Genomic DNA, 144179 nt, shown 5'->3' with positions numbered 1-144179 from the left:
ATGTTAGGGTTATATTAGGGTTAGTATTAGAGAATATGTAATGTTAGGGTTATATTAGGGTTAGTATTAGAGAATATGTAATGTTAGGGTTATATTAGGCTTAGCATTAGAGAAAATGTAATGTTAGGGTTATATTAGGGTTAGGATTAGAGAAAATGTAACGTTAGGATTAGGATTAGAGAAAATGTACTGTTAGGGTGATATTAGGGTTAGGATTAAAGAAAATGTCATGTTAGGGTTATGGTTAGGATTAGAGAAAATGTAATGTTAGGGTTATTAGGGTTAGGATTAGAGAAAATGTAATGTTAGGGTTATATTAGGGTTAGGATTAGAGAAAATGTAATGTTAGGGTTATATTAGGGTTAGGATTAGAGAAAATGTAATTTTAGGGTTAGTATTAGAGAATATGTAATGTTAGGGTTATATTAGGTTTAGGATTAGAGAAAATGTAATGTTAGGGTGATATTAAGGGTTAGTATGAGAGAATTTGTAATGTTAGGGTTATATTAGGGTTAGGATTAGAGAAAATGTAATGATAGGGTTAGGGTTAGGATTCGAGAAAATGTAATGTTAGGGTTAGGGTTAGGATTAGAGAAAATGTAATGTTAGGGTTATATTAGGGTTAGGATTAGAGAAAATGTGATGATAGGGTTATATTAGGGTTAGGATAAGAGAAAATGTAATGTTTGGGTTATATTAGGGTTAGTATTAGAGAAAATGTAATGTTAGGGTTATATTAGGGTTAGGATTAGAGAAAATGTAATGTTAGGGTTATATTAGGGTTAGTATTAGAGAATATGTAATGTTAGGGTTATATTAGGGTTAGTATTAGAGAATATGTAATGTTAGGGTTATATTAGGCTTAGCATTAGAGAAAAAGTAATGTTAGGGTTATATTAGGGTTAGGATTAGAGAAAATGTAACGTTAGGATTAGGATTAGAGAAAATGTACTGTTAGGGTGATATTAGGGTTAGGATTAAAGAAAATGTCATGTTAGGGTTACGGTTAGGATTAGAGAAAATGTAATGTTAGGGTTAGGGTTAGGATTAGAGAAAATGTAATGTTAGGGTTATATTAGGGTTAGGATTAGAGAAAATGTAATGTTAGGGTGATATTAGGGTTAGGATTAGAGAAAATGTAATTTTAGGGTTAATATTAGAGAATATGTAATGTTAGGGTTATATTAGGTTTAGGATTAGAGAAAATGTAATGTTAGGGTGATATTAAGGGTTAGTATGAGAGAATTTGTAATGTTAGGGTTATATTAGGGTTAGGATTAGAGAAAATGTAATGATAGGGTTAGGATTCGAGAAAATGTAATGTTAGGGTTATATTAGGGTTAGGATTAGAGAAAATGTGATGATAGGGTTATATTAGGGTTAGGATAAGAGAAAATGTAATGTTTGGGTTATATTAGGGTTAGTATTAGAGAAAATGTAATGTTAGGGTTATATTAGGGTTAGGATTAGAGAAAATGTAATGTTAGGGTTATATTAGGGTTAGTATTAGAGAATATGTAATGTTAGGGTTATATTAGTGTTAGTATTAGAGAATATGTAATGTTAGGGTTATATTAGGCTTAGCATTAGAGAAAATGTAATGTTAGGGTTATATTAGGGTTAGGATTAGAGAAAATGTAACGTTAGGATTAGGATTAGAGAAAATGTACTGTTAGGGTGATATTAGGGTTAGGATTAAAGAAAATGTCATGTTAGGGTTATATTATGGTTAGGATTAGAGAAAATGTAATGTTAGGGTTATGTTAGGGTTAAGATTAGAGAAAATGTAATGTTAGGGTTGTATTAGGGTTAGTATTAGAGAACATGTAATGTTAGGGTTATATTAGGTTTAGTATTAGAGAAAATGTAATGTTAGGGTTATATTAGGGTTAGTATTAGAGAAAATATAATGTTAATGTTTTATTAGGGTTAAGATTAGAGAAAATGTAATGTTAGGGTTATATTAGAGTTAATATGAGAGAATTTGTAATGATAGGGTTATATTAGGATTAGTATTAAAGAAAATGTAATGTTAGGGTTATATTAGGGTTAGGATTTGAGAAAACGTAATGTTAGGGTTATATTAGGGTTAGGATTAGAGAAAATGTAATTTTAGGGTTAGTATTAGAGAATATGTAATGTTAGGGTTATATTAGGTTTATGATTAGAGAAAATGTATTGTTAGGGTTATATTAGGGTTAGTATGAGAGAATTTGTAATGTTTGCTTTATATTAGGGTTAGGATAAGAGAAAATGTAATGTTAGGGTTATATTAAGGTTAGGATAAGAGATTATGTAATGTTAGGGTTATATTAGGGTTAGTATTAGAGAAAAAGTAATGTTAGGGTTATATTAGGGTTAGGATTAAAGAAAATGTCATGTTAGGGTTATATTAGGGTTAGGATTAGAGAAAATGTAATGTTAGGGTTGTATTAGGGTTAGTAAAAGAGAAAATGTAATGTTAGGGTTATATTATGGTTAGGATTAGAGAAAATGTAATGTTAGGGTTATATTAGGGTTAGGATTAGAGAAAATGTAATGTTAGGGTTATATTAGGGTTAGGATTATAGAAAATGTAAAGTTAGGGTTATATTAGGGTTAGTATTAGAGAAAATGTATTGTTAGGGTTATATTAGGGTTAGGATTAGAGAAAATGTAACGTTAGGGTTATATTAGGGTTAGTATTAGAAAATGTAATGTTAGGGTTAGGGTTAGGATTAGAGAAAATGTAATGTTAGGGTTATATTAGGGTTAGTATTAGAGAATATGTAATGTTAGGGTTATATTAGGTTTAGTATTAGAGAAAATGTAATGTTAGTGTTATATTAGGGTTAGTATTAGAGAATATGTAATGTTAGGGTTATATTAGGCTTAGCATTAGAGAAAATATAATGTTTGGGTTATATTAGGGTTAGGATTAGAGAAAATGTAATGTTAGGGTTAGGGTTAGGATTAGAGAAAATGTACTGTTAGGGTTATGTTAGGGTTAGGATTAGAGAAAATGTAATGTTAGGGTTGTATTAGGGTTAGTATTAGAGAATATGTAATGTTAGGGTTATATTAGTGTTAGTATTAGAGAATATGTAATGTTAGGGTTATATTAGGGTTAGGATTAGAGAAAATGTAACATTAGGATTAGGATTAGAGAAAATGTACTGTTAGGGTGATATTAGGGTTAGGATTAAATAAAATGTCATGTTAGGGTTATATTATGGTTAGGATTAGAGAAAATGTAATGTTAGGGTTATGTTAGGGTTAGGATTAGAGAAAATGTAATGTTAGGGTTGTATTAGGGTTAGTATTAGAGAACATGTAATGTTAGGGTTATATTAGGTTTAGTATTAGAGAAAATGTAATGTTAGGGTTATATTAGGGTTAGTATTAGAGAAAATATAATGTTAGTGTTTTATTAGGGTTAAGATTAGAGAAAATGTAATGTTAGGGTTATATTAGGGTTAATATGAGAAAATTTGTAATGATAGGGTTATATTAGGGTTAGTATTAAAGAAAATGTAATGTTAGGGTTATATTAGGGTTAGGATTTGAGAAAACGTAATGTTAGGGTTAGGGTTAGGATTGGAGAAAATGTAATGTTAGGGTAATTTTAGGGTTAGGATTAGAGAAAATGTAATGTTTGGGTTATATTAGGGTTAGGATTAGAGAAAATGTAATGTTAGGGTTATATTAGGGTTAGCATTAGAGAAAATGTAATTTTAGGGTTATATTAGGGTTAGGATTAGAGAAAATGTAATGTTAGGGGGATATTAGGGTTAGTATGAGAGAATTTTAATGTTAGGGTTATATTAGGGTTAGTATTAGAGAAAATGTAATGTTAAGGTTAGGGTTAGGGTTAGGATTAGAGAAAATGTAATGTTAGGGTTAGGGTTAGGGTCAGAATTAGAGAAAATGTAATGTTAGGGTTATATTAGTGTTAGCATTAGAGAAAATGTAATGTTAGGGTAATATTAGGGTTAGGATTAGAGAAAATGTAATGTTAGGGTTAGGGTTAGGCTTAGAATTAGAGAAAATGTAATGTTAGGGTTAAGGTTAGGATTAGAGAAAATGTAATGTTAGGGTTAGGGTTAGGATTAGAGAAAATGTAATGTTAGGGTTATATTAGGGTTAGGATTAGAGAAAATGTAACGTTAGGGTTATATTAGGGTTAGGATTAGAGAAAATGTAATTTTAGGGTTAGTATTAGAGAATATGTAATGTTAGGGTTATATTAGGTTTATGATTAGAGAAAATGTATTGTTAGGGTTATATTAGGGTTAGTATGAGAGAATTTGTAATGTTAGCGTTATATTAGGGTTAGGATAAGAGAAAATGTAATGTTAGGGTTATATTAGGGTTAGGATTAGAGAAAATGTAATGTTAGGGTTATATTAAGGTTAGGATAAGAGATTATGTAATGTTAGGGTTATATTAGGGTTAGTATTAGAGAAAATGTAATGTTAGGGTTATATTAGGGTTAGGATTAAAGAAAATGTCATGTTAGGGTTATATTATGGTTAGGATTAGAGAAAATGTAATGTTAGGGTTATATTAGGGTTAGGATTAGAGAAAATGTAATGTTAGGGTTGTATTAGGGTTAGTAAAAGAGAAAATGTAATGTTAGGGTTATATTATGGTTAGGATTAGAGAAAATGTAATGTTAGGGTTATATTAGGGTTAGGATTATAGAAAATGTAAAGTTAGGGTTATATTAGGGTTAGTATTAGAGAAAATGTATTGTTAGGGTTATATTAGGGTTAGGATTAGAGAAAATGTAACGTTAGGGTTATATTAGGGTTAGTATTAGAAAATGTAATGTTAGGGTTAGGGTTAGGATTAGAGAAAATGTAATGTTAGGGTTATATTAGGGTTAGTATTAGAGAATATGTAATGTTAGGGTTATATTAGGGTTAGGATTAGAGAAAATGTAATGTTAGGGTTAGGGTTAGGATTAGAGAAAATGTAATGTTAGGGTTATATTAGGGTTAGTATTAGAGAATATGTAATGTTAGGGTTATATTAGGTTTAGTATTAGAGAAAATGTAATGTTAGTGTTATATTAGGGTTAGTATTAGAGAATATGTAATGTTAGGGTTATATTAGGCTTAGCATTAGAGAAAATATAATGTTAGGGTTATATTAGGGTTAGGATTAGAGAAAATGTAATGTTAGGGTTAGGGTTAGGATTAGAGAAAATGTACTGTTAGGGTTATATTAGGTTTAGTATTAGAGAAAATGTAATGTCAGGGTTATATTAGGGTTAGTATTAGAGAAAATATAATGTTAGTGTTTTATTAGGGTTAGGATTAGAGAAAATGTAATGTTAGGGTTATATTAGGGTTAATATGAGATAATTTGTAATGATAGGTTTATATTAGGGTTAGTATTAAAGAAAATGTAATGTTAGGGTTATATTAGGGTTAGGATTTGAGAAAACGTAATGTTAGGGTTAGGGTTAGGTTTAGAGAAAATGTAATGTTAGGGTAATTTTAGGGTTAGGATTAGAGAAAATGTAATGTTTGGGTTATATTAGGGTTAGGATTAGAGAAAATGTAATGTTAGGGTTATATTAGGGTTAGCATTAGAGAAAATGTAATTTTAGGGTTATATTAGGGTTAGGATTAGAGAAAATGTAATGTTAGGGGGATATTAGGGTTAGTATGAGAGAATTTTAATGTTAGGGTTATATTAGGGTTAGTATTAGAGAAAATGTAATGTTATGGTTAGGGTTAGGGATAGGATTAGAGAAAATGTAATGTTAGGGTTAGGGTTAGGGTCAGAATTAGAGAAAATGTAATGTTAGGGTTATATTAGTGTTAGCATTAGAGAAAATGTAATGTTAGGGTTAGGGTTAGGATTAGAGAAAATGTAATGTTAGGGTTAGGGTTAGGATTAGAGAAAATGTAATGTTAGGGTAATATTAGGGTTAGGATTAGAGAAAATGTAATGTTAGGGTTATATTAGGGTTAGTATTAGAGAAAATGTAATGTTAGGGTTAGGGTTAGGCTTAGAATTAGAGAAAATGTAATGTTAGGGTTAAGGTTAGGATTAGAGAAAATGTAATGTTAGGGTTAGGGTTAGGATTAGAGAAAATGTAATGTTAGGGTTATATTAGGGTTAGGATTAGAGAAAATGTAATGTTAGGGTTATATTAGGGTTAGGATTAGAGAAAATATAATTTTAGGGTTAGTATTAGAGAATATGTAATGTTAGGGTTATATTAGGTTTATGATTAGAGAAAATGTATTGTTAGGGTTATATTAGGGTTAGTATGAGAGAATTTGTAATGTTAGCGTTATATTAGGGTTAGGATAAGAGAAAATGTAATGTTAGGGTTATATTAGGGTTAGGATTAGAAAAATGTAATGTTAGGGTTATATTAAGGTTAGGATAAGAGATTATGTAATGTTAGGGTTATATTAGGGTTAGTATTAGAGAAAATGTAAAGTTAGGGTTATATTAGGGTTAGTATTAGAGAAAATGTATTGTTAGGGTTATATTAGGGTTAGGATTAGAGAAAATGTAACGTTAGGGTTATATTAGGGTTAGTATTAGAAAATGTAATGTTAGGGTTAGGATTAGAGAAAATGTAATGTTAGGGTTATATTAGGGTTAGTATTAGAGAATATGTAATGTTAGGGTTATATTAGGGTTAGGATTAGAGAAAATGTAATGTTAGGGTTAGGGTTAGGATTAGAGAAAATGTAATGTTAGGGTTATATTAGGGTTAGTATTAGAGAATATGTAATGTTAGGGTTATATTAGGTTTAGTATTAGAGAAAATGTAATGTTATGGTTATATTAGGGTTAGTATTAGAGAATATGTAATGTTAAGGTTATATTAGGCTTAACATTAGAGAAAATGTAATGTTAGGGTTATATTAGGGTTAGGATTAGAGAAAATGTAATGTTAGGGTTGTATTAGGGTTAGTATTAGAGAATATGTAATGTTAGGGTTATATTAGGTTTAGTATTAGAGAAAATGTAATGTCAGGGTTATATTAGGGTTAGTATTAGAGAAAATATAATGTTAGTGTTTTATTAGGGTTAGGATTAGAGAAAATGTAATGTTAGGGTTATATTAGGGTTAATATGAGAGAATTTGTAATGATAGGGTTATATTAGGGTTAGTATTAAAGAAAATGTAATGTTAGGGTTATATTAGGGTTAGGATTTGAGAAAACGTAATGTTAGGGTTAGGGTTAGGATTAGAGAAAATGTAATGTTAGGGTAATTTTAGGGTTAGGATTAGAGAAAATGTAATGTTTGGGTTATATTAGGGTTTGGATTAGAGAAAATGTAATGTTAGGGTTATATTAGGGTTAGCATTAGAGAAAATGTAATTTTAGGGTTATATTAGGGTTAGGATTAGAGAAAATGTAATGTTAGGGGGATATTAGGGTTAGTATGAGAGAATTTTAATGTTAGGGTTATATTAGGGTTAGTATTAGAGAAAATGTAATGTTAGGGTTAGGGTTAGGATTAGAGAAAATGTAATGTTAGGGTTAGGGTTAGGGTTAGAATTAGAGAAAATATAATGTTAGGGTTATATTAGTGTTAGCATTAGAGAAAATGTAATGTTAGGGTTAGGGTTAGGGTTAGGATTAGAGAAAATGTAATGTTAGGGTTAGGGTTAGGATTAGAGAAAATGTAATGTTAGGGTTAGAATTAGAGAAAATGTAATGTTTGGGTTATATTAGGGTTAGGATTAGACTAAATGTAATGTTAGGGTTATATTAGGACTAGCATTAGAGAAAATGTAATTTTAGGGTTATATTAGGGTTAGGATTAGAGAAAATGTAATGTTAGGGTTATATTAGGGTTAGGATTAGAGAAAATGTAATGTTAGGGTTAGTATTAGGGTTAGTATTAGAGAATATGTAATGTTAGGGTTATATTAGGTTTAGTATTAGAGAAAATGTAATGTCAGGGTTATATTAGGGTTAGTATTAGAGAAAATATAATGTTAGTGTTATATTAGGGTTAGGATTAGAGAAAATGTAATGTTAGGGTTATATTAGGGTTAATATGAGAGAATTTGTAATGATAGGGTTATATTAGGGTTAGTATTAAAGAAAATGTAATGTTAGGGTTATATTAGGGTTAGGATTTGAGAAAACGTAATGTTAGGGTTAGGGTTAGGATTAGAGAAAATGTAATGTTAGGGTTATATTAGGGTTAGGATTAGAGAAAATGTAATGTTAGGGTTATATTAGGGTTAGGATTAGAGAAAATGTAATTTTAGGGTTAGTATTAGAGATTATGTAATGTTAGGGTTATATTAGGTTTATGATTAGAGAAAATGTAATGTTAGGGTGATATTAAGGGTTAGTATGAGAGAATTTGTAATGTTAGCGTTATATTAGGGTTAGGATAAGAGAAAATGTAATGTTAGGGTTATATTAGGGTTAGGATAAGAGATTATGTAATGTTAGGGTTATATTACGGTTAGTATTAGAGAAAATGTAATGTTAGGGTTATATTAGGGTTAGGATTAAAGAAAATGTCATGTTAGGGTTATATTATGGTTAGGATTAGAGAAAATGTAATGTTAGGGTTATATTAGGTTTAGGATTATATAAAATGTAATGTTAGGGTTGTATTAGGGTTAGTAAAAGAGAAAATGTAATGTTAGGGTTATATTATGGTTAGGATTAGAGAAAATGTAATGTTAGGGTTATATTAGGGTTAGGATTAGAGAAAATGTAATGTTAGGGTTATATTAGGGTTAGGATTATAGAAAATGTAAAGTTAGGGTTATATTAGGGTTAGTATTAGAGAAAATGTATTGTTAGGGTTATATCAGGGTTAGGATTAGAGAAAATGTAACGTTAGGGTTATATTAGGGTTAGTATTAGAAAATGTAATGTTAGGGTTAGGGTTAGGAATAGAGAAAATGTAATGTTAGGGTAATATTAGGGTTAGGGTAGGGTTAGGATTAGAGAATATGTAATGTTAGGGTTATATTAGGTTTAGTATTAGAGAAAATGTAATGTTAGTGTTATATTAGGGTTAGTATTAGAGAATATGTAATGTTAGGGTTATTTTAGGGTTATCAAATCAAATCAAATCAAATCACTTTATTGTCACACTACCATGTACACAAGTGCAACAGTAGGTGAAATTCTTGTGTGGAGTTCCGAGCAACATAGCAGTCATGACAGTGACGAGACATATACCAATTACAATAAACAACATACTTACACAAAACAATTTACATATCAAATGTACACATACTTAAAACAATTTACAAATCAGATGTACACATACTTACACAACACAATAATTATATACAATGCAGAATATAGAACAGAATATACAATACAATACAATAAGTGGGAGTATATGAAATATATATGTGTATATATATATATAGCAGTTGTATTGAGGAGAATATGTTGACAGTCCAGTGTGAGATTATAGCTGAATAAAGTGCAGTGCTAATTATTGATCCTGATAGATCAAGAGTTCAACAGTCTGATTGCTTGGGGAAAAAGCTATCATGTAGTCGGGCTGGTGCGGGTCCTGATGCTGCGATACCGCCTGCCTGATGGTAGCAGTGAGAACAGCCCATGACTTGGGTGACTGGAGTCTCTGATGATCCTCCGAGCTTTTTTCACACACCGCCTGGTGTATATGTCCTGGAGGGAGGGAAGCTCACCTCCGATGATGTTCCTGGCAGTTCGCGACCACCCTTTGCAGGGCTTTGCAGTTGTGCGCGGTGCTATTGCCGCATCCAGGCGGTGATGCAGCCAGTCAGGATGCTCTCTACAGTGCTGGTGTAGAACCGCGTGAGGATGTGGTGGTTCATTCCAAACTTCCTCAGCCGCCTCAGGAAGAAGAGGCGCTGGTGAGCCTTCTTCACAACGGCCTCAGTGTGGACGGACCATGTGAGTTCCTCAGTAATGTGGACACCGAGGAACTTGAAGCTGCTGACTCTCTCCACCGGTGCTCCATTGATGGTGATGGGGCTGTGTTCTCCGCCTTTCTTCCTGAAGTCCACAACAAGCTCCTTGGTTTTACTGACGCTGAGGGAGAGGTTGTGCTCCTGACACCAGCGTGTCAGAGTGTGCACCTCCTCTCTGTAGGCTCTTTCATCATTGTCAGTGATCAGACCTACCACCGCCGTGATCGCCAGCAAACTTAATGATGGCATTGGAGCTATGTGTTGCCACACAGTCATGTGTGTACAGGGAATACAGGAGTGGGCTGAGAACACAGCTCTGCGGGCTCCAGTGTTGAGGGTCAGTGATGAGGAGGTGTTGCTGCCCATTCTAACCACCTGACGTCTGCCTGACAGGAAATCCAGGATCCAGCTGCACAGCGAGCTGTTTAAGCCCAGAGCCCGGAGTTTCTCATCAAGCTTGAGGGCACTATGGTGTTGAATGCTGAGCTGTAGTCTACAAACAGCATTCTCACATATGTGTTCCTTTTTCCAGGTGGGAGAGAGCAGTGTGTATTGTAGATGCAATGGCATCATCAGTGGAGCGGTTGTTGCGGTAGGCAAACTGCAATGGGTCCAAAGAGGGGGCAGAACAGAGCAGATGTGATCTCTGATTAACCTCTCGAAGCATTTGCTGATGATGGGGGTCAGAGCAACAGGACGCCAGTCATTTAAGCATGTGATTATAGCTTGCTTCGGTACAGGCACAATGGTTGATGTTTTGAAGCATGTGGGGACTACAGACAGGGAGAGGGACAGATTGAAAATGTCCGTAAAAACACCAGCCAGTTGATTCACAAGACGCTCTGATGACGCTGCCCGAATGCCGCTCTGACCCGCGGCTTTACGGATGTTCACCCGCCGGAATGATCGGGTTACATCCACAACAGAGACGGAGAGTGAATCAACCTCTGTAGCGCCAGTCGCGAGTGCACTCTCCGCGAGGGCGGTGTTACTGTCCTCAAAACGAGCATAAAATGTATTAAGTTCGTCCGGAGAGATGCAGCGTGTTCATGGCGGAGACTTTATTCCGCTTGTAGTCCGTGATTGTAGTCAATTCCCTGCCACATACTTCTGGAGTCAGTGGTGTTGAACTGACTTTCAAGTTTGTGCCTGTACTGGCGCTTAGCTGCACTGATAGTGTTACGGAGGGCATAACTGGCTTGTTTACGCCCTCCGCGTTAGGAGAATTAAAGCCGAGGTCCGCGCAGTGAGTGCCGCTGAACATCGCCGTAACCCATGGTTTCTGGTTGGGGTATATCCAGATAGTTTTGGTCGGAACAACGCCCTTCACGCACTTCCTGATGAAACACGCTACGCTGTCAGCGTAAACCTCGATGTCGCCATCAGAGGCGGACCGAACATCTCCCAGTCCGCGTGGATCAAAACAGTCTTGTAGCGCAGAGTCTGATTGGTCCCGACCAGCACTGGATCGCTCTGAGGGTGGGTGCTTCCTGTTTCAGTTTCTGCCTGTAAGCGGGCAGAAGCAGAACGGAAGAATGGTCCGATTGGCCAAATGGGGGCGGGGAGGGATTTGTAGCCTTCCCGAAGGGAGAGTAACAATGATCCAAAACCCGTCCCCTGCGGTGTTGAACTTTATGTGTTGGTGGTATTTTGGGGCGTATTGCTTTGAAGTTGGCTTTGTTAAAGTCCCCGGCAACAATGAACGCAGCCTCAGGGTGCGCGGTTTCCTGCTCACTTATACACCCATACAGTTCCCTGAGTGCCCGGTCTGTGTCGGCTTGTGGGGATGTACACAGCTGTGATGATAACCGCTGTGAATTCCCTCGGCAGCCAGAATGGTCGACACAGAAGCATGAGATATTCCAGATCAGGAGAGCAAAAGACTTGATGAAATGTACGCTCCTCTGATCACACCATGATTTGTTGATCATAAAACATACACCACCACCTCTGCTTTTACCAGAGAGGTCTTTCGCTCTGTCCGCCGGTGCACGGAAAAGCCCGTGATTTCGGTGGTCGAAGTCTGGAATCTCCGTGAGACAGCCAGGTTTCTGTAAGGCACATAACGCAGCAGTCCCTCGCTCTCGCTGGAAAGAGATCCGCGCCTCAGCTCGCGAGAGTTTGTTGTCCAGAGACTGAACATTTGCCAGTAGTATACTGGGTAGCGGGGTCGATTTGCACGACGCCTTACTCTGATGAGAACGCCGCTCGCTTTTCCTCTTTTCCTTCTGCGCTTCGCGCCGAGCAGCACAGACAGTAGGCTCACCGGGCGTGTTTGTAAACAGCAGGTCGGCATTAAGGAATTTGAAGTCCGGTTTTCGATGTGTGATTGTAGAACTAATGTCCAAAAGCGTTTGTCTGTCGTAAACAATAAGGCAGACAACATCCAAGACAAAAAAACAAAGAACTGTAAACAAAACAAACAATAAACCGCAGTGTTGTAACGGAGCTCGCAACGCAGCAGCCATACTCGGCGCCATCTTGAGTAAGAGTATGAAAATGTAATGTTAGGGTTATATTAGGGTTAGGATTAGAGAAAATGTACTGTTAGGGTTATATTAGGGTTAGGATTAGAGAAAATGTAATGTTAGGGTTAAATTAGGGTTAGGATTAGAGAAAATGTAATGTTAGGGTTATATTAGGGTTAGCGTTATAAAAATGTAATTTTAGGGTTATATTAGGGTTAGGATTAGATAAAATGTAATGTTAGGGGGATATTAGGGTTAGTATGAGAGAATTTTAATGTTAGGGTTATATTAGGGTTAGTATTAGAGAAAATGTAATGTTAGGGTTAGGGTTAGGGTTAGGATTAGAGAAAATGTAATGTTAGGGTTAGGGTTAGGGTTAGAATTAGAGAAAATATAATGTTAGGGTTATATTAGTGTTAGCATTAGAGAAAATGTAATGTTAGGGTTAGGGTTAGGGTTAGGATTAGAGAAAATGTAATGTTAGGGTTAGGGTTAGGATTAGAGAAAATGTAATGTTTGGGTAATATTAGGGTTAGGATTAGACAAAATGTAATGTTAGGGTTATATTAGGACTAGCATTAGAGAAAATGTAATTTTAGGGTTATATTAGGGTTAGGATTAGAGAAAATGTAATGTTAGGGTTAGGGTTAGGCTTAGAATTAGAGAAAATGTAATGTCAGGGTTAAGGTTAGGATTAGAGAAATGTAATGTTAGGGTTAGGGTTAGGATTAGAGAAAATGTAATGTTAGGGTTATATTAGGGATAGGATTAGAGAAAATGTAATGTTAGGGTTAAATTAGGGTTAGGATTAGAGAAAATGTAATGTTAGGGTTATATTAGGGTTAGGATTAGAGAAAATGTACTGTTAGGGTTATATTAGGGTTAGGATTAGAGAAAATGTAATGTTAGTGTTATATTAGGGTTAGTATTAGAGAAAATATAAAGTTAGGTTTATATTAGGGTTAGTATTAGAAAATGTAATGTTAGGGTTAGGATTAGAGAAAATGTAATGTTAGGGTTATATTAGGGTTAGGATTAGAGAAAATGTAATTTTAGTGTTATATTAGGGTTAGGATTAGAGAAAATGTAATGTTAGGGTTAGGATTAGAGAAATTGTAATATTAGGGTTATATTAGGGTTAGTATTAGAGAAAATGTAATGTTAGGGTTATATTAGGGTTAGTATTAGAGAAAATGTAATGTTAGGGTTATATTAGGGTTAGGATTAGAGAAAATGTAATGTAAGGGTTATATTAGGGTTAGTATTAGATTTTTTTTTATGTTAGGGTCATATTAGGGTTAGTATTAGAAAAAAATTAATGTTAGGGTTATATTAGGTTTAGTATTAGAAAATGTTTTATGTTAGGGTTAGGGTTAGGGTTTGGGTTAGGGATAAATTAGGGTTAGGATTAGAGAAAATTTCAGATTGGTTTTAGGTTACAGGTTAGAACTATAAGATTTAAGATTCAGGTTGTCTCTTTAGTTGTTACGATGATCAACAAAACCTTATAAAGTAAAAAGCAGATTTTTACAGCTTCAGAATATTAATATCAAGTTTATGACATTTTTTTTTTTTACTGTATGTGTGTACTGTGTGGTCATGTACATTACAACAGTTTTAAACTGTAAAATTATCAGGTTGTTCTGTAAAGTTATTTACATTTTTACTGTATTTATTACATAATTATTCTGGCAACCACAGCTGACAGTTCTTGTTTTTTACACTAGAGCAGAAGGGTGATAAAGCATTGCCTTACCGTTTATGCACTGAAACTTCACCTAGTGCAGAACAATCTGGATTAATATGAAATAATGCAGCAGTCCCCTCTATGCAGCATGAACTTGTTCAGAATGTTGAATCTTTGTTACAACTTTTGTGAAAATAATCTAGATGTAGCGCAAATGAAACAGAGCACAGGTGCCTCAACATGTTATTTTTAACTTGACATGGGGTTTAATATATGCCGGTCCTGCACGAGGCACTGAAGAAAAAAGGAGATGCTGTGCAAATGTCAAAGACATTCTTCCAGCATGTTTAAACAATGGGAAAACAGAACATACATGCGCAAAAACGCTTTCGGTGTAAACGGCCCCTAACTCGTCCGTTCGCACGTGTCTGTGAGTGAGAGAGCGTGCATGCGTGCGCGAAACAATTTCGGTAAGCTTGTAATTTTTTTAATTAATTAATTATAATAACCCTAACCCTAACCCTAACCCTAAACCCTAACCCTAACCCTAACCTAAACCCTAACCTAACCCTAACCCAAACCGAACCCGAAGTCCTACTTGAAAAGCTGACCCGAACCCGGCCCTAAACCAGTCGGGTTCTCGGGTCCTGTCGGGTTGCAGACCTCTAGTTCTGTATGAAAAGTAATTTGTTCAAATCTGGTAAGTCTATAATTTGAATAATCTACCTATTAATCCTTGTATACCCTTTTCCACTCTATATCAAAAATGAATCAGCGGAATGAATATTTCAACATTTGGAAATGTTATTGTTACGCTCTTAACAATTGCTGGAATTGCTTCCAAAAAGCATTTGATTCCTGCATACCCAAACAGTTATTTAAGACCACCGATAACACTCAGTCAAAGTATTCAGTTGTATTTTTTCTAGCATAGCCTCCCTTGAATATGATAAAAAGTGGCCCCTGGGAAACTATAATTCTAAAGTCTAGGGTTAGAAAGAATTGGACTACGAGATAAAATTAGAGTCTCCCATAATCAGTATGGGCTTTTCCACTTTTATTTCCCATTCAATGATCTTTCCATTGCTTTATTGTGTCTTGTGGGTTGTTGTCCTACTGAACCTACTCTAAAAGGTAATCATTATTGAAAGTGGCATATACTTGTAGCCCTGTGTAATGTGAAAGCTGTGTAATGTGAAATCAACATAAATTAATTGTTAAATGAATTACAAAATTAAAAGGCATATTGGGAATGAAAAAAAAAAGAATTAAGTAAAACTTAAGAAAGTATAATGATTGACATGGAGATAATTGTCCAATCATGGGAGATCTAAATCTAAAATCCCACCTTACCATGTTAGTCAGTAGATGGAAGGAGCCATTTTCTTTCTTTACCGTGAGACTGGTGATATGAGCAGAATGACAATTGTGAGCAATTGGTTATTTATTCTTTTACTTTGCTTACTAGTGTTATACCATTTGTTGCAAAGGACAGTTCATTTTAAAAATTATTTGGTGTTGTTTCACTCAACTACACCTATCTAGACGAACCAATTGGCCTAAAATTAGAGTTAATACATATCTCTTGATACTCGTTTCATACACTGCTTTGTCCATTTCGAAGAAGAGGTTCACAATGTTTCAGCTCTGAGGCTATTCTCATTGTGCTCAACATGAAGGAACACAACAGGTTTGGTTTCACTTTCATAAAGTGCTTCCTGTAAGTTATTAATTGTCTCTGCCTCATAAAGAATGTGGGCAGTTTGTGGGCATTCAGTCAATGTATTTGCTTGAGGGCAAATATACAACACAGTAATACATTGTGAAGATTAAAAACAATGTATAAATAGGGTATGTAAATGTGAAAAGTTTTACCAGTTTTAAAAAAAAGAAATATATGGCCTGGTAAGTATGTTTAATATCAGGTGAACAGATAAATATCACTGAAAATATAAAAGAGCATTAATTTCACGAAAAGCCACAAAACACAATATCTTCTCTTCCCAATCCTGTAAAATTAGCCTAAAACGCCTAATCAAGGCATACCCAAAGTAAATTTAAAGCTGTTCTTGAACCGTTTGGAGTACATGCATGGTTTTGGTCACATTTGAAAGGGGACACTCTGAAGTTTTTTCTCCAGCAGTCAGAATTACTGTAAGTGCTACTGATTTTGAGTAATAGAAGTTTGAACACAATGAAATAGAATTTTCTTTTTCCGCCTGAAATTTTTTTTTTGCATACAGATGCCTGCAGATGACTATAACTTGTAGCTATTAGCTTGAGAACACAATGGGATCACAGCATGAATCCTTACCTAGTCCAGGTTCAAATGTTATAACAATATCATAAAAAAATGAATATTTTACACATGTTTTTCTAAGGGTACACCCAGGTGTTTTATAAAAGTGCCTTTTGGATACTCCAAAAGGTCACTTTGGAAACCTAGGACAAAAAGGCTGCAACTTTTGAACGCTTCAACGTACAGTCATAATTGTGGGCTCTAATGAAAGATGACACTTAGAGCTATCATATTCCATATCCAGATCCACTATTAGTTTTGCTGACACAGAGTAACTGATGCATAAACACATTAGAGTGCCTTTTCCCTTCTTGAAACTAAATGTTGTGCATATAAAAGAGTCAAAACTAGTGCTATGGTGGACAATTTGTTTATATAAAAAATACACAACAAACTATTTACATTAATTTTTACATAAAGTATTTACAAACCATTATAAAATTGTACATGTTTCTAGCAACATGCCAGTCATTGTAGCAGTCACATTTGTGTACAAAGCACATAGGCACAACACAGGAGAGTACTTCACTGGTGTCTTTGCATGACACTGCCTGCACTTCAGACCCACCAGCGGTGCAAGATTTGGTGATGTGCAACAGCCTGTGATGTGCTCTTCGTGGAGCAGGAGATACGGGTCTGGCTGTGGATTGAGACCCCAACTCTGCCATGCTCCTCAGCAAGGGTCTCTCTGAAAGCCCTCCTCTCTTGATGAGGTGCTGTCCTGCTGCTCCACTTTATGTGGCCGCTTGCTGAGTGGGGGATAATAAATAAATGTAATTTACAAAGCTAGACACAACTTCTCCATCTTTTCTGTATTCTATATATATATATATATATATATATATATATATATATATATATATATATATATATATATATATATTAGTTTTTCTTTTCGAGTGTGTAAAAATGTATTATTGTATGTATATTTACTGTAAATACTGTATACTTTGCCAATGTACTATGGAACAAAGAGATGGGCCTACACCTCCCCCATGAATTCAGCACTGTAACAAATAGATGGCCCTACACCTCCCACCTCCCAAGCATTGTAACAAATAGACTCTCAAACACAATATATATTCTTATTTTCAACTTATATTTATTGATTTATTTACTATATATATATATATATATATATATATATATATATATATATATATATATATATATATATATATATATATATATATATTTTACAGTAAATATACAAAACATCTATATAGCATGTCAATAGATCTGAAACAAACAATGAACTAAAAACACGCACAAACGGTTCAAACACTCACTGAGGAAACACAGGACAAAGGGTAATTACAAAATGTGTATTCATTATTCAAACTAAAGCTTATTTATGCGAATATACAGTAATATATGTTATAAACACAAGAAAACACTTACTTGTCCAGAGCCGTGTCTCATCTCTCCATCTGCCTCTGAATCATCTGTATTGTTTTCAGAAATTTCATCTCCAAACTCAGAATTTTGACAATGAATGCCTTCTTATATCACATCCTGGGGTGAAAATCCTGTTTTTCAGGTCCGCTTTCACCATATTTAAATCGCCAAATGTGTAAACAGTTCCAAAGCAGCTCTGCATGCATTTACGCACGGAGGCGCACAGCAGGGGTAAACTCGAGGAAACTTTATGCACAGGAATAACAGAGCCGCCATCTAATAGTTCCACTAAAGCCGCATATCACTGTTTTCAGAATTTCATTGGCTATACGATGCGCCAGTCATTTCCACTCTTCAATGTAATTGGTTTGATCAGTAAACAAAGGAAAGTGGGTATGCCCTTACACTCGACACAGATGGTGGTTGGGTATTGAAGGCTGTGGACAGGACATGGAAGCTCCTATTGGGTCAAATGAGGTGTCAATCGAAAGGCCAGAGTGCGTGCTTCCATTTTGATACCGGATATAGGAAATGTTTACATCTGAACTGAAGTTATTACCGGTAATATGTGAAAGATTAGGCACAGCTGCCAGGTGCTTTGAAATGATGCAACAAGAGTCTGTGGATATTTATTGATGTAATACTGTGATTTGGACTAAACATTTTACTTGATTTGATCATTTGGACATTTGACAATGAAACAACACCGCTTTTGTCGGGAAGTTATGGCTCAGTGTACAACTATGAGGCATCATAGGTGAGTTGCCTAAATTTTGTTATTGGTTGTTTATATGTTGGTGGTCTGACAAAGATATAGATTGTACCTGCTGTTGTGATTGTATCTTAAAATGGTTTATATCAATAGAAAATCAAGAAATGTAGCTTTCCAAAGATATGTGGCATGTGTACCAATGTAACACACAGCTGTTTTGTTTATCGCATACTTTTATTTTGTACATTTAAGGGCCCGTCCGCGGGCCTAGATTTCCATGGTGTTAAACACAGGATTTTTTTTCAGATTTTAGACAGCATTCTCAGGCAAGTTACAGTGAGAGAGAGAATACAGCATTAGTAAATCTGATGACACATTAGACAACAGTAAAATTACAATAAATATTAAATCTACATTTTGGATTTTAAAAATTGCCCTTACACTTAGCACAGGAAGTCACACATATACTTAATTTTTAATTTTAATATTTCTTCTTTTTAGACAACAACAGAGCAATAACATACCAATTAATAATATCTTCTATGGAATAACATTGATTGAAGCAGCTCTTCTCTGATTCCTAATCATAATCCCACAGATCCATGTCCTGGACCCACTGGCTGTGGGCCTGTTTCTGGGCATCAGATTAGATGAAGTACTGGGTTGTGTAGATTTCTGTTCTGCCAGTGAGAAACTTCACCATCTCCCCATCACCTTGCAGCACGATATGGATGATTTCCTCCAGATACTGATCAGAATTCTATAGCATATGCTGGAAACAGGTGAGTAGCCCTCACCCCATTTCTCCAATTTTTTCCAGGTGTGACTTTATCTCTAGGATCCTCTTCAGAGCCAGTGTTTTTCCCAGGTAGACTCTGCAGCGTGGCTGTATGTGGAGGGTGTGCAGGGGTTGATGTTTACTGCATGTGAGATACAGCTCTCCACAGCTGATCTTTAGCTCCCCTCTAGTATTAGACTGATGTTACGTTGCTTGGATGCAAGAAGGACCTCCAGGGCCTTAATGGAGAATTCTAGGTTGATCTTCAGTTGTGAGTCCAGCAATCCTTCCTGATGGATTTTAGCTTGCACTAACAGGAAACAGTCCAGATCGAGAGCAGGTACAGTGAAATATTTTATTTCAGGAAACAAGAAAACAAATAAATATGCATTACAAGATCATCCCCATAAAGAAATAAACTATATGCTAGAACTATGGAAACCTTAATGACTGTTAGGAAGAGCTATAGAAGTCCTGTTTCTATCCAGATTACTGTAAATATGAGTCAGTGTATCATTAAATAAATGTATTATGTTAAAGCTACACTATGTAACTTTTGGCCCTCTAGAGGTAAGAAATTAATAAAACTGCATGCATCTTGAGGAAGAACATTGTTTTGGTAATGACGTAAATTGTGCTTCGGCTCTGCTCCTCTGCGTGGATGAATGTGGTTCGAGGCACCAGTGTACACATGGATAAAGGACATCTTATGAGAGTGAATGGACAAATAAATAACGAAAGAAAAGATGGATATATGAAAGGAGCAGATAAGTGCCATATGCTTTCTTATGCTGTTGACTTATTGGAAAAATTGATACTTTGAAATAAATGACATTGCAACGTTCGTTAACATTAGACATAATGATTGCTAGTCTGATAAGGTCAAACATAGTCAAGTTTTTAACACTGCAGGATATTCTGTCCAAATAGGCCACAGCAATAACACATTTTTAGATTGTCATTTTTACCAACCAGTGGTCAACATCATTTCAAAACTCACATGTCCTTGGCAAGCCTAGGACAAAAGGATTTATTTATATACATGATTGCTTTTATAAAGAAATACACACATGTGCTAGCAAGTGAAAAGTTCTGCACCAACTGCAGTATAATTATTGTATTTCACTACATACACGTGTGTAAAGACATGGTTTGGAAGATGGATTTTTGCTGCACTCTCGTTAATAACCTTGTTTTTTAACAGAAATTACATAGTGTAGCTTTAATAAATACCTCAAAGTCCATGTCAGTAAATGTAAATTACTGTAAAGCAGTTCAATGGAAAGGAGGAGGCGAGAACCGGCTTGATGACATAAATAATATTTTAATGATTAACTTAAAAGACAAACACACACACATAATGGACATGTCCGTTAACGATCTCTCTCTCCCACACCACCGTCTGCAATTGGTCTTTATCCCTCTTGGAGGCTTGATTAGCCTGATAAGGGACCGGGTGTGTAGAATCACAACCCAGCCCTCTGCCCTGCCACATTCCTCCCTCGTTCTCTCAGGCTAGGGAGCCCCCGGCTTGACATACACCCCCCCCCCCTTCCCTGGGAAGGGGTGTGCCTTTTGCCCCGTCTGCCGGCAGGTCATCCCAGTCTACCTGGATGAGGGAGGGGACAAGGGGAGGGAAACCTAAATAAAAATTGGGGTGGGGGTACTTCCTGTAACAGTGTAGTACCCCTCCCCAAAAACTGTAAAATTTAAACGAGAGGGAAAAGGCCAACGTGGAGCAGCAGTGAGAGAGAGAGAGGAGAGAGAGAAACAAAAAAATATGGCGTTTGAATGAATGGTCATGATACTCAAGAAGCCTAATGCCTCCTACACGCTACACGACTTTCAAAGACATCAGATCCATTCATATTACACAGCTGTCTGTCTTGTCATGGAAGTCGTAGCATTTTCAAATTACACAATGAATTGATGACAGTGAACACATTACAAAACATTTCACTACTGACGAATCTCCGACGACTCTGCCTGGACTCGAAATTACGTTTCACAACAGAGTACACATGAGAAGTGATACGAGATATGAAAATAAATGCATGATCATGTTAGGAATTTCAGGATATGATGTGTATGTTTTTAATAATTTATTTTATTGGTTACAATATGAAAAAGTATCTCCTACTGAAAAATCTACCCATTTGCTTACCTGACTGTCCAAGAGAATTGGCAATTTCTCTCCAACTCTTCTCTTTCTCCACCGGTTGTGGTACAGTCCAGAGGAAACATCAAATAGGCAATGCCAATGTTCCGCTAATTTCTTCGGTCCAATGAAACTTTCTTAATACTGCAGCAATGCTAGTTGATGTTCTGCTGCAGGTACATCAGGACTCCTCCCACTGAAACTTCCTGTGCCCCTTTTCTTGCGCTCTCATTGGCTGTATGTCAACGCTGCAGTTGTATTCAGTCAAAACGTATTTCACATTGCACGATTTGGAATGTCACGCCCGGCTTTGCCGTGCTGGGTGTGCTCACTCCACCAATTACCGAATAATGTTTGGGCCATTTCTCTCCCCCCAGTCTGAAGGGGGAGCTGTTTGTTTTCGGTCCATCTGGCAGCAGCTGATGGGCGGAACTGTTTAAAAACCTCTCCTGCCAGTTGCTTAGGAGGCTCTAGGAGGCTCTAGGCTGTGCGTCTTGGCATGGCTATGGCGGAAACACCATCCTACTCCTTTTTGTTTGTTTGCATTACACATAGTCTACATTTAACTGATTTGCACTACACTTTGTTTTAGTTTCCTTTTGTTTCTCATTTACTGACTTTATGTATTTATTGATTTAAATTATATCATCATATAATTTAATGTTTAAATAAACTGTTTTTGATTTAACTGAACAAATGGTGTGGTCTCCCCTATGTCATTGCTACTGTGAGCCAGGTAGTCGTGACATATGGGGGCTCGTCCAGCCTTTGGATCCCGAATTGTGAGTAGACTACTATTAATTCGCAATATTGTGTAGGCTGGGTTGCGTGGGTAGTGCTACGTCATTGGTTCACATTTTGTGAATGAAACGTAACGGTGATTAGCCGATAGTAGCCTAGTAGTCTAATCAGCTGGCACACGTTGTGTTTGTTTGTTGGGGAGTTCCGCATCAGGTGTTTAGTTGATGAATTGAATGTTACGTTAGCAGTTTAGTATTTTGATCGCTAAAGTTAGTCCTTTGGGTTGTGAAAGAGACATTTTTGGGAGTAGTTTGCACAGATTAGAGCGATTTTTTTCCAACCAGAGGTATTTGCTGAGTGGCGAAGTGTGTTTGTAGGTCTACTAATGTGCATGGCATCTTACGGAGTCTGTTTTATACCCAATTAGTGCGCTTAGGCTTTGTGGGTTTAGGTTGCTGGTCACTGAAGTCTGAACGAGGGCACCGCCGTGGGGCACCGGCTGAATTGACTTCGGTCGGGACAGTACGATTCCATCGGTATTGGTGAGTAAATTAGCCTTGTTCTTGGACTTAGTGTGAAGATAGGTTAGATTAGTAGGGGGGTAAATGTTTAGGGGGAAAACTCTGTAGTTGTCCTGTAATATGAGCTACATTCCGCTTCGCCTGATTTAATTTGTGTGGTTGGAATTTAGTAACCCAAAAGACGTTGAGGTATAGATCTAGGTTTTGTTGATTTGGTTAGATGTAATGTTATTGGGTGTTTAGACTATAGCCTGGTTTGATTGTTGATGGGTGACTTGTAATTTAAGTTGTAATAATGAGTAGACTTGAGGAGTTTTTGGTTGCTCCTTCAGTGGTTTTGCTTGCAGCGTTGAATATTAAACAATTGCATAGTGTGGCCAAGCACTATAAAATTGATGTAACATTGCCGAGGGGAGCTAAGAAGCATGAGCTGCTTGACTTCATTCGTGCGTGTTTAATTAACAAGGATGTTTTACCCGATGAGAAATTGCCGGAGCGCTGTAGTCAGGGAGCGTCGGACTCCGATAGTGAGCGCACTTTAGATAGTGAGCCCACTCCGAGGTTGTTTGTAGATCCACAGCAAAAATCCAGTGTATTAACATTTGAACAACAAGTCGAAATGTTAAAACTACAACATGATTTACTAGTGAAACAAAAGACATTGGAATTAGAACAAGAATTGGCAAGGAAAAAATTAGATGACGATTTGGTTCAAAGAAGGCTTGATAATGAAATGGACCGTAAAAGGTTAGAAGCTGCACAGAAAGACAAGGACTGTGAGCTGGAATGGGAAAGGCTTAAAAGTTTAGAGCAGGGGTGTGAGATTGAGCGTACTAGACTGCAGTTAGTAGCTGAAGGCAAACTTGACAAATCGCAGCAGTCTGGCCTGGCGGGTATGATCAGGTTCCTGCCTAAATTTAATGAGCACGATCCAGATGTGTTTTTTTTCGTTATTTGAGAATATTGCTACTGAGCAAAAATGGAGTGATGAGGATAAAATTGTATTGTTACAAACTATGTTAATTGGCCGTGCTCAGAAGGCATTTGTGGCTTTACCGTCTTCTGAAAAGAGGGTCTATCGATGCATTAAGACAGCTGTGTTAAAGTGTTATGAGTTAATTCCCGAGGCTTATAGGCAGCGTTTTCGATCATGGAAAAAGTCAGACAAGCAGACTTACGCTGAATGGGCTGGTGAATTAACCAGTTTTATTCATCGTTGGCTTACAGCTGAAGGGGTTGATTCTTTTGATGAGTTGTGTGATCTTATGATATTAGAACAACTTAAGAACACTTTGCCTGATCGCATAGCTACTTATATTAGCGAACATCACGTGAAAACAGCAGCAGATGCCGCTGTTCTTGCTGATAATTTTTCTCTCATCCACAAAACTCCAGCTTGTGATTTTTGTCCGCGTCCTAACATGAATTACAAAGAACGTCGCTATAGTCGTGTTAGTACGGACACATCTGTGTTTTCAAATACAACAAGTGGTAAACCATCGGATTTCTATCTTAAAACAGACTGTAATTACTGTTTTGGGAAAAATCATTGGAAAAGAAATTTCCCGGTGTTATTGGAGCGAAATCGTGGGAAGGTTGATGGAGGAAAAGTTAGTCTCTGCACCTCATCTGTTCCTGGTGTGTGCTCAGGGAGAAAAGATAAGAAAATTCCAGAAAAGACATTGAATCGTCCACAATGTACAGCGTCAGTTGATAAAGGTTTGAGTAATGTACAATGTGATGAGCTTGAATTTTCTGTATCTGTTATAACGGATTATGCACCGTTTGTCACGGAGGGTTTTGTGGCATTGGTTGGAGACGCACATAGTGTTCCAGTGAAAATTCTGCGTGATACGGGAGCATCAGAAAGTTTCATTTGTCAATCTGTCTTGCCTTTCTCGTCTGAATCTGATACAGGAAATTGTGTGTTAATACGGGGAATTGGTCTCCAGTCATTTCCAGTGCCGCTGCACAAAATTCAATTGTTTTCTGGTTTTGTGAACAGGGAAGTAACGATTGCGGTGCGTTCTTCTTTACCTATCGAGGGAGTTGATCTGATTGTGGGTAATAATTTTGCTCATGATCGTGTTTTTCCTGATCAGGTCTCACCACCTCCTGTGGTTAAGAATGGAGTTGTTTGTTTGGATGAGTCAGATAGGTGTCAAAAAGATTTTCCAGAGGTTTTTACGGCATGCGCTGTGACGCGCGCTATGGCGAATAAGCAGGATGTAAATTCGTCTGATGTATCTAAGCACACGTCTGCTCAGGTATTTATTCCGCAGTTACCAGTACCTTTGTCTCGAGTTGACATTGTTGAGGCTCAAAAGAGTGATCAGAGCTTACAGAAATATTTTGAGTTGGCTGCAGATGACAATGTAGATCGTTGTTATTTTGTGAAGGATGGTTTGTTGATAAGAAGGTGGTTGCCTACTGCAGGAATGGATGTGAGAGGTCAGGTTTTGCAGGTGGTGATGCCTGAAAAGTTTCGTGAACTGGCACTAAAAACAGCTCATGGGGAGATTGCGGGTCATTTTGGGGTAAAGAAAACATACGATCAATTGTTAAAACATTGCTACTGGCCATGTATAAAGAGGGACGTTGCACGGTTTGTTAAAACGTGTCATGTCTGTCAGGTAGCAGGTAAACAAAATGCGGTCGTTAAGCCCGCGCCTTTACAGCCTATTCCGTCTGTTGGTAAGCCGTTCGAGCATTTGATCATTGATTGTGTGGGCCCCTTACCCCATTCAAAATCAGGCTGTATTTATTTGTTTACCATCATGTGCCAAGCAACTCGATATCCGGTTGCGTATGCTTTGAGGACCATTTCTACAAGGTCTGTATTGAAATCATTGTCACAGTTTATTTCAATATTTGGTCTTCCGAGAATCATTCAAAGTGATAGGGGTTCAAATTTAACTTCAAAACCGTTCGCAGCAGCCTTGAAACAACTGCGTATTCAGCACAACTTGAGTAGCGCATACCATGCGCAAAGTCAAGGGGTTTTGGAGCGATTCCACGCCACTCTTAAGTCTCTTTTGCGTGCATATTGCATAGAGATGAAACAGGAGTGGGAGGATGGTTTGTCATGGCTATTGTTGGCGGCTAGAGCGGTTGTGCAAGAAAGCACCAGTTTTAGTCCCAATGAATTGGTATTTGGTCACAAGGTTCGTACCCCATTGTCTGTGTTTTCAAGTGACCTGGATACAAGTGAACCACCCAAGAGTTTGTAAAGTTATGTCTATGGTTTCCGATGCAGGTTACTTTTAGCATGTAAAATGGCAACCGAAAATTTGACTGATGCCCAAAATAAAATGAAGCGAAATTATGACCGCAAAGCAGAAGCTCGTATCTTTAGTCCAGGGGATCAGGTGGTGGCATTGTTGCCTATTCCTGGTTCTCCTTTTGGGGCAAAGTATTCAGGGCCTTACAGTGTGGTTCGTCAAGTGTCAGAGACTAATTATGTGGTCGCTACGCCTGATCGTAGGCGAGCGACACAGTTATGTCATATCAATTTACTTAAGCCATATTATGCATCGTCACAGTCTTCTAGTGTTAAGGGTGAATCGTCTGTTTTGGTCATGGCAGGCACGTCTGTAACATCTTCAGAGTTAGAAGATGATGTGCAGGACCCTGACGATTCCATGTTGCATGCTCGTCTAAATAATTCAGAGAGGTTGGGAAAATTAGAGGGAGTATTAGATCATTTGGATTTGCAACAGCAATTGGAATTGAAAGCGTTGATCTTTGAATTTCCATGTCTGTTTTCAGATACTCCGACCTGCACAACTTTAATTGAGCATGACATAGAAGTCGGTGATGTAAAACCAATCCATCAGAGGTTTTACCGCACTGGTCCTGATAAGCGTAAAAGTTTGGATGATAGTGTCAAATATCTTTTGGAAAACGGTCTCGCGTACAGTCGTACTCCAGCTGGGCTTCGCCTTGTTTGTTAGTCAAAAAACCTGATCATGCGTACAGATTTTGTACAGATTACAGAAAAGTAAATAGTGTAACAAAACCAGACTCGTATCCACTGCCTAGGATAGAGGATTGTGTGGATCAAGTCGGTGCGGCTCGTTATGTGAGCAAATTTGATTTGCTTAAAGGTTATTACCAGGTTCCTCTTACTCCTAGGGCACAAGAGATCTCTGCTTTTATTACTGCCGTCGGGACTCTATTCTTATACGAGAATGGCTTTTGGTTGTGTTTTGTGAGTTTGCTCAGGCTACAGTGGTGTATCTGGGAAAGGTGGTCGGACAGGGGAACGTTCGGCCTGTGAGAGCGAAAGTTCTGGCCATTGATAAATTCCCACGCCCTGTCACTAAGAAAGAATTGATGCGTTTCCTTGGTATGATAGGGTATTACAGGAACTTTTGCTGTAATTTTTCATCTGTCGTTGCTCCACTAACTAACCTGTTGAAGGGTTCAGTTAAGTTTAATTGGACTGATGAATGTCAACATGCATTCGAAAACGCCAAGTCTCTCCTGAGTTCTGCTCCTGTCTTGGCTGCTCCTAGGCTGGAGGAGCCCTTTCAGCTGCAAGTAGATGCCAGCCAGGTAGGGGCAGGGGCTGTTCTCCTTCAAAAGGATGAAAATGGAATAGATAGACCAGTTTCCTACTTTTCTCGGAAACTTAATTGTCATCAATTTAACTATTCAACCATTGAAAAGGAGACCCTGGCTCTTATTTGGGCACTTCAACATTTTGAGGTGTATGTTGGTGGTGGGTTACATCCTGTGGTGGTCTTTTCTGATCACAATCCTTTGACTTTCCGCTCTTCTCTTCAAAATACAAACCAGCACCTTATGCATTGGGCTCTTTTTCTACAGCCTTATAATCTATTTATTAGACACATCAAGGGGTCCGAGAACGTCATGGCTGATGCCTTGTCACGGGCTCTTGATGACTGTTAAGGGTGCCTATCTCTTCTCCAGTCTCTGGTTCTTCTCTCTTGCCTCCAGTCTTTCCATTCTTAAATTGCTATCCAGGTACCAGGATTTGCTGGGTGGGAAGGAGGGGTGGGTGTGGGGGATTATGGGAGGTGAGTATGGGTTATTTTTTTGTAGTGGCTGTTGTATTAAAGGGGTGGATGAATGGGGATGAGAGTTTGGTTTAATCTAACATTATTTTTTCGGGATACTGGTTAAAAAGTGTAATGGATTTAGTTATTTTATTGTTTTTTGGGGTGTAGTTTGTTATTGGGTTTGTTTTTTAGTATTGATTATGGTAAATGGTGTAATGAGTAGAATGTAGTTTTACAGAGTCCCATATGGGTCTCTGTTTTGTGGGGGGGAGTGATGTCATGCCCGGCTTTGCCGTGCTGGGTGTGCTCACTCCACCAATTACCGAATAATGTTTGGGCCATTTCTCTCCCCCCAGTCTGAAGGGGGAGATGTTTGTTTTCGGTCCATCTGGCAGCAGCTGATGGGCGGGACTGTTTAAAAACCTCTCCTGCCAGTTGCTTAGGAGGCTCTAGGCTGTGCGTCTCGGCATGGCTATGGCGGCAACACCATCCTACTCCTTTTTGTTTGTTTGCATTACACATAGTCTACATTTAACTGATTTGCACTACACTTTGGATTAGTTTCCTTTTGTTTCTCATTTACTTACTTTATGTATTTATTGATTTAAATTATGTCATCGTATAATTTAATGTTTAAATAAACTGTTTTTGATTTAACTGAACAAATGGTGTGGTCTCCCCTATGTCATTGCTACTGTGAGCCAGGTAGTCGTGACAGGAATCACAGACAGGTCCAGATATTTAAAATTCTAGATATCTCGCTGAAATCCACAACGCGTTGGTGCTTCTCTCAAATCGCGTCTTTGATAATTCATACATTGCGATCGCTCATGGGAGAAAGCTCCGATTTGCCTACGATTTCAGGCTTTTGTCAGCAATCCCCACAAAACTGTCAGCGAGTGAAAATCTGGCTTAAAATAGTGTAGTGTAAACTCGGCATAACACGCTTCATAAACGAAGCCAGCACCGCTAGGAATGAAAACACAGAACAATGGAAAAAACAGGCTTGCAATGTAGACTACAAACACAAATCCAATAGAAACAAAACAATTTCATAAAAAACTAAATAGAAACAAAACAGCAGCTCTTGCAGGACAGTCATACAAATGCAGCTACCAAAAATAAGACAATATATCAAGAACAACAAAGCAAAAAATGACAACTTAACACAATACCAGAGAACTGACTTAAATACAGAAAAGATGATCGCTGCTTATTTCCAATGATTAAGCTCAGCAGTGGGCATAAAAAGGCACAACTTAACTGGAACCCAAGGGCTGCAGCTAGTTAAAAACAGAGCATGAACAGCTAAGCCTAATTGCCACCCAGAACACTGATGCTCAATTAAAATGCCCTTAAACATACCAGGGAGTGAGCCAGTCATCAGTTGACATGCAGTCGGGCACAGGGACGTCTTGGAGTCCCACTAAAAAAGGGGAAGTTAATATTAACGATTAATCCATTGGAAACCATTTAGCCAGACTGCTAACTGCTAAAATCACAACAACACCTACCTCTCAGGATACACGGCAGACACCAGTAACATTAGGTCCCTGAATGTGACGTGTTCACCACATGACAAGTACCAGCCTTAAATAGGCGGTCATTGACTGCTGATAGGCCCTCAGTGTAACCCGACACACACAAGTAGAGACAGTCACAATGACGGATGAAAACTGCTTTATTAAATTAAAGCAGTCCGGGCAAAAGTACAAACAAGGGGCAAATCCGGGAGAGTAGTCGAGGGGAACGAGGGTCAATGTCGGGGTAAACAGGATGAAACAAACACGTAGCAAGAGGGGACTAGAGGGATGGGGAGTTGGCAAGCTAAGAGGTAACAAGTAGGGAGGTCAAAACTAGACGAGACTAGCGGGGGCATAAACACGGGAATCTAAATACATACAATAACCAACACCCGTGAAACGGAAGTGCTGGGTATTTATAGGGGAAGGTGCAGGTGTGAACAATGAAGGTGACGAGACGAGTGCAGGTGAATCTAATGTGTGGGGATAGGAAGCGCGTGAGTGCAAGTGGTCATAATGTTCAGGCTGGTGCGCGTGAGAAGCAAGCATGAGTCAGAGGGGGAGAGAGTTTACGAGCGAGAGCTCGTAATAGCAAAAGGAGCGTGAGTGCTCGAGGGAGGAAAAAGAGCGTACGCGCTCAAGGGGGCGGAGCGAGGGAGCGGGAAGCGAGCATGCTCGCGGAGTGTATGGGTGCGTGCTCGAGGAAGCGGAGATGGGGCAGAGGAAAGGGGTTCGTGACACTCAGCAATAATGTGACACTAACCACTAAAACAGGGAGGGCTTAACTCAACCTGCCACATAAATATAATTTGCATTTCTCATATTACATATATTTTAGTTACAATTACTAGTACCAATGTATGACATTGTTCAAACAGTATGATATTCTGGTATTGTGTTGAACTGTTTTTTGTAAACTGGTTACTCAGCATTTGACACAATAGTTTTGATTCATTTTATGCAGTTCATACCATAGATTCTCAACCTTATAGCAACTACCACCACACACATTTGGAAAAGTTAAATTGAATGTTAATGTACATAAATCAGAAAATCTTTCTTAGAGAGATGACACATAGTATTCCAGGTTATTTCACAAGGAGCTCATTTAGCAAAACAGTACTGGCCCAGCTACCAACCATACATACAGGTGATCTGGGTCAAATTCCAAAACATCAACAAACTCAATGGATCCCAGTCATGCCATGTCAACAGTCATTGAATTTTAGCTGTTTGCAAAAAACTTCATTGTTTAAAATCAGATCTACAGGTATGCTTCACTATATGATATTGCACAACTTCAATCAAATGTAACGTCTAAGGCTTCACATATAAAGTAATTGCTATCTTCCAGGAGCTACTGCAACTTCTGTGCAATCACTTACTCTTCTGTAAACTTTATGATTTCCTTGAATGGGATCTCTGTTTAAAAAAGTATAGAAGTTAATGTACTCTATATTGATAAACTGTGGCTTACATCTCACTCATAGTAGTGTACTTCAAACGTCATGTGAATTCTTTTTGGGTTTTTTTTGGTCCAGGACAGGGGACATGGACTCTGTTGAACACAACGTTAGTCAATCGAACTAGGCAATCTCTGTAACCAAACAGCAAACCAAAGATCAGTAAAAATGACAGAATCCAACAGCCCTTTTGCAATACTTTCATTGTGATGTTTACTTTTAATTTACTGGTACATAAATTCATCCATGATTCAGTCGGGTTGTGATACACTACTATTTAATTAATTTCTGACCGCTCTTACCATAAAAAAATATGTCTAATGTAGCCTAAAGTTTATATTAAGGATATATATTACATAAATAGTATGTTACATTTTGAAATCAGATTCAGACAAGTTCATGGCCTGCTATAAGCAACACAACAACACACACAAATTACATTAAACACATGAGTGTGCAAGTGACTGGAGTACTACTTTGAAACTGCAGTTCATCTTAGTAATACAGTTCTGAGTTATCAACATTTTCTGACAAATTCTTCTAGTTCTATTGGACAGAAAATGCTGATAACTCAGAAATGTTTTACTAAGATTAACTGCAGTTTCAAAGTAGCTTCAATTTTTATTTAATGGGGACTTTAAATCATTTTGTTTGTTGTCCTGAATGTTGTAAGTTATGTTTTTTCCTTTTCATATACTCATGTTTCAAAGAACAAGCTTGAAACTATACTGAAAATGAATTTATCACACCGCATCCTAGCTGGTATGGAGCATCTTCAGTCATCTAAAGAAGGTGTTTAACAATATGTTACTTCACACATGTAAACATTGGAATGCTCTCAGAGGCTGTATTCACAAATATATTATTATTAATATTATTTTAACAGGCATGTGTCCTCTACCGATCTTCCTTTTTTTTCACATTATCTTACTGCACACAACTGCCTCATTCTACATGTGGCTAATCATTGCTGTTGATCCGGGGTCCCCAGCACTGTTGGTGTTTCTACAATAATGGCATACACTTTGTTTTCTCGTCTTTTCGTCATCAGCGCTGTTTAGAATGTCAGGCCTGTCTGGCCTTATGAGGTGTTTGACATTCTCCAAAGTGCTTTAAAGTATAATATTCACAATTAAATTCAGATTTTGAAATCTGCATCTGCAAATCTGCACAAAAAAAACTAAACAGGAAATACTGCAACACAGGAAACTCGTGACTGCTTGTCAGGCTTTTCATGAAGTCTTTAAGGATAGAGGTTTTAAACATACAAACAGGAATGCAAAAAGTACCTGAGTGAAAGAAAGTGAGATTCATAAGGCTCAGTAATCTGATGTAGTGACAAACAGATGGATGGCATGAGATAAGGGGTGAAATGACTGGACAGGACAGGAGAGAGAAGAGGCGAAGAGAAGAGAAGATAAGAGACAATGAAAAGGACAGGGGCAGGGAAGAGAGTCAGTGATGAAAGCCATTTGCTCGAAAACCTCTGCCTGGCAAGGGGCAGTTGACATGGCAACGGTGAGTTGACAAAGTTATATGTTGATCGATGACAATTCAAGCCAGTAGCATTAGACAGATTCCATGCCTAGAAGGAGAGAGAGAGAGAGAGAGAGAGAGAGAGAGAGAGAGAGAGAGAGAGAGATCAGAAGAGATCAGAAGACAGATCATGCTTCTCTGCTCCTCTATTAGTGTTGACAATGACATGATGCTTGTCAAACTGCATCACAACACACCCACACACAATTCCTCCCTCTAACTGCAGTGCTCCACAAGGGAAGGTGAGGTGAATATGAGGCTGCTCTTGTGATTTAAGTTAGACTTATGTAGACTTACATTCTTTAGTTGAAAAATACCTCTCCCTGTCTGATAGCTCCCAAATCTTGTATCATTAGTCACACCAGGAACACACTTTTCTCAAATAATTTAAAACCTCAGCCAGATCTGTCAGAGATATGAAAAAATTGAGATTAGGGTGGGGGGAGCAGAGGGGGGACTGAGAGAATGATTGAACGACAATAATATGTTCGAAAAGGAGGGTTCAGGAGAGCCTGCCAGAAAGAAAAAGCATTTAGTAATGAGACAGAGACAGAAAGAAGAATGAAAGAAAAGAAATGAACACAGCGGCTGCTTCTGCATCCCATTTGGTGTGTATTGAATTAAATAAATAACTTTTTGACCATTAATGAAGAACATTCTCTGGGTATGCAGGTGTGTAGCAGCCTATATAAAAATGCATTCATAGAAATATTAAATACACCATGTTAATGTGGCAGAATGGGTTAACTCTCGGTCGTGATGTTGAGCTACTGCTGTGACCGCCAATCAGAGGTGACCGTCCCTTATTTAGAGCGGGATTGGTAGTATCTGGGATGCGTCATGTCAGACTTACCCACTACGTCCGCGTTTCTCGATGGGGGTGAAGGGGGGTTGGGGGTTGATGCCATCTTTGCATCAGATCATGTGTATGGGAGTGGGATTTCCATGGATAACTCCTCATACACATCTGTCCTATCTGTAAGACTAAGCTCCTTTTTTGTTGTTATTTTGTTTAAATACATTTAATTATTCCTTCCTTTCTGTAATTTTGTGTTTTGGACAGAGTGACTGCTTATATATATAAAATTTATTTATATGTATTCCTCCTTCTGGAGTTTATTGTGAGATTTTAGTCTGAGGTTTGGAAGTATCCTCACATGGATGGTGGGAAACAAATTTTAATTGATTTGCAATTTAATGGATTTTTGTATTGTCAAAAATAAAGTTGTTTTCTATTTATATTTTGAATACACAATTCTGGCCCTTATTTTGGAAGCAAACTTGTGTCCTAGTGCTAGTTCTTACTTTCTATCAATTAATAGCACAGGTGCTCTTCACATCTACTTGGATCGCACGCCCCCTCTCTGGTCCGGGTGTGGTCTCTACGGTGTCCTCCTCTGTGTGGGGACACCCCCCAATGTGGACCTTATATGGCCCCTAGCTGAACGATTTTGTTCTTGTTTGGGGGAACAATAGAGAGAAGGCTACGGCTGGACCTGCCAGTCCTTAAACTTCTGAGCAGTTAGCCGCTCCCTGAGGTGTAGGGGATCCCTTGCCTGCCTATGTGTTGGGGTAGTTACGCGATGGCTTGCTGCGCTGGCTACGAGACACACAGAGTTCTGCCCATCTCACACCACCAGTTTGCGTAACCCGGTTCAGCTCTTGAGACGTTTTCCATTGGGACCCCTAGTGTCAACTCATCGACACAACGTCACGATTACTGTTGTAACCTCCGTTCCCTGATGGAGGGAATGAGATGTTGTGTCCCTCTTGCCACAACACTGAACCAACCGCTGAAATGGCCGGGTCTTTGGCTCAGCTCCTCAGTTCAAAACCTAAGTGTGTGTTTGTAAGCGGCACTCCTTTTATACCATAAAAGTGGCATGCAAATCCCACACGCCAATTCTCATTGGCCTTTTCTCAAAGATCAGAGATGTCTGGGCTCCCAAGGGTGACCCCTAGTGTCACCTAATCAACACAACATCTCGTTCCCTCCATCTGGGAATGGAGGTTACAACAGTAACCATGACGTTTTTTTCAATTCATTTACTGTGTGTTTGATTTATTTTCAGGAGCTGAGGACCCCAGGCAGAAAGGTTTTAGCTCCCCCTAGTGGTGGTGGTGTGCTTTTTCACGGTGTGCTGCCCCGATATAGAGAAGCCGGGATTCCAGATGGGACAAAAATACAGTGATTAAAAGCCCAATATCCAATAGGCCATCATCTGCAGATTCAATGCAAATAGCGCTCACAAAGCTCCCATAGACTCCCAGAGAAACATGGTGTTTGGGCGGAACCCAGAATTTTGCATTTAAAGCCTCTCACCGAATGAACATCGACCTTTACTCCTCTAACAGTACTGGTGTCTACTATAGACTTCCATTAATACATAGCTTAAATGGGCTCCATGGATTCACCGTTAATGTAGAAAAAAGCAGAATGCGTAACTTGAATGAACAGTGCAATTGTACACTTTTATTTGCTAAAACATTGAAATGCATTAAGAGTAATATATCATTTATATTGATTATTTTACATATATTAAACTCATCATTGCTGCATTTCTAAATTAAATTTGAGGAGAATTTAGTCTTAAAGCTATCGGCACTGGTGTAGTATGAAAGTACGCATTTTTGTACGCAGAGTCTTGCTCTTTATGATGACTGCAATAAACAACAACGATATCCAGAGATGGACTTAATGAATTCCTTCTTCACGTTTACATCTTAAACTGAAGCAGTGTGTTCTATCTGAAAACATCTCTCTCTCTCTCATCTCATCACATCTCAGGGTGTGAAGACATGTGCATGAGTGTGTTCTTAATAACCACAGGGTGTATGTGCGTTTTTGACTGTGGGGTGTATGTGTGTGTTTGCCTTGAACCTCTTTTTCGCCTCAGGGGATCCCAGACTGCTCTTCCAGTAAACATTGTTTCCATAGTGATAATGGAGTAGAGAGGAAAGAAGAGAAAAGGTGACAGCAAGAGTAATAAGAGAGCGAATGAGTGAGAGAGAAGTGGGGCAAAGAAATAAGCTGTGTGCCAGATATAATCACATCACAAGGAGATAAAGGGAACATTGTGAGCTGGGAATGATCATTCCTTTATTCGTAACACATTTCACAAAAATAACACACACATCCGAAATGAACAATGTTTAAGATTTCAAGCAAACTGTCTCTGCTTCATTCCTTTCCAACACTGGTGCTTGTATATGTTCTACTTGTGTCCGAGGGTCTCCCTTTATCTATTATAAGTAAAAGCTATTTTACAAAATACTCCAGAGAAAATGCATAAACAACTAATATAAAAAAAGTGCATGAAAACAAAAACAGCTTTGATGTGGAACGAGAATGCTCTCATTTGTTCCATGCCAACAATGAATTAAATCAGTAGGGATCTCAAGATAACAGACTAAAATTTCTTTATTTTGAGGTGTTTGTCTGTGATACTGTCAGTTAGCATGGAATCGATTAGGAGGTTTTGTCTTTTGAATGTCAAAATCCTTTTAGGGTGCTAAAAAGATTAGGAATGTTTTAAACATTAAGGCCACTTTCAGGGCCTCAAGCATCCATGGTAAAATCCACTGCATGCAAACAAGATTTGGGATTGTCAGTAATGGTCGACCGATATATCACAGAGGCCGATAAATCAGCTGATATTCCGAATTTTTCAATTATCGGCATCGAGAAATTTTCCCCTTTGGCCGATTTGCTTCTTGAGGGCGCTGAGAATCGCCTGCTTGCATGTGAAGCGACTGAGACATATAAACGACCAGTCATGGTTTGTTTTGTTGGTACGTGCCATCGTGTTAATACAATAACAGACCGGTGTGCGATGCAGTATCATTTAAGCAGTCCACATATCAGAGCCGCGACAAACGCATTTGAGCTATTAATGTTAAAGCGCTCTCCTTTTTGATTCTCCCTCTCTCCTCAACAGTTCCCTGTAACTTTTATCTGTCTTGTCTAATGATAAAAAGGCAAATTGATCAAAATTTTAATAAAACTAATATCATATACCATCTGCAAATATGCAAATATCTTGTTTAAAAAGATGTTTTTTGCAAACCTCACGAAAATCCTGTGTTATTTTCCCATTGAGCCCTCATATAATATCTTCCTCTAAAGCGCGTATTCCACCAACCACCAAAAACTTCTGGATCAGGATAAAAAGGTCCTCTGATTCACAAATCATGAAAGCCAGTCCATGACAATCCAAGCAGGTGATCCAGGCCATTTAGAATGTCAGGAAATTGCTGTTCATGCTAGATCTGCACAAGTGAAACTTCAAGGTAAAAACACTCTGTGTGTACATTTCGTATTCACTATGCACTGTATTAACAATTGTTTTGGTTCTGTATTTTTTGAGAAAATGCAATCGCTTATGTGGACATGCCATCCATGGTTGCTGGACTACTGTATGTACTGTTACTTCGTTTTTCCTAATATATTAACAATTTCTTCATGTTCAAATAAATTACCAAAATTGTATTACTGAACAGAAATCTACCATTTAAAATACAATATACATTTTTAGATAATATTTTACAAAGTTAAAGTTTAGTCTGAAATTGATTAAATATAGTGCTAAATAAGAGTTTATAATTTTTTTTTAGCAATTTTATGTATGTTATTTACTTTATTAAATTGTGTGCTATATTGGCATTGTATCGGCTTATAGGCCACCCTGCTATCTGGATATCGGCATCGGCCATTAAAAAACTCATATTGGTCGATCACTAATCGTCAGCAACCCATGTCATGCATTTCTCATGTGCCTACAATGTTAACAAAAGAACTTAAAAACAAAATGTTACAAACTTTAAAAAATGTCTAAATTTGTATCTCTTTCTGTCTCCCCTATCTTTTGCTCCCTTCCTTTTTTACCAAACATAATAACTGTGGATTAAACTGGTTCACTCACAAATATACACAAACACAGCAAACAGATTAAACACAAGAACATTTAAGGCACAGTATGGTAATTTTCGTAAGGGACGAGCTATCTGTGAATTTGCTGTCCCTTGTATTGTGTTGTATTGAGCAGTCGGAAGTAAAAAAAGTATGTAGAAATAAAAAAATAAAAAAACATTGATAGGTTTCTTACCACCTTCTCTGAAAAGACCATCCTAGGCCAGCATGAATTTCCATGCTGGTGCATACTTGTTTATGCTGGTTAGTGTGGTCTAAAGCTAGTCTAGTTGGTGGACCAGCATTGTCATGCTTTTCACCAGAAAAACCTAGACCAGCACAATAGCTATTTTCCATCATCGGGCCGAACGGTTCTCATTGCAGAATCAAGCCATTCCATACGATCCAGGTTCTTTGGAATAGTTGCGGTTTCTTTTTCCACTGTTGTGCTGTGAAATCAGGATCAAAATGGACTGACTGTGCAAGTGGCCAAACGTAAATCGGCACATCACTACAGGCATTCCACCAGAATGGTTCTCTATCCTGAGTAACGATAGCTAACCGGTCTGTGATTTCCAAGCCCAGAACATTTTGTAATCAAACTACACTGAACCATGCTCAAGTGGAAATGCTACAGAAAACATTACTCACTGTGCTCACAACCATTTGGCCCAATGATGGAAAAGATGGTGTTTCTGAAGTTGATTTATCTAGGTCTTGCTGGTTAAGCTTGTTAAGAAGCCTGGTGGGCAAACCAGCATTCCAGCATCCAAAACACAATATGTTTGTGACAAGCCATGCTGATCTTTTCTGCAGGGATTCCATTGATATTCTAGTCTTGATAACAGATCTATAAGACTGTTGGAAACCAGTTTCTTACTTTGATTCCACAGTAAGTGTTCGGTTGTTATTTCCCCCTCATGTGAGACCTCGCTAGGGCTCCCTGGTGTCCAGTACCTATAGCATCTGAAAGCCATTGCTGTGAAACTCCTAATGTAACCTCCCCTCCTCTAACCCTCTCTCCAACTTTCTCTTTCCCTTTCTCTCTCTCTTTCACCAAGGTCTTCTTATCCCTGTGACTCTGCGCCCTTAGACCCTCCCACGTTCTGTTATGCTCTCTGGTTTCGGCTTGACACCGAGCCATCATAGGACAAACAGAGTCCAACTCCTCTTCCTCTTCACTGTCCTCCTCTTCCTGATCTACCAGCTGTGGAAATCTAACCGATGATGATGATGAAGATGATGAAGAAGGGTTGGAGTTGGAGTATAAATCCCGTTCATCCATAGGCAGGGGTAACTGGAGGTAGCGGCCAGCTGCGTATAAACAGCAGCATGCAGGGACGCACTCCGACACCTCCCTCCTCAGCAGACGCAAGCGTTTGCGGTGGGGTCCTGGTGGTGTCATGCAGGGCTGCAGGGCAGGAGGGGGGAGAGGAATGTTTGTGGCTGGGGTTTGGAGAGGGCAGGGTGTGGCCATGGGGCCCGATGTGAAGCACCAGTCACTCTGGATAATTTCGTTCCTGAGGCGCCGGAGGAGGTTGTTGATGAGCACAGAGCGCCGTAAGAAGGATTCAGGGTCATCCATGAAACGTAGCTTCTCAAGAGAAAGACGGAGAATGTGAGCACGCTCCTCCAGCATGGGTGACACCTGCTGGATCATAGGAAAACAATTGCATTCATACAGTAAGTGTGGAAAGGGAAGTTATTAAATATGCATTCAGTAATTTTATTGTCATTAAAAATGATGTACACTCACATGTACAATGAAGACTTCGGTCATACAAGTAGCCTAATAAAAGTTTTATTTCACATGAAATCAGGTTGCTTCATAGTGGCCAGGGCTGGACTGGTAATCTGGCATAACGGGCATTTTCCCGGGGGGCTGACGCACTTTCGGGCCGATCAGGGGCAAACTGAACATCGGCAGAACTGAGCGGGCACATGGGTTGGCCGTGAACTGGTGCCGAATGGGCCTCGATAAGCTAAAATGAGCCGCCGCGTTATGTAGAACGGACCCCAAAATGGCACCGCGATATGCAGAAAAAGCAAGCAAGTAAGCTAGGTAACAACTCCTTAGCTGGCATGCATGATTGTAAATTTCTTTTTAAAAAGTCACGTCTACACCACATCCATGATTTGTTTTAACCAATCATCAATGCTCTTCGACCAGCCGAGTTTTCCTAGGTCAAGAATTTCAGAGATGTGCATAAACAGGAGAAATATCACCAAACGAACACATTGGCTGAACATAAATGTCACAGAATTTCTTTATCATTTGTAGGCGATCTAAGCAAAGCATGTTCACCCAGTAAGTATAAATTTGCCTTAAGGCTACAAAACAAAGTTTGAATGGAGTATGTGCATTAAGCAGATTAGGCCAATTGAATAGTTAGGTTAGACGTTCAGATCAAACTCTAACCAGAATGTTTGAGGAATATCAATGACTATTAATATCACTGCCTTGCAATCACTGTATTTATGAATTACCATATTATGAAGGATTATGAAGTGTTATGCAGGGTTATGAAGAAATGTGCAACATTTGCAGTCTTCTGCTTGGTCATTAAGTGTTGTAGAAACCTGCAAAATAATGCAGGGCTGGTAAACTTACAGTGTGACAGTAACTCCTGAAGCTCAGAATGGATTCTTCATTCTCAACAAACTTCCTCTTAAAATAAGAGATCCTTGATACAGCCACACGATCAATCACATGATTAGGGGCTCGTCTGTGATGGGGCTCTGAAGACAAAATGGGAAGATTAAAACAAAGTTTCATGAATCATCTAAATCTCATTAAAGTCTGAAACTAAGAATTAAGAGAAATTGTGGCTGATCCAAAAAACAAAACTGTTGTTCAAAAAACATGGTTTGAAAAATATGTACTCTGATCAAGACTGACATTTTTAAATATCTTCATGGCAGTCTGGTTTTCAGGGATGCAATTATAGTATCAAACCTTCTATGAGCCTTTGGGTGTCGCCCCCTGCTGATGAGAGGGTTGAGACACAGCTTTTGCTGCAGTGCTCAGACTCCCAGATCGGCTGGTAGATTGGTGGTGGGGCTTCGGCCTCAGGTTCACAAAAGGGATTCATAGAGAGGACCAAAGCCATGATTTCACTTCAGAGTTCTAAAGAACAAACATACAAACATAATTTCAAAAACAATGTACATGATGAAATCATCATCACAATCATCATCATAACTGGTTTTCAACAAACAGAAAAGTTGAACTTGAATGCTTTGGACTTGAATAAACATCTGATGGTGAAACAGCTAATCATTGTATCCACTGTGTGTGTGTATGTGTGTGTGTGTGTGTGTGTGTGTGTGTGTGTGTGTGTGTGTGTGTGTGTGTGTGTGTGTGTATCACTTTGTGGGACCAAATGTCCCCATAAGGATAGTGAAACCTGAGCATTTTGATGCTGTGGGGACATTTTGTCAGTCCCCATGAGGAAAACAGCTTATAAATCAAACTAAATTATGTTTTTTGAAAATGTACAAATTCAGAAAGTTGTATGTGAGGATTAGGTTTAGGGGTATGGTTAGGATTAGGGAATAGAATATAAAGTTTGTACTGTATAAAAACCATTATGTCTATGGAAAGTCCCCATAAAACATGGAAACCCAACAAAGCCTGCATTAAATTATGACGGAATCACAAAACATTCTGCGCTGAAATGTGCCACTCAAGCAGTTAAGATCACACAGAAATGATCAGGCATCATGTAAAAAATTTATTTTGGCCCCTCATTTTTAATGTTGGGATACTTGGGATATAGAACCATATGGAGAGTTGTAGGTTCTACACACAACCAAGAAAAATGTTTGACTTATATTTTACTCATCATTAGTTCCTGTAGTGTTAGGAAAACTATTTATTTTAACTCAACTCAACGACAAGTTCTGAACACTGAATATGCATTGATGACATGTAAATGTAGCTGGTCATGTGTGTTACATTATGTTCAGATGTTCAAGTGTTCAAAAGAAAGTTGGAATGAGCTGATTTTGCAACTTAGTTTCAATATATATTTGATCACTGGTGAGGAAGTTTTAAGTTCTGAAAGTTACAGTATGTTTTCATAGTACAATGATCTATCTTATGTCTAAAGATCAAGGAAAATGTGAGTCCTCATGATATGACCCCTTTAAAGAAAGCAATCTCTCTCAAAATTCTGTTATTTTCTCTGGCTTACACTAACAAGGCATTTGAAAAAAACATCAAGACCCTTTAAAACAACTAATAGAGCTCAGCCACAAACACACACTCAAACACACAGATAACGAGATTGAGAGAATACGAGATTCAGTTAAAGCTCCACAGAAAGGTATCTGTTTGTGTGATCTCTCTTTAATCATTTTGTTCTCTGTTCTACTTACGGTGACAGCAGCGAGAGAGGGAGAGTTCTGGATGACTGCCTCTACATAGGTCATTAATCTTCACTGACAATTTCACACACACTATTTCTCTCATGTAGTGGCTTCAGTCAGGAACAAATTAAACTGCTCTGCTATGCCAGGCTGTTCTGTATCACAAAGCCTGATTATCACATGACAATAAAGGAATATTTATAAGGAACTACAAAGAAGTAAATATAAAGTCAGCATGTAATTATCTAGAACTGTACAAATGTCACACATTTGCACACACACAGATGCAAATAATGCAGTAAGCATAATTCTCCTGTAATAATAACCGTCCTCTGTTCAGTCTGTGTCCGCAGGCTTTGGATCACACTGAGCTCATGTGAGCGAGACGTGTTTAATCAACGTCCTCCTCTCCCTCATTCTGTCGTTACCTGTTTCTCATTCCTCCCACAACTCTACTTTGGAATGATGCTTTGGAAAGACAGAGAACTGACACCGAAGGAGAGCATGCACGCACACACACACATAAGCTGCAGGTCTGTCTTTGTCTCTTTGCTCATTTTGTGCTTTTAAGCACCCTCTGCATCTCTTTTACTTTCCTTTTCATGTGAAGAAAACATACAAAGGTGCTGGATCCATTGTCTCTACACCTCATCAGTCATACACACATCTGTACTGTACACACAAATATCATAAGATGCAGTGTGTGCGAGGACTGTAAAGCTTACTGGATGCTAAAGCTACAAATTATACAACAAAGTTGATTTAGAAACCAGCGAAAGGGAAAGAAAGAAAGAAGGATCCTAGAATCATGTTAGGAATAAGGTTTCAATTGTGGGGTTGTGTTTTTTCCAATGCAAAAACCAAAATTGCAGGTTTCCATTGAGCTAATGTAGTTTTTGGCTTAACTCACTTAAACCAAAGCATCCAATGCTCACGATGCTCTTCACTGGATCATAAATGTGGGTAAAACAACTCTCTCTCTCTCTCTCTCTCTCTCTCTCTCTCTCTCTCTCTCTCTCTATACAGACAAATACGTAACTTTATCTTATTGGAGACTTACCATAAACTTTGTGTTTATACAGGGCAATTGATTTAATGCATTAATTTAGTGTATCAAATATTTTGTTCAAAAAGTTATGCAATTAATCATGCCACCTAACCCGGATGTAAATCCTGCAATAAAAGTGCATATTTTACTAATGTAACTTTTTTTAGGGGGCAGAGAGTGTGCATTAATAAACCTCACAAGCAGCACAGCCACAGAATGAGAGCGCACAAGACTCATTCTTGACAAGCTGGAAGAAGCACAAGAGAAGGCAGGGATTTCGAAACGCTATTTTTAAAGTTTCAACTAATTTAAACTTGACACTGCGTCCTAAAAATGTGGAATTAATGATGCTGAGAGAAACCAGTGAGACACTTCATAAGTGTCTATCTAATGCATACCTATATGTACTGTATATAGACAGACAATTAAAAAAGTGCAGACGGAAAGCAAGAACGCGTCCTGAGAGAATAGCGGATGTTGATGAACTAAAATGCAAAATGTATTGCTGTGGACTATAGGCCAGTGATAGGTGTGTTTAATGATATGTGACTAAAAAGCATATTAAAAAAGACTTATAAAGCCCAATATTTTTTTTTCTTTTTTTAATCAATGCTTTACTCTTCTGTCACAATAATATAATGTATTTTTATTATTTTAATTATTCTATCTATTAAATATTATATATATAATTATTTAAATATATTGATTTTGGGGCCTTTCTCAGCGAATATTGTCACATGTCATTAATTGCAACTGATTTTATTTATTAATCAGCAAGTCTTGTAATTAATTCAAAAAATGTTATAGACATCCCTATTTTTTATATAAAGCTTATTATAATTACTATAGACTAACCAAAACCCTAACCCTACCCCAGAACAAAAAGAGTAATGCCTCCAAAGAAGACAACTTTGTCCCCAAACTATAAGTAATTACGTACACATACACACTTCTAAATTATATCTTAAGAACTATAGTTTTTACTGGATAATTAGTAGGGCTGCCTTCACAACTGTTGTAAAGCCATTTTTCAAAAAGTTGAACAACACACATTTTAATTGCACTTTTTCCAGTTTCTTTTGAATTTAAAATTTAAATTTAGTTAAAATAATTAAAAAATAAAGTTCAAAGTTTGCAATCAAGATGTCTTGCTTTATTGTGCAAGCTTAACCATAACCCTGCTTAACAAAAATTAACCCATAGTACCACATAGCGTCCAACCAGTGGTAATTCGTCGTTTTCCTGTGTTTTTGTTTTCTGCGACCAACCGACCAATCAAAACTTGGTCGACCAAGACTCTTCTCATTCACTAACCTTTAGTCAACTATTAGAGGGCAGCCCTAATAATTAGCCTACTTGCTCCAACAGTCAAGAAATGTAGCTAGAAAAAGAGAGACACAAAGAGCAGACATAAAAAAAAAAATCAACACACTGCACAGTTAGTCAGAATACGAGAAGAGCTTTGGGCTCATATCCTGCTGGAACAGCATGCTGATGGATCATTTTAGATTTCCAGTGAGAGGCAACCACAACTTGTTCTTGGTCTGTGTGGCTGAGGCACATATACAGAGTTGGAGAGTCATCATTAACGCCACAGTCTGCCCACATGGACTGACCCAGAAAAGCAGCTCCATGATTTATGGGAAACATAAGAACCAGATATAAACACAACTTCAATGTTGTCAATTATGGCAAAATATGAAGGTAAATGTGTGTAGAAAGTAATAATGACTTAATGACAGAATTAATGACTTTTGTATGAGTACCTTGTTCTCCATCAGTCAATAAAAATACACAGCAAGTTTATCTCACAGAATAGTTGACAAATTGTAATTGATTGTATTTATCTGAAGTCTTTTGAAAGAATAATAAAATGGTAATAATGTCAAATTTTGTAAATGTTAAATTTTTTCCCCTTTTTCAAAACATTCCATCTTCAACCGCTTATCCGAAGTAGGGTCGCGGGGGCAGCAGCTCCAGCAGGGTGCCCCAAACTTCCCTATCCCGAGCCACATTAACCAGCTCTGACTGGGGGACCCTGAGGCATTCCCAGGTCAGTGTGGAGATGTAATCTCTCCACCTAGTCTTGGGTCTTTCCCGAGGCTTCCTAGGGAGGTGCCCAGGGGGCATCCTTACCAGATGCCCAGATGCCCACCTCAACTGACTCCTTTTGACGCAAAGAAGCAGCGGCTCTACTCCAAGCTCCTCTCGGATGACTGAACTCCTCACCCTATCTCTAAGGGAGACGCCCGCCACCATTCTGAGGAAGCCCATTTCGTCCGCTTGTACTCGCGACCTAGTTCTTTCGGTCATGACCCAGCCTTCATGACCATAGGTGAAGGTTTTACATTTTGACCGGTAAAATTGTCCGGTAGATCGAGAGCTTTGCCTTACGGCTCACCTATCTTTTCATGACAACGGTGCGATAGAGTGAGTGCAATACCACCCCGCTGCCCTGATTCTCTGGCCAACCTCCCGCTTGAGTACTTGAACTCCTTCACTTGGGGGAATACCTCCTTCCCTACCCGGAGTATGCACTCCATCGGTTTCCTGCTGAGAACCATGGCCTCAGATTTAGAGGTGCTAATCCTCATCCCAGCCACTTCACACTCGACTGCCAAGCGATCCAGTGAGAGCTGAAGGTCACGGACCGATGATGACATGAACACTACATCATTTGCAAAAAGCAGTGATGAGATCCCCTGCCCACCGAACTGCACACCTTCCCCACCCTGACTACGCCTCGATATCCTGTCCATGAATATCACAAACATGATTGGTGACAAAGCGCAGCCCTGGCGGAGACCAACCCCCACATGGAATGAACTCGACTTCATGCCGAGGACCCGGACACAGTTCTCACTTTGGACGTACAGGGATTGGATCGCCCTAAGAAGGGACCCCCCCACCCCATACTCCCGCAGTACCTCCCACAGTCTCTCCCGGGGTACCTCCCACAGTCTCATATGCCGTATGCAAGGATCCTGAAGGGGGTCTGGACTATGCCCATCTGGTCTACATGAGTTTTGTGGATTTCTCCAGATCCACAAATCTCATCTAGACCGGATGGGCAAAAGAGGGGAACCACCACCCCGTTCTGCCACTCCTTAGGCACTGTCCCAGACTTCCACGCAATGTTGAAGAGGCGTGTCATCCATGACACCCCCTCCACATCCAAAGCTTTCAACATTTCTGGTCAGATCTCATCAATCCCCGGGGCTTTGCCAATGTGGAGTTGTTTGACTACCTCAGTGACCTCCCCCAGGGAAATAGAATCTGATCTCCCATCAGCCTCCGGCTCTGCCTCTAGCATAGAGGGCATGTTGGGATTTAGGAGTTCTTCATAGTGTTCCTTCCACCTCCCAATAACCTCCTCGGTTGAGGTCAACAGCGTCCCATCTTTGCTGTATACAGCTTGGGTGGTTCCCTGTTTCCCCCTCCTAAGGTGGTGGATGGTTTTCCAGAAGCACTTTGGTGCGGACCAAAAGTCCTTCTCCATGGCTTCTCTGAACCTTTCCCACACCCACTGCTTTGCCTCCTTCATGGCAGAGGCCGCAGCCCTTCGGGCCTGTCGGTACCTCTGGGACAACAAATCCCGGAAGGCCTCTTTCTTCAGTTGGACGGCTTCCCTGACCACCAGTGTCCACCATGGTGTTCGAGTGTTACCACCCTTTGCGGCACCTAAAACCTCGAGGCCGCAGCTCTCCACCGCGGCTTCGGCAATGGAAGCTTTGAACATTGCCCACTCCGGTTCAATGTCCTCATCCTCCGGAGGAATGCCTAAAAAGCTCCGCCGGAGGTGTGAGTTGAAGATCTCGTGGACAGGGGCCTCCTCCCTATTCAGGAGACCTATTCAGGACTCCATTCAGGGTCTTCAAAAAGGCTGAATACTCTGAACTGCTGTTCGGTGCATATGCACAGACAACAGTCAGAGTCCCCCCCCCCACACAACCCGTAGGCGTAGGGAGGTGACCCTCTCGTCCACCGGGGTAAACTCCAATGTAGCGGTGCTCAGCCGGGGACTCGTGAGTATCCCTAGGAAACTTCAGAGAAGAATAGAGTCCATCCACTATCCAGGAGTACGGATCCAAAGCCAAAAGTGTGCATCAAAGTAAGCCCCACCAGATCCAACTGGTAGCGTTCCACTTCCCCTCACCAGTTCCAGATCCTTCCCCCCCAGCGAGGTGACGTTCCACATCCCTAGAGCTAGCCTTTGCCGCCCGGGTCTGGTCCATCGAGACCCACTGCCTTCACTGCCACCCATATGACAGCGCACCCGACTCCTGCGGTTTCTCCAATGGGTGGTGTGCCCAAGGGATGTAGAGGGGGTGTCACGTCACTTCTTCGGGCTGTGCCCGGCCGGGCTATTTTTCAAAATATTTTTATCTAATACATTTTCTGCAGGCCCCCAAGCACTCCCTTCCGTCACCCAGTATAAAATCCCCATAGCTATTATATGGCTTCAAAAGACTTTAAATCTAGTGCACACATCATAAGAACCACTTTTAAGATACTTTTATGATGCTTATTTCTAATTTTGGAGCTTGATAACACCCATCCCCATTCACTTTTATCATAGTATATTATTCTTCAAATTATACCTTTTGTCTTTTACACAACAAAGAAAGCCACACTGGTTTAGAACTACATGAGGGTGAGCAAATTATAACAGATTATAATTTTTTTGAGTGAACTGCTCCTTTAATACACACAAACAGAGAACCCACAGTGAATTCAAAGAGTACACCCTCAGTAACGTGTGAAACACACCCTGCAGCAGTGACGCACCAGTGTCCCATTAGGTGAAAAGATTGCAGCAGATCCAACCATGAGGCTATTACACACATACACATACCTTTGTAGGAACAACCATGCATCTGCTCAGAAACTGCATTCTGTATGGCTGCTGGAAGCATTTAAACCGTGCGTGTCCTCTGGTGCATGACTTCCATTCAACAGTTTGAGGTAAAGCTTTCCATGACCTGAATCTATCAGCGAGACAGAGGAGGTTTATTTAAGAATCAAAATGTTGCATTGGGGATCTGAGCACATCCTGCAGACAGTAATCTAGGCCATTAGGTAGTCTCTTTCACGCTCTCTCTCTTTCGCACGCACGCACGCACACACAAACACACACACACACACACACACACGTGACAGAAAATGCAGGCAACACCCAGATGAGGAGGTAAAACATCCACCCAAACATCTTATATACACACACACACACACACACGAAATCTGGGGAAAGAAAGGGGGGAAAAACAGGAGAATGAAAGTAAGAGAATAAAGAAAAACAGGAACACCCTACCACCTACCAAAAGATATATGGCTGTTCAGCATGTCTAGGTTATATCCAACTTGATGAGAGGGGAAAAAGAGAGAGACTGGGAATAAATGAAAAGGGAAGAGGGGTAAAAAAGGTACACCATGTCTAAATTGCAAGAGAGCGACATGTCACGGCACTTGCTCTCAGTGAAGGAACAATGGCAGATCAAAGAAGAGAATAATGATGCTTCTACACTTGTGCATTTTGAGAGTCCATTTGACATCAGATTTCGGTTTGGTTGGTTGATATGTCAGTGGTTTTCTGAACTCAAGTGTGCACCAGCGAACTGCATGCACCCAAGTCAACTTAAAAAGCTGGTCTGGAGTACAGATCATGTGATCTCCCATATGGTTTATAATTGGTTTAAAAGCAGTTTGCTAACTTGTATAAGTGATGATAAATAATTTGCGTATTTGCATGTGCACAATTCTTCTAATGTAATGCATTTCTCATAGCTGCTTGTCTCTGAATGATCTGACTTCGGATTCAAACCAAGTATAACAAAACCTGAGAGAAAATTGAGTGTGGTCAACTCTGCTCTATCGCTTAGTCCAGCCTCAGTGAGTGTGAGCATATGTGCGTGTGAGGTTGCGCTGTAACTCGATCATGTTTAAACAATGCCACATCAGTGCTGAAGGAATACTCAGCTACCCATGCATTCCTTAAGAGTCAGTGCCCGAGGCAGTGTGTGTTTTTGAGACAGAGGGAGTCCAGCACATGCTCTGTGTATCCTCAAAGGGGAAGCGTAATCACATCATCCATGCTATTGAGTGTGATATTTACATTATGATAGGTTTGCTAGCAATACATCTGTGATTTATCACACTGGTGTTCAGACAGCCACACCATTATTTGAGTGTGTATGTCCGGGTAAAGTGGGTTTGATGATATGCAGAATGATTGCGGAGTGTGTGTTTGCACCTAATTTACTGAGAGCACAGTTTACAAGATTTAATATAATGTTTATTTGAGCATAACGTGTAAAAAATAATAATAAAAATAAATAAATATATATATATAATTTTTGCAAACAGACTTTTAAGTGCTGTTTTCAACATTTTTATGCATTTTCCTGGTGAAATTTACACTAGAGGTGCTAAAACAAATGTGCGTTTTATTCACTGTTGGTTATGCAATCAATTGTCTTCCAAGTCATGCACAATTGTAAACGTGTTTTGATGTCATATAAGATAGCATTGTGTGAGGGACATGGCATGCACTGTTAATCTGCCGTTTTACTAGTTATTTTTGTGAAAGGGACAAAAAGCCATTGTTGTTTTCAATGTCCCACTTACAGATACTATGGCCATTTGCATGAGGGAAGAATTTTAAGAAAGTCTTAAGATTTAATGCAGAATGTTATTGAATATATGACAGGAAGATGACCTATACAAGATATGCAGAAAGCCATGTAAAGTTCCGAACCACAGTTTTGTAAAACTGCCAGACCTCATGCTGGAGTGGGTTAAATTTCAGGTATTTGACTTTTCGACTAGATGATTATGAGCATTCCCTTAACAGTGCACATACTCCAAAGTCTCTTGAAATAAATCCTCACCATGCCCAGACACATATCGCTGGAATGGACTGATGTGAACCACAGGCTGTAAACGATTGTGTGGGTTTTCCTTTGTGCCTGCTGTAGATCGAGGGATCAATGTGTGGCAGCATGCCAGACACTTTTAAACTGGCACAGTGATCTCAAGGGTTATACCCACACACACACACACACAAACATACACACTTCTGACTTCTGCCCCCCAGCACCAGGAACAGATGCCACAGTCAGCGCAGTGAACCCCTCGCTGATAATGAACCGAGAAATCTCTCCCTCTTTCTCTCTCTCTCACACACACACGCATGCACGCACACACACACAAGCACACACACACTACCTCAGCTATGCACAACAGCATCTCTCTTTTACACACTGACAATAGCCTCACACAAACAAGTACACACGCATGCAGACAAAACTAGTGCATGTGATTGTCTGCTGCATTACACTACACAGACACTGATGCAGTTTTTTTTGTGTGAAATGTAATTGCACATTCATAAACACTCTGCGTCCATCTAAGTTATCGTGCTTTAATCTCGAACACTCCATCTCCTTGTAAGGGAATCAAGCAGTAACAGAATTCTGGCACCCTGTTCTTAAAACAAACACACAGAGCATGAGTGTGTGTGTGTGTGTGTGTGTGTGTATCTCATCACTGTCATTAGTTTCAAAGCATAATTTGTGTGTGTGTGTGGGGGGGGGGGGGGGGTACATCTACATGCAGTTTTACTGGTGAAATATTTTTCGATACAAATTCTGTCAAGGTTTTTTATCACGAGGCTCATGCTCTTTCTCTTCAATATGACATTAATGATGAAAAAAAACAACAGTAGAGTTGATTTTACATATACAGTAGTTAAATATTTATAAAATTGGCTTGATCTATCTATCCATCCATCCATCCATCCATCCATCAAATATGATTAATATTACAACATCCAGTCTCACAGTAGCCTATGTCTTTACTTATGTGCGTTGCAACAAGATTAGTTATAACACTTCAAAGACCATATGTAGTTCCTCTCTCTTGGCACTGTGCCATGCCCCACTGCCTGTTACAGTCCCGTCTACCCACGGAGTCTGATTGCGCGTAACTCTGTCTCAATATGAAGAGATATTAGTATTCCTTACCTTAAACTGTGCCGATGTCTGGACTTGATGTATTGTTTTAAATACGAAGAGTAATCAGGTCTATCGTTATGCACGCAGTCTCGGTTTCCTCCGGTGGGTTAAGGTGCTGTTGTCCCACTAGCTTCATCAATAACTACTTATCCACGATCCATCAGCGCAAGCCTTCCGATAAACGATCAGATTCGACAGGAAAAGAGCATCCGAATTTAAGCAGTATCCCGTTTTAATCAGAGCGCGAACACAGCCGCCGTAATGTAAAGGAATTTCCGCTGCGTGTCCGCGCAGGTCGCTTTGCTTTGTGCCACAGTGACCTCACCGGCAATCGATGCGACGTTGCAGCGTTCGCTTTTAACTAGGCTCGTGAATGTCTGTGGACACGACCAGCTTCGCCCCATTCCTCAGAATAAACAGTAGTACCTTTCAGCTCAGGACTGGTCGCGTCCCATCCTAGCAGCAGCGCTTCCCCGGTGGTTTGTGTGTGGAGTTGCGTTTAACTTGTGCCCGAGATTGAGCTGAAGAAGTGGAGCGGGCACGAGGCCAATCATCTGTTAGACATTTCCCTTTACGGGAGCGGTGCTTAGTTTTTCTTTTTTTCAGCCTCGCTCCTGAGCGCTTTTCTTCGGTATGAGGTACCCTATATGGATGTATTTATTTGAGAGTTTTTGCTCCTTCACCCCTCATCAACCGAAACAAACATTGTCTACCTATCATTGTGAGGACTTTCCATAGACATAATGACTTTTATACTGTACAAACTATAGATTCTATCCTCTAAACCTAACCATCACAAAAAAAACTCTCTGCATTTTTACATTTTCAATAAAAGAAATTGTTTAATATGTTTTTTTTAAGCTTTTTTAATTATGGGGACACTAGAAATGTCCTCATAAACCACATTTATAGCATAATACCCTTGTAATTACCAGTTTGTAACCTAAAAAATGGTCCTTGTAAACCACATAAACATGCCCCACACACACACACATTGGGTTTCCATGTTTTATGGGAACTTTCCATAGACAGTCATGGATTTAGAAAAGCAGAGGCCCCTGGGCACAAAATATTCAAGGCAAACTTTATATTCTATCCCATAACCCTTACCCTACCCCTAAACCTAACCCTCACATAAAACTTTCAGAATTTGTACATTTTCAAAAAAACATCGTTTAGTATGTTTTATAAGTTGTTTTCCTCATGGGGACAGACAAAATGTCCCCACAATGTCAAAAATTTCGGGTTTCACTATCCTTATGGTGACATTTGGTCCCCACAAAGTGATAAAAACACACACACACACACACACACACACACACACACACACACACACACACACACACACACACACACACACACTCTCTTTTTTTGGGGTTGTATGGGGTCTTCGTTGCCATACGGTGTGCTTCATAATGTGCCACACATTCTCAGTTCAGGACTGCATGCACTTGCAATCTGGGCAGTTTGTGGTTTGAAGTTGTCCTGCTGGAAAATGCAGGGACGTCACTGGAAAAGACAGTGCTGGACGTTGCTCCAAAATTTTGTATTATCTGTCTGCATTAATGGTGCCCTCACAGATGTGCAAGTTACTCATGCCATGAGCACTGACACACCTTTGGCCCATACTGGCTATTGGACCTGATGTTGATAACAGATTGGATGGTCCTTTTGGCCCTGAGAACAAGATGACTTGTTGAAACAAAAACAAAGTTCCACTGACCTACTTTCCATCTAAGATGAGGCCGAGCCCAAATAAGTTGAGATTGCTTCTGGACAGTGTTGATGTAGGGCTTCTGCTTTGCATAGTGAAGTCTTAACTAGCATCTGTGTAAGCAGTGGTGAGTGGTGGTTGACTGACAAAGGTTTACTAAAGTAATTCCAAGCCCATGTTCTTGATATCCATTACAGATGAATGACATTTTTTAGACAGTGATATCTGAGGGATCAGAGATCACGTGCATTCACAAGTGGTTTTCGTCTTGCCCTTTACACACTTTACACACATTTGACCAGATTCCTTGAATCTTTTAACTATATTGTGCACTGTAGAGGGTGAAATGCCCCAAATCCTTCCAATTTGTCTTTGGGGAACATTGTTCCCAAAGTTCTGGATTATTTGCTGAAGCATCTGTTGGTAATTTGACAAATCTCGAATGATCCTTGCTTTTGAAGGACTAGGTTGTGTTTGGAGGCTCTTTATATCTTATGACACGATTGCCTCACCTGTTAAACATCTCCTGTTTCACATTGCCTTGTTTTTTCAACTGTTATTAGTCTTAAATTGCCTTCAACTTAACAAAAATTGTCTAAACTTTTTTGGAGCATGTTGCAGTCATCTGATTTGAAAGTCAAGTCAAGTTTATTTGTATAGCGCCTTTCACAACACACATCGTTTCAAAGCAGCTTTACAGACGATCAGGCATTAACAGACGATAAAACGAATGTCTATAATGTTCATGATTCATCATTGTGTAATTAGATAAAATACAATTTTTAATCATGTTTAAAAATAAGTAATTAAATAATAATTGTATTAATAACCCCAGAGAGCAAGCTGAAAGTGACTGTGGTAAGGAACACAAAACTCCATAAGATGTTGATTAATGGAGGAAAAATAACCTTGGGAGAAACCAGACTCACTGTGGGGGCCAGATCCCCTCTGACTAACATCATGAATATAATGTAAATATTACTTATGTATAGTTAAAGTCATGGTTTAAAATGATTAAACTAAGTAAGTGTTAAGGGTCAGTGTTTAAACTAGATTAAGATTAATGACCCATGTCTTTGAAGTCCATCCTGTATTATCTGCAGAAGTTCACATAGGTGAAATTGTCCTAGTTAATTGGCTGATGAAGGCTTTTGTTGGCAATTGCTAGTCTATATATTCCATTTCAAGAGTGTAGTCCATCAATAGACCGAGGTGATGCAGGCAGAGATCAGGGATGTGAAACGCAGTTCCACCTGGCCGGTAATTTTGGTGAGGTTCATTGTGGTCCATCCTAAATCCAAGGTTCAGACGATGACATGTGAAGTATCCCATGTCTTATGGTTAGAGTTGGCATCAGTTAATCCTCTGAAGCCCATCATAATAGACTGAAGTGATGTTTGGCTGGCACCAGCTGCATTTAGTCATCATCATTCTGAAATGAATGTACATTTAAAAAAAAATACATTTCACAAGGTAAAACATCATATAATGTGTAGTTGTAGTGATTTTAATATAGCAAAGGGTGAATATAATCGACAAATCACTCCTTTTTGTTTTTATTCGCATTTTCCTTACTGTCACAACTTTTTTGGATTTGGGGTTGTAGTTAAAAGCAGACATCCACTTCTGTGCCAAAGTCCATAATTTATTTTCTTCTTGTGTGAAAAGCAGACCTATTTTCAAGTACTTTTCTAGGTGACTTGTAGATGAGAAAAAATTAATTAAAATGTAGGTTTTTTTTGTATAAGGATGAATGGATTGTAATGAATAGTGTTGACACCTTATTACATTGTTTATTATGTATTATTATGTTATTATTGCACTAATTTAAACTATTAACAAGGCAAAGCTATAAAGGTTGTACAGAAATGAAGTATACAGGATTGATGTGAACCATACGCTGCGTGCATAGTATCAATGTAAAAGTCTATGGAGCATTATTAAATAGATGTTTCTAGTCTTCATCATTTCTCAGATTACATATTACTAATTATCTTACTTTCAAATGTTTTTTTTTTTACTTTTCCTATGAATTACATTCTTATAACAAATTCTCTATAGCCTTGTCTATTTCTTGATGTATAACTTATTTTGAACATATCTTATTAAAATTGGTAATATTTAGCCACTGCTATATTCTGATGTACATTTGACGCAACATTGGACTTGTGTGCTACCTCGGGAAAGGTAGAATATACATCAACAGTAGCACCATCTATTTGCTACGCATAAGCACACTATGGGTCAGTGTGGTGTCCCTGCTGTCATTTAGAGAAAGCATTTTGATTTGGAGTGGTGGTGGCATAGTGGTCTACAGCACATAACTGCTGTTAAGCAGAAGGTTGCCGGTTTGATCCCCACGGCCACCACCATTGTGTCCTTGAGCAAGGCACTTAACTCCAGGTTGCTCTGGGAGAATGTCCCTGTAATAAGTGCACTGTAAGTCACTTTGGATAAAACCATCTGCCAAATGCATAAATGATTTAGGAATACATTTTATACACATTTTGTTGAGTTAAAACGCTTGATCTGAAAGCATGCTTTTGTTTTGTTTTTTTTTATTACAGTATTGTACACTTCACATTCATTCTTGTATATATATTGACCTGTAGGGTGCTGGTAGTGTTTATGTACTCTGAAGAGAGCTCTTTCCCTCATGATAACACTAAAAGTTTAATGGGCCTTCTGGCACAGATCATTTTCCTTCAAAGCACTTCTGCGCTCACACACAGGAAAACACAGATACACACAGGTGGTCTGAATGAAAGTATTGACATATATTTAGTTATTTAATATGAGCATCTAAAGTGTGTACAAAAAGAGAGATGTGTGTGAATGTATTAGATTATTATGACAGCTATGTGGGTCAGTATGTGTGGGGCAAAACAGATGTGTAAGTTGGACTCACAAAACAAAGACAAACTGATCTGTTGAAGCTCAGAAAGACCAGTCCTCTCCTTGATTTATAAAAGCCTCCCTCTCTCCTTCTTAAAACTAAGCCCAGAGTATCATCTTAGGTAAAGAATAAAACATTTATAGTTATTAGTGTTTGAAAGTGATATTTCCAAGAGTTTGGTAATCAACAGAGCGGTGTGGGAGACCTTACAGTCATATCCAGCATTGGATTTTGACTTCCTTATTGCATATGTCAAAACCATAGCCACATGGTGTTGTAGTTTTTTTAACTTTTATTTCATGCAATGGTCCTCTTGCAATACAGAAGCAAAATTATTTGAGGTACTTAGGAATCAATGCTATTAGGACTACAGTGAAATTTCTGTCTTTGACTTTGGCAGTAGGCTTCCACCGGCCCATTATCATCATTAACAAGTGTAATCAAGACTGACTAAACTCTTCTCTGATCAAATAAAAACAGGCAGACAAAGATGATTAACAGAAGTGCTTCTTTTCAAAACAGAATCACATACAAATTTATGTTTTTTAATGAATCATTTTGTAAGATTAATTTACAAATCAAATTACTGCAGTTGTACAGAAGTGCTGTATGAATACAGAAGGTGACACAACATTGCTGTAAGAACGCTGCAACAACGTTTCAAAAACATCATAAAAACGCTCTTCAGAGAAAAGTAAGGCACCGACTGAATCGGTGGGTATAGGCAATTCATTAAATGCTTTTTGAGAATAAAACAAAACAATAAGTAAACAGCAGAATCAAAATAATAGGAAGTATAAACAGATACACAATGTTCAGAACATTTATAAATGTTTAAAACTGGTAAGGTTGGAACACAACTCGAGAAGGTGTCAATGGCATGCTGGACCTGAATCATGTTGGGAGATAGAGAGAGAGAGAGAGAGAGAGAGAGAGAGAAGAAAAATTGTGGTATGCTTTTTCTACAATCAATCTTAAAACATCTCACGATTATTATGCTGGTGTTTATTCGTTCTGTAAACATAACAGAACCCCTTTCACTGAGTTCAGAATAAGATGGGTTGATCTTGAAATGACCAGCGCTGGTCTGTTGTCTAAATATCAATATCTTCTCACACAGACCATTGCAGAGCTGAAAACCTTATGGTGGAGGATCTGTGAAAGCAAAGAGCTTTTTCAGGCACTGGTAGGAGTCGTTCACACACATTTAACATTATAAGAGAAAATGCCATTTCATCTGTCAAGCTGTTGAGAAACGACCATCCATAAGACACCTAAATCAAATCTGTGGAGCATTTGCTTCGTATACCAAATGTTCAGGTTAAAGAAGTTTGAGAGTTCTAGAACTAGAAATGTAGAATTGTAGCTAAGGTCATGTCTCGCATAGCCAGACCTTTCACGTAATAGGCAAAACCTAGACCGGAACATGGTCTGTGGGTTATACAGTATCTACAATAAAATTTTCAGTTGAAAAAACATCATCTATTTCCAGAGTACTGTGTGTTTGTAATGTCCATTGTCTTGTTCCAGTGTGGATGACAGGCATAGACTAAGCAAATTAAATGCATTTTCAACCAAAAATGTATGTGGATGTGGCTTAAAAGAGATCTGAATTTAGAGTGGGTTTAAGGAATGGTTCTTGGTTCTGGTTCTTTTTTTTTCATAATTCACCTTCATCTAGTTCCTTCCCCATATTATTTAGTGATACACAAACTTAGATGTTGGAAATGTAGAATTGTCAGAGCGGCTCTTTTCCATGCAACAAAAAATGGATAGAGATTTATACTGCCTAGCTCAGTGATTTTCCATTTTTTTGGGGTCACGTCCCCCCTTTGAAACAAGAAATATTTTTGAATGCCCACCCTATTATCTGATTCAAGATAAGACGATCAAGATTATTTTTCAGGTTTTTTATTAAAAAACAAAACAAAAACAAAAATGCTTTTAAAACATTAACTGAACTTTCTTTTAACTTCATGATAAGGAAACGTTTTATTAAAAAAAAATACATAAAAAGATGAGAGCTTTCTTCATTGAAAAAAACTTTTTGTCACTATGCCTCCATTGTCCTGTTATTTTCTGTATACTTTGCACTGCATACATATTTTACATTTTAATTATGTCTACAGTATATACTTGCAAAACTTCCAAAAATAGAATAAATAATAAGTGATGCTACTTGCAGGAACAATGTATATATAATAGATCACCTAAAAATGTAAATGTATCATTATTTACTCACCCTCGCCACTACAAACCAGTATGGCTTTTTCGTCTGTTTAATACAATATCAGAGAAATATAATTATGACTGTCAAGCTTCATAACACATAAAAGCACTATTAAGTCATCCATATCACTCGTGTGCAATATTTCAAGTCTTTTGATGCCATATGATTGCTTTGTGTGAGGAGCAGACCAAAATGTAGGGCATGCTTTCTGCAAAAGAGCAGCTCAGACATTCTGATTAACATCTTATTTTGTGTTGCATGAAAGAAAGAAAATTATGTGGAGTTATGAGGGGAAATAAATGGCCACAACATATTTGGGTGAACTATTCTTTTAAAGAGCTCCATATTCAAGGCATAAGAACCCTTAATCCATACAGATGGGCTGGTCAGAATCTTTAAGGTGTGTTATGCCTTAGGGATTTCAGGCTGGCAGCACCATATAACCCTATTTAATTGAGTTACCAACAGACAGATTCTGAATTATAGTGAGAACATAATTTGGAGGTTATATCTGCATGACACAAAAGTAAAACAAGCCCCTCATAAAACTGTCAGAAGAGAGATATCACAGATGCTCTATGTCATTGTGTGACAGCTGTTCCCCTTCTGTCGCTCTCTCCATGTTGTGTCGGAGAAGCGACACTAGGGGTCTCTCTTGAGCGCAGATATTCACCTCTGATCTTATTGAAAAGGGCCAATGGGAGTTGGCAGTCAGTATTTGCATACCCCGCCCCCGGACATACGGGTATTTAAGCGGGGCAAATACGGGAGTTCATTCAGAAAATTTCTTCGGAGCCGATGGTCTGTCTGCAGTTTGCTGCGAGTTACACGCCACTTAAACGTTCCTGTTTTCCTCTGACGATCTGCATGCTGTTGGATCTTGACGGCGCACAACAGTGGCTTTCTCCTTCTCAGTGCACGGCGTGCATTGTTGCCCCTGAGCGCTTCGACAGCGCAGACATGTACACACACACACTGTGTATTAAAAGAGTTTTTACTAAAAGAGTAATTTTCTCTAAAAGAGCAAACACAGTCTTTTTGAACGTCCTTTTAAGGACGCGTCTTTTTCAAGATGCCTTTCCGCCCCTGTGTCGTTCCTGGATGCGGTAGAGTGCTCTCTGCTTCAGACGGCCACAGGCGCTGTCTCGTGTGTTTGGGCCGCGATCACACCGAGGTGGCGTTTGTGGATGGCTCATGTTCTCACTGCGAGAACATGACCATGACCACGTTGCGGTCGCGGCTCGCTTTCAACAGAAAGCAAGCCACCCCAGCTGCACCCGCATTGCTCCTTCTTCCCACGGGATTAAGGACGGTGCGGTTGGCGCTGGGGGCAATTTGGGGCGGCAGCGGGTGCAGTTTTGCCGGGTAGCCCCCGCGAACCTCCCGTTCCCGACACGCTCGCTGGTCTCCGTCCACGCTCACGGGCGATAGCGGCTCGCCTCATGGCCCGGCTGTCTATCCTCCCGAGTCCGAAGCAGATGAGCTCGCCGCTGCATCGGAGAGTGCGGTGTCTGATGCCGAGGACTCCCTGGACTGCCGCCTTCAGGCCAGCAGGCCCAGGCTGAGGCCGACGCTCAGATGTCCGACATGCTTGCCTGGGCCGCCTTGAGCGTGGGGTTGGACTGGAACCCTCCATCCTCCCCACAGCCTTCTCGGTTGGATGATTGGTTCCTGGGGACAGCGTGCCGTTCGCGGCCTCGCGATCCCCCGGTCCCTTTCTTCCCGGAGGTGCATGATGAGCTGACGTCTACATGGAGAGCCCCGCTCTCCGCTCGTCTAGGTGCCACCCGCTCCACTCTCTCCACCCTCGACGGTGGAGAGCGCCACGGGTACGACGCGATTCCCCAGGTTGATAGGGCAGTTACGCACCATCTATGCCCCGGTAGCCCTACCTCCTGGCGGGGTCACCCGTACTCCCATCCAAGCCCTGTAGGACAACATCCTCGCTAACGCCAAGGCCTACACTACGGCTGGACGCGCTGCCTCCGCCCTGCATGCGATGGCCCTCCTGCAAGTCCACCAGGCCAAAGCTCTCAGAAACATGCACGGGGTGGACCTGATCCTGATGTGCTGCAGGAACTGCGCTCAGCGACCGACCTCGCCCTGAGAGCGATGAAGGCCACAGCGCAGGCACTCGGACAGACGATGGCCACCCTAGTGGTCCAGGAACGGCATCTTTGGCTCAACCTGGTCGAGATGCGTGAGGCTGACAAAACCGCTTCCTGGACGCACCTGTCTCCCAGATTGGCCTTTTCGGTGACACCGCCGAGGACTTCGGCCAACAGTTCTCCGCGGTGAAGAAGCAGACGGAGGCCATTTCAGCACATCATGCCCCGCCGCAGACCTGCCGCCACGGGCCCTGCCCCATCTGCCCGCAGAGGGCGTCCCCTCGCGAGGAAACCAGCTCCTGCTCCGCCTCAACCCGGGCCCAGCTCTCAGCCCCAGCTGCCGAGCACTCCGCAGGCGGCGCACGCCCCTGTCTCACTGAACCCCTCCAGGACCCGGAAGGCTCCCAAGCCGCTCCTGAGACAGCCGACCCAGAGCTGAAGACGTTAGCTCCGGAGGTGGTAAGACCGCTCCGTCCCCCGGTGGAGGGCCGGGAGGAGAATCCTTTGTTTTTTCATTTGCCACACCCCCTGACGGGGGCTGTGGTACCCACATTCTCAATAAAAGAGCTATTTCCTTTGCCTCTGGGTCACCCGGCAATGTGCTTTCAGATCACAACAGTCCCGGTACACTGGACGCGGCGATCCCGCCTTCCGCCTGCCCACGACTGTTCCCCGGCCGGCCGGTTCAGACGAGTCCAGAGGACGCCAACATCAGACCTCCTCCTCAGTCAAGAACCCGCCCCCTGCCGGGCGCGTGGAGCAAGGTAAGTGCTTTGAGTCTATTCTCAGCACCTCAGCCTCAGGCCGCAATGAAGCCGCCCGACGTTGCATTACCTGTTCCGCCCCGCTGCGAGGCCCCGCCGGGTACGTCCAAAATACTCGTCCCTTTGGTGCCCCTAGCGCAGAGCTGGGAAGCGTGGCTTTCGCTTCCCAACGCATCACGCTGGCTGCACCGGACCATTCGACTCGGTTACGCAATTCAGTTTGCCCGGCTCCGCCCCCTTCAGGGGCGTCCGCTTCCGCAGTACACGGCGAAGCACGCCAGTTCCCTGCGCGACGGAAATCGCGACCCTCTTAGCCAAGGGCGCGGTAGAGCCCGTCCCTCCAACCGAAATGAGGAAGGGTTTCTACAGCCCTTACTTCATTGTACCCAAGAAAGGCGGTGGCTTACGACCAATACTGGACTTGCGAGTTTTCAATCGGGCCTTGTTAAAACTCCCGTTCACAATGCTTATGCAGAGAAATATTCTGGCTGGCGTTCAGCATCTAGATTGGTTCGCAGCGGTGGACCTGAAGGACGCGTACATCCATGTCTCAATTCTGCCACGACACCAACCCTTCCTACGGTTCGCGTTCGACGGCCAGGCATTTCAGTCCAAAGTCCTCCCCTTCGGCCTGTCTCTGTCCCCTCGCGTCTTCACGAAAGTCGCAGAGGCGGCCCTTGCCCCGCTACGAGTAGCCGGCATCCGCATTCTCAACTACCTTGACGACTGGCTCATCCTAGCACACTCTCGAGAGTTACTATGCACACACAGAGACCAGGTGCTCCGGCACCTCAGCCACTTGGGGCTTCAGGTCAAGTGGGAAAAGAGCAAGCTCACTCCGGTTCAGAGCATCTCTTTTCTCGGGTTGGAGTTAGACTCAGTCTCAATGACAGCACGCCTCACGCAGCGAGCGTGCTCAGTCGGTGCTGGACTGCCTCGCTTCTTTCAAGCCAGGCACAGTGGTCCCTCTAAAACTTTTCCAGAGGCTCCTGGGGCATATGGCGTCCTCCACGGCGGTCGCCGCTGGGGTTGATGCATATGAGACCACTCCAGCACTGGCTCCAGACTCGAGTCCCGAGACAAGCATGGCACCGCGGCACACATCGGGTAAGGATCACCCCGCCTGCCTCAAAACACTCCGACCCTGGACAGACCTCTGCTTTTTACGGGCAGGAGTGCCCCTGCAGCAGGTGTCCCGACGCGTCCTGGTCACAACCGACGCCTCCGGTCCGGGTGGGGTGCCGTGTGCAGCGGGCACGCAGCAGCGGGCCGTTGGAAAGGGGCCCCGCTGCTTTGGCACATCAATTGCCTGGAGTTGCTGACCGTCCTTCTTGCTCTCAGGAAGTTCCTCCCGTTAGTTCGGGACAAACATGTCCTCATGAGATCAGACAGCACCACGGTGGTGGCGTACATAAATCGCCAAGGCGGCGACGCTCCGCCACATGTCACAACTCGCCCGCCGTCTCCTCCTATGGAGCCAGCAGCGACTCAAGTCGCTGCGTGCCACTCACATCCCGGCAAGCTCAACATCGTAGCGGACGCGCTATCACGACAATGCCTGCCCAGCGGGAGTGGAGGCTTCACCCCAGTCGGTCCAGCTGATTTGGGAACGGTTTGGCAAGGCCCAGGTAGACCTGTTTGCCGCCCAGGAAACCTCCCACTGCCCGCTCTGGTACGCCCTAACAGAGGCTCCCTCGGGACAGACGCTGGCACACAGCTGGCCCTCGGGGCTGTGCAAGTACGCATTTCCCCAGTGAGCCTTCTTGCACCGGTGCTGTGCAAGGTCAGGAGGACGAGGAGCAAGTCACGTTGGTGGCCCCCTACTGGCCCACTCGGACTTGGTTCTCGGAACTCAGGCTCCTCGCGACAGCTCCTCCCTGGCGAATTCCCCTGAGAAAGGACCTCCTCTCTCAGGGACGGGCACACTCTGGCACCCGCGCCCAGACCTCTGGAACCTCCACGTCTGGTCCCTGGACGGGACGTGGAAGAGCTAGCTGGCTTACCGGCGACCGTTATGAATACCATCAACCAAGCCAGAGCTCCCTCTACCAGGCACCTTTACGCCCTAAAGTGCCGCTTATTCACGAGATTGGTGTTCTTCCGAGCCGAAGACCCGCAGAGATGCGTGATTAGGTCAGTGCTTCTGTTCCTACAGGAGAGGCTGGACAGGAGGCTGTCCCCGTCCACCCTCAAGGTGTATGTTGCCGCTATCGCCGCCCACCACGATCCTGTAGACGGCAAGTCTTTGGGTAAGCACGACCTGATCCTCAGGTTCCTGAGAGCGCTCGGAGGTTGAATCCCTCCCGGCCAGGCCTAGTTCCCTCCTGGGATCTCTCGGTAGTCTTGGCAGGACTCCAGAGACCTCCCTTCGAGCCGCTCGAATCAGTTGGACTCAGGGCCCTCTCTCTCAAGACGGCCCTGCTGTTCGCGCTCACCTCCATTAAGAGGGTCAGGGACCTGCAAGCGTTCTCTGTCAGCGACACTTGCCTGGAGTTCGGTCCGGCAGATACGTCTGTGATCCTAAGACCGCGACCGGGCTATGTGCCCAAGGTTCCTACCACACCATTCCGAGATCAGGTAGTGAACCTGCAAGCTGCCCGGGAGGAGGCAGACCCAGCCCTTTCGTTGCTGTGTCCAGTGCGCGCCCTGCGCATTTACCTGGACCACACACAGAGCACCAGGCGCTCTGAGCAGCTCTTTGTCTGCTTTGGGGGACTGCAGAAAGGGAATGCCGTCTCCAAACAGAGGCTCGCCCACTGGGTTGTCGATGCCATCACACTGGCTTATCACACCCAGGCCGTGCCCCTACCCTTACGGGTCCGAGCTCACTCAACAAGGGGTGTTGCGTTCTCGTGGGCACTGGCCAAGGGCACCTCCCTAGCAGACATCTGTAGAGCCGTGGGTTGGGCAACACCCAACACCTTCGCGAGGTTTTACAACCTCCGCGTTGAGTCGGTTGCGTCTCTGACAGCCAACTGACAGCCAACTCCCATTGGCCCTTTTCAATAAGATCAGAGGTGAATATCGGCGCTCAAGAGAGACCCCTAGTGTCGCTTCTCTGATACAACGTGTCGTTCCCTCCCTCGGGGAACGGAGGTTACATACGTAACCAAACGTTTTCTAGTCACAATGCATTAAACATCTTACATTTTAACATTGTGCTTACTACGTCATACTATTTTACTCCGTTTGCCAAAATGAAACAGAGAATATCTCTTAACATGACAGAAAAAGCGGTGTGTTTTGTGAGAGATGAGGGATTGTGATTGTGTCTCTTTATCAAACTCGGACGGACTGATAGAGGTGGGGTTTGGGTAAGATTGCTTAATGTCAGTTAGGGGGATTTTGTCCAGTGCCAGCTCTTTAAGACTCTTTCACAAGGTGTGTTTCATAACTCCATTATGTGCCGTAATATGTGCTTAATTGCAAACTTACAGTTCAAACCATACCAGTTCACACAGTTTGGCTACCTGCAGTTCTTGACATTTTTCTTTTCTTTTTTTTTAATTGAGGGGAGGGAAAAACAGGTTCACACATCATCAGCTAAGTGACATGATAATAGCTCAGAATAGAAATAATAGCAAATAACATTACACCAAACCTACACCACTCTCTTCGTTCACACACTTCAGGATAATCGGAGACATAATTTTTGCACTTTCGATTTTGCAATTTACTGTGATTGTCACCCCCAACACTTCAGACCAACAAATAAGACTTTATCACATGCCAGCCCATCTAGAATATGGAAATGTTAACAAATGTGCAAGAAATGTACACAACAGAGCTTAGATATCCCAAATTACCCATGGTCCCAGATTTCTTTAATTCTAAATCTATACTTACATTATACTATTTTCTATCAGTCTCTTTTGCACCTGCATGACTGTAACAAGAAAAAAAAGAGTTGAAAGAGTTTTTTTTATTTATTTTTTACATTTAACTTGTCATATTTTGAAAGCACATTGAGTGACATTCACAAATAAAGCTATTTCCATAGAGAAAACAATGTCAATGGAACTGTGAAAGTAGAACAAATCTACAACTCCATACTGCTCACAGAGCTTCATACATTTACCAAGAAAGAGTTTTTTTTTGTCAATTTTCTCAGATATAGATACAAAAATAGTTCAGCAAAATGTATGTGCCGTTTACAGTACGAAACAATCACTGAGTGAGTTTGACCATCGCTCAAGAAAGGAAAATAAACATAAGACATATTTCACAGGTTCACTGCACAGAGATTAGGACACTTTAAACACAGAGCTAAAGCACTGAGAAGCCTCATTACCATCCCATTTCTATGAATTCACACCTACACCCCTGGCCCACTACTGGACATTCAGGCAGAACACAGGATTTTCCATCTGTAGTGTTACAGTACTGTGGTTTTGGTCATAGGTACTAAACTTGACCATTAAGGATTGTGAGATCACACACATATTATATAAAAGATTAACCCTAAGTGGGAACAGTCAGCTGTTGTTTAATTATGGCAAATATACTCATATTGTGAACTAAATTAGCACTGCAGCCTTTATTTCACCACTTAATGGAAACTGTTCAGGTTTCATAAAGGTCTTACCATTTAGAAATGTCACAGAAATTACTCTAAAGTCCAAGGGAGTGCTGATGGTATGTGCTTATTGTTCTTCATAAGAATGATGTTATAACTCCAATATATTCAATTCACTCCAATACAGCACAGGCTGTTACCAAATCAATGTCCTAGATAATGTCCAAGTCAACTATTTGGAGAGTTTACCCTATTACAGATGATTTACAGTTGCAATAACAGTAATATTGGTCATATTGTATAATTTTATTTTGAATTACCCATTTTCTGTGGTCTTTTTTGGTAATCTGGATTTAAGGATCAACTCTTGATTTTATTGGCATTTGTACTGTGTAGACTTAACTTCTGTCCTGTATTTTTATATTTGTATATCATAACTCCATATTTTTATATATGTGTATACATTACTGGCATTACATTATGATTATGTAATATTTAAATTGTATAATAAAGAAAGGATTATACCATTAGTTGGTAACCTGATATAAAAAATCATTAATGAAAGATTTTCATGTTTTTTAGACATACAGAAAAACCTTTTAAAATGTGTTTTGTTATTTTATATAAGCATGTGTCAAGTTATAAAATATCTATTAATGACATAATATCTGTATTTTGATTATTATTATGTGTATTCTATTAATATAAATAATTTTTTATATACTTTTAAATATTATTAAAATATTTCAAGTTCCCCACATATTGGGCGGTAACCTTATATTGAGAACAGAAAAAAAAAACAACCTTTTTCCTGTATTTTTTATGGTGTTTTCCTGATTGCTAGGTATTAAATTCAGAACAAGAGGAATAAAATAGTTGAAATATCATGCCAGATGACAGGCTGTAATTGAAGCCAGGATTTCTACTCAGAAAATGGATTTCCTTCCGATAGTCACTGAATTAACTAAATCACATATTAGAAAAAAGTCCTAGATAATCTGACAACATATTGAGGAAACTAGTAATTTAAGACATATAGATGCATCAGTTAAACTATACATTAAAATGTCTAAGGATGATATACTGTATATAGCCAATACAACAGTAACTGCACCTCTGCACTGTTTTTAGGTCAGAGTAAAATATAATCTCAGGACAGAAATTATAATCTGAGCCAAGACAATTATACTTGTCTCATCTCATCTCTGCAGATAATTTACACTTAAGCCTCAGGCCTGATCATTGATCCATACAAACATACATTCTCTCTCTCTCTCTCTCTCTCTCTCTCTCTCTAAAATTTCCATACCTTGTAAAAACATTAAAACCATCTGAGCAAAACAAAAATAGAAACATTGAGTCAAATAAATCTAAAGAAATGTAAAACTCAACCTCATTAGTGTTTCTTCCATTAACTGTGTGACATCTCTAACCCTGTTCTCACCATTTGCTCCAACCCATTTCCATGAATTTGGAGGGAGAGCAGATAACGTTTCTCATAATGCACTGTAGTGGGGGCCAGCTCTGTCATGTTGGGGCCGTTTGAGGGCCTAACCTGCTCTCTGTCCCCCGCCCCATTTCTCACCTTACACACATAATTGTCATTACTTGTAAACATTCTACGACTCCAAAAGACTGTGCCATCGACACACCTGTTGTCCCTTTGATTCTTTCATCTGAGTCCAGTGTGTCAGCTCCTCCTCTCCAGAGCTGTTCAGCCCCAGAGAGATCCAGCCAATCATCTCCTTCCGTTTCATGCTGCGTTTGTTATAGACGGATAAGATGAGTGTGACGTCAGAGAGCTGGAACAGAGCTACTTGGAACACAAAGGTCTCCTTGTAGGTGGGGTTGGGTTGGCCACGGCAAATGGAGGTCTTGCACTTGGACATTTCCTGACCCACTGAGTTCAGTAGAGCCAGCTTCACATATGTGTCTGAAATAGGATGACATAGTCAGTCAGAGAATGCTAATTAACCACTTGATGATAATAAGTAACACCCTTAGGACCATTCACACAGGGCACGTTCATGCCTGATCTCATATAAATTAAGTGACTGTAGCAAAAGTTTTACAAAACTATATTAGGTGGCTCCTTACATGTATCGCAGCAGATCTGACTAGAAATGCCCACAAAGTCCACTATCTTCCTACCTTAAACCTAACAAATAGTGTCATAAAAAGCAAATGTGACATGAAAAACTCAACTGCTGAAGCAGCCATGTTATTTGTGGTGCTTCTATGACATTTTCAGCTCACATGTCGACTTGCATGCTCACCAGGACTCGTACCTTGGTTCTCTACGTCGCAAGTGCAATGCTCCATCAGTTGGGTTACAATGAAATTTGATAGTGTTCAAATAATCTTGTAAATGTATTTGGTTATGTAATGCAAATGTTCAAATGTAAGTCATGGGTAAAAGTGTTTTGGTGTCTTAAGATAGCATAGTTTGAGGAACTGGGCGAAGAGTAAATGTTTGTGAACTGATAAGCTGCCCTTTTACTCGTGATTTGTGTGCAAGTGAATAAAAGCAATTGTTGATTTAGCACCAAGTGTTCATTTTACCAAGATACTGATGCAATACAAAAAAGCCATGTAAAACTAATTTTGCAAAAATGTTGGTATAGTACCGTGTTTCCATACGAAAACAGTGAGTAACTGGACAGCTGAAGGCAATAGAACATGTGTGTCTAGAGATTCACTTTTAACAGTTGAACTACATTCTACAGTCTGAACTACATAAAAACGTGGCACCCATGGCACAACACACTTAAAAAGAGTTGAAACGCATTGAAATGGACCAATAATTAATAATCAGTGCAAATGAAAGCAAGAACGCATCATGTGTGAATAGCCCCTATATGATTAAATCAATGCTGAGCTTTAAAAGTAAATATGATTTCACCAGATATATTTTAAATGGCTTTCCTCAGAAAGTAAGATAAAAACGTATAATAATAATAATAATAATAATAATAATAATAATAATAATAAGCATACTAATAATAAAACATATTCACAATTATTAATTGGGGAAAAAATAAGAATGGTTGATTTGGAAGTTGCTAAATGTTAAATTAAGTAACAGAAAATAGTTGTGGTGCAGTTATTCTCATCATGGAGGTTTTCAATGCCACAGTTCTATCCTGGCAATGCTTCAATCTCTTAATTTATCTGAAAATCAATTGATACATTAATACAGGATGGAATTCATTTCCTGAAAATTGGCCATTTAGTTTATTTTCAGCTATAATGCTCGACACAAATCAATGCTCACTGATTAATAATTGAGTCCCGCATCACTCCTTGTGTCTTTGCCTTTCAGAACCTTTTGAACTGCGATTCTACAGACACATTCAGAGCAGTTTCTTTCACCAGATATAATTGAGAAAGGAGTTGAACTCCTCTGAGCATGTATTCTGCTGCCCTGCCTGTCGGCTTACACTAGAGTAAAAGAAACACATTTATTTTTTTAAAGAAAAGAATTCTCTCTGTGTCTTTGTATTAGGGTTACGGTTCTTTTTCTCGATGAATGCAGGCTTCCTGTTGAGTCATCCTGCTGTGTTTTGGAAAAAAAAACGACTTTTCTTCTACTTTTTAACTAATAGAGGAGCCAAACTAAAGAAGCCCTGATTTCAGAGATGGGAATGCAGACCCATACCTGGCACTGAGGAAATCATTGCCAGCTCCTCAAGCTGAATGTGAGAGCATATCAAAAACAGTTAAGCTGATTAGCCTCAGTTATGCAATCATTTAAAGGGGTCATATAATGGTACATGCACTTTTTCAAGTTGATTGTACTGAAATGTGTGTTGGCTGTGCCTGTACACAACCATCCTATTATGATAAAAATCCATCCAGTGTTTTTGTTTTAATCTCCTTATATATTTTCCCCTGCCTCAAATCGAGCCGTTCGACCATGTGATGTCACACGGTCGGAAGCCCCTCCCAGGATTGTTGAATGACAGCAGTGTTTCAACACAGACCCACCCTCGCTCGTGAGCGAGCTGTCAATCATAGTCCGTCATCATTGTTGATACACTGGAGCAGAATGGCGCCTAAGCGATTGTGGTTTTTTGTTCTTCGGTGTAATAACGAACACAGCAGTCATTTTGATGTTCCTAAATCTGAACCGCTGAAGACGCAGTGGCTGAGTTTTGTTTACGATGGGAATATTCCCCACGAGCAACGTCAATGCGTTCATGTTTGCGCGAATCATTTTTCACCAGACTGCTTTATAAACGAGGGTCAGTATAAAGCTGGTTTTGCTAAGAAGCTGCTGCTGAAAAAAGATTTATTAACTATTTATATTCCCTCTGCACCTCCAGAAGAAGTAAGTGTAACGTTTTATTAACCTTTATATTAATTTTTGCAAATCGCGAACCCTAACGGAGGGGCGGGGTGACCAAAGCTCATTATCATTTAAAGTCATATGCACAGAAACGGCGTGCTGAAAACAGAGCTGTTTCTGAGCAGGTAAAATTAGTGTTTTCTTAAAATACTAATGAGAATTTTTAATAAAAGTATATTACAAAGTTTTCATTTAGACCCTAAAGATTCATATTAACTTGTACAAAAATGGCATTATATGACCCCTTTAAGGAATCTGAACACTTCCTGCTGCAACTACAAAAATCAAACTTCAGTAGCCTGTCTGATAACCTACAATCCTGGTCGGATGCTGAGCAAAAATAATTTAAGGAAAACAAAATTACCTTCCTGGATTCATTTTTTTATTTTTTTTTAAAATCAGAGCAGAGGATACATCTACAGCTATTCTTAAATCTTATTAAGTTAGGAAATGTAAATGAGACAATGTCATTTTGTTCATAAAACATTTGCATAAACTAAGACCAGCATTGCATATGCCAACATGAAATAAATATATAATAATTATGCCTGTGCTCCTTTAGTTTTGCTGGATGCATCAGTCTTGAGTATGCCAATTGTACTAGGCCTTTCTTTTCAACAGAATAGGGGAGCTATCCACAAACTCTTAAAAATAAGAAACACTCACATGTCTATGTGTCTACAAAGATCTCAACAGAGAGGAATATTGTTTGCACAGGACTGGCCATTTGGTCTACAACTACATGTCACACGAGTCATTTAATCCAAACAAATGATCTAAATATAAAGAATTGAACATTTAAAAAAAAAGATACAAGTTTATGGGGTGCATGCAAACATCACTACAAAATGGCAGAAAACAAAATACCATTTCAGTACCATACCATAAAACAACATACAGTAATGTTGTCTAAAATTACAGTTTGAACCTTCTCCATGGATGAAGACTAAATGCACTAAATGCAAACAAGCTTTGAAGACTTTCTAAATCTTCATTCTGTTTTTAGCTTTACATGTTTTGTGTTAATTGTTCCTACAGATTGCCTAACACTCAGTAATATCCATGTAGAAACATTCACCTGTGTAATCAACATGATAAGTGATGGAACTATGAGAGAGGTGGCGTAAAAACAGAAAGATTAAAGAACGGCGTCCAGCTCTGATACATCTAACCACAGAAAACTCACCTCGAATTATGTACACCTGCCCACCTATCAAGTGCTTTAGACAACAGAACAAACCATCTGACAACGGAAGAGGAGTTATCAGAGAGGGAAAGGGGAAAAGAGAGAGAGAGAGAATGCAAATGACAGCAGGAGAAAAAGACCAGGTCAAAAGGCTGAAGGTGCAATGACAACACATTAGGTTAGATGTAACAATTGTTCAACAGCACATTGCATCACTTCAGGTTAAGGGCTAATGCATAAGAGTGACATACAGCCTTCACCAATTCATAATGCTGTCTAAAGGTGCATGACAAAGTGCTGACCACAATTTAATATAACTTAAAATTGAGTGCATTTACATGCACATTCTTACACCGATTATGCTTAAAAGCTGACAACACATAAGGTCATGTAAATGTATTAAACGGCTTTCCTTAATCAGGAAAATTAAATGGTTATCATATGACTAAAGCATAAACCAATCGACACACGTAGTCTTTTGCCCATTACTCAAATTTCATTTCTGCATGTATAAACTTACTGCAGTTTCCTACTGGCTTATCCAATATGCACAAGTGTGACTTTACATTTTGACATCAAAAGTAGAGAATAACCTGATTATATCAAATCTCATGTAAATGCTTTTTTTCTTTTTCAGTGTATTTGTGTGCAAGTAAATGCATTCACTGATGGTATCTCTATGCAGTTATGAGTGCTTTCAGAAGGCTTATAAGGCTCTTATATGAAACTCTTTGACTGAAGTGTGACGGAAGCTTTAGGGAGGTTATTCAAGGCACTGTTTTTCAGCAGGTTAGTATGACAGAAAATTACTGAAAGAGAGGGAGGGGGCTGAGAGAGGGAAAGAGAGAGAGGGAACAGATTTTTGAGGGAGCTTTTGGGGGTGAAACTTCTGAGGTCACAGTTGTTGGGCTTTGATCTTTCATAACTTTTTTTATGGTAATACAGGAACTACATGACTTATCTGATGCTGAAGTGCTCTAAAACGGCAAAGATCTTTGGAAAAGCATGTTGAGTGGTTGTGTGTTGGGTTATGTGTTCTAACAGAGAGTAAACATGTTGAACAGCTTGCAACTCACTGGGAGGTTTGTTTACGGCCAGGTTTTTGAAGTGGCTTCCTTTGATGACCTCCACAGAGAGGCGCCCTGTAGTGGCATTGTACAAAAGCCCCAGCAGGATCTCTGGAGCTGACCCTTGAACTGCAGACGGGAACGATGAGGCTGTTTCACTGCATGACACGTCTGACATGCTTGCCAGAGAGTCACTGCCCTAGAACACACACAATCAATGTGAAATTATTTATATAAGAATATGTGTACCATTATTTTGCCAGGTTGGACATGACTATTGATGAACATCCTTGCTGCTGCAGGAACAACATTCCTGTCACCAACTGGATTTTAGGGTTAGGTTTAGGGTTGGGGCTTCAATAGCATTAATTTCAACCTATAAATCTTATCAGTTTTATTAACCTAGCCCTTCCCTTGTGCCTTCAAGGGCACAAAAATTCCATTAGGACCTTGCAAAAGAAGTTGTTCCAGGAACACATCCTATTTGGCAAAATGATGGTTGCCAAAGTACTCCATTCACACATGTACCCCCCAGGTATGTTTAACACACTCAGGTATGTTATAATGAACTGGCATGTTCTAACACACTCACGGGTATGTTGCAGCAGGGGTCCAGTATGATGGGGACAGACATCTTGCCCTGCAGGTTGAGTTTGGTGAGGTAAAACACCTTCTCTCCGAGAGCTTTCTCCTTCTTCATCCTGCGCACGCCGTACAAACGGAACCGAACAGCATAGTTCATGATCATCTCTGACTCGATATGGCTGAAGTGAAATGTCTCTGTGAAGACGGGACAGGGGTCACGCTGGATGATGGTTTTTGCCCTCTGTTTTTTGGTGGGCAGCAGCACCAGATGCACCTGCCAGGAGATGTTCCCAGAGCGTTTGAGTGGAGGAATGTCCGTAAGTGCAGTTATTGTGACAGACAGACGCTGGTCAGACGAATCGTAGTCAAAGACAACATCGAGGGTACCGTACTGAGTGAGAGGCTCGGGGTCATAACCTTTGGGAAGATGAGCAGCTGAGCCACGTGCAGAGAGATCCTACAGAGAGGGTTGACAGATTAAGTGAGAGATTTAGAGGAAGTGAGGAGTAACAGTTACCATCAGAGTGGAAAATTAACTATATATTTGTGTATATATTTATATGTTTATTGATACTTTTGTAGTCCATTACTATGGAACTTTATCTTTGGCTTCTCACAAAAACACAGTAAATGACAATCACACAAAATCTCATAAATAATAATGAAAAACAATCATGTAAAAGGAAAGTCCCAAAATCTCTTTTAAAATTAAACAAATGGATCATGACTACATAAATAATTTTTTCATGATTAAATTAATAAGAAATTTAAAAAAAATGCAAATATATATTGATGCATTCACACTACGGTATGCCTGGCCATGAGACTGGATCTCTTTTTGGTCCACGTATTCAAGACCTGAAATGGGTGTCAGACAAGGGAGACACCCAAAATGTGCTTTTGAAGGGCTCCAGAATCAGATTTGGGACACACAGCTGTAGATTGAAACGGTACCTATGCTAAATATGTTTAGCTTTATATAGACCTTTATACGACAACATTATTAAATCCATAAGAGACCGAGTCATGTCATATTCAGTGATGGGTGAAGATATTTTCAAAGATAAATGGCAAAGCCAAAATCTTTATTGCTATAAATCATAAAACACTGAAGTTCAAAAGTTACACTGAAGTGGCTCAGAGTAAGAATGCTGCAGAATTACCCTATATTAACCTATAAATTATTACGCAGGTTTCTGAAGCACATGAGTGTTGAATTATGAAGAAGTTTGTGCGTGCATCTGTGTGGTTTTGTGCATGTGCTTTTAAGATAATGGAAACCATGAAAGTACTTTAGCAAATTACATACGATAGCAGTGCCCTAAATAACATATTGTGTTAAAAAAAGACCAATCAAAATGCCCATTTGAATTAAGTTTTTGGATGAGCAAAAGACAGAAGCAGCAGGGCAGTGGCCACTCCAATTTTCAAGCCAAGTGTATTTTGAATGCAACTGTTACCAAAAAATTGGGTTTTACATCTTTGATAACTAAGTCCTGATTATTATAGGTAACAAAGTATTTTGGTCAATTTGGTCAGTTCAATCGATTCACACCATCCACAAATAATTTGCTTGAAACTGTAAATTCTGTAATTCTACCCATCCTTATTTTACTCGTAACCACATTACTTTTTCCATTGTTTGTAACACAAAAGAAGTTATCGTAAATATGATCTGCTCTTTTCCAAACAAAGAAAATGCATGGTTATCAGTGGCTCTCAAGTTCAGTTGCAATTTTGCCAAGTATATATTTTAAACTAAATATATAATAGTAAATATTTTAGGTTGAGGTTTGAACCCCCTTGCAGCCCTTGTTAGCCAAATAAAAACTTAAAACCCTAGACTAAAACTGTATTATCTAAATATACACAAAGTATATAACATCTAAATAATAACAAAGTAGTTTTTTCCCCCTTTGGTCTTATTTTACCTTGGGCACATATAGTGATTGCCAATGGTGCCCCCTTCAAAAAAAAAAGGTGCATTAACAAAGATGGCTAAAACACAAACAAACCTCTGGGCTGAGTACAGCAGTGCTGTCGCTGGGTACGTCTTCTTCATAGCCCTTGTTGAGGAAACTCTCAGTTTCCTGTGGTCCGCTGACCTCACTCGGACATTTCCCATAGCTGTGTCTGGGGCTCTCGCTCCCATGGGAAAGGTCACACTTGGCATCATCCAGGTCAGAGGGCGTACATGACATGCGTGGTGAACCATTCTCGTCCATATATGGTGGAGGCTGCAGCTCGTCCAGTGGCGGTGTCCGTCTCATCCGTTGGATACAGTTTACTGATGGAGGGGGGATACATATAATATATAAACATTTAGTCAAATGTAATTATTCTGAAAAATGTCTCCATCTTAGAAATTTAAGGGAAAATGAACTACATTGTAGTAGGCTGCCATTTAGACACCATTTGGACTGTCATTTAGCTTACACTGTGCATTGATTGGAGTGACTGCTCCCCTGGAGTAACCTATAAGCTTCTTGTTATGGGCAAAATTGAACAGGATTATAATCTCAGTTATTCTTAAATTTGTGTTTTTTAAACTACCCATAAATGAAAATTCTGTTATCATTTACCCACCCTCATGTTGTTCCAAACCTACATGCTTTCTTGCATGGAACGTTCCCTAACATTCTGCTAACATCTCCTTTTGTGTTCCACAGAAAAAAGAAAGTCATACAGTTTTGGAACACATGAGTAAATTACAACAGAATGTTTATTTTTGGGTGAGCTAACTCTTTAAAGACAGACAACATGGGAATTAACCTGCAACCCATATACGAGCAGCTTAAAGAGGCTTGTAATTAATAATGCAGTAAGTTATATGATGTTCAAACTCTACAAACTCTTTAAGTCAAAGAACTCTTTCAAACTGTATTTTTTTCTTTGCGTTTTGACTTAGAAACATCAGGCAAACTCAAGCCAGCATTCATAAATCAACATCGAGTGCATCTGAAATCTTACACACTGTGTACTAAGACATATTCCTTACACCAACATCTTCATAAATGATTAAACTGTCCTTCAAGATCATCAAGAGCTTAAAATAATTAAAGATCAGCAGAGAGAATGCATCTAATGATATATTAAACAAATGAGCTTGTTTCATCCTTTCAGACATGGAAACTTAAGGAAAGCTGAGGAAACATCTCTAATGTGGGTAGAGGCTCTGAGACACTCAAAGTCATGAGGGGACAAAATTGAGATGACTAGAAAATTGGCCAGATATACCTGAATTCCCCTACATGCAGAATTTAAAATGCTCTGTGATGAGAATGTGCCAAGTGACTGTTGCCATGGTAACATGCTACTAGTCAGAACAGGAAGATTTAGTGATCTTATAAGTACAGCACATGCATAAATAAACACACACACACACACACACACACACACACACACACACACACACACACACACACACACACACACACACACACACACACACACACATACACACACTGTTGCTTTAATGACAGCATGCACTTGAGTTGTCATGAATTCCACCGGTTTTTGCAAAGCCTAAAAAAATGTGGACCTTATTTATTACATGTATGTACCTTTTTATGGGCTCATGCTGACTTGATTTTTGTACTTTTAGTGATGCTAATACGAGTCAGTGACTGAGAACATTTTGATATACAGTCAGAATGTGGTCATATTTAGATTATTTATGTGTCATGTAATTGCTTCATTTTGGATATCCGCTGTAACCGAATATGTATTTATCTGCATGTTTCCCTAATAAATTAATTTTGTGACTTACAATAACAGGCAGGTGTAAATAATATAAGAAGCTGTTGAATAGGCTTCATTACATTGTCAGAAAACCGTAGATGCACTCACTTTAAAAAAAAATAAAAATATTGCCAACCACACAAGAACGTTCCATATGAATAAATGATCAAATGAATAACTTAGGCATGTGCTTTTATTGTAATCTGTCTCACAATATTAGGATATTTCTGGGCATTCTGTAGGCAGATTCTACACGCTCGTTTACATGCGAATGTATTTAAGATGAATTGTGATTTATAAAGTGGAATGCTTTTAGGAAAACCTTTGTACCGACGTTTTATAAATCATTCAGAGGAACATTTAGCAAATCGTCGTACATTCACATTTAAGATCATTCTATGAATGTCTTTATAATTGAGGACCGACGTTATTCCATGTTCCAAATCTTTTGTGCCTCAGAGGAACCAGGTACATCTGACCTTTTGTGCAAAGGAGTTCAAGGGAGGTTCACCCAAAAATGAAAATTCTGATGTTATTTACTCAACCTCATGTTGTTCCAAACACATATGATTTTCTTTCTTCCTTGGAACACAAAGGGCAGAATGACAACCTCATCTTTCCTCTATTTAATGAAAGTGAATGGCTACTGAGGCTGTCAGTCCCTAACAATCTGCCTAACTTTTGTGATCTACAAAAACAGCTATATGGATAACTGTTATGACACATTAGTAAATTATAAGAGAATTAATTTTTGGGTGAACTATGACTTTAAGATCATCAGTGTCATAAATCGTAAATATATTTCTTCATTTTACATACATTTCTTTGCCTTAAATTTGACAGAATCACAAGTTTATTTCCATGTTCATATGACAAAAATCCCAGATTTAAAGTGTGGTCTCAGACGTCTATACAATTCTTAAGTAACCCCCCTCTTAATTATTTTAAGTAAATAATATTCCATTAATTAGACCATTTGAAAAGTATGAGTTAAATAAATCAATGTACACTAACCAGAGATGAAGACTACAGTTATATTAGTAGCCTAATAAAAGTAGCTATATTTTAAACAATCATTTCATAGGGACAGTCATGTTGAGATAACATGGACAGGCAAATTCTACTCAGTTTATCTCGGTAACCCCGCTGTTATTTCAGAATTTCACTCCCTAAATAAAATAATCATGCCTTACAGTGTATAGTATAGCACGCTTTTCCAATCGCATATCGAAAACTGAAAACTTTTGCTTTTCCACGATGCTACATTCAAACCACTAGGTGTCAGTATAAGTAAAAGATGATTGGCAAATTGGAAAGCACAACATAAACTTCTAAGTGCAACTTCAAAGAACCTGCTCCGAAAATAAGAATAAATGCTGCTCTGATGGGTATGATTGTGTCTACAGGTCAAGAATGTTTTGTGTATACTAAAACATTCATACTTGAGTGTTAAACCTGGAACTGTTTTAACCACCAGCATCATTCAGACAGAATTGTAACTGCACACAGGTATGGGTAATAGAATAAGTGTTCATTATGTTTCGATAGACATACACAGTAAAAAGGTGAGGTTGAAGGATGTGATCACTATGGCAACAAAAGAAGTCAAAGGGAACACATCTAACAGCAAACACTCTGCTGTGTGTGTAAGAACATGGATGCGTGCATGGCAGCAAAATGTGTGCGTATTTAAGGGTTTGTGAGTATCCATGCAATAAGAATGTGTATAAGTGTGTGTAAATGTGTGTGTGTTAGCTCCTCATATATTATACAGATGGCCTGAGGCTATCGCCTCTGCCTCCAGGAAAACAACTCATGAGAAAAAGCATGCAGCTCTCTCTCTCTCTCTCTCTCTCTCTCTCTCTCTCACTTTTGGCAGTGGTTCACAGAAACAGAGAGAGAAATCAGAAAGATAAATCCACCAGCTTCTGCCTTTTTTTCCCTCTTGCATCGCTTCCCTTTGACACATTTGATTCTCTCATATTTTTTTTCCTTTCACCAAGCTCTGTTATCTGTTCTCTGGATCCCAGAGCATCTGCAATGATTCCAGCAGTGATTTCAGCACCCATTATAGAGAATGCATAGACATATAATTTATATATGTGTTTACATCTATTACTAATGATCATTAATGATAATACAGTTATGCATAAAAGGATCTCTTCCTTCAAAAAAACTAAATGACAATTCCACGTTGTGCCTTTCAGTGAGGAGCACACCGATTACTTGACTATGCAGGAAGTGTTGTTCTCTCACCTTTCTTTACATCTATTTGTGTATGTGTGTGTTAATGTTAGCATGTAGAGACAAAGTGCCTTCCAAAAAAAAAAGAGTGGTCTGGGTTCTTATGCAAAAATTTGTTTTTCCAGAACCACCATGATTCACTTGATATCTGATATATTTATGATCTAAACTCTCTGCACTCTGTAAGAGTTACTGCTGCCAGTGAAAGAGCAAACCACAGCCGGTTTTATTAAAAACATATTTCATTCAGATTTCAATACTGTGTCTATTACTGACTGTTCTTCAATGCTGAGCCAAAATTCCAATGAAAAACATACAAACCTCACTCAGCAGTAAGAGCATTTAGGTATGCAGTGCCATCTATTGTTACATGAAGGGCGTACATCAGTTAAAGAGGTTCTACTCTGTTTGCTATGCCCAATAATCTCATCAGTGCAATAGAAGACAAAATAGAGCAGTTCAGCCGTGAAGAAAATCCAGAAGGCTAATTCGACATGGGTTCCCTCTGGAATTTTCTATGTGTTTTTATAATGGGTTTTTTAAATTGATCTGTGGTAAACATTACATGAAGATACAGTAATGTAAATTATTATTTGCTAAAGGAAAAAAAAAGATTTATGACATCAGTTTTTTTTTTTTTATTTACCTTTAAATAAAAGATTACAAAAAATGTTTTCCCCCTTTTGGACTACACTTTAAAATCTGCATCTGACCCCAGTCTCATCTGAAAAATCCCCTTTAATGCTATATTAGCTGTAAAAATTCTGTTTTTGATGACTTACAAACTTACCATCATCTGCTGAGGCCTCACTGCTGTAGCCATCATACTCGGCCGCTAGGGGGCAGTATTTCTGTCTTGTGTCCCAGCCATAGCCCTTTTGGTGGCGTGTTTTTACTCCTGCTGAGCCACCCCGGAGACCCTGCGACCGAGACACAGCCTCCTGGTACTGTCCAATCACTTCATCATCACTGTCAGACGATGAACAATGATAGTCTGCATTCACATAACTCTTTTCTAAGAGAGAGAGAGAGAGAGAGAGAGAGAGAGAGAGAGGGGAAAGTAAAATACATCTCAAAGTTGTAAATGCACATTATATTTCTATAATACATTTACATACTATAAAAGTCACAGAACAGATCACTGTCCCGCAATTCTCAGTATAACCACTGGAGTGCGATATAGCTTAACAACAAAACACAGTCTCACACTCAGGCCCAGAGAGGAAAATACATGCAGGTAATATACATTCTCTTAATGCCTAAACCACGAATGAGCATTCTTGGAAATAAAGACAGAAAGGACATGACATTAGTCATTTATTTTAAATAAGAAAAACAGAACCCCCTTCACATTTACACAGAAAGAGAACAGTGAGACATTAAACATGGAGATGCATTAAGGTCAGAAATAGCTTTGAGATCCAGTTCTCAAAGAGACAACAAGGGGGGAAAGAGGAACATTAGTTAAGACCCTTAGAGACATCAGTCCCAAATGATTAAGAAACCAGGCATATCAGATCAGTCCAAGTACATTTAAGTAAAAGAAGATATGGTCGCCACCCTTAAGAGCCAACACAGATGAAAGGACATGTGCATCCTTGGAGAATCAGATAAAGGAGATGGAAACAAGCCAAAAGCATCATCTTCTCACCTTTAGCATGTCTTTCCTGCTTGCTGGAGGACATTTTCTTCTCACCACCTCCTGTTGAGCTCCTAAGAGATGTTTTTAGTCTAGTGGACTCAGTTCTTTCTTTATCACAGGAGCCATTGTTTTGAAGTCCAAATTTCCCCTCAACAGAGGATGAAAAAGCATCATGTTGTTGTGCCTTGAACTTGTTTCCATTAAGAGTGTCAGGAGTTTGTGAGAGGTCACTTTCTGTAGAGAAAGTCTTAGAGGAGAGTAATGAAACAGTTTCATTGCCTGTAGTGTGTGGCTCTTGTCCCTTCATTACGTCAGGTACAGCCTGGGCCTGGATTTCTGCCTTACCCTGAAAAACATCTCTCTCTAGGGCCTGACGTGCTACAGCTTCCTTCTCTGCTGCCTCTTTCTTACGAATCCACTTCAGCTCCTCGGCCTGGACTTTGTGAATGATGGTGTTGACCTGTTCGGCCAATTCTCCAGTCACAGTGTACGTGATGTCGCTCAGTGCATAAGCAAAGTCATCGATCTTTTCTGTCACCGATTCCAACATTGCAGACATGGAGGGTAGACTTTGCTGGAAGCTCTTAAATAATGCCATGTTGCCAGTGACATCAGGGAGCACACAGTTTGATTGGTCAGTTTATGATTTCTCAAAAAATGTCCAGCCTATGGAGTATGGCTCTGATCTTACTAACTGCCACTAATGGAAAATAAATAAAACAAATTATCTTAAATAAGCTTTAATATGTTTTTGTTGTACAATTCAAAGCTATTTTTAATGGCAATAATCTGTTGGTTACTAAACATGTACTGTACTGTGTTTGTGTGAACACACTGGCGGCCAAAAGTTTGAAATAATGTATAGATATTGCTGTTTCGGAAGGAAATTGGTACTTTAAGTCACCAAAGTGGCATTCAACTGATCACAAATTATAGTCAAGACATTACTGATGTAAACACATCTCTATTTTAAATAAGTCATTTTTGATCAAATCTAGACAGGCCCCATTTCCAGCAGCCATCACTCCAATACCTTATTCTTGAGTAATCATGCTAAATTGTTAATTTGGTACTAGAAAATCACTTGCCATTATATAAAACACAGCTGAAAGCTATTTGGTTCATTAAATTAAGCTTAACATTGTCTTTGTATTTGTTTTTGAGTTGCCAGAGTATGCAAGAGACTGGCATGTCTTAAGGTCAATATTAGGTAAATGGCAAAAAAGAAGCAGCGTTCTCTAGAAACTCATTGGTCAATCATTGTTTTGAGGAATGAAGGCTATACTATGCTTGAAATTGCCAAAAACCTGAAGATTTCATGTACACTACAGTCTTCAAAGATAAAGGACAACTGGCCCTAACGAGGACAGAAAGAGATGTGGAAGGCCAGATGTAAAACTGAACAAGAGGATAAGTACATCAGAGTCTCTAGTTTGAGAAATAGATGCATCACATGTCCTCAGCTGACAGCTTCATTGAATTCTACCAGCTCAACACCAGTTTCATGTACAACAGTAAAGAGAAGACTCAGGGGTGCAGGCCTTATGGGAAGAATTGCAAAGAAAAAGACACTTTTGAAACAGAAAAAAAAAAAACAATTTGTGAGGGCAAAGAAACACAGACATTGAATATCAAATCATCGGACAACAGATAATTGGAAAAGAGTGCTATGGATCTTAAACCCATTGAGCTTATTTGCGCTCAGCTAGACTGTAAGTTGTGTGAGAATTGCCAGATATGTTGGGTTGAAACGATTAGTCAATGTTATTGACAATGTCGACAATAAAAAATTGTCACCAAAAATGTCCATTGTCGAATAATCATTTGATCTCATTTAACGTAATATGAGATCACATTAAACTCTAATGATGTGAGAGCAGCACTGCAGCTCGCGCCTGACTGAGGAGAGGAAGAACTTATTGAATCATAATATATGTCACTGCACATTTCTTATGGTGAAGAAAATTGGCTATATGCAGCTTTATTAATAAGAGAGAGTTTGTTTTTTGTGAGTTAAAGATGGACTGAAGTTAACAGAAAGGTGAGAGATGTAGTCTTCACCCCATTATACACTGCAACAAAATAAGTTTATGATTTGTTTTGGCTTGTTTTCCAATAAAAATATCTAAAACTAATTTAAAACAATGTACATTTACTTTAGGAACTATCCTGCAGAAGAAAAAATTGTCATCTGAGAATGTTGAAAATAATATTAAAAATAATACCTTTAATAATACACAATTTCAAAAACTGTAAACCCATAAGCCATAAATCAGCTAAATTACAGTACACAGAATTCTCATAGGAGCTTAGATATCCCAGCATGCTTTGACTCAAACCACAGCTACACAGGTGAGGTAAGTCAAAAAGGCCAAATCTACCCATGACTGTAATTTATTCTTTGCCAAAACCACACAGTGTAAATCAGGAATGAGCCAGTTTGCCTCTGAGCACATTCAGATGTGTGTGTTACAATTGTAATTATATATAATGATCGTTATAAGATTTTCTATGTGGCTGTAATAAATGCAACAGATGGCTCAGCAAACTATGGGAAAGACTGCAGGTTCAGAATTCTCTTGGATGCTTGCAGCATATTTACTCTACTGGAATCTGGTACTATTGGCAGAGAACATAACTAAATGTTCCGCTGACAGAGGGCACAACAGTTTTTTATTAGATAGAGCATCACAGTTAGGAAGTCCTTTCTGGCAGGGTGTACAGGGTTGAATGCACCCTTATAGTGCAGAAGAAGGTGCCCCCTCTTTTGCCCCCTGCGTGACCTCACATCTACTTTTTGAACTGATGCACTAAATGAAGAATCATAGCCAGCATCTCCACAGGACTTCAGAGACATAAAAACTACCAGTCTAATGTTACCCTCAACTGACCAATCAGACGCGGAGCACAGACACTTTAATATATGACTACAGACAGTCGTACCAGGATTTTGATGCACTTTTTCCTAATTATTGCGGCCCAAAATTACAGAATTTGCTGTGCCGTTTTTTGGGTTATTTTGCAATGAAATCTCACAAATAATCATAGTATATTTGTGTAATATCTGTCAGTATAAATGCAATTGCCTGTATTATTTTAGTGCAATGACCAGTCGTGTTACAGTGGTGCTGAAACCCAGGAACCTTGAGGAAGATAATATGCTGTCATGGAGTCCCCACAGCTGGCCGAAGTTATCAAGTCCAAAGCCCTGCTTGAGCGGGCTTAAGCAGAGGACCGGCAGGTGCTCTGGAGTTTCATACACCAGTAGCAAGGCTCGGCCGTGACCCCGGACCCAACCCCTTTCCATGCCCCTGCTTACCCTGATGAAAATGGGCCTACAAAATGAACCAGAGGTTTTCCTTGACTTGTTTGAGAGAATGGTGGAGCTCTGGATATGGAAATCATAGTGGATGGCTCACCTCCTGCCGCTGTAATCCAGGGAAGCCCAGCTTGTGGCCCAACACCTGCTTGCAGCGAACCTCGGTTCAACGGGTAGGCCGCAGCCCAGAGCAACAAAGACAGCACAGCCGCTCATTGATGCTGAGCGAGTACGGCCACCTGTGTTTGCCCAACAGCTCCACGATGCCTGCCGGAAGTGGCTGCTGGCGGAGAAGCACGACACTTAGGGAGTCATCGATCTGGTGGTACTGGAGCAGTACAGGTTGTAATCAAACCACTATCCACCAATGTTTGGTTCAAGATGAGGCTTTGGGAATGGGGCAGAAGGTGAAGGTGAGGTGTGTGCACTGGGATATTCAAAGTTATCCTATAGTGACAGTCACTATTCAATTTTGGATACAAAAATATAGTATTGAGGCTGCGATTCATTTATTCCTCCCTCACCATTCACTCATTTTGGGAACGAACTGGCCGGCATTTAATTGAGGGGAATGTGTGTGGATTGGTCCTGCGACAAAGCATATTGGTGTGTGGTGTGTGACTCACTGGCAGGGGAGGTGGAGCCAGGGCTGTCTTCATCAGCTCCATGTCAGGATGACGTAAGGGAGGGGGACGTCTCGGCTTCCCCAGCCCTTAGAGGATTCCCTGCTGGGGATTTCCCTCTGGAGCAGTCGCAAGACAAGACCATGTGGCACGCCTTTGATCAAGTGAAAGTGATTGACGGTCAACATAGCTACACAGCTATACCACGCATTAGAGTGTTTACAAGCCTTATAGAGTGTTTATTTTGAGTTAATAATAGAGTGTGACGTTACCTGAACCATGCTTCCTCATTCCTACAATGACCAGTCATGTTACAGTTGGCATCTGATTGATTTGGCTAGCTTCTACATAGTGACAGTTGATGCCAAAATACTATAGAGTTTGACATCTTTGATGTCAAAAAACTAAATAATTTCTCCTCTCTTTCCTGCTGGCATTGTACAATCAAACTCACCATTGATACAACATACAGAAATGTACATACTACTAATACAATATTTAATATAATTTCATGTTAATCATACAATCATGTTTATTATACATTATCACCTAGACTCACCATGTCAAATAAGTTCAAACTAACTTAGACAGTAAATGTCACTCTGATTAGGGAATCGATTCTGATGCTCTGCAGAGTTATGTAAAGCTCTGTGTGTGTGCAGCCAGTGATGCCTGGCTCTAGGACTTGTCTGCAGGATGTGTGTGGGGGCATACGTGCTCCTGTCAACAGCATAAGTGTGTGGGTGTGATTGAGTGCTTCATGTTTTGAACAAAACATATCTGTGTTTACAGATGTGTGTGGTTAATTGAGTTTATTTAAGCCAGTTTTATTGTGCGTGTTTGTGTGTGTGTTCATGTATACCGATACTGTGGACATTTGATCCTGAGAGTGTGTAAGAGTATTTGGATATACAGAATGCCCAAATTTTCTCACAGGGTTGTTACATGATCTAGTTTCATTCATTTGCAGATGCCACTCCACCACACATCACACATACTATTGATCTGATAACTAGCCAGTGACATGTTCGCTTGATATGAGAGCGAAGTGATCATCTGTGTTCCGCAACTGCTTTCGGGTCCTTGAATAACGTATAACGTGTGAGTAAGGGCAGCCGGTGGTCTTTCTGGGGCCCTCCTAGGGTAAGATGGTTTCCCCCTAGTGAGTTGGTGCCCTACGCAGACTGCATAGTCTGCTTAAAGGGAGCAGCGGTACTGGACCATTTCAAGACGGTTTAAGGAAGTGATGGGTTTTTTTGTTCCTTGAACATTTCCTGCTAGTTGTGCATTCCAAACAGGATAAATCACCCTCAAATGGCACTTTGAAGGGAGAACAATAATGATAGGCATGCTATAAGATCGCTTTACACTGAATTCCCAATAAAAATGATTTCATAAGTGAGTTTCAAATTACCCTTAGTTTTAAGCCCCACACCTTTTAACCTCTCAAAGGTCTCTCAGTGAATGTTAAAGTCTTTGAAGTGCATAGGGATGATTACCTCGGAGTAAAACACTCCCTCTTTCAAAAAACAGCGCGAGTCACTTCTATCATAGTGACTTTAATGTGATTACTAAGCTCTGCAACTCATTTTAATGCACATTTATTATTTTAGCAGATGCTTTTTTTTTCCAGAAGAAAGAGACAAGTATTTTAATCATTAAAAAATAAATACTTACCTTGTCCTAGGTCGCGCAGACAGCTTTATTGAACGGCTTCATCGTTTATAACCATGGAGTATTTAGTATTAACTTTTATTAAAATGAATGGGAGAAATTTGAGCACCCAACTGTAAAAATATGTAGAAAGCAAGTCCCGCCATACAGATAAATGGGCCAATCACCTTTGAGATAAAGGCATCATCTGTCAATCAACTCTAGAACACCCATAAGTATTAGCTATACAAGCCATGCAAAAAGTTTTTTTTTTGCATAATCTGAGGTATAGAAGCACAATATATGATACAAGTGTGTGACGAGGAGGAGGGCGGGGCCGGACCGTGAGTGCGCACAAACCGGATGCGGCAGTTTGGTAGAGAGAGAGAGAGCCACACGCAGCTCCTGTATGTGTTTCTCTCTCTCCCGAAGTGCTGTTTTATCGCCCAGCCCTACGTTACCGTGAATAAGGTATATTGATAGTCCATCCGTGGACAAACTGAAAGCAGTGTGTCCTCTCCCAGAATTCTACCTCGCTATCAAATGACATCTCCGAGGCCTAAGCAGTGCTAATTAGGCCTTGTTAGTAATTCTCAGTTTCTGATCATAAGCATAGCAGATAATTACCTCTTGGCATCTTAAACGCCAACATTTGCTCTCAGTTATTGTAATCATAATGAAGGCATTATGTCTTGTTGAATTTCTATGAATGACTGGTGTTGTGCTAAAAATACCAGCATAAGAGTTCAACAGGCATAAATAACACACCGCTCCATCTAACTCGATGAAACGTTTACAGACGGGCTGCTAATCCATACAAAACATCCGGCATTTCAGTTTCTGTTCATCATTAACCCTCTACTGATTATCCAGGAAATAATCAATATTCACTTCAGAGCCACTAATATGAATCACACAGTGGTTACACAACAAACCTCCAGAACTTCCTTTTCATGTCTATTATATACACATACAAATGCAGAGAAACACACACAAACCTGGTTGCTCTGTGCTTTTTCTGTATTGGTTAAGGCTTGGCAGTTGGTTAGCACTCTCAAGGGACAATTTGTTGTTGAGGTAAAGAAAGAGTACAATCACAAGAAAGATGAACACCCCAATGCCAGAAAGGAACCCCAGAGCTTCAGGAGAAACTGCAGAGATAGAAAGAGAGGAAGAGATTTATCCATTAAACAATTTTAAGAAAGAAAAGTCCTTACAAACTAGATTTAATCACAATCCAAAAGCCTAGAGGAGACAATCAAATGTGGTTACTAACAGAACAGAATGTATTCTTTATTACAATAGTCGTGTTAAGGGAGCTTAATTTAAGTTTTGTGAAAAAGGCAATAAATACAAATGCATTATTATTTGATAGTATATTGAAGAACACTGAAACTTAGACAGAAACAGGCTGAAATCAAGTGTGTCCAAACGTTTTTTTGGGACTGGTAGTGCATTAATCTGTGCTTTGTATTTTTAAGCAGGTTATTTTTTAACTGATCTAGAACCAGTTAATCAATCACAGCTCTAAATTAAAGATAAATTAAAGCTTTTTTAAAAAGACATCTAACCAGAGATTAGTCAGAGAGAGTGCAAAGAGTTTGACTTGACCACTTTCCTTCATCAATCAAAAACACCAACCATAGATAAAAGAACATAATATTACTTGGAAGACTACAAGTTGTGCTCTATGTGGCCATATGTATCAGGTTGGGTTCCAGACAGTTGAACTAGTGCTGATTTCTTCTGATCACTGAATGACTATATCACAGACAAACACAGCCTTGTGTGAGTGTGGATATGGCCATAAGCCCACACGCACACGTGCACACACACACGCAAGCACGCACACGCGCAAGCACGCACACACATACACTCACTCATGTTGGTGCAGCTATCATTATGAGGACTCTCCATAGACATAATTACTTTTATACTGTACAAACTATAGATTATATCCCCTAAACCTCACCCTACCCCTAAACCTAACCCTCACAAAAAAACTTTCTGCAGTTTTACATTTTCAATGAAACATCATTAAGTATATTTTTTAAGCGATTTGAACACACACACACGCACGCACGCACGCAAGCACGCACGCACACACACACACACACACACACACACACACGAGTAAGTGTGAATTATTCACAGAATTGATGCAATGTGAGCCTATCCCATCGGTCTCTCTATCCCTCGAGGTGACAGTTTAAGTGCTGCTTAGACAGGCACCGGGTTAAATATTAAAGGGAGACATCCTCCCTTTTGGACCATTTTAATGAATCTTTCAAAAAGGGATAGGCATATTTGTTATTTTGTCTCCTCAAGTACTCGACTGACAAATCAACTCAGAACTTTGTGCTATTTTTCATTGTTGTCCAATACAGTTGTATGCATCAGATGGATGTCTCTGACCACTGCTTTTGAAAAATCTCACGCAATGAATGCACTGTCTATAGATTAAATTGCAGTCTAATAAATTGGACCACAAGGTACCAATGTAAAAAAAACAGGTACAAAATTAAAAATTAGGCTCCTTTTTAACATTAAACATTTGTTACTGAATTTTGATGTGAAATATTTTGATTGTTAAACAAATAATCTAATAATAAATTCAGTATTTGACACCGTCCCTAATTTCAAACTCTCATATACCCCTCAATAGTTGAACTACACTTTTACTTTTCTATTAGTCTATCTATCCTATGTCTCGTTGGATCATGTTCAGTTAAGTATAGTTGGGGTACTCGAGTTTGGACTCAGACTCGAGTCTGAGTCACAATTAAAATTTTATTGGACTTTGACTCGGATGCATTTTAACTCAGACTTGACTCAGCCTCGAGCCTTTGAGACACTGGAGTCCAGCTGAGCCAATGACATTTGTGATGCAATGAAAAAAATTTAAAACTATATAACAAAACAGAAATTAATTAACACATCTCTGTCTGCATGCAGCTGTATTAGCCCCTGAAGTCCTAGATATAGCCAGAGTTGTTTCACTGTTTAAGCAAACACACGCGCACACACACATACGCACGCGCTCAGGCACACACATCAGTCGACCAATACACTTGAATGTTACTACAGAGACTACTGTATAACATTGACTACCGAGGTGGCTGGCATGACAAAAACATAAAGATGGGTATGTATACAATGTAATAGAAACTAAACAAGCAGTTTCACATGACACAGAACCTGAAAACTGGTAAAATTGCATGTGGTGTTTGTGCAGCCAAGACGGTGCTTGCATTGCGTTTTCATCGTGGTTAGAATCTTCAAATCAAGAACTTCATTGAGTCAAGTCACCCACATCATGTCTCTCAGTTTACTAAAAAAAGCATATAGAAATAATATATACATAATAATACATAAATATTAATATTAGATATTAAGTCTTTTTAGGCGTAATGTATCTACACATGCAGGCTTCTATAGTCTCTTATGGTCCATGCAGTGTTGTCAGCTTGAACTGGTCCACAATAGCTTGATGGAAAAGCTTCTGCTAAAGCAGACAGCAACTCTAAACAAATAAAACAGCACCTCTTTATTATTGATTGACTATTTTCAAAGCATTGATGGTAGCTACTTAAAATACATTATTTTACAGCATTTGTCCACCATTCACAACAGTCAACCATGCACAATAATATATTGGGATATTTTGGGCAGTGAAATGTTTTGTTTATAATGTATTTACAGACTTAAAATAAATGTATTATTTGAAATTGTATTTTATTTTTATTGTAAACCACTGGGTAACTTAACATCTTTTTCAGCCTATATCTCTGACACTTTTGAAGGACAATTCTGTTAAATTTATGACTCAGAATTATTATTCTCCATGTTTTTGCAGTTAAAGAAGGGCTCAATGAAATTTCCTTTGGTTGGTATTTAAAGATTTCAGACTGAAAAGCAAATTTCAATTATTATTTTGCAGATGCATCAGGGATTTATGTACACGAGCAGCACGCAGAACAGTGTGTGGTTTCCCACAAATTAGCTAGAAACTCATGTCCATGACGACATGGCCCTAATATTATCAGTGGGCTGTGTTTTAGGATGTAGCATTTGCAGTCAAATTGTGAGATGTAACTTTATTAGCGAGTGCTAATTACAACTGTGTTGACTCATTTGTATGCACTGTATTTTCCTAAATCAGTCGGCAGATAGAGAAAAACGATTCATACTATTATTTCTTTAGATAGATAATTTTAAATAAAACAAAATTAAATTAAATTGACAAATTGAAAATGAAGTAGAAATAAAAAATCTATTAAAATTCTAAACATAATAACCTTGGTTGTAATGACTAAAGCAGCTTTCACTTTCTTTAGTCTATGTTTGAGTGGAGTGGGAAAAGCAACAAATAATTAAAAAAGTCAACAGAACACAATAAGAAGTGTGTAGAAGGACAGTTTTGTCTTCATACACTTAAAGCATGCATATACTTTCTTTCTGAAACCACTTCTAAGTCTGTTCAGCAGGATACTAATCATAAAATGTATATATGAAATGCAACATGTTTTTTGTTACATTTATATTGACAAACAGTTTTTTCTAGTTGTGAAGTTTAAAATAAGCTTAAAATATTGATGTGGAGTTTACAGTTACAATTTTAATTCAGATTCATGAACAGATTCATTGGGACTGGACTCAGACTTGGCCTTATAGGGACTTGGTCTTGAGTCCGACTCGGCCCCTTTTGGACTCTGACTCAACTCAGACTCAATAGTTTAAACACTCGAACTTGACTCCGACTTAACTAAGGTTGACTCGAACCCAACACTAAATTTAAGAAACTGTAATTGAAAAGAGTTTTGGTTAAAGATCACACCATCCCTTAACACAGTGATAAGAAACTGTGCTAACTCCTCCTCCTTGATTAACTCTAACACACTGTGAATATATCTCTTCAGAAGAGATTTAGTCTGTATAAGATCCAAAGGAACTTACATTGCACTCATTCCAGGGGCAATCTCCCTAAAGCAACTTGGAGTGAAGTGGTATGATAAAGGACACAATGGTCTTGGTTCATCCAAGGTTTTTGACTAACAACAGAACACCTTCTACTCATCCACAGCAATCAAACACAGAAAAATAAAAGCACTAAACTTTAGCACCATTAAACACTTTGCAGTCACACAAAGATTTTGACAAATCATTTCCATGCATTTAATTTTTCAAATATATTTTTTATACATAATTGCTTTATAACATTATATCAGTCTTTTCATCTAAAATATTAACTATGCTCACACTTCAACCAGCAAATCAATTATCCTTTTGTTTTATGGATAGGTAATGAAACTGTTGTCATGATTTAAATTTGTAAACATTGCCAAAGTGAGATCAGGGTAAGAAGAGGTCAAAAGTCATTCAGTTCCGTTAGACAGAATCCATAATGTTCCATTCTGGAGTGTGAAAAACAAGAAGAATGTTCCATGGAATGATTTTTATTACATAACAAATGCTCTTAACCATGGCAATAGTTCCGGCTGTCACAGATCCTTTTTAGACAGTTAACCACCCACTGTGCGATCTAGCAGTGACACCAGCTAGCTGCTGCTGTTTTTAGCTCCCAGACTTTAACTGGCTAGACACAAAAGCACAGAAGGACGTCACAACACAGAACAAACAGAACAATGATCAAATCCAATAATGGCACTATAGACATCATCACAGTTTTTGATTTTGTGGTTGACACTGTAAGGAGTTAGGCTAGGTAGGCTAGGTTAAGCAGCCACTTTTTTCATGGCACAAAGAAAAAGGAAAAAAACAGTGGAACAATCAAAATCAAAAAGGCAAAATCTAATCAACTGTAAATGTACAATTATATATATATATATATATATATATATATATATATATATATATATATATATATACACGTATCAGTGTGCTCATCCAGAAAATGCAAGCCATCGTTAATGTCGTAACAATTTAGCTAATGAAATAATTTAAACTCAAATCAATGTTTCATATACATTTATTAGTTTATTTGGCAACTAGCATTGTAATAAGGTAAATAATGATCAGTCAGACACCAACTGAACTCTGAAGCATTCTGAAAGTTTCTTTTTTCTACTCAGATTACCTAATTTCAATGGAAATCAATATTATATGTCCATGTATTTATTTATTTGATTAGAAGCCATGTGACAAGCGGGTCAGCCTGTTATCGCAAAATAAACCCCAAGTTTAACCCCAAGTAATACAAGACCTTTCTGATCACCCTGTCGGGGTTTAAGGCCCAAACATACTTCACGCAAGTACGCAAACGCAGACACATCTTGCTACGCAAACTCGTTGTGTTGTGAAATGTGTCAGAGCGCAATTCATAACCTAACGCAAGTACGCGCTGTATTCTCAGTGTTGTTGAGCAGATTTTCTTTTTTTAATCAACAACTGTCATGGTGGAGCAGCAATTTGAGGAGAGTCTTGCTGAACAACATAGATTATAAAAATATATTTTTCTGTTGTCTTTTCATTAAATACAAAAGCACACACTCCTCAACTGTCGACATGTTAACTCCACCACATCCGGTTTCGTAGCGCCTAAAGATATTTTGCCCTCTTGTGGTCTGAGGTTTGTAACATCCAGAGCAAAGCAAAAGTGCACATAATGTATGAACAGATTTTCATACAACATGGCGCCGCAGATGGCCGCCTCGGTGTGGAGCTCTTCAATTCTTTTGTTGTTTTTGTTAGTTTGTCCTGTGTTTAGCAATCTTTTACCAATCAGTTTTACCAGGGACGAACTGCTGAACATTCGGCAGCACATACCAGATAATCTTTTCCCGGTTTTTTAATATTCGGACGTTTTGCTGGACATTTTAGTTGGAGGCGCTGCTGTGTTGTTTAGATGCGCTACGAGACGCAGGCGAGGGAGACGAGCTGGCGTGCTGGTTAAACTCCGTTAGCGCGGCATTAGAACAGCACTGCCGAGCATTCATCTCGCAAATCTCCACTCTCTTCCCAACAAAACGGACGAACTACATCTCCTCACACATACTAATAAGGACTTTTCAAACTCTGCTGCACTGTGCTTCACTGAAACCTGGCTGAGTGAAGCCATTCCGGACAGCGCATTACATCTGCCGGGCTTCCAGCTGTTCAGAGCGGATCACATCGCGGAGTTAACAGGGAAAACGAGAGGCGGTGGAACATGCTTTTACATCAATGAAAGTTGGTGTACAGATGTAACAACACTAAAGAGGATGTGCTGTCCTAATCTGGAAGCGCTCTTTATTAACTGTAAGCTGTTCTACTCGCCGCGGGAGTTTTCTTCGTTTATTCTGGTGAGTGTTTACATTCTTCCTAACACGTCTGGGAACTTAGCGCTGCAACAGCTGGCTGATCAAATCTCAGACACAGAACAACAATACCCGGACTCAGTCATTATTATTCTTGGGGACTTTTACAAAACAAATCTAACACGCGAACTGCCCAAATACAGACAGCACATTACATGCCCCACCAGAGACAGGAATATATTGGATCACTGCTATACAACATTAAAGGATGCATATCGCTCTGTCCCACGTGCAGCTTTGGGACTCTCTGATCACTGTCTGGTTCATCTTCTCCCGACCTACAGGCAGAAATTTAAATCAACAAAGCCAGTTGTAAGGACTATAAGGAGATGGACTATTGAAGCAGAGCTGGAACTACAAGCCTGCTTTGACTGCACTGATTGGAATGTTTTTGAAGCTGCAGCTACAGACCTGGACGAGCTCACAGATACTGTTACATCATACATCAGTTTCTGTGAGGGCATGTGCATCCCTACTAGGACATTTTTGTCATTCAACAATGATAAACCATGGTTCACAGGAAAACTCAGACAGCTTCGTCATGCCAAAGAGGAGGCTTACAGGGGTGGGGATAGAGTCTTGTATAATCAGGCCAGGAACACACTGAATAAGGAAATCAGAGTGGCTAAAAGAAGCTACTCTGAGAAGCTGAAAAGCAGGTTTTCAGCTAACGACCCTGCATCAGTGTGGAGTGGCCTGAAACAACTTACTAATTACAGGACTCCTACCCCCAACCCTGTGGCAGACCAACGACTGGCTGACGAACTGAATGTGTTTTACTGCAGATTTGAAAGGCCCGATTTCACACCCCACATGCACTCGGACCTTCATTTCACACAACCATTAACACCTCCTGCAACCCCCCTCCTGCTACACTACCTGCACTCAAGATCTGTGAGGACGATGTGTGCCGTGTCTTTCGGAAGCAAAGGACAAGGAAGGCTCCAGGACCAGATGGCATCTCACCAGCTTGCTTTCGTTCCTGTGCTAACCAACTGGCCCCCATCTTCACTCAGATCTTCAATAGATCACTGGAGCAGTGTGAAGTCCCATGCTGCTTCAAACGCTCAGTCATTATCCCCGTCCCTAAGAAACCTAAAATCACAAGACTTAATGACTACAGACCTGTCGCCCTGACATCTGTGGTCATGAAGTCATTTGAGAGACTGGTGTTGGCCCACCTGAAAGACATCACTGGACCCTTTCTGGACCCCCTTCAATTTGCTTATCGAGCAAACAGGTCTGTGGATGATGCAGTCAACATGGGTTTGCATCATATCCTGCAACATCTGGACAGACCGGGGACATAAGTAAGGATCCTTTTTGTGGACTTCAGCTCGGCTTTCAACACAATCATACCAGATATACTCCGGAATAATTTAAACCAACTCCCTGTTCCCACCTCTACCTGTCAGTGGATTACCAGCTTTCTGACGGACAGGCAGCAGCTTGTGAGGCAGGGAAAATTCACTTCCACCACCTGTACCATCAGCACTGGTGCCCCCAGGGATGTGTGCTCTCCCCACTACTCTTCTCCCTGTACACCAATGACTGCACCACCAAGGACCCCTCTGTCAAGCTCCTGAAGTTTGCAGATGACACCACTGTCATCGGCCTCATCCGAGATGATGATGAGTCTGCATATAGAAAGGAGGTTGAACGGCTGGCTGTCTGGTGCAGTCAAAACAACCTGGAGCTGAACACGCTCAAAACAGTGGAGATGATTGTGGACTTTAGGAGGAACACCCCAACACTGTCCCCCCTCACCATTCTAAACAGCACTGTGGCAGCAGTGGAGTCATTCAGGTTCCTGGGCACTACCATCTCACAGGACCTCAAGTGGGAGATACACATCGACTCCATTGTGAAAAAGGCCAGCAGAGGTTGTACTTCCTTCGCCAGCTGAGGAAGTTCAACCTGCCACCAGTGCTGCTGAAACAGTTCTACTCAGCTGTCATTGAGTCTGTCCTCTGCACTTCAATAACTGTCTGGTTTGGTACAGCTACGAAATCAGACATCAGAAGACTACAAAGGACAGTTCGGTCTGCTGAGAGGATTATTGGTTGCCCCCTGCCCCCCTTCAAGAACTATACACTTCCAGAGTGAGGAAAAAGGCTGGTAAAATCACTCTGGACCCCACTCACCCTGCCCACTACCTTTTTGAACTGTTGCCTTCTGGCCGGCGCTTCAGAGCACTGAGCACCAGAACCGTCAGACACAGGAACAGTTTTTTCCCTCAGGCCATCCATCTAATGAACAATTAAATTGCCCCATTGAGCAATAATTATGTGCAATACACAGTTTAATTTAAATTTAAATTTATATTATCCAACTTATCCACTTCTGCCATTACTTACATTGCTCTGTACATAATATACAGGTTTTTGTTCTTTATATAACAGATTGTATTAGATTTGCACTACGTGTGTATGTGGGTATGTATGAAGGTGAGTGTATGTACGTATATGTATAATTATTTATTTTGTGTTCTTTTTTGTTTTTAATTACCTATGTCTTGCTGCTATTTTTGGTACTGTTTGTATAGTTGTTGACTGGAAGCTCCTGTCACCTAGACAAATTCCTTGTATGTGTAAGCATACTTGGCAATAAAGCTGATTCTGATTCTGAACAATGGGACAACACGTTGGCCGTGAAGCACTCGCGTCTGCGTTTGCATACTTGCGTGAAGTATGTTTGGGCCCTTATTGTGAAATAACAACTGGCTGATTGTACATTATCCCTTACATATACTGTACATACATACACTCAGTATATGTATATGACCACTTTATTATGTACACCTGTACATCTAAATATTCGTGCGATTATCTAATCAGCCAATTGTGTGGCAGCTACAGGTCCGGAGCTTCAGTTATTGTTCACATAAACCATCAGAATGGGGAAAAAATGTGATGTCAGTGATTTCGACCGTGGCATGGTTTTTGGTGCCAGATGGGCTGGTTTAAGTATTTCTTTAACTGCTGATCTCCTGGGAATTTCAAACACAACAGTCTATAGATCAGAATGCAGCCAAAAACAGCTGGTTCGAGTTGACAGAAAGGCTATGGTAACTCAGATAACCCCTCTGTACAATTATAGTGAGCAGAATAGCATCTCAAAATGCACAACATGTCAAAACTTGAGGCGAATGGGCTACAACAGTAGAAGACCACATCGGGTTCCACTTCTGTCAGCCATGAACAGAAAGCTGAGACTACAGTGGACACAGGCTCACCACAACTTGACATTTAAAGACTGGAAAAACATAGCCTGGTCTGATGAATCTCATTTTCTGCTGAGGTACACAGATGATAGGCTCACTGCAGCCTCAGCTTTCTGTTCTTAGAGATGCTATTCTGTTCAATCCAATTGTACAGAGGGGTTATCTAAGTTACCATAGCCTTTCTTTCAGCTTAAACCAGTCTGGCCATTCTCTATTGACCTCTCTCATCAACAAGGCGTTTCCATCTGCAGAACTGATGCTCACTGGATGTTTTTTGTTTTTGGCACCATTCTGAGTAAACTCTAGAGTCTGTTGTACATGAAAATCAGCAGTTACTGAAATACTCAATCCAGCCTGTCTGGCACCAAAAATAATTGCTTAAATAAGTAGGTGTACAGTTGCATATATATATATATATATATATATATATATATATATATATATATATATATATATATATATATATATATATATACAGTTGAAGACAGAAGTTTACATACACCTTTGCCAAATACATTTAAACTTTTCTTGTTTTTCTGATCAGATTGAGGTCATGGCTTTGTTATGGCCACTCCAATACCTTGAATTTGTTGTCCTTAAGCCATTTTGCCACAACTTTGGTGGTATGCATGGGGTCATTGTCCATTTGGAAGACCCATTTGTGACCGAACTTTAACTTCCTGGCTGATGTCTTGAGATGTTGCTAAAATATATTCAGATCATTTTCCTTCCTCATTATGCCATCTATTTTGTCAAGTGCACCAGTCCCTCCTGCAGCAAAGCTCCCCCACAACATGCTTCACATGTTCTTCGTTTTGCAAGCCTCACTATTTTTCCTCTAAACATAATGATGGTCATTATGGCCAAACAGCTCATTTTTTGTTTCATCAGACCCAGAGTATGTTCTCCAAAAAAGTAAGATATTTGTCCCTATGTGCACTTGCAAACCGTAGTCTGGCTTTTTATGGTGGTTTTGGAGCACTGGCGATGTCGATATAGGACAAGTTTTACGGTGGATATAGATACTTGTCTACCTGTTTCCTCCAGCATCTTCACAAGGTCCTTTGCTGTTGTTCTGGAATTGATTTGCACTTTTCGTATCAAACTATGTTCATCACTAGGAGACAGAATATATGGAGCCAAATCAATCTCATTAATAATTCACGCACAAAAAATGATTCACACATGCGTAGACAATTTCACATGCATGAAACCTAATTCACGTACACAAAAAAAAAATCACGTGCGTGAAAAAAATATATATTCACAAAAAGCTATTCATGTGCGCAAAATAAAAGTATCCATACGTAAAATACATTTTACAAATGCAAAACATACTTCATAGATATACAACTAGTCGCAAAAAGTTTCGAATGTTTAAAATGTACGAGTGTATCCATGAATCTGAATGTGCAAATCGTCATTCACGTGTGAATCCCCTCGGATTTGTGTGTGTGTGTTTTTGTGCATGAATTATTAATGAGATTGATTTGGCTCCATAGAATATGCCTCCTTCCTGAGCGGTATTATGGCTGCGTGGTTCCATGGTGTTTATATTTGTGTAATATTGTTTGTACAGATGCACGTCGTACCTTCAGGTGTTTGGAAATGCTCCCAAGGATGAACCAGACTTGTGGCGGTCCACAATTTTCTGAGGTCTTGGATGAGTTTTAATGACTTCAACCAAAGTGTAAACTCCTGAATTGAACTGTATAGCCATCTTACAGAAGACAGAATCTATCTCTGACAAGACATTCTCTAGTCCTCTAGCCAGATGCTAATTTAGTGAAAGAGACCTAGCCGTCAATAACAGATGAGAATAACCTATTATAATCTACTGTACTGTGTTACTGTCAGTCTCGACACACTTATAGAGGGAAGGTGACAGAAAGGGGTGCATTCATACACAGACTTATACTCCCATGGGGCTCAGCTTGTGGCCATGGGGCCCATTTTCCCCTATCCATGTTCACGGGAGGAGTGCGTTTAAATGCTTTTAGTGAGAGATACAGTAGTTGACAAGGTGACAGTACACAACCATTAAAAGGTGTCGGTGTAGTATTTGTTCAATGCACAGCATTTCCACCCACCCAGATGAGAAATTCCCAGATGACGCCCTATTTCATGCGAGATTCTTAAGTGCGGACCGACTGGACACTTTACGATCCAATAATCCCTTGTGAGCTGAGGAGATGTCACATTCAAAATGCTGGAATTAAAAGAACGACGGAGATCCACGAGTCAGGTGGCTTTTTATTAAATATGTACCAATTTATCCTTGTGCTTAAAAGGTGCTTGTATAACAAAACCATATTTTCCCTCTTGTCACACACCAATACCTACCTATTTGGATGAAGTATGTCCAGAATGTATTCATACACTTGCATGCATATCCAAAGAACGTACTGTTTTACCTGCCCTGCAGTGCACCATTCATTACAGCACAATTTCTTATTGTACAGACATTACAATTTCGGATGCAGTGTTAATCTTCTTGCAGAAGTAAATAAAATAATATTTGAAAAACAATTTGGTTCTTTAATATTTACATTATGCAGTAACCAGTTTATACTCTTTTTTTTTCCTACTGTGCTTAACAATGCCTTTTAGCCATGACTAAATTAGCATAGCCTCTCATACCTTTCTTTTTTAACTTTTATTTTGAATGCAAGTAGGGCAACTCTAGCTAATCACCAGAGGTGTATAGTAACGAAGTACAAATACCTCGTTACTGTGCTTAAGTACTGTAACATGCGAAGGAAAACACAAGAGCTGGATCTAGGAGTGGCGAAAATAGTATTAAATAAACAAAATACAAGTAAAAACAGGAACAAAGAAAACATCTACGGTGGGATAAACTAAGGAACACAGGAAAAATCGACTCGGAAATTACCTCCATGGTAATGAACATGGACAGAGACTTGGAAATGACCTCTGTGGACGTGTGCATGGGCAGAGACTTGGAAATGGCTTCCATGGTCGTGGATATGGATGAGGCTGGCAACACAGGCTCTGGGACGGACGAGGCTGGCAACGCTGACTCTGGGACGGACGAGGCTGGCAACGCTGACTCTGGGACGGACGAGGCTGGCAACGCATTGACCTTGGCAGGAGTGGGCGCTGGCTCATTGGCCGTGGCAGGTTTGGCCGTTGGCTCGTTGGCCATGGCATGCATGGGCTCGTTGGCCATGGCAGGCGTGGGCACTGAATTTGTGAGGAAAGGTTCTTGTGGCCCTGCACATTGATATCAGCGGCGGATCATACAACTTGGAGACAGAGTCCGTGAAGGCCTTCGAGCAATGAGTCGCAGAAGGCTGGAGTGTGGCATGGCGTGGAGCAAACTCAGATTTGACTGTGACATGGTGTGGAACAGACTCAGATGTAGCTGTGACATGACGTGGAACATGCTGAGGTTTGGCTGTGACATGGTATGGAGCAGGCTAAGGAGTTGCTGTGACATGGCATGGAGCAGACTGAAGCGTGGCTGTGACATGGAGCAGACTCAGGTGTGGCAGACTTGGAAACTGGAACCCGGATTGAGAGAAGAGGATCCTCTGAATTGAATGTCTCTAAGGCTAGGTTCAGACTGCAGGCAAATCAGATTTTTTCTCTGATCTTTTCAGGCAGACAGTCCGCACCATTAATGGCAAGTTATCAAATCAGATTTGCACATTCAGACATAACAACCTATCTGTGTGGGTTGCTTTGGTATGTAGGCGTACCCACATGATGATGCTTTCAAAAATGATGTGGGAAATTGGAGGTGCGTCATGTCACTCTCCAAATAAGCACCCTGTCCAGTCACGATGCAGAACTGTTTTCTTGAGCGAAGGTGGACACTGGTAAATATTGTGATGTTCCGTGCTGCAGTCACCAATTTTTGACATCATCACTGTGTGTCACGTTAAGAGTGACGCAAAAGACCATTTGAAATCCGATTTGAGCCGCATCTGAAAAATCTGATTTCAATTGCATTTGAAACCACCTCCCGATGTGGTTTGAATCAGATACTGAAAAATTTAATTTCATGTGGTTTTACTGTCCAGACTATCAAAACTCATCTAGATACAATCTGCAAAAAATATTATTTTTTGTGGCGGTCTGAACAAGGCCTAAGACTAGCCTTACATTTTCCTCCTACGTGTAGTCTCCAGTCTGTGTGGTGGGAGTCTGTAGATGGATTTGAGAGTGGCATCATCAAATCCAGTGTGGAGAGCAACAGTGGAAAAAAAGTGGGTAAACTCCCTTATGGATAAATCCGCCTGGCTTAGTTCAGTGAAGTACGCCACTAGATCAGTTTCTTTCAGTTGTTCTCTAACGTGCGAAGGGAAACACAAGAGCTGGATCTAGGCGTGGCGAAAATAGTATTTAATTAAAAAAAAAAGTACAATATAATGGAGTAAACACAGGTGATAATAAAAGAAAATATCCACGATGGGAAAAATTCAGGAACACAGGAAACATCGACTCAGAAATTACCTCCAATGCAAGGGAAGACAAACACATACAAAAACTGAGCAAACAACAGGGCATTAAATACACAAAGACTAATGAGTAAATGAAACACAGGTGAGGACAATGGAAGACAGCTGGCAGTGATGAGGGCAGGAATTATGGGAAGTGTAGTTCATGGGGAACAGATGACAGAGGCAAAACACAGGTCAGAAAACAGTGAATCGTGACATGTACAGTTTTTCTATATTTGTACTTTACTTGAGTATAAATATTTCTTTGGACTTTTACTTTCACTTCACTATATTTTGAAGGGAACATTGATACTTTTACTCCGATAGATTTCTCCAGACCCTTTGGTTACTTCTGCAACTGAACACCAACTGTACGTGCAAAAATGCATGCAGATCGGTGATAATGATGTGTGATTCGTTGAAAGAATAATTTGAGTTGATCTTTTAAGTTTGATTCCTTTGAACAGAACAAAAAGATTCAAAAAGTAGTCTGAATGATTCATTTTGTAAATCACGAATATGAATCAAAATGACAAGCGAAGTGCGTGCCGGATTACGTGTTCCGTCGTCTGTCTCCACTGGGGAGAAGAAACTGCTCATGTGAGTTTAATCATTTCATTTTTTTGACAAATTAATTTGATACGTTTAGGCTTAAACATTAAGAAAGCTGTTAAATAATGAAGTTATGTGCGATCAGTTCCCTGCCTTTCCAGGAGACCTGTTCACATAAAAGTCAATCACATGCATTCACATTTTACATTTAACCAAGTTATGATGTATATGAATAATTACTGTACCAGCACTCATGAAAATGTCCAACAATATATATTTTTATACATTATGGAGATGTGAATGGGCTTTGCCAAAGCAAAACTAGTTTTCTAGTGGTTGCTAAAGTGTTCTATTTGCTTTGTAGCACAATTATGTTATGTGGTAACAAGGGTTTCTGGATGGTTGCTAGGGAAAGCTATGCAGTTGTCAAGGTGATCTCTGCTGTGTGTTTTGGCGTATTGCTACAGTATGTGGTTGCCAGGTTGTTACTATGCTGTTGCTAAGCTGTTTTCTGTTTTTTTTTGCACATGGCTCTGCAGTTGACAGGGTGTTCTAGGTGGTTGTCGGGTTGTTGCTATGAGGTTAAGTTGTTTTAAATGTGTTCCAGCACATTGCTATGCAGTTGCCAGGGTGTTCTGTATGGTTGCTGGGTAGATGCTTATTGGCCCAAATGAAAACTGCCCACCCCCACAAGTCTCTGTTCTGGTCACTAATATGACTCAACTCCCTCCTTCAATGTTCCAATTTTTATGGACTGTGGTGTTCATTTACACTCATCCTATAAATATGATAATTCTGATGTGACATGTATGCGCCATCAAAGGGATAGTTCATTTAAAAATGAAAATTCTCTCATCATTTTCTCACCCTCAATCTATCCAAAATGCGTATGACTTTCTTTTCTTTTCTTTTTTTTTACTGCAGAGCACAAACAAAAAAAGATTTTCAGAAGAATATTGCTTTTACGTAGGTCAGGTGGCTAATTTGATTTTACTTGAGTGAATTTCCATGAAAGTATCTTTACTTTTACTTAAGTATGACAAATGGATACTTTATACAACACTGCTAATCACACAATGTCATACAAGATGGAATTGTAACTTACTGAGAAATATTCAACAAACGTTTTGGATAAACACAATTATCATGCAATGACAGATGAATGGGCACACACAAAATGTTTTAGCAGCCTGTGTTAATGTTAAGAGTTTACACACCTGTTGCTGTTTCTCTGATGTAAATCCTGGCAATCGGACAGAAAATCACCTGAGCCAGGACAGAATCTAGGACAGTGAGGAGCAGCCAGAGAAAAGTACATGTGCATCTGGTGTGAAGACTCTGTTGAGCCATTCAAACTACAGAAAGCAGGCCAAGGAGGAGATAAACTACAACTACACTGACTAAATCTATAGACTTATCTAAGTGAAATCAGAAACAGAAGGTGACTTTTCTTTAGCTAAAATTGGACTGTGCTTACCGAAAGTTTAAACACTGCATGGTTTAAGTTTAAGGTTTAATGACACCAAACAAATCAACCCCAAACAACTTCACCCTGAACAAAACAACATAAAACTTATCAACACCAATAAAATATACTCTAAACAAGTTGATCTCTAAACACATTAAATCCCATAATTTTCCTTGAATTTCAATGTGATAGCAAACCTCAAGAATCTCACTCTATGACAGGGTCGGCAAACTTTGACATGGAGTGACATTTTTTGTGGGTTTATGTTTTCTCTTTTAATCTTTTAATGTAATTTAGAAAATTACACTGGTTTAAGGATGGTGCAACTGTATGATGGGTTGGAAATCTCAAGGATTAATAGTGGTGTTTTCCTTATTACATGACATGTTGTTCTAAAAGCAAAAAGAAACAAATGAAACACGGAATGCAGGCTGTCATCCGCACAGCCTGACAGAAGCAAAGCGGGCGTGTTTACTCGTGTGTTCAACTGAACGTGAAGTGCCGCAAGCTCATGATGCGTGAATGGCTTGCATGCGTTGCACGAGTGTGTTGGGTATACTACGGTCTCTTCACATTTTAACACTTTGTTTAGCCTCCCATACAGCTCATGAAAACACGCTGCGTGATAATGAGTTAGGATTACATCAGAATGTAGATTGTAATTCAGGTGTGGAATCTGATATGAATTAAATGGTCTACTCCTCTCTCACTGTTACTGGCGTGCCAGTAATTACCCCTCCAATGCTGGCACGTGTGCCAGTTGCCGACCCCGACATTTATGCATATAACAAATGCAAAATTATAATAGTTTATTTTTTTTATGTGAGGCAGTTGTTTGTGTAGTACTGATCCAAATAATTATCTTTATGCTTATTTTTATGGTAAAGTATTATCACTCTATTATAGCCAGAAATTGCCTTTTGCTTCTTGGATAGTGTTGGTTGGCTCTGTTGTCATAGAAACAGATACATGCATGTCAGGATGCTTAGAAACCTCTGAACTACAATATACTACAGACACAAACACTCTCACAAAAAACACTGCACGCTGTTGCAAACTCCCACATAACAATGGATCATAAGTGCTCTCAGGAGCCCACGCACACGCCCTCAGTAATAACATGCTCACACACACAGACCAGAATGCTGTACACGAAAAGAGAGACACACTGCATTGTAATCTGAAGACATATACATATATGTCTGATAAATTATGCTAATTTATCACACACATGCACACACACCCACACACAAAACACAGACATTTCCATGATGGTCTGATGGTGTCAAAGAAGATGAAAATGAGGATGTGAGAGATAGCAAAGTCTGGTCAAAAGCCTTGTCCTGTCTTTCGTTTCTATGTCTATGGGTGTGCAGCAGAGCCATTATCTATATCTGTATCTGTTACTATGACAAAATTATCTGTATCTATATTCAGATAGAACCAGATGTGGACGTGGCTTAAACCAGACGTGCTTCAGAACTCATTCGAAAATGTAACTCTATTACATTTATAATTTCTGTATATAAAACATGCCTTGAAAAGGCCTTTTTAAATATAATTATTGTTATTATTATTATTATTATCATTATTATAATATTCAAATATATTATTGATATATTCTTTATTTTTTTCACACCAGATGTAGCTGAATATGTACAGCAAATATTAAATACAAATACAAACATTTAAAGAAAAGAGATTAAATGAATATGACCTACAAGCAGGTGAAAAGCACTGCAAATCTAAACCAAAGTTTTATGATACACTCAAGGCTTATTTTGTGTGCATATATTTTAACATAATGTGGAAATTCAGATGCAGTGGAATAAATGGCAAGAGCAAACCTCTTTACATTTCTCGAAGAGAAAAGTGGAAAAAAGCACATGTTTTTGTTTCTCCGCAATCCTCCATGTGAAGGAATATTATAGATTAAGTATTTAAACATCTATGGAGAATTTAAACTTTTTGGGAATGAAGACTTAACATTAAAGTTACTTTAATTTGTGATGTGAATATAAATGTGGTCAGCTTTAAGAAACAGATAGACGAGTTCCACTGTGAAATCATCACTTTAGGTCAGGAATTCAACATCTCAGATTTATGAATACTTCCGTGTGAATTGTGTGAAACATTTGGTGCTCATGTGTTGACAGACACAGAGGAAGAAGTTTCAAGAAGTGGAAAATGTATTTGATATATTATATTAGTTAATGTTACTCTTGACAAGCTTTTATTTTTGAGAAGTGCACAATTAACAAAGACTGCAAATGGAGTCAAGGCTGCGGCCATCTGATTTGAACTTGAAATCACCATGCAAATTTTCATTCATAAGGCTTACATTGTAGTAATTTTGGCTTCACAGACTCATCATTGCTTGATAGTTTTGGATAAGTACAGTATTATCCAATTATTTAAAATATAGCTTAATACCTGTGCTCGTAGGTTGATCAGTCTTCCGAATATTATTTCTATTATTCATATGAATTTGTTATTTGTTTTGAAGTCATTATTTGGCTTCAGGCACATCCCTATCTACAGTATGTCACATCTAATTTTCACAAAACATGTTTTCCAAAGTTTTTGTTCACTGGAAATGTATTAAAGTGTCAGAATTTCAATATTTTGATGTTCAAACTAAGGACAGCAGGGTATACAATAGTAGAACCCATACAACCATTATTTTTAAGTAAAACCTGCCAACAGTCGGGTAACTCCGTCGCTCTTACCAGCCACTTTGGCGGGTGACGTTTTCAGGGTTTTTCCTGATTTTAAAATTCTATGAATGTCAGGTGACATGGAGCCACTTAAGAAGCTAATTTAATGGTATTCATGACTCACATAACTTACACTCATCTGTGAGAGGTGAATAAAGCTTGCTTTTCGCATGAACCGCTGCAGCACACATTATGCTGGGTGTCGACTGGCATGTGGTGAGCGAAGTGAAGCGAGCGTTTTTCCTGCACTAACTGGTAATTTATATAGATTCATATATAGTGAATTTATTAGACTTTATTTTTATTACAACTGTAAAAGTTGTAGTTAAAGATTTCTAAAAAAAATATAAAACAAATACTATAGTTTATAAAAAGACTATCTACATTAACCTATCCACAGTCCTTACCTGTGATAACGGCCTTATCATTAGGCCTGTGTCCTGGTCAACTAATATAATTATTGTTCAAATAATGTCCAAACAAATGCTTGCAGTAACAGTCTCCAGTTACATTTATCACTTTTTGCCGGCAGGGGATTTTGGCTAGTGAAAATGTTGAATGGCTAGTGACCTTTGAACATACTAGCCACAGTGGCTGGTGAGCCAAAACATTAATTTCAAACCCTGCATACAACCAATAATATGGCTATCCCTCAAAGCCAAATTTTTTAAAAAGGTAAAAGAAATATGGCATCTATCCTGACGGTCCATACGGGGCACCAGGACTTTTCCTGGTGTGCGGGCTGTCAAGTTGACAAATTGTACAAATTAAAGAAATAACAAAATAAATACACCCAACTGTGACATGAACAAATATCCTTATTGCAGCTTAATAAATCTATAAAAATATTCAGACAACAGTTACTTTCTGCAATAGTTATGTTTCAAAAAGTGTACAAAATGGGTTCCCTGAACTTCTCTCATGATATTTTCTCTATTCTGTGATTCTCACTCTGTCCAACTATCCTTCTTTTTTCTCTCTCTCTTTCAGTTTCAAGACATAGTGCAGCTGCCCCCTGTCAAAGATAACTGCCATTTGCTACAGCAAGAAATAGTCCTCTCAGCAAAAGCATTTAGAGTTTGACTGGCAATGGACAGACGCTGCTTGAGGCAACAAAATTGAAGTGAATAAACTAAAACACACACATATTCGCACACACGCCAATGGTGACTAGATCATCTTATGAACAGATTCTGTTCTTAGAAATATCAGTGATATTATGTGGAATCTTCATGGTCTCCTCACTTATTTATCTCTCAGAACATTAAAACTCAACAGAAGGATGACCTTGTGTTAGTTACTGTGGCGAGCAGGGCGGGGCCAAGCAGCATCTGGGCAGAAAGAGGCTGGGAAGATAAGTGGTGAATGAGGTCCACCTGTGTGCCAAACAGGTCTCACGTTCCAGTGAGGGGCGGTGGGAGAATTTGAAAAAGTATTACAGAAAAATCTTCACTTGTCCAAAAGACAGATGAGCTATATGTTTATTCAGTTTATTCAATGAAAGAACAAGATTAGTTTATACTCGTTAAAAGAGATAAGAGCATCTTCATTACCTCAGAGTGAAAGCTGCAATTAACAACCACACTAAATAAAACTAAACACATTATCCACTATAAACAAATCAAAAGAGCCAATCCACCCTAAATAAACAACCCTAAAACTTGTTCACCAACCATGTCTACTCTTAACAAACAACTTCAAACTAATCTGCATCAACCAAATCTACCCTAAACAAACAACCCCAAACTAATCTAAGCCAACCAAATCTACCCTAAACAAACAACCCCAAACTAATCTACACCAACCAAATCTACCCTTAACAAACAACCTCAAACTAATCTACACCAACCAAATCTACCCTAAACAAACAACCTCAAACTAATGTAAAGCAACCAAATCTACCCTTAACAAAAAACCTCAAACTAATGTAAAGCAACCAAATCGACCCTTAACAAACAATCCCAAACTAAATTACACCAACCAAATCTACCCTAAACAAACAACCCCAAACGAATCTAAACCAACCAAATCTACCCAAAACAAACAACCCCAAACTAATCTAAACCAACCAAATATATCCTAAACAAACAACCCCAAACTAAATTACACCAACCAAATTTACCCTAAACAAACAACTCCAAACTAATCTAAACCAACCAAATCTATCCTAAAAAAACAACCCCAAACAAATGTAAAGCAACCAAATCTACCATTAACAAACAACCTCAAACTAATGTAAAGCAACCAAATCTACCCTTAACAAACAACCTCAAACTAATGTAAAGCAACCAAATCTACCCTTAACAAACAACCTCAAACTAATCTACACCAACCAAATCTACCATTAACAAACAACCTCAAACTAATGTAAAGCAACCAAATCTACCCTTAACAAACAACCTCAAACTAATGTAAGCAACCAAATCTACCCTTAACAAACAACCTCAAACTAATGTAAAGCAACCAAATCTACCCTTAACCAACAACCTCAAACTAATGTACAGCAACCAAATCTACCCTTAACAAACAACCTCAAACTAATATAAGGCAACCAAATCTACCCCTAACAAACAACCTCAAACTAATCTACACCAATCAAATCTACCCTTAACAACAACCTCAAACTAATGTAAAGCAACCAAATCTACCCTTAACAAACAACCTCAAACTAATGTAAAGCAACCAAATCTACCCTTAACAAACAACCTCAAACTAATCTAAACCAACCAAATCTATCCTAAACAAACAACCCCAAACTAATCTAAACCAACTAAATCTACCCTTAACAAACAACCTCAAACTAATCTACACCAACCAAATCTACCCTTAACAAACAACCCCAAACTAATCTAAACCAACTAAATCTACCCTTAACAAACAACCTCAAACTAATCTACACCAATCAAATCTACCCTTAACAACAACCTCAAATTAATGTAAAGCAACCAAATCTACCCTTAACAAACAACCTCAAACTAATGTAAAGCAACCAAATCTACCCTTAACAAACAACCTCAAACTAATCTAAACCAACCAAATCTATCCTAAACAAACAACCCCAAACTAATCTAAACCAACTAAATCTACCCTTAACAAACAACCTCAAACTAATCTACACCAACCAAATCTACCATTAACAAACAACCTCAAACTAATTTATACCAACCAAATCTACCCTAAACAAACAACCTCAAACTAATGTACAGCAACCAAATCTACCCTTAACAAACAACCTCAAACTAAATTACACCAACCAAATCAACCCATAACAAACAACCCCAAACGAATCTAAACCAACCAAATCTACCCTTAACAAACAATCCCAAACTAAATTACACCAACCAAATCTACCCTAAACAAACAACCCCAAACGAATCTAAACCAACCAAATCTACCCAAAACAAACAACCCCAAACTAATCTAAACCAACCAAATCTATCCTAAACAAACAATCCCAAACTAAATTACACCAACCAAATCTACCCTAAACAAACAACCCCAAACGAATCTAAACCAACCAAATCTACCCAAAACAAACAACCCCAAACTAATCTAAACCAACCAAATCTATCCTAAACAAACAATCCCAAACTAAATTAAACCAACCAAATCTACCCTAAACAAACAACCCCAAACAAATCTAAACCAACCAAATCTACCCAAAACAAACAACCCCAAACTAATCTAAACCAACCAAATCTATCCTAAACAAACAACCCAAACTAAATTACACCAACCAAATTTACCCTAAACAAACAACTCCAAACTAACCTCTTAACCAGCACCCCTATTTTTGAGAATTTTCTGAAAATGACATACCCAAATACAAATGATCTGTAGCTCCTAAACCATATGGTCCACATTCATAACTCTGATATTTTTTTAAACTAGACACTTGAAACTTTGTTACCCAAGAGTCATATTAATTCAAAAGTAGCATAGGAACAGAGTAAAACAAGGTCAAATTTACATGAAAGTGACTCACGATTTCTATGAATGAACTTCATTTAGGGAAAAATGTATCAGACTTTTATGTTAAAGGCCTGAAAACACCATAAAGATAAAACTGAATGTCTGACCATGTTCTGATTCAAATTTGAAGATGATACTCCCACAAATGTAGTTTCTGTAAGCTTTTATTCAGGGAAAGTCTAGGCGTCCTTTCCAAAAGGCCATTTGGAGACTGCAAATGGACATCTGGTAACCAAATGACATAAGGAGTAAACACTACATACTACATACTTGTATATCAATTCAGAACTGTTCTGCTCATCAAACCACACAAGAAAAAATGATTTCAGCACAACATTTTAACATTTTAACAAAATACTCTTTATTTTGAACAATTCTGATAGCAAAAACAGTGAAACAAAAAAACTCACTTCATGTATGCATTTCAAAAGTGATCGTTTTACAACTAATTAATAAATTATATAAAAAGAAAACAACATTTGTAATTGCAACAGTGTTTTTTACTCAAATAAATTACAATAAACTGATAATTATAATAAATATCCAATTACTAAAGAAAAAAAAAAGCAGTTACAGTATTTACAGTATTTATGTTGATCCAAGGCAGTCACTAACAAGGTTTGTTACCAACTGGAAACCAAAGCCACTGAAAGACAGGAAAGATAAAGATATTTTTGTTATATTATATGCATCATAAATATAATGTGTGTGTGTGTGTGATATAAATATTATGTCTTTATGTATAATATACAGCTATCACCTAGCTACTCGTGTAGCCTCGTGTCTTTGCTAGTCATTTTATAATCAAAAACATGATATGAACAGAAAAACTGCCAATACTTCATAAACATAAAAACTCAAGGCGATGTGTTTCAACTTACCGATCTAATCACGGGATCGAGTCCATGGAGAAACATCTCCTCTTCAGCCGAATCGACACTCGACACCGTGCTCTCTCTGTCTAAGATGTCTGTTTCTGCGTCTTTCTGCTGTTCTTCGTCGCTATTCCTCATTACCTCCTCCAAAACACTCTCAACACCACAAAAACTCCTCTTCAGTCGATGATCCATGATGTAGATTGTTAGATATAATGTTAGAATAAATCCAGCGTTGAAACGAGCTCCGTGTAGCAAAACAATGGTAAAAACTGTGCGCGCTGTGCGTAAAATGACGAAGAGCGCACGTGGACGCACTTGTATTAGACCTATGTATTAGACAGATCTTCTGAGGTAAACTAAGCAAACTGTCAATCACTGCAATTGTGTTTTAGTTGGTTAATACTCCCATCCATCACAATTTTGCTGACCAGACATTGGGTGGCTTTTATCCAATCAAAAACCGAGGTGCGAGAGTGACAGGTCCCGCAGCCTGTTGGTGCGCTCCCTTCATATTTTGGTCATTACAGAGCCTGTGATTGAAGGAGAGAAACAAGGAATCGCTCATTTTATCGGAAACAGTCCAAACTACGGGGGAGAGATGGTTTTTGAACATTGGAATACAAATTAGAATCGATATTTCATTGAAAGTGAACATGATGGATTACTCTAACTGGAAGCGCTCATGTAAACTGAGGAGGATATTTCGTTTTTTCCCTATTTTTTGTTGTTTTGGATTAAAAAGTGGGATGCATTTTGAAGAGTAGACCCTTACATTGAAATGTATGCTGGTGTTTCTTGGATTCGATCCGAACTGATCTGAACCATAGGAGATGAAAGATGAGTATTGCCGTTCATTTTGTTCATATTTACAGGGTCGGTCTGTCAGCATTTAATTTAACCCTTTCCTCTCTGGTGTATTGATTGCAAAAACAAGTTCAGAACGTGATTTTTGAGTGTTTTAGCTATCAAATGATGCATAGTTTATGATAGTTGATTGAATATTTGTTATAAAACAAAGGTAATAAAATTATAAACACGCCCCCACGGCCCGCCCACGCCCCCCTGCGGGTATAAGGCGCTAATCTAAACCAACCAAATCTACCCTTAACCAACAACCCCAAACTAATGTACAGCAACCAAATCTACCCTTAACAAAAAAAACTAATCTAAACCAACCAAATCTACCCTTAACAAACAACCTCAAACTAATCTACACCAATCAAATCTACCCTTAACAACAACCTCAAACTAATGTAAAGCAACCAAATCTACCCTTAACAAACAACCTCAAACTAATCTACACCAATCAAATCTACCCTTAACAACAACCTCAAACTAATGTAAAGCAACCAAATCTACCCTTAACAAACAACCTCAAACTAATCTACACCAATCAAATCTACCCTTAACAACAACCTCAAACTAATGTAAAGCAACCAAATCTACCCTTAACAAACAACCTCAAACTAATCTACATCAATCAAATCTACCCTTAACAACAACCTCAAACTAATGTAAAGCAACCAAATCTACCCTTAACAAACAACCTCAAACTAATGTAAAGCAACCAAATCTACCCTTAACAAACAACCTCAAACTAATCTACTCCAACCATATCTACCATTAACAAACAACCTCAAACTAATCTACACCAACCAAATCTACCCTTAACAAACAACCTCAATCTAATGTACAGCAACCAAATCTACCTTTAAAAAACAATCCCAAACTAAATTACACCAACCAAATCTACCCTAAACAAACAACCCCAAACTAATCTAAACCAACCAAATCTATCCTAAACAAACAACCTCAAACTAATCTACACCAATCAAATCTACCCTTAACAACAACCTCAAACTAATGTAAAGCAACCAAATCTACCCTTAACAAACAACCTCAAACTAATCTACACCAATCAAATCTACCCTTAACAACAACCTCAAACTAATGTAAAGCAACCAAATCTACCCTTAACAAACAACCTCAAACTAATCTACATCAATCAAATCTACCCTTAACAACAACCTCAAACTAATGTAAAGCAACCAAATCTACCCTTAACAAACAACCTCAAACTAATGTAAAGCAACCAAATCTACCCTTAACAAACAACCCCAAACTAATCTACTCCAACCATATCTACCATTAACAAACAACCTCAAACTAATCTACACCAACCAAATCTACCCTTAACAAACAACCTCAAACTAATGTACAGCAACCAAATCTACCTTTAAAAAACAATCCCAAACTAAATTACACCAACCAAATCTACCCTAAACAAACAACCCCAAACGAATCTAAACCAACCAAATCTACCCAAAACAAACAACCCCAAACTAATCTAAACCAACCAAATATATCCTAAACAAACAACCCCAAACTAAATTACACCAACCAAATTTACCCTAAACAAACAACTCCAAACTAATCTAAACCAACCAAATCTATCCTAAAAAAACAACCCCAAACAAATGTACAGCAACCAAATCTACCCTTAACAAACAACCTCAAACTAATCTACACCAACCAAATCTACCATTAACAAACAACCTCAAACTAATCTACACCAACCAAATCTACCATTAACAAACAACCTCAAACTAATCTACACCAACTAAATCTACCCTTAACAAACAACCTCAAACTAATCTACTCCAACCATATCTACCATTAACAAACAACCTCAAACTAATCTACACCAACCAAATCTACCCTTAACAAACAACCTCAAACTAATGTACAGCAACCAAATCTACCCTTAACAAACAATCCCAAACTAAATTACACCAACCAAATCTACCCTAAACAAACAACCCCAAACAAATCTAAACCAACCAAATCTACCCAAAACAAACAACCCCAAACTAATCTAAACCAACCAAATCTATCCTAAACAAACAACCCCAAACTAAATTACACCAACCAAATTTACCCTAAACAAACAACTCCAAACTAATCTAAACCAACCAAATCTATCCTAAACAAACAACCCCAAACAAATGTACAGCAACCAAATCTACCCTTAACAAATAACCCCAAACTAATGTACAGCAACCAAATCTACCCTTAACAAAAAAACAACTAATCTAAACCAACCAAATCTACCCTTCACAAACAACCTCAAACTAATGTAAAGCAACCAAATCTACCATTAACAAACAACCTCAAACTAATCTAAAGCAACCAAATCTACCATTAACAAACAACCTCAAACTAATGTAAAGCAACCAAATCTACCCAAAACAAAAAACCCCAAACTAACCTAAACCAACCAAATCTATCCTAAACAAACGACCTAAACTAATCTACACCAACCAAATTTACCCTAAACAACCCCAAACTAATCTAAACCAACCAAATATATCCTAAACAAACAACCCCAAACTAAATTACACCAACCAAATTTACCCTAAACAAACAACTCCAAACTAATCTACAGCAACCAAATCTATGCTTAACAAACAACCACAAATGAATCTAAGCCATCCAAATTTACCCTGATAAAACAACTCCACACTAATGTACAGCAACCAAATCTACCCTTAACAAACAACCTCAAACTAATCTACACCAACCAAATCTACCCTAAACAAACAACCCCAAACTAATCTAAACCAACCAAATATATCCTAAACAAACAACCCCAAACTAAATTACACCAACCAAATTTACCCTATACAAACAACTCTGAACTAATCTACAGCAACCAAATTTAACCTTAAACAAACAACCCCAAACTAATCTACATCAACCAAATCTACCTTGCAAACAACCTCAAACTAATCTACACCAACCAAATCTACCCTAAACAGGGCAATATCTAAATAGGTTTATCAGTACAACCATGGGAAGAGCTTTGCAGGGATCCAACACTGATATGGCCCACCAGATTCATAAGATTTTATTACACTGGGACCATAGATCTCCACTACTGATGTTAAATCTGCAGAGACGGAGCTCTTTCTAAATAAGCCAGTCAGCCAATAACAAACAAGACAGCTGGACAAACTCCAGAGGAACTCAGGAACCGCAGCACCTTCAGAATAACTTTCAAAAAAGTAATTTGAGGTCTTATCAACTGAAAGCTTTTATTAAAACTTGTTTCTCTGAAGTGCACAATAAAATTTAAACATATTGTCTTTTCTACCTTTTATGTGAAAAATAGAAGACAAAATAAGAGAAAGACATCAATCAGACAAATGTGTTTGGGAACAATACATAGAATCAACACAATCTTTCTGAGCTCAGCAATTGAGAGTACTGTATGTTGGATAATCTGTTAGCATTAACAATCATCTCAAAGTCAGTTGCTTGGCAGCCAATCATTTAAGCCACAAATGCCATGTTACTAATTACTCTGGAGCCACAGGAAAATGACATCATGGCAGTGCAGACTGATTGATGGCACAACCAAATAGCAGTTTACAAGCTCTTCTCTATGGACTATCCTATGCTTTGATGTCAAAGGCAGCAAACAGGAACAAATGAAAGTCCATTTTAAGGCAGTGTCTCACTAGCCAATTTTTCCTATGATTTTCAGGTGTCAGCTTCATTAACATAACCACCAGCCAGGCAGAGGGAGACAGAGTGCACATTAGAATCTCTCAGTGTTAATTACTTGAATGTCGGGACTCCCTGCAACTTCAAAGACTGAAAAATCATCATCTGTTTTGTTTGAAAAAATTATTCTGTCACTGAGGCAGTTTCTTTCTCATCAAGTGACCAATGAGCTTCTTCTTTTACTGAAGAACAGACAAGGCGTCAAGCTGATGTGCATATTTTCATCACACTCAGATTCTGTCACCAAGCTTTTTTCTTGATCTGAAATGAGCCACAACCGTCTGTTTTTATTGGATACATTTCTTTACTCACCAAAACCAGAAATAAGCAAATAATGCCGGAAAACATTACCACAACATAAATTATTGTCTGTTTTAAAATATATCCTTGCAAAAGCCGACTGAACATGCATTTGGATGAGAAGCATATTGCTCTTTGTCATCAATAAGGATGTTTTTTTTTACATATCTATTATGTCATATCTAATATTTCTGCTGCCCAGATCTTTGCACAACGTGAATGTAAATGTGTAGAAACTTTTACATTTAATATTTGGGTCTTATATTATTTTATATAACATAAAAATAAGCTTTATATTTGTATACACCTTTTGATTATATTAAGATATTGTAGTCTACATTTATATAACATTATGTATAAATATGCATACCTTACGAGTTTGTAGTTTTTAATTTTAGTTCATGGTTCTTTAATATACTTTTGAATTGTTCACTTTCTACCAAATAACACACATTTGTTGCCCAGCTCTTTGCACAATGTTACAATAAATGTGTGAAAGAAAAGGATGCAATTTGTTTTTGTCATGCATTCTCATTAGGACATGTCTAAACATAGCAGATGCTGCAGACTCTTGGGAGTAATACTGAAAAATACATTTGTTTTCAAAAGCTTCAGGTTGATTGGTTGTGAAAATGGGGCATGACAGTGAAGCGTTGAGAAAAGTCAAAGGAAGTTTTTAAATGTGACACCTTCCCTCTGTTTTTAATCAGTAAAAGTGACAGGCTCACTGACTAGGAGGGCAAGATCAGCGAAAACCGTCACTAAGTGTGACACCCCCCATCAAATCAAGCCTGCTAGTGTGGAGCCAGCTTTGTGCTTTTAATAATCCTCAAAAAGCACTGGGAAAACATCCACAAATATTGTCCAATATATGTTGCTTTTACAAAAATACAAATAATTGCTGTCCGAATACACTACTACTTTTGAATGGCATCAAAGGAGAAGGATGCTTTTTACAACCAGATTGTGGAGTTACAGATTATACCAGCAGAAGCTAACTGGGCCACTCTAACCAGCCAAATTGTAACCCTTTGCTCTGTGATACACATGACAACATAAAGACAACAAAAAACAGAAAGAACACATGTAAAACCCATGAGCACAGAACTTTATGGCAAACACTGAAGTCTGAAAGCCCGAAAAAAACAGACACAACAATAAGGACATTGACCTGAAGATCAAACAAAGGCGGGTCAGAAACGTCTCGGTTACTTACGTAACCTCCGTTCCCTGATGGAGGGAACGAGACGTTGTGTCGATGAGTTGACACTAGGGGTCGCTCCTGCGGAGCCCAGACATCTCTGATTTTGAGAATTTGCATGCCACTCCCCCGGACATACGGGTATAAAAGGTGTGATGCTGCAAATACACATCAGGTATCGCACTGAGGAGCCGAGCCAAAGACCCGGCGCTTTCAGCGGATGGTTCAGTATTGTGGCTGGCGGGACACAACGTCTCGTTCCCTCCATGAGGGAACGGAGATTACGTCAGTAACCGAGACGTTCCCCGTCTGTCACTCACTCGACGTTGTGTCAATGAGTTGACACTAGGGGTCCCCATGGAAAATGCCACAGAGCTGAACCGAGTTACGCAGACTGGCTGTGCGAGACGGGCAAACCTCTATGTGCTCAGCACAACGTAGTATGCGAGGGGGAGGGCCGCTGGAAAGCGCCATAAAACCAACAGCTTGTAGAGATGAATGAACAGCAGAGGAATTCAGCTCTGTGACTGCTCTCTAGGCTCTGAAGAAGATATCTGATGTGTATTTGCAGTGTCATTCCTTTTATACCCGTATGTCCGGGGGAGTGGCATGCAAATTCCACACGCCAATTCTCATTGGCCTTTTCTCAAAATTAGAGATGTCTGGGCTCCGCAGGAGCGACCCCTAGTGTCAACTCATCGACACAACGTTGAGTGAGTGACAGACGGGGAACAACTTCACAAATACATTAAGGTAAGACAGGTAGGCCTGCACAGGCATGAACAAGTGAACACTGATAAAAACTGTTTATGTGAGAATGAGATGTATGGGTTCAAAGCAGCAGAACAGGACAAGTTGCAGCCATATTACGTTAACTGGCCGCTTACCTTTTCTGATGCAGATTAGCTCATGTACTCCACAATTCCGCTCTCCACCTGTAGAAACAAATACACACACAAAATAAGACATTAAGCACAGACACACAAAAACAGAGAAACAGACACTCTTAACTGATGCACAGAATACAAAAAATAATTTGAAGTCACAATGACAACAAACAGGACACTATGAATACAGGAAATGATTCCAAAGTGACAAAGTGAGATTTGATCCAAGAGAATAATTTTGTCTCATTGTTCAATAAGACCCTCAACATTTTTATCACTTCGTCTGTAAATTAATTATAATTTGAAATGTTTTCAGGGGTCTGTGTCAAGTTAAACAAAGTCTGAGACTTAGAAACACAAGCCTTGGAACCCCCTGCATTCGGAGTTGTGCTCTGTCCAACAGTGTTTGAACACAAGAATGCACCCTCATTGCTAATGACTTAACCAATAGTGTTTTTGTATGAAAGTACTTCTCAAGGAAATTGTTCTCATTCATACTACTTCCATATACATCCTCTGAAGGCAGCATTTTCCAGCTTAAGGATGTAGCCAGTATGGTTTCTTGCCTGTACCAAGTAGGCATAGCTACAGGCGGGAGACCTCCAAATGGGGGCGGGATCTCCAAAAGAGGGCAGGGTTACGCCAAAAGGGGGCTGCACCAACTCCAAAAGGGGGCATCACTTCCACTTACGATTAAGGTAAGGGAAAGGGCTCCCTTTGATTTTAATGGCAGTTTGGAGCTCCCACCCCTTTTTGGAGCAATGCCTGCAACTATATCCTACTCTCCTGTACAGCTGATGTAGTGCTTACTGCCCCCTGCTAACTTGGACTTGTGAAAATATGAAGGTGGGACAGTACTGCAAGCTTGCATTGTGCCAACGGTAGGAAAACTTCTTATTACAGTCTGGGGATATGATACACATTTTTTGTCTTTTTTTATATATAAGCTATAATTAATAGCACTGAATTAAGTCGACAGCCCTAGTATCACTACGTGTGTGGTATATTTCTGATTTGAAAAGTTCTGAAAATATGATAACCATGGCAATGATCCCAGATGATCATGGAAATTGCTAAAAACAAAACTTCAGTAACTAACTTTCTAAAGGAAATGCAGAGCTGTTGGTGCTACTCACAGAAAAGAACAGCAAAATATTTGACAGATTTTCCCACATTTTACTCTTGCAGTCTATTATTTATATTTATAGGCTATATAATCTTTATAACTTTACTATGACTGAGTGGGGTAAGTTCCTAATTACCAAACAGATTTTGTGTAAATGTGGACAGGCATCTGATAATATTTTGAGTTTCTGATGTCAGAAATACAGAAATTCAGAACGAGCCATTTTAAAGATTAATTTAAGATAAAGCTTTAAGTTCTAAATTAGAGTTTACAGATTAATATTACAGAATAGTGCCCGACCGAAATATCAGTTGATAGTAGCCTTTCACCCATATATTGGTATCAGCGTATATGTTTCCGATATGCGCAGATATGAAAACTTTTTTTCAGAACATATAATGCAGAAAACAGTTCTTTAGAATTGGTGTCATAACATAGTTTGTCTCTGAATCCATTGTTTACAAAGCTGACTCTGAACTGATGGTGGCTTTGCAGACAGGGCAGAGTTAAGTGGTGTCTTCTCGGTAAGTTTCTAACTAGTTTGTGAAATACATGCTGGATAGTTAATAAAAAATGACCCCATAATTTTCCCTTTTCAATAAAACGAATATAATGTTAACCCTGTCCCTGACAACCATGTCACTCATGTTTATCACATGTTTGCCATGTTAGCCAGCTATAGTTTGTCAGTGCAGTAAGTAATGTAGCAGATTAAAAGGTAAACATCAGAGCATCTTTTTGCATCTTAGCAGACAATGGTGCGTGGTGGATTGTGTCTGTTGAGTGTTGATTTCCTGCTACATTGTTACCTAGTTGGTGAGACACAATGCTGTTCCATCTTTTACTCTCTGTGACAATGGGCTTATAGCTAACTAGCTAACCACATAGCTACTTTCATTGCTTGTCAGCTGAGTGGAAGCTAATGTGCAAACATGTATTCACCAAACTGTTCTGTTCAGGATTAACAGTTTGGTACCCCCTTCATATGAACAATTCCAGTCATTGCATTTACAAAATGTAATATTTAAAAGTCTAGTTTCATCTGGTGAATTTTCCCCCTATAAAATCGGTACCGGCCTCAAAAATCCCATATTGTTTGGGATCTATTACAGAATATTTATGACAAAGAGACAGACACAGTGGGTTATTTTAAAAAATAATAATAAACATAAAATGTTCATAAAGAGAAAATAACATGTCCATGGGGAAAGATGTCCAAATGAAAGGCAAATCTGACATCTGCAGTAAAACAGGGCTCCATGCAGGAAGTTGGAGTGTTCATGGAATGGCCCAGGTGTGAGCGGGGTCCAACAGCCACACATGCTCCACTCCTGGGTCCGTGGGGCAGTGGCGTCCTTGGCGGCCTGTCTTCCCAGTCCCATGGCAGATAAGAGGGGAAAGCGGCCCGGCCTTTAGCCCAGAGCCACATCTAACTCGCATCGGGGGTCCAAGGAACAGGTCTGGCAATGCATGTAATTTGTGCCAGGCCTTCCCTGCTCTAAACCTATGCCTGCGAAGATGCCAGTGTGTGCACATATGGAGAATAGAAGCCAGCTCCCTGAGAAGAGGCGTGCTCTACGTTTATTTGGCAGCGGTGACAAGGCCAAACACACATCAGATGTGCCTCATTCCCCCATTGCCCAAACAAGGCTTATTAACTATGCGCCTCCTCTCTCTCGTGCCCACTGAAAGACGGCCCTCAGAGGCAAGGTGACGATGATGAAAGGGAGAGGTGGGTTGCTCCACCTCATTTGTGATATTACCCCATTTAATGGCTTTTGTGGGGGGGTTGAAAAATTCCTGTTGCCCTCCAGCAGCTATCTGTGAGAACAAACCTCAGTTTAACCAGGGAAAATTTTCTGTCCCTCTTAAAGGTCTTAGGAACTTCAATTAAATTTTATTTGCTTGAAATATTACTTAATCATGTGCCTGGATATCTGAATTATTCTGCATGCAGCCTTACACACACACACACACACACACACACACACACACACACACACACACACACACACACACACACACACACAAATACACTTTTAGTCACAGTTGACTGGACTGCATTAACAGCCAACACTTGAATGTCCTCGTCCAAGCTTTGCTAGAGCAGAAAAATAGCCTGTTACACTTGGAGCAGAATATATTCTTACTGAGGCAGAAAAAAAAGATACTAATATTTAACTATATGCCTATTGCCAATATCTCCCACAGAGCTGTGCCCCCATCTGATACTGTTTAAATAAACATTATAAAACATTACATCAGAATCACACCTGTTTAAGGCATGTGCCCTGCAGTTAAGGTTTTAATATCTAACATGTTATATGAAATTCTTTGACAATACTATAATAAAAACATAGCAGCACATATAGCGGTGTTATATTAAGAAATCTGGCATTATCCTCTTTTATACAATATTTCAATGTTCTCTCCACTATCTGACTTGAAATACCAGCTTTTTTCCTCTGTGCCCTGCTAAATCACCCTTTAAAGGTAATGAATTCAATCAGGATTCACAGCAGTCTTAATCTGAACTCAGCACAGTTAAACCTCAGACATCACTTCAGCCAAACAGCTCACTTTACACTTTACAGCAGTGCACAGGTGTTTGCTAAAACTGTTTAGGTCAGAGGTATCTTCAAACCTGAAACCCACACTCATGCATTAGAAAGCAGCAAAAAGCAATTTCCATTATGTACAGCGTAAGACTAACCCATGATCGTCTGTAGAAGATTTCAGTTGGCAGGGGACAGTGGTTAGATTTAAAACTTGGACTGACTTAAGTGATACTCAACACCAGTGCTAAGCATTAAGTTTAAACAGAAAGCCGTGTTTAAGGGTTCAACTTTCTGGATTCTGTCTGTGTGGTTGTACAAAAACAAACATTTAATAATGTCCACCACAAATAATGATGCAACCAGTATGGTACAGTAGCATGCTAAGATAAACTAATTGTAGCCAATAGTCTTTTAAAGCACATTTAGTAAAAGTATTAACTAACCTTTGAAGAAATAATTAATGTAACTATCCTTTGATTCTTTTAAGGTTACATAAAGAAAGGTCTATTTTCCCCATTCAACAATTAAAGGACAGTATTTAAAGGACACTGGTCATTTGTTTTCCACTTGTCATTTGATTTTGTTTCTAAGCACTAATAAATTTGTTTGTCCAAAAATACATTCTTGCAGCCAATGGAAGCACAGCGTAGTTCTAGCGGGAACACTAGCAGCTGTACATCATCACATCATTAGCTGGGTAACTCCTAGCCAATCACATGTAATCCATTGCTTTATAAGTCTACTCACAATCTATTACATTGCTGTTTCAGTGTGTTAACACGACAACCACTACCACCAGTTGAGCCCCGTCCCGCACGGGGGTAGGCTCCTCGCCCCTGCCTCCTATTTCCGGCAGGATATGATGGTTCCGAGTACAACTCCCTCGGACCGCCAGACGGGGCCTCCAAAGAGAGACATTACTTTTCTGTTTTATATTCATCAAATAAATGGCATCTTAAACCTCACTCAAGCCTGCGTGTCTTTCCGATATAACTTCTGTATATCTGATTACAGTGGACAAATGTGAGGCTTTTATTCAGGTTAAGCTTTGGATTGCGTCAACTACCTTTGACCTTTAGCCAGTGAGGGGGGGCTTAAATGTCTTGATCTGCAGAAGTTGTTTGGGGAGAAGGTGAGTAAAGGTCATTCTGCTATAGAGTGATGGTAGCAGCCAAGGTTGTCAGTTGATGCATTCTTAATGTGTGCTGTCAACCTATAACCCCAAGGGAAACCCTAGACATCTGTGATGAGGAGTCTAATCATGGTGGAATTACATCTAAGACCACATTTCAGAATCTGTCTCTTTCCATGGTAACGAACTCTGAAAAAGATTGTTCACTGTCATTCATTAAAATATTCTGGTCTTTTCAACCAGTGGATGGTCAGTGTTACATTTGCAAAACCACAGTCTATAAAACAGATTAAATTTACAATATTCCAGGCTGAATTCAGATTCTTTTTCACCAGATTTTTCTTCATGTTATCTGTTCCCCTTTAAAAGACATGACGAGTTCAGTCTTAAATGGGCCACAGCCTCATAAATGATCATAAGTATAATAATTTAACTCAGCAAAATATTATTGCACATTATAATCTCATTTTTACTATGCATTTCAATTATTTTATGCAATTCACTGAAGTTTGCTATGCCATTTACCAGTGTTTACCCTAACAATCTGCACATAGCCTCAACACTAAGTGCATGGACATCTCCACACACCTCCAATGTGTGTGGTTGGGAATATCCTATACCTGCATATCTCAATGCAACACAAGTGTCCGGATGTTTATGTGATTCTGCACACTTTATTTGGAAAGTGCCACACACTTTCCAGTTCACCTTAGATGTGACAGGAATTTACCATGTCAGTTTTATCACAGAATGTTTTTTTCATGCAGTGAATATAGCATCCACTCTATTTGTACTGAAGTCTCTTTCACACACAGATTAGTCAGTTTAGTCCCAGCCTCAGACAGCATGCCTATGGTCCGTTCATGAACTATATTATACATACTGCAAATTAAATGGCAGGAGCCTCTAAAAAAGCTCCAATCAGATTGACAAAATAGCATCCACTCTATTTGTAATGAAGTCTCTTTCACACACAGTTTAGTCCCAACCTCAGACAGCATGCCTGTGGTCTGTTCATGGACTATATTATACATACTGCACATTAAATGGCAGGAGCCTCTCAAAAAGCTCCAATCAGATTGACTGGCAATGGCAAGAGCCTCTCAAAAAGCTCCAATCAGATTGACAAAATAGCATCCACTCTATTTGTACTGAAATCTCTTTCACACCCAGTTAGTCAGTTTAGTTCGTGAAAAGATAAAGTTGCAAAGTGGACCAGCTGAAAGTCAAAGTCTGGATGTGAGACAACTGGCGATTCAGCTCCCAGAGTTCTGCTCTAGAGGCCGGTTTTTATTCAGTCTTGAGGGACCTGTTTGACTGATGACGAGTCTGTAAATAAAGCAAGTAAACTAAGCCAAGGTGAGGTTTCAGGGCCAAGCACTTTGCTTTTTGTTTTCTCACTTTCACCAATCTTCCCATCTCAGACAGGTTTGCTTTGTATTTAAAGAGCTGTCCCAGTTTTACATAGGGATTTCCATCTGTCTGAGTACCAAGCAACAGTATTATGAGAAAACTTTAAGTAAGAGAGAAAAAGACATGCCCTTGGACCTGAAGATGACATAAAGTCACACCAAATTCTTCATTTCCTCAGTAGTTTAAGATCAAACACAGATTTGGATCCTCAGAGCTGGAAAATCTCATATCTCAAGGTATATTGTCTACAGGCCCAACAACGAATGTCTGCCTCATCTTAAAAGACAAAGTTACTTAGTTAATGTTCAGAAGTGTGCATTGTTATTACCATGAATAATTGTGGCAGCCTTTGAGTGCAACTTGGAACTGCACATCTTTTAGTACATCTTGATGTTGTCTTATTTAATAATAAAAATGTCTTTATTAAAAATGTTTAAAACTCTGACAAAAAATTGGACATCTGAGGAAAACTCTTTCTATAAGTAATGTACAAAGCTGAATAAAGGCCTTGATATACTTCATACGAAATCGAAGAACGAATGGATGTGACGTAATTTAGAACATAATCTGGCCTAAAGGAAGGTGTTTTTGCATTCATTTCGGTGGTTCGCAATGGAGGTGAACGCTTCTGTCCAGCTGCTAAACTACCTTCTTACTGCCATTGTTCCACATCATTGGTAGGTGTGACCTAGAGCTCCACCTATCTTGAGGCCGATAGCTAATTTTGTTCATGTTGTTCAGTTAGTCAAAATCAGTTCACAGGAACACATCGGCTTGCAGTGTTATTGGGGAGCTGGTGGAAATGTTCCTACATCTGTACGATTGTTCAATTAGAGACATTTTCCAAGACCATGTCATTTTTTTTAATTAGTCTACAAAAGGAATCAAATCTACTCAAATACTCTCAAGTGCCAATTCCCTAGTGCAATCTGCAGCGAAAGCCATTCACACTTCTGTCTAAAGTAAGATATGCCTCTAACATTATTATTTTGTCTTTATTCTGAACATTAACACTTTTATACACTCATCTTTACAATAGTATAAGTGTCATCATAAATCACAATTACAGAGTGGAATCGGTGCATATTATGGCCGCATATAGTGTGTAAGCATATTAGCATCATTAATTCAGAATTTAAACAAGATAAATCGAAAAATTTTCTGCTGCATATATATTACTTTAAATCATTATCGAATGGTTTAATAAACTTTTTTTACTGACCTCATATAAATTCTACTCATAGAATGAGGCATAAAATCATTGATAACACATTTTAATGTCACATTAGTTAAGGTTTGGCTGAGCATCCTCACGTTTAAATGTACTTCTAAACGCCATCCCACAGTGGTGTGGCAGGTGTCTGAATGTTCGGAAACAGTATACCACTGCTCGGCTGTTTAGAAATTCTTTTTACCCCTGAACGAAGAAAGAAGAAGAACTTCTCCAGAAGTATATCAGGACCTTAACACCACCTTCATTCAAGTTGCTTTAAGTAACTGGGATTTCTATAAATACTAACGCTGACCTTCCAACCAGGTCACACTCACAACTATGACACAAAGGTAGATTTTTCTGAAATTTAAATATATCCTTAGCCTAATCTCAGCCATCTTGCATGAGCTTACCAGTAGCAGATTTTGTGTGTGCTATTTTCACCATCTCCCTCTCTCTGTAAAGAAACATGTTATCCTTCACAGACTGACAGATTTACACACACAACGCTGCTTTGGCTCCAAAAACAACAGCACACAAAAGACATTCTCCACAGGCGACATAATGAAAATGCCACTGAAGAACAAAAAAACAGTTATTTTCCAACATCTCAATGGTGGGATGCTGACTGTTGTTACTTTTAGGTTTTGGAAGACTACTGCAGTTTGGTTGTGGTGATGGGCAGTAGCTTTGCAACAATTAGCAAAGCTATTAGCTTAACTACATTTCTGATTAGGGAGGTGGTAGCTTCGCTAGTTTTTAACCTCTTAAGATCCTTGCCATTTTTGGAGATTTCCGCCTGGATTTGGCCTACCCAAATTAAAAAGCTTCCCATTCCCACATACTTTGGCCTAAATACACAGTTTTGGTGTCATTTTACAGGAAACCCTTTGAAGTTGCATAAAACACTGCTAAAAATTAAAAAAAATTAAATATATGTTGTCTGAACAGTAATAACCCTCCTAAAAAAAGAGGCGATTTTTTTTTTTTTTTAAATAAATTCATTTTTGAAAGTGTATAACTCAAGCCCTGTAAACCCTAGCAGCAAGCAGACAGTTTTGTCTGTTTCCACTAGATCAGCAAATACCTGAAAAAGGAATTTTGTCTGTATCATGTTTTATTTAATATCTATTTCAATTTATTTGAAGGGAGGAATATTACCTTTTTTTGGTGTACTTTCCGCCTACCCAAATCTAAAGTCTCCCCATACCCATATACAGTGCTATAAATGCAAAATCCCAGTGTAATTTTACAGAAAACCCTTTGTCATTACATAAAACACTGTTGAAAGTGGTAAATATGCGCTCTGGTGTCTGGTGAGACAGCGTCTGTGTGTTTTTGCACGTAACCTACCTAGTGATCACTTCACAGTCAGGATGCAATATCACAGCCCCTGATTGGTCTATTTGATCTTGAGAGACATTGCCGGAAAGCGGAGGGTCTAAGCTTTACGGCAATATATGCTTTATCCAGATCGGATGTTTACATATTTTCCTGGATTGTTGAATATCATATAACATTACTTTGTGGTGTTTCTGCACTCGCGTGACATATCGAGGGATTACTTGGGCACATAACCACAGAAAACACTGAAAAACGGCTCATTTTGCAGAGAATAACCTAAGGTAAAGGATTATGTAGCATTTGTGGCTAACTGTGCTGTCTAGTGCGAGTAGCACGGCAAATATTCAATAATTTCACTTGTATGTTTACAAATGTTGATTGTATACTTCATGATTCATTCGAAGTGTATTAGATATGTGATTATACCTCAATAAAAAGACTTATTGGAACTTCTTACTGGCAATGAGAGCTTTCATTTGATACATGGTTTGTACATGTGCGTCATATTTGAGCAATATGAGAAATATGCGTATTCAAAAGCGCACATAATTATGACCACGACTTTTGATGGGTGGAACTATGTAATTTATTGTAAATAAGTTACTTAGTGTAAAACAAATGCCAAAGTGATGCATATCTCAAGAAAGTAGACATTCTAAGCTTTCAAATGGTACCAGATATGAGCTCATAACTCCTCGGCATACATTTAAAATTGGAAGTACATTATTACTGACGTAATTTTAAATCCCGGATCCGGGATCGTGAAGTAGCTTTTCAGTAGCGAAGATTTAGATTTAGATTAGGTAGCAGCATAGCTTTAACAAACATCTGTACATAACAAATGTGTACATATACATTATATATATATATATATATATATATATATATATATATATATATATATATATATATATACAGTATATTATTATTTTTCTTTTATATATATTTTTGCCATATTGTGTATTTCTATATATACTTACATTTACTCTTCACAATTTTTTATTCTATTTTTTGTTATCCCTGTCTTGTCGTTGTATTGTTTGTGCACTGGAAGTTCTGTCACCAAGACAAATTCCTTCATACTTAAAATAAAGCTCATTCTGATTCTGATCTACAATCAATGGAAACAAAACCTGCAAATGTATACTGTTGTTTGCCAGTGATGAAGAAGGTTTTTATTAAGTTCAACACGTGTGCAGCTTTTGAATGGCAATACAGGTAAAGATATGTTTACCATAGAAAGAGTATCAAAACATTCAATAACCTACACGAAAAGACATAAAAAAGTACAATGGCATTTCCATGTTTTTTGGGCATTTACCTGGCAATGGTTAATGAATACGTTATTCATATTGTGGCATACAATAGTAACATAGTATTCTTTGAATTACCTTGAAGCACCATGTAAATTCAATTGGATATAAATATGGTATTCATATATCGAATTGCCATGGTAGTATCATGGTATTCTTTGAAGTACTTTGAAGCACCATGCGAATACAGAATAATTCATAAATATGGTAATTGTATATCAAAGTACCATGGTATTACCAACTGATACCATCAGATATCACATTGTTATTGCCCAGATGTGCTCAAACACACAAGATAGTTGGCCTTTGATCAGAAGCTTCTAGTGCAGAAATACAACAGCTAGACACAAAATTACAGGATAAGACGAATAGTATATGTATGAGTTTTTATTCAGGAATGTGCAAAGGAAATTATGTTTAAATGGGCATTTGTTTGTAAATGTAGTAGTATAAATATGAAAAATAAAATGTAAAAATAGTAATTTGTCATTTTGAACACATAGGTAGCATGATTAAATATGAATATATTTTTTACAAACACACACATTTCATGTTGCACCATACTGTACACATTTATTTTGTATTGCACTATACTGTAACATAGCTTAGATAAACATCCTGTGAATAAGTCTTTTAGATGCTTTGTCTGTGATAGTATGCTCTGTGCATCTTGTTGAAAAAATAAAGTAGTTTATAAGTAGCAAGCTACTTTTGGGATGTAACTTGTAGTGTAACTTGCTACTTTCTCTTAAGTGTAGCCTTTAGCTTAGCTTAACTATTTTTTTGTTGAGTAGTTAGTAGCTTAGCTTGCTAAATTTTTTGAGTAGCTTGCCCAACACTTAATTTGTTATGTTGTACTTCTTTCTTTGGGTCTTTACAAGGTGGTTGTGGAATCTGCACTTGGTGAGGTTTGAGACAGTGTGAATATTTCATATTAAGGTGAGGTATACAACTGACTGGAATTCTGATTGTTAATGCAGAGAGGGTGTTGCGAGGGTGTGATTGAACATTTGTCCGGGAAGAGGGAAGTAGGATACATCCCTGGGTGATAATTAGGTTTAACAGCTGTTTCTTGTTACAGTAATCAGGGAAGAGCAATAAGAGGGGCCCACGCCAGAGAAGGGGGAGACAGAGTGATGGACAGCAGCGTGGTGCTTTAGAGTGGCTGAGAAAGTCGCCATTGAGTGTTTATTGTTGTAAATAAAGAGTTGAAGTTACCTGAACCTTGCTTGCTCATTCCCACATCGTCCAGTCCTGTTACAGTGGTGCTGAAACCCAGGAATTTGAGGAAAATAATACGGCATCATGGACTCCTCGCTGTTGGCTGAAGTTATCCAATCCCTCACTAGCGTACACCAGACTCAACACCAGGCCCTGCTTGAGTTACATCGAGACCAATACCAGCATTTCCAGGCGATTCTCCGGGCTCAAGCAGAGAACCGGCAGGCGTTCTGGAGCTTCTTACACCAGGAGCAAAGCTCAGCCGTGACACCGGCCCCACAGTGTCCATGCCCCTGCTCACCCTTATGAAAATGGGACTGCAAGACGAATCGGGAGCATTCATATAAATGTTTGAGTGAAATGCAGAGTTGTGGAAATAGCCAAAGCCTCAGTGGGCAGCCTGCCTCCTTCTTATTTTGTTCGGGGAAGCCCAGCTCACGGCCCAACATCTGCCTGCAGCTAATCTCCTAGTGTATGAGGACTTAAAGAAAGACAAGGCATTGGGCATGGGGCAGAGGATGAAGGATTTGAGCCACACACATCCAATAATTTTGGGAACGAATTGGCCAGCATTTACTACTTTATTGAGGGGGATGTGTGTGGATTGTTCCTGCGACAAAGCATATCGGTGTATGGTATATGACTCGCTGGCTGTGGAGGTGGATCCAGGGCTGTCCGCATCAGCTCCACATTAGGATGATGTAAGGGAAGGGGAGGCTTAGGCTTCCCCAGCCCTTAGAAAATTCCCTGCTGTGGATTTCCCTCTGGAGCAGTCACGAGATGAGAACCTTAGGCACTCCTTTGAAAGTGAAAGTGATTGATGGTCATCGCCTCTGGCCAAATGCTGCACTCGCATGTCCATATTTTTCAATTATTAAAGATAGGATGTATAGAGTGACGCAGGATCCTCAGAAAAAGGAGGCTATGACCCAATTGTTGATACCGAAAAGCCTACGGCAAATGCAAGTCCAGATGGCTCATAATCATAATCCGATGACGGGTCACTTAGGGTGCGAAAAAACACTGAAACATCTAATGGCCCATTTCTATTGGCCGGGAATTCACGGGATGTCCACAGGTGGTGTCCATATGTCGTGAATGCCAGCTGGTGAATCAACTGGCCACCCCAAGAGTACAATTGCGCCCGCTTCCATTGATCGAGGTCCCCTTTGATAGAATTTGTATGGACCTCGTCAGTCCATTAGAAAGCACTGCACGGGGACATCTCTTTGTGTTAGTTCTGGTGGATTACGCAATGCGGTACCCATAAGCAGTGCCTCTGCACAACATCTCAGCAAGTACTGTTGCGAAGGCCACCTTCAAAATAATCTCCCGAGTGGGGATTCCGAAAGAAATCCTCACAGATCAAGGCACTAATTTCATTTCACGCACATTAAGCAAACTATATGAATTATTGGGTATTAAATCGATTTGCACCAGTGTCTATCACCCACAAACAGATGAGCTGGTGGAACAATGCAATAAAACCTTAAAAAATATGATTCGTAAATCTGTGCACAAGGACAATAGGAATTGGGATAAGTGGCTCGAACCCCTGTATTTCACAGTTCGAGAGGTACCCCAAGCTTCCAAATGGTTTTCCCCATTCAAGCTGCTGTATGGGCATCGGCCACATGGCATGCTCGAAGTCATGAGAGAAGCTTGGGAGGAGGGCCCTTCAAACTGGAAAAACTAAATTCATTACATTCTCAATCTTTAGAGCAAAACTCCACACTTTGGGTCAGCTAACACAGGAGAAATTGCTCCCAGCTCAAGAACGTCAGAGCCAACTGTATCATACCAACTGCACCACCTATGGGAATGTTCATCAGAAGTGCTTGTATTACTTCCAACATTGAGCTCCAAATTACTCCCCAAGTGGCAAGGGCCCTTTGAGGTCACACAACGAGTGGGAGATCTCGATTATGAGCTAAAATGGAGAGATAGAGGTGATGGACATCAAATTTCAACCTCCTAAAATTACGTACGGTCTGGTTCTATGTGGATTATCAGAAAGTAAATGTGGTGTCTAAATTTGATGCATACCCAATGCCTCGTAATGATGAACTACTCGATTGGTTAGGTATAGCTCGTTTTTATTTGACACTGGATTTGACAAAGGGCTATAGGCAAATACCCTTAACTCCAATATCCCATGAGAAAATGGCCTTCTCCACAGCATTGTTTACTCCAATTCGTGATGCTTCCATTCGGTTTGTTTGGGGCTCCGGCTAAGTTTCAGCGGCTCATGTTCAGAGTCCTCAGACCGCACATTGCTTATGTAGCTGCCTATTTAGGCGAGATCATTATTTACAGTAATGATTGGCAGTGGCACCTGCAACATCTGAGGGCTGTCCTGAAGTCGTTGAGGCGAGCAGGGCTTAAGGGACCCCCAAAGAGTGTGCAATTGGGCAGGTGGAGGTGGGCCACAGATGTGTGGCACCAAATTGATAAAACTGCAGTGATTGCAGCCTGCCTGAGACCTAAGACCCAAAAGGAGGTAAGACAGTTCCTGGGGCTGGCTGACAACTAATATACCATTACCAGCTTGCTGACTGATCTTTCTAAAAGGCAGAGTGTACTGGACAAACAAGTGTATGCAATGAGATCTCCCACAATGCCACATTTAACAACCAAATGTATATTTAAACAAGGCTCAGGTTTTAATTTGTGTTCTGTACCTAAAATGCACCCATAAAGCATATCCCATTACATACTAAATACGAATAAATTTCCACCCTAACACTAATATCCAACCCTCAATTTTCACAAATTCTAATGATGGTGATTAATTATGAGTGTGTATGTGTGTTAGTTAGAAATAAAGTCTATTTCTGGGAAAGTGATGCTAAGTAAAGTTCTAGCAGCCTATCTCCAATCAACATATTGTTTATAGGGTTTGTAGAGTGTTGTATGTGTGGTACACAAGAGACATTATTATCAACAGCTTGGGAAATGAATAATATCTGACATATTGTCTCAAGACAGAAAAAAATCACCCATGACAACCCTTTATTCAGCAATTAGAGATTCATTTTAGGCCATTTAAATGCTATCGAAAAATGTTACATCTGCCTTTCATGTAAATAATTTGTAAAAACGTAACACACCAAAATAAACACACACATTGGAATGGCAAGGGTTGGGAAGTGTAATTTAAAATAAATCAACTCCATCAGCCAACAGTTTAAACATCTGCCAACTCCATTAAAGAATCATTAGAGCTGATTCATAGGGGCAATTACCATCCTTCCAGACCACAATTCCAGAGTGATCACAGCTTTCAGATTAATATATTAGAAACTGTCCTAAATGTACATGGGTCATCCGTTCTTTTGTAACGCACTGTTACAATTTTAATGACATCTAAAGCAAAGCTTGATTGTAAAGTGAAAAATGACTCAATCTCTTCGGTTTGAGAAATTTGCTAATTTAGCTGCCACCTTTGTCCGCAGCGACTGTCTGTATAATTACTTGAGACAAGAGAGCCCGTGGAGTAACCTGAGCTTAAGTGTCTTGCTCAGGAGCACAATGGTGATAGTTCATGGATCAGCCCTTTGCAAGGTTTGAACAGACAACCTTTCAAGTTACTAGTCAAGATTTTATTCACTTGGCTATTCCACCCTAAAAATAGAGTCTGTCTCTCTCTGCAAGACAGAAATCTGGTTGGGGGTTCTAGAGCAGTTTCTGAGAGCAGTCACATCTGTATCAATTACATGTGGGTGTCTTGACTAATTGTGACCCAGACTGATAACCAGACAGAGAGGAGACAACTCTACCCTAGAGAGTCTTGCTCTCTCTCTCACTCACACACACATTACCTGTCTGACATACTACACCGCAATTAACAGTTTGGCCCTCTAAGGAGGCTCTTATTCACTACAGTCTACATTTCTCTCTCTTTCCCTCTCACTCTGTCACTCACTCACTCTTCCTCTAGGGAAAGGGGAGTGAAAGAGAGAAGAAATTAAAGTCAAGGCACATAAAATCTAATGGGCATTTGCAAACAAGTTTTCAAAATTTGCACTAGATTGCACATCCCAAAGCAATTTGAGAGAAGATTCTGATAGCTGTCATATGCTTGCTCTCCAGGCTGCTTACGGTCCTGTGGAGTTTTAAATCAGATGTTAAGCACAGATAATCTAAATAGTACTCATTACAGTCCACGTGGTTTCACAGATCAATTATTGATTAGACACAATTTGATCATGGAATCTATGAACAAACTTCGCTTTGCTAACCTGGAAACAGCAAGTGACGGAGCAAGGGAGTGAGAGAGGAAAGGGTAAGGGAGATAGAAAGGAGAAGAAGCTGCAACTGATTAAGATTTCTTCTGTTTGTTTTCTTTACAAAAAGTAAAGCTCACTTTGCCAGCTTCCAGTTGACCAACACACTACTCAAAGCAATTATGACCCTACATGTCCACTCAAGTTCTCCACAGAGAGTGGACTCTGTTGGGACTTCTACATCCCTGGTTGTAAGCAGTGACTCTGATAATAGATACTGTATATACTGTATACACACACAACTCAAAAACTACAAAACATTTAAATCATCAAGGTGCCAATGAAAAAAAGGGAGACATCAACATCACACAGGCAGTGAGAAGAGCCAGAGAGAGGAGGAGACAAATAAAGGACATTGGACATTAGCTTTTACGCAACCTTTTTAGACTAAGATTTATTTTTTTAGATCACTGTATAGTAGAGTCCAAACACATTTAAAATTAAACTGCTTTACATATTTTGGTGGTGTGCAGAGTGTTAATGTAGGAAATTACAGTCCTTGTTATAATATTCTACAGACTTGGTATAGGTTTTTTTTTTTTAAATCCCTAAACCAAGACCAAAATGTCAGACTGCATCCTCCAAGTGCTTTCAGGCTACATCCACCAAACTCGAATCAGATCTTCAGACTGTTTTGATTCGGGTTGCTATGATTTATTTCTAACTGATCGAAATATGGTTTGCAGAAAATCAAGTTTCATCCATTCATCCATCCATCCATCCATCCATCCATCCATCCATCCGTCTGACCATCCATCCATCCAACAATCTATCTATCTGTCTGTCTTTCTTTCTGTCGGTCTGTCTGTCTGTCTGTCTCTCTGTCTGTCCATCCATCAATAATACAGTGTATCTCAAAAGGAGTCATAAAGACAATGGTTTTGACACTGTGTTATCTCAGCTGTGCAATGACTGACTTGACAATACCTTTACTGGGTTTAAGATAAAAACGTAAAATCTGTACTAACGGATCTGTACTAATCATTTCATCTCCTGGTTTCTGAACCTTGATATTTAACAAATTTCAACCAGCCAGTGAATCAGCTCCCCCATGAGTGGCCAGTTACCCCAGATGAGATGAAAGAAGTGAATAAAAGTGACGGTCTCTCCTACTGCCACTTTATACCCAAAGAATCATGCCCTCAATATATAAATCTTTTAAGAGTTCAATCTAATAGATTTGTTATGATGCAGTCACTCTGATGTCAAGAGAGGAAATGGCAGCTGTTTAATGTGATTGGCCATTGAGCTTATGGAGCTGAGGATATATCGCTGCCAATGCTCTGGATTTACATCTACTACAAACAGTGTTGTCAGATTTTGACATGCTAATTTTCTAATTTACAAGTAAAAAAACATTGCAACAAAATAATTGTGAGCCAAATGACTGGAGGCGCACAGATTTCTTCAGGTGGTATGTATTCTAATAAACACTCAAACTATGAGGACTTGCCTGGATGAGACTGAACTTAAGTCAATCCACCTCTTCAATAAAAACACTTTTAATCAATCTTACAGGCAAGAATCATTTGGGGGTCTTAAAGGTTGTCCTTTTTTTTTTTTTTTCTTTTTTGAAATTCACCTCCAAGTATTGGTGATAAAGTACTGTACTTTCTTTTAGCTCTGGCTCAATAATCATTCTCTGATTCTATAAGTATTCTTTATGTGAAAACAAAAGGCCACAAGTGCCATGCTAACATAATACACCATATTTTCAAAATCCATCACCGTGACCACAATGTTTTCTTCCTTACAGCATTTATCCAGAAAACAATTCACCAAACACTAATTCAGCACAACCTCACAGTCTATCAATATACAAAACTTCAGAATATTTAAACTGAACACCATATGTTGCCACATAAAGAGTGAAAAATGTAGAGTTTTTCACAAGAAAAATGAATGGGAAACGAATAGAAAGAAACAAAGCACAAGGTTTGAAGTGAAACACTTCACTGAAGTGATAACAGATGATCAAACACTCAACAACCTATTTTTTATCCCATTCTTCCTTATCTGCAATCCACATCCTGTTTGATGTGCAGTTCTATTGTGTCAGAATACTTTTTTGTTATGGCAACATGACTTTGGATTATATTCACTGCTGAACAGCAGTGAAGTGCTGTAAATATTTAATGTTGACTCATTTTTAAATGTTGACTCATTTTGCCGAGCTGAGAGAGGAGAGGAGGGGAGGAAAGACAAAGTATCTGATAGTCCTGAGGCAGAATCTGTCAGTATGGATGTCAATGTGAAATTACAATTAACTGACCTGAAAATACAATGCAAAACAATCCACCCTCTTAAGAATTACATCTAGACCTTGTGCAAATTATATACCCTTGGTTATAACTAAAGGTTTTCTTAAAGTAAGGGATTTGTTACAACTGGTTACTATTGGCAACTAGCAAACACTCTGATGTGCTATTTGTTGGGGATTATTTGGTCTAAATAATAAAAAATATATTTCAATAGTTATTAAATCTGTCTTAAAAGTTACTAATCCCTACTCATTTGTACATGAAAAGGAACTGAAACCAATGCACATGTAATAAGGATTTTCATTCCAGTTCTTCCTGTGTGGAGACTGTGTGTGGGTGTGTGTGTGGGGGGGAACTCGCAACAGTCATGGTTAAAAAAAAAGAAAAGAAATTGAGAGCCATTTAAACACAATCATTGCCCAGAGCAGTCACAGTAGAAAACAGTCCTTACATACAAAATAACAGGGATACTTTCCTAACACTACACATAACAGTAAATTACACTCTGAAATGTATCACAACAACAGTTTTTTTTTTTTTTGGGGGGCAATTTCAAGAAATAAAAAAGAAAATACATCATCACTGTCAGTATGTGAGCAAACTATGAGCTACAATTAATGCCAAAAAAGAGGAAGATCAACACAATCCACAAACCTGCTTAAGAGCAAAGATTAGAGAACAACATAATCTACAAGACATTTTAAGTGAGAAAATCTCACTCAGGTTTTATAACAACCAGGGTTGGGAGGGTTACTTTTGAAATGTATCCAACTACAGATTACATATACTGTAAAATGTAATTTGTAGCGTATTCCGTTACATTTCTCAAAGTCAGAAATGTATTCAACATACTTTGGATTACTTCTTCAGCACTGGTAGATTTTTTCACAACTCCACCAGTACAGAAAGACAAAATACATTCTCTGAAAAACCTAAATATCTTATGCAGTGTTGATTCTAAAACAAGATCAATCAAATTGATCTTGTTTTAAGGATTATTTATATATTTTTACAGGAAAACAAAACACATTCTTTTTTATCAACAATATGATTTTTGCCCTAATATCAAAGGTCTTACTAGAAAATAAATTATCTGATCCAATGAGAATTTTCTTGATTAAAAAACATGATCATGCCTGGTGTGACTAGAAATAGCATTTTAGCTTAGTTTAAAGCTGACAATTTACACAAGGTTTATTTATATTTATTGTGCTCCAAATGTATATCAAATGTACTTCTCTGTCTGCTCATATGAATGTAACACATCATAAGAAAGTGTTTCACCGCTGTTACAATGCACATTGGATCACATAATTTATATGTATGAATGTTTTCCACATGAAAGGACTAAATATTAAATTAAACAAATGACAATAAAATGCAAAGTAATCTCTTCAGTAATCAAAATACTTTTTGAATGTAACTGTAGTCTAATTACCAATTATTTAAATTGTAACTGTAGTGGATTACAGTTGCTTATATTTTGTATTTTAAATACGTATTCCGTTACTCTCCAACACTACACCAATCACAAGCCCAAAATACCTGTCAAAATATGCCCAAATATACACACGCATTAACAAACAAAAGTTCAGTTCGAAACGATCCTCATACATGGGGCGTGAAACTTCACGCAGTGATTTACGGGGAACCTGCATCTGAATCTGACTATTTCCTTGCATTTATCTCTAAATCCAGTCATCTGTTACAGACACACGTGAGTTGAAGAAACGCAGATGTCGGTTCATCGAGAAGCGTCAGCGCGGGAGCTGTTCTTTCAGCACCACAATCACTCTTCTCCACACTACAATATACCAACCACACAAACTTTACCTCCTTTTCACACAAAAACACGTTATGTCACAGGCAGCGAAAAAACAAACGAACACATAACACATTTAACCACTGCGCGTACAGATAAGCGAGAGCGAATTTGGAAAGATAAGTAAGTTGAGAGCAGGAGAGCGTTACTGGCCTACTTACCATCTATCGCCATGATGTTCTGGTCTGGACTGAACCATGCCGAGCGCTTAAGACAGGGTGGGCTCGACCGCTCCTGCGTGCAGGGGGAGGAGGTGGGGACGAGCATCAATATGGTACGTTCTAGAATTATAGAAGCCGGGTTCCTACTGCTTCCTTAGCAGGATGCTGATGAACTGTTTTCAAATAATAATGAGGACTGTTTAGGGTGGGATGTTGTTGAGTGGATGCAATCAAAGTCTCTCTATCAAGTCAGTCCTCTGTCGGCCATCTTTGGAACTCTCTCGGTAGGCTATTTCCAGTCATGCCATCGCAGCTCCTATCTACTTAAATGGAAAAAGATTACGATCAAAGGGCATATTTCACATCAGCAGTAAAATATGGCTACACTGTTGTCATAAATTGCGCTTATTTACCTTTAGATTAAGCTAAAACATTACATTTTCTTGGCTTGTATAGCTAATGCGCATGCGCGTTGTTGAGTTGATTGACAGGCGAGGTCTGTATCTAAAAGCTGATTGGCTCTTTCACCTGTAAGGCGGGACTTCTTTCCTTTAAAGGTCCAAAATTTGATAATTTTTGTTTTTAATAGATTTTTTTTAAGTTCATACAGTACACGATAAACACTGTTCTACATTGCTAGCAATTTGCCTGTTTCAGCCATCTTTTCTATCTTTTTTGTGCTGTCCCAAAGAAAAGAAAAATATAATTTGCATTTCTTTTCATCATTGATGTATCTGTAAAATGACATGACTGTGTCAGCTGGCTTGCAAAAAGAAAATGTTATGAAAATTATTTACTGCCATCAAGTTGTCCCTCATTGTTTTTTCCTCCCAGTAGAATCAAAAACAGTTCACATTGACCACTGCTGTCAAGGTCCAAATAAGAAAAGAGGATATTAAAATATCATAAAAGTAGTCCATACTGTATAACACAAAGCCCCAGAAAGCTTGGAATATAGTGCACAGTCACGTGGAGGACTTTAATGTCTTTACTGAACCTTTAATAGTGCTTTAGTATATTACCTTTTTGAATCTTGACAGCTCCTGCTCACTATAAACAGTTATTCTATGGAATAGAGCTGCTTAAAATATCTGTTTTTATTTCCCAAATAAAATAACAGCATATGGGGGTTGAACAACATAAGGGTGAGTAAATGAGTGAGTAAAAGTACATTTGCCATTTTTAGGTGAACTACTTCTTTGACTGGTGGCTCATCCTCAAAATAAGTCTCTTTAAAAAAAAGAGACTTTTAGGAGATGCTGTACAAAATTCTGAATTAAAGACAAAGAAATTATTGAGAAAATCTTGTAAATTGTTACCTAATATTTGCATTAAAAAATATATGACACTGTCCTTGCCACAAGTCACAGGTCTTACCATGTTCTAGTTCTGATCTGATGGTTTTAATGCTCTACTTTGTGTTTTATGGATAATTTTCTTAATACCATAAATGTAGTCCACATAACTCCTTGTCCAGATATTTAGGTGGCATTTCCTGTAGCACTTGCCATAGATGGGTCTGTCTTGTCGGGCACTTCTCACACACCTCACAGTCAAGCCTATCCCACAAAAGCTCAATGGGGTTAAGATCCATAACACTTTTCCAATCAGTTGTCCAATATCTGTGTTTCTTTGCCCAATCTAACCTTTTCTTTTTGTTTTTCTGTTTCAAAAGAGGCTTTTTCTTTGCAATTCTTACCATAAGGCCTGAACCCGAGTCTTCTCTTTACTGTTGTACATGAAACTGGTGTTGAGCAGGTAGAATTAAATGAAGCTGTCAGCTGAGGACATGTGATGCATCTATTTCTCACACTAGAGACTCTGATGTACTTATCATCTTATTTAGTTTTACATCTGGCCCATACTGGCCTTCCACATCTCTTTCTGTCCTTGTTAGAGCCAGTTGTCCTTTGTCTGTGAAGAGTGTAGTGTATGCCTTTGTATGAAATCTTATTTTTTTTTATATATTATTTTATAATATATATTATTATTATATTTTATCATTCGAAACTTCTTTTTGTGATATCACAAAAAGAAGTTTAGAATCATAAATATAATAATAATAATAATAATAATAATAATAATAATATATATATATATATATATATATATATATATATATATATATATATATATATATATATATATATATAATTTTATTTTGGGTGAACTAGCCCCTAATATATTATTATTTATTAATTATTGAAAAGTGTTAAAATACTATTGTTCCTGTTAGTTCATATTGTTAACATTTTCAACTTTTAATGTCTACAATTTATTTGTATCTGTAGAAATTAACATTAGACAAGATTAAAAAATGCTGTAAAAGTATTGAGTGGTGGTGGCGTAGTGGGCTAAAGCACATAACTGTTAATCAGAAGGTTGCTGGTTTGATCCCCACAGCCACCAGCATTGTGTCCTTGAACAAGGCACTTAACTCCAGGTTGCTCTGGGGGGATTGTCCCTGTAATAAGTGCACTGTGTGTCGCTTTGGATAAAAGCGTCTGCTAAATGCATAAATATAAATATTGTTCATTGTTAGTTCACACTATTCACACTATTGAAATTCACTACTGAAGTGAATTTAATTATTGATTCTAATACTTCACAAATTTAACTTGTACAGGCAATTTTGTTTTGTGTACAGATCAAGTGTGAATTGCAAAAAAAAGTAGTGATAATGGGTTATTTCCTTTTTTTCTACCAGTTGTACAGGGGCCATTTAAATATGTATCACCAAACAGCAGGCATCGCGGCTAATGAGAGTGACCTATAGAAAGCAACTGCATTCAGAAGCAATTCAATACACAATTTCTTATACCCACCAAAACTCTAAACAGGATTAATGGACATGGGTTTGACGTTTTTCTTTAAGATTTTAGCAGGTAATATATGGATATGGTAATAACTTAATCTAGATTATCACTCTTGGCAACAGCACTGGTAATTGCAGGATGTGTTGTGATGATTGAGCCCACTCTATCAAGCTTTATACTCTGATTTCAGCATTTCTTGTCCAATGAAAATTTTCATTAGATTTCTGTAAGTACAGAGCAGTTTAGAGCACTTGCAGGAGAAACAGTGAAAGAGAGAGAGAGCAAGAGAAACACATGCATGAAATCAGCTTTGTTGTTACAGAATATCAAAGAAACACACAGGGTCTGATACCAACAAGGACTTCATCAGTGACTGTGGACCTGATTAACTGACAGTATTGGCACTGTTGCCATAAACCCACCCGGTTACGTTAAAAGTCACTATGGTTACAGCTGTTGCCATGCACCCATTATTCTGGTTAAAAACACAAGCACGTGCCGTCTAGCTAGAAATACCAGTCCCCATCTGTCTCTCTCACTGCATCTTTACATTTTTTTTCACATTCTGTCCTTCATTACATCTGCTAAATGGACCCCCTCAATGTTTTTTTTTTTACATTTAAATACAAGCCTAAATTTTGAAAGGAAATACATTTGTGTCACCTGGATCCAAGGATTCTGATTTAATGATTTGTTATACTGTAGGTCATCCACTCAGATTCACAAAGCTATAACATCACATATATGACACTAAAAATTTAAACACAAAAGAAATGACTAAATACAATTATTCCTGCCCTGTCTGGGTGTGAATTGGAATAATGACATGGATTGTTCACACCTTATCCTATTTATTCTCTATCAAAGGGTTAATTTGCCATAGATGGCAGTATCCACAAAGACACACACAATGTGAAAAAAAAATCTGTTTTTGTGCAGAAAATGCCAGGTGGTGTGCAGATTACCATTAAGATCTATTTTGGTTGGAAAATAGCATTTAATTTGATGTCCATGTGAGAGGTTATCGGACTTTGGCATTTTGGATGTCTGTGCAGAATTCTATCAATAATTGACCTCTTCTCCTTCCTTGACATCTATTTTGGTTTGGTTTGTGTGTGGTTATTTTTGGATACTGAACTGACAGCCTCCTCCAAACTGTTGTGCTAATCAGTCTCATCTGTGTTGTCATAGAAACACTCAGACACCCATTAACTCTTTCACTTCTACTGTATCTAGGAGTTCAGTTTTCAGACAATCAATGCAACTCTGTTTTTCTTGCAACACAGACTTACAGATTTCGGAGAGATGAGGTAGACAACTCATCTGATAATAAACTGAATATTTGTTCACCATCATCTATGTACATTTGGCTGTTAGAGAAATCTGGTCTTTGCTTTTTAAACACAAAACTCAGGGCTTCTTAGTTGGGAGGGACATGCCCACTAACTATGTCCCTTGCTGTTATTGAGATGAGTTGCTTTGCTTCTTTGGGGGATAGGGAAACAATGCCCTCTGGTATGAGCACAACAGAACTGTCAATTTCTGATAAATGTGCTCTGTTCCATACCAAGGGAGCTGCCTTGCTATGTACTACTTCCATAGTCTGCTGCTTTCTAAGGGGCTGTTCAAACAGTATGCATTATGTATAAAAAAAATTACGAGTGCAGTGGAATGTAACAAAACATGGGTTTCTCAAGATGCATTTTTAAGTTTAATTGCTTTAAAATTAACAAGGCATCTTAAAATGGCCACGTCCACGGTGATCATTTTAAGTTTGAAATCGCTGTTTTCAGTTTCCAAAATAAATGATATCATTATCCAAAGTAAGCAGTTGGAGAGCATTTTCTAAAATCTTAGTTTACATTTGAGAAAAATGTTGTTCCAGTGTGAATAAGATGTAAATGTTATTAGGCTCTAACTAGACAAGGTTGTTGCTCTAATGGCATAATTTTAAAAGTATGTGACTTCATGTATTCAGAATTTTAAATAGTTTCCTACTCGAAAGTTAAACAATGTTCACTCAAGTCATAATAATGACTGGGGAACTGTGAGATAGTTTTGATACATGAGTTTCTGATTTGGGAGAAGACAAACATTCAACACTCGAAAAAATTACTCTTTGGCTGAACTTTATTCAATCACAGATTCCACATCATGACTTATATACTTCAAGTAGAGGAAAACTAACAAAATGTAATATGCCAGATCAACTCACACAAAACTTGTTTAGTGATGTGCTAGCTAGTGACAGAAAAAGTTTACTTGCTAAGCACATGTTGGTGGGAAGCACTATTGAGTGCAATTTAGCCCCTAAGCTATGGTTAGCACATCAATTGCCCAATGGATAAAGCAATGTTTGTATTATTATATGTGGTTTATTGGTCCTCAACCTAGGCTCAAGCTCCACTCTTCACCATAATGGAAATTAATTTACTCTCCCTGTCAAGTCCCATGCAAAGCATGCTGGAAACTAGAAATCCTCTGCGCAGTTTCAGTTAAACAAACACAAATATTTTCAAGTGGTCCCAACGGAAATGGATTAAGTAAAACTGACAAGATTTTTTTTTAAATTGAATTAAGTCAGTTAATTTAAGTTCTCTTGGTTACTACATTTGAGTAATATGAATACAGGAGAATGGAGTAAAACTGACGATAAAGTTATTTTTTGAGTAAACATGGTGGACGAGATTACAGTTTCAATGGTGAACGGTTAAATTACTTTTTCTAAATGCAGATATAATATTATCACTTGCCTTTTTAGTCGTAAACATTTACGTATATCAGGAACTATTTGATGTTTATTATATATTTTTACAAAAAGAAAATAGCACATATATAACCAAAATTCAAATATCCTCAGCCAGTTGGCTAGCATGTATTACGGTGTCAAAAAAAATACACATTAAGAACAAGAGGTCCTGCATGTTTCCAACAACAAAGCACATGAACTTGATGTGCTCGTAATTATTACTTGAGAAGTGGGAATTTGGATAGAGGAAGTCCCACTACACTTTGCAAGTGAAGAAAATTGTGTAGACAATGTTTTAAAACATAAAACTTTTTTAATGTAATATTATTTGGGATGTATTATTTACTTACACCAAAAGCCCTTCAGTGTGACATCATATCCTGGTTCTTTGTGTTGTCTAAAAAAGATTCACATGCTCAAAGCCTAGTGTGACCGCCTCTTAATTAGGGTTGCCACCAGTCCCATAAAATACTTAAAAGTTGCAATGACGAATCCTGTCAAGAATCAATATGGGACCATATTAAACCTGATCAGATGGTTTCACGGTGAAATGGTTCAAGATAGTAAATTAACCTTGATATTCTTTGAAAATGTTGCCTAAACAACTCAAGTCCCATATTTTACAAACTTCAAGAGTGGCAACCCCAAGTATAATTCCAATAGCACATGTAGGCAGCATAATGTGGGTGAGAGGTGTAAATGTAGTTAAATTAATGTGTTTTCAAACAAAAAATATATTATTGTGAATGTGGCCTCAATGCATCATACAAATAGCACTCCTCACCGGAAGTGCACAGGGGACTTGAATCGATTTAGATTTTGCCATTAACATGTTACTGAGCTGTCAACACTACATTACCACAAAAATACATAGCATGCACAAATTAATTAATATAATTTTTTAACTAGACTAAACTGGTTTCTTAGAAACCCCTATCCATTTTCTTATTGATACCCCATTTATGGATTGAATGGAACATGAAATATTTTTAGAATCCATATTTTTCAAGCCTTGTCTGCCAAGAAGGTATCTTACAAGACACCATATTATTCTTCATAATATTTAGAACAGGATTCAGCATCCAGATAAGCAACTATGATGCTTTAAATGCTGCCTTTGTAGGGAGCTCACTAGATTTTTGAACAGAGCTGTTAGCAACGACCACCCATTAACCGAAGATCTGTAAATAATCCACCGCAAAACATAAGGATAACTAAATTTTTTTTTATTTTTTTGCTCTGCTGACCTGCTTAGTTGTTGCTTTCACCCAAAAAAATGTGTACCATGTAATGAACCAGAACTCTTTAATATCGCCAATGAAAAGGTTATCACAAATCACTCCAGTGCAAGTGAAATCAAAAGGTGCTCTTGGTACCTGCAATCACCAGATGGGCTGAGTTCCAAACATAGAGTTCTCACTCTCTCTCCAGACACACATAAACACCCAGTGGAGTCATTATGGGAGCACAGAGGGGTTTCTAAGGCAACAGACTACCCACACTCCAATAAACACATGAAGAGCTGGACACATGGAGCAATATGTGTGTGTGAATGAGACAGCGGTCTCCTTCAATGGTCAAACCTATATACATTTATCATATTGGGCCTTTAATAACAAGTATTCTATTCTTCTCACAAACAGACTGATTGAAATTATAGATACAAATATATTCATAGTTATTATGGACTAGAAATGGCACTGATATCACCCTACAAGAGGTATATTATAAGACCTTTCTACTGTTTGTGATTATATCGTTGCATCTGGTTACACAGCAACTGTATGAGGGTTCATAAACACAAACACACATCCAATGTGTGAACCTTTCCTTGGATTTCTGTGTAAACAAGTCTGCTTAACACACATTGATACGTTTTAATGTCTAAACATAGTTTGTCTATTGTTGTGACTTAGTTCAGATCATTAGATCAGATAAAACTTTGTGCCCAATTTAAACAGAAACCTAGGTAAATTCTGAAACTGCGCCACACACGCTCTATTATCCAGTCCAAAACAAATATTAAGTTGGGG

General features: G+C 39.0%; 2 protein-coding genes across 4 annotated transcripts; both read right to left on the bottom strand.

The window, feature by feature from the left end:
- Nucleotides 1–35282: 35282 nt before the first annotated feature.
- Nucleotides 35283–51041, bottom strand: LOC127617876 (SERTA domain-containing protein 4-like). 3 transcript variants are annotated; one of them, XM_052090014.1, is made up of 5 exons: nucleotides 50559–51041; nucleotides 47393–47525; nucleotides 40075–40245; nucleotides 39730–39857; nucleotides 35283–38769 (listed from the first exon to the last, which is right to left on the bottom strand). In XM_052090014.1, exons 3-5 carry the CDS (start codon nucleotides 40226–40228, stop codon nucleotides 38026–38028), a joined length of 1026 nt encoding a protein of 341 aa, XP_051945974.1. In that variant the 5' UTR covers nucleotides 40229–40245; nucleotides 47393–47525; nucleotides 50559–51041; the 3' UTR covers nucleotides 35283–38025. The 3 variants fall into 3 exon arrangements, with proteins under 3 accessions (XP_051945974.1, XP_051945973.1, XP_051945975.1); XM_052090013.1 differs by lacking the exon at nucleotides 47393–47525; XM_052090015.1 differs by lacking the exon at nucleotides 47393–47525 and having other exon boundaries at nucleotides 35283–38766.
- A 15355-nt stretch (nucleotides 51042–66396) lies between these two features.
- LOC127617465 (synaptotagmin-14-like) lies at nucleotides 66397–116769 on the bottom strand. Its single transcript, XM_052089437.1, has 8 exons — nucleotides 116732–116769; nucleotides 79600–80290; nucleotides 78739–78963; nucleotides 73979–74250; nucleotides 71971–72420; nucleotides 71388–71577; nucleotides 70312–70368; nucleotides 66397–66710 (listed from the first exon to the last, which is right to left on the bottom strand). The coding sequence occupies exons 2-8, from the start codon at nucleotides 80186–80188 to the stop codon at nucleotides 66397–66399; spliced, it is 2097 nt and encodes a 698-aa protein (XP_051945397.1). The 5' UTR covers nucleotides 80189–80290; nucleotides 116732–116769.
- Nucleotides 116770–144179: the final 27410 nt, after the last annotated feature.

This window comes from Xyrauchen texanus, chromosome 24 (genome assembly GCF_025860055.1).
Source record: "Xyrauchen texanus isolate HMW12.3.18 chromosome 24, RBS_HiC_50CHRs, whole genome shotgun sequence".
In the NCBI taxonomy this organism is placed as follows: domain Eukaryota; kingdom Metazoa; phylum Chordata; class Actinopteri; order Cypriniformes; family Catostomidae; genus Xyrauchen; species Xyrauchen texanus.
Note: the sequence above shows the minus strand (reverse complement) of the source record. Positions and strands in the feature narration are given on the sequence as shown.

Bases quoted from the DNA above. Each gene is read 5' to 3' on its own strand.
- LOC127617876 (XM_052090014.1), bottom strand. From the start codon at position 40,228: ATGGCTTTGGTCCTCTCTATGAATCCCTTTTGTGAACCTGAGGCCGAA. The intron at 39,858-40,074 runs GTTTGATACTAT...TTTTGTCTTCAG, and splicing joins CACCCAAAGGCTCATAGAAG to AGCCCCATCACAGACGAGCC. The intron at 38,770-39,729 runs GTAAGTTTACCA...CCTATGATCCAG, and splicing joins TCAGGAGTTACTGTCACACT to CAGGTGTCACCCATGCTGGA.
- LOC127617465 (XM_052089437.1), bottom strand. From the start codon at position 80,188: ATGGCATTATTTAAGAGCTTCCAGCAAAGTCTACCCTCCATGTCTGCA. The intron at 72,421-73,978 runs GTTTGTTTGTGT...CCCTCTCTGTAG, and splicing joins CTGCTGTACTCAGCCCAGAG to GATCTCTCTGCACGTGGCTC. The intron at 66,711-70,311 runs GTGAGTTTTCTG...ATCCTATTTCAG, and splicing joins GCAGGTGTACATAATTCGAG to ACACATATGTGAAGCTGGCT.